Genomic DNA, 121017 nt, shown 5'->3' on the forward strand with positions numbered 1-121017 from the left:
AATAGAGGATAAGTTCAGGTACCATTTGTGATAATAACCCAAAGTTTTATTGTGGTGGATCCATTCCTAATAAGTAATACCTAGTCTCCCCTTGGTCTCCATACTCATTCCAAGTAAATAAACGTGTCATAAGTTTATGTGATACTCTCATGCGGTGGGAAGCTTAAGTGGCGGAATTATCCAATAAAATATTGATCACTATAACTGTTTGATTGACAAATTGATTAGAAATGGTAAGAATTGAAGTTACAATTTATGAATCCCAAAAATTAAGTAGTTTTTGTGTTTGCTGCATAAATTAATGGATCAATATAATTTTGTGTCCTAATGAATTTTCGTGACAATTTTGCACTTTGACTTGACACAATCTCTAGAAGAGAAATACGATGCTTACTTGAACCGCTCGTTTATGTAAGCTTTAAACCTTAGATCTTAAATTAATCCCAAGCACTTTCATGGAACCAATATTTCTACATCTTTCTCCTTCTACACGGATGATTTGGAAAAATATATTTAACCTCATGGTTTGCTAGTCCTCAAGTACAATATGCATCAATACACTAATTTCGGTAACAGTTGACTAACTTCATATACATGTCGCATGTTCTCTCTTTCATGAATCATTTTAGAGACTACAGTGAGCTTCGCTTCAAATTATTTGGAGACAGAGTTAAAAATTAGTTCACAATCAATGAGCCATCAATTCCTGCTGTTCATGGTATGAAGTTGGGATCCCCCCACCGAGGAAGTGTTCACTTCATGATGATTTTTGTATGTTTGGATCTGCATAACAACGTTTCGTCCCCGTAGGTCCATTTAAAATTTGCTCGTAATTCATTCACAAAACCTTACATTGTAGCCCACAACCAAATTCTTGCTCATGCCACCGCGGCTAAACTTACAAGGAAAAATACCAAGCAAAGCAAAAGGGTGAAATTGGAATCGTCCTTGTTTCGAGAAACTTTGTGCCTTCTTCAGAATCGCAGGAAGATAAAGCGGCAGCATAACAGACTTTTCGATTTCAACTCAGGACAGTTTATGGTCCATTTGTGTATGGAGATAAAGAGTTGGTGAAAGAAAAATTGTCTACATTTTCTCCACAAGAAAAAAGTTTGATCAAGGGAAGTCTAGATGTTAGATTCAATAACTACACACCAACTTATGATAAGGCACCATATAACAAATTGTCATAGTTAAGATGTATCGGCCAGAGAAATAGTAAAATTTTTAGTTTCTTGGACCTATAACCAACTATCGTATATGAAAGTTCTAATTGAAAAATCAGCGAGTAAATTCAAGGACCATGTTTTGTTGGTTCAAAGTGATGACTTTAATTATGTTGAAGTTTGTGTACAATCAGCAAATATTGCACATGATTTGACAGAACCGTAAGCAAGTATTGCACAAGATTTGATAGAACCGTAATCAATCAGCAAATTGACAAATTCTAAGTTTTCATGGTCCTAGGTCGGAATTTCATTCCCGATCAACTATCATTTCCTATAAATCATCACAGCAGCATACCAACAATTTCTACCATTTACAAAAGCACTTGAGATACATATCAACTCTCAAGGAAGAAAAAAGATTAAAATAAAATGTACATATCAACTCGAACAAATGTGCATGCAATTGCCCGTGCACTGAGAAAGTAGCCCTGATGACCACAATCCCCTTCAGAGCTCGCCCAAAAAATAAATAAGCATGCAAGCAAATCAAGCGCAAATCAGTGCACATATCACTAAGTTCCACTAGCAGTAGTACAAGTGTGATGACCTGGATTTCTGTTATATAATTTTGGAAATTAATAATGGATCAGTTGTATGAATAATTGTTTCTATGCTTTATTCGTAGGTTGTATGTGAGGTGGAATGGTTTTCGTACGTATAAATATTCGAATTTCACAGTTTAAGGGGTCGTGTGAAGTTTGACTTTTTATATGTTGGGATTCTCCAAAAACTTCCTTCACTAAAGTTGTAGAGCGCGTCGATACGAGTTCATGGACATGTGGAACGCGAGAATCGGAGTTCGTATGAGAAAGTTATGGCCATTGGAAGGAATTTCCATTTTGGTATAAATAGAAGCTTCCCAAGTTGGAAACTTACTATTTTCATTTCTTCCATTTCCGGAAGCTCACTTTTCTCTCTCTCTTCTCTCTCGGTCGACACCTTCACTATCGAAGTAATCCGACTGACCCGACCCGGACCCGGTCGACCCGACCCTGCTTTTCCGGCTAACTGCGGAGGTCTCCAGCAACGAAACTTTCCAGATAGGATCGTCTCCTCCTTCTAGTCATCCCTGTGGTGTCCTCTAACACCGATTTTCAGTGGTAGCGGCGGTAGAAGGCAGCGCAGGTAGGTGTTTTCGGACCCGATCGGTTCTCCGATCTCCGACGTCGGCGGGACTTCAAGTTGAGCTTGGAGAGCTCAGAGCAGCCTCCTTGATCGATCCTTGGTGGTTGTTTGGGTCGATTCACGTAAAACTTGGTTCAACTCAGATTAGATTACTGTTCACGTCTTGTGAGGTAGTTTTCAACCTTTTTGCTTGTTTTCTGACTTCGAGCTAGTTATGAAAGTTCACAAGCATGCTTAGATGAAGAACTTTGATGTTGGGAGTTTTGTGAAATATTGAGTTTTGGCCGGCGGCGGTGTGCCACAGCCTGTGGCGGTGCTCCGGCCATGTATGGGGCTGTTTATGGTATTATATGTTTTCTACTTGTCGATGTGAGCGTTTTGATATATAATACGCATATTTTGGAGTTCGTATGAAATTGTTATGATTTTTACGATTTCATACCGGTTGATTTATTTGATCCGTGAGGATTCGAGCGTCCGATCAACTTGTGGTTTGGTCATATCGATTGTGGACGTATTCCGGAGACTTTGGGAGGTCTCGGATGTGGTTTTGCCTCAATTGGCGCCACTTTCAGGGATTTTAGTTCAAAACAGGGGTTTCGGACTTAAATCGGTTGTGAATTGTTACTGAGTGGAAACCGTATGTGATTAGGTACTTGACGAAGTATTTTAGACGATTGTTTTGGGGATTGGCTGCTTTGTTCTTGGTTGAAGACACAGCAGGAGTTTCGAGGTGAGTAATCTCACAAGGTTCATTAATGAACGGAATACCTTTATTTTGAGAGTTATTTAGTAACTGCAAACTATAGTTGGTATTAGTAGGCATCTCTGAGCAGATGACTACGTATATATATATTTACGTGAAATATATATGTTTTGGTGATTTGTGGATTGAGGAAAACAATAGGCATGAATTGATGCGTTTTATTGTTTTGGGTTGTGGCTTTTGGAAAACAAATGATTGTGGAAATGATTGATTTCGATTTGTTTTGAAAAGCGTTGAGATTTGGGAAAAGCGTTGAGATTTGGGTATGAAAACAATATGCATGAAATGATGCTTTTTATTGTTTTGTGGCTTTTCGGAAAACAATGATTATGGAAATGTTGATTTCGATTATTTTCAAAAGCGTTGAAATTTGTGTAATGATTTTGAGTCCAATGCGACTGCTTAATGATTTGCTCCAAGGGACTGTGTGGCCCGAGGACTGAAGGTCTATGACCTTGGGCAGAATATCAGGTAATCACGTCTTTGGCCAGACGAGTGGTTACGTATCAATTAGAGCTCTAGTCTGTCTGCCATATAGGTAATTCATGGGGTAACGGGAATTGGTTATTGATAACTCATAACATTACGTGTTTTTAGGGAATAGGATGTGAGTTGTTCCTTATTAACGATTTGGTACGATTGATAGAAATAAAAAAGTGAGTTGTTTTCTACGCTTCGATTGAAAGAAACTAAGGTTTAAGTTGCTTTCTTTTATTTCGATTTTGAAGGAAATTAAAGTGTGAGTTGTTCTCCTTTATTTTGTGCTTTAAGAGAATAAAATGTGATTGGTTTCTCAATTGAAACAAGCGGGGTTCATCCCGTGATTTTGGTGTGAGTTGTTTTGAGTTACTCATACGGGCTTGCAAAAGCTTACCGGGTTTGTTGTGTGATAACCCAGTGCACCATTCAAACAGTGTAGAGGTTAGTCCTGCAGGTCAGGATAATCGTAGCTGAAGTTGGGGTTGCATACTTGCAGCTAAACAGAAGGAAGCAAATTTTGTGACTTTACCGTTATTTGGACTTCCGTTGTAGTAAGCTCTGAGGAGCATTTACGTTTTATCTTGTTGTTGACAATTTAATTCGTAAGCTTATGTAATATATGACTCTGTGGTGTGGGTCAATATTGACATAGTAGGTTCAGGACATCAATATGTGTATAGTTAAAGGGAAAAAGTTTCCAGGTATTTTGTATTGATGGCTGAACAATCGCGTATGTATAATTATGGGATTATATATCGATTTTCATGTGTGTAAAATCAGGGGCGTGACAAATGGGATACAACGCATGTGAGAGCCACCCGATTGGGGACCATCATTACCATCATCATCCACATCACTATCATCATACCCATAATCTATTACTCTCTCCGGGGAAGTGATCCCACTCCCATTCATTCCCAGGCCCTGCCTTACTGCTGGGCAGTCTTGGCAACAGCCCAGGGGCTCAAAGCATAAGGGGCACCAAATGTAAAAGCCCATTATATATTAGTAATATGTATGTATTTGCTATGAGTCCATTTTTATAATGATAAAGACAGAAAATGTTAACCAAGAGAAACTGGAAAAGTCAAGATAGTTGTATTTAATTAGAATTAATGTTAGGATCTCTCTCTTCCAACCATTTTTCTCTTTCTTTGCAACGTCTCACTCTCTCTTCTTCCATAAATCAAGAAGAAACTTTTTCTTTTCTCAACTTTTCCCTCCATATCTCTCTCAATCCCTCTTCCCTCACAAACTCATTTGAGTCATTGCCTCAACTGATAATTTCTTCCTATTGTTTTCTCTTCTGACATTTTTTTTTTCTTCTTTTTTTTTGTTGCAATCTCTAAAAATTGGGGTTTTTGAAATAATAAGAGGTATGTTTTATGCTTTTCTAGACTCCAATCGAGAATAGAAAAAGATTATGCTGTTTCTTTTAAGGAGTTTGGTTAACCTCAATATTGATGAAAGTTTTGTTTATAATTTTGCTTGTGCAGTAGAGGTTTTTCATTGATTACTTGAATTTTGCAGTAGAGTTTGACAGTTCATAATATATTTGTTTTTTTTTTTTAATTAAGAGAGAAATTTTGTTTTGTTTATGTATAGATGTGTTAATCCTCAATAAATTTTGAAACATGGATTTATATAGACTCTTTTAACAATTTAGAGAATTTTTTTTTTTTTTTTAAAGAATCTCTTTAACAATTTAGAGATACGGGGCCTAACGATAATTCTCGCCCGGGGCCTCGAAAGACTCAGGACCGGCCCTGTTCATTCCACTAGTGTAGGTGGAATCCATAAGACAAGTCATGTGACAAGCATGACAGCAAAAGAAAACAATGACATTAACACTCTATATAGAAAACGGATCGAAACACATGCAACACCTTGCACCACCCTTCGATTTTGATTTAACCTCCATACTTCTCACACTAGGTGATTTCTCAATCACCTGAGAAGTCCTACCATCATTCCTTTTTGCTCGTGCCTCATCTTCTTCATTGCTCAAGTAAATTCCATGTCTTACCTCATTGTAGTATTTGACCAAGAGGTTCGCAATATCAGCCTGTTCCCCAGTTACACGATCAGAATTTTCACAAAGTGCTCTATTCAAATGCAAGACAACAAATTTACATGGAACATTTGGGTACCGTAAGGATGTCATTGCACCCATGTTTTATAGATGTTTCAGTCCTGTAATTGGTGATAATTTTGAGTAGCCTATCCTTGAGCCTGCAAAGTAAATTACAAAGGGTAAATGAAAATGTCTCCTCAAAGAATACTCCAAATTTAAATCCATCCTACACAATCATCTAACTTTTGTTTATGTTGTGGTAGGTTCGCAAGTTCGAACATAGTTACTGATACCTAAATGTATAGATGCATACATGTATACTTGATTTGTATGTGCTCATGTTAATGCACACATGCACATTCATATTGAACCTTCTCATACACCTAGAAATTTAAAACAAAAATAATTTATCGACACAAATATAGTGTATTAAGGTTACAATATTGAATATCATTGCTCAAGTACTCATACATATTTATGCTTATTTAAACTATAATTATCTAGGTGGTATGCTAATTTTTTAGCTTTGTTAGGTTTTATTAGTTTTCTCAAAATTTCTTTTCACGTGGATTTCTTGTCCGCTGCTTTCTATTTTCTCTTTAGCAACATAGATATCTGCTAGGATTTCTAGAAAACGAAGAATTCATTGATTGAAAGGAGGAGTATAAGAAAGTAAAACTAAAAGATTATCAATCTGAGAGAGGAATTGTAGATACCTCTACTAACAAGTAACAAGCTAGTTTGCTATCTTACCAAGCATAGGTAACACCCTCTTTGGGGGCCCACAAGCCATAGTGGGACCCAACCACGACATGCATCCTATAGCCTGATGTCCAAGCTATGCCACGGTAGTCGAAAGAGGCCAATACCTCACCGGGAAGCCACCTTCCAGGCCTTGCCAAGTTGTCTTCACAATATGGCTTTCTAGACTAGAATAGTGGGTTTTAGATCCCACATTGAAGAATATGTATAGGAGAGGGGTTCCCTTACCTATAAAAGGGACCCCTCCTCCCACTTAAACATCATCCCATTACAACATCTTGTAATCATGTTGGGCCGCAAGACCTAAACACACCTAGTGCAATATTGAAGTGGACGTAGTTTCTTGCTAAGGCGGGAGACGAACCACTACACATCATGTGTCCCTCTCTCTTTCTTCTCTATCATTCTCTATGTTAATTAGACCTCTCGGTCACTAACATTAACATTGGCGCCGTCTGTGGGAAAACAACACAAAGGCTTCGTCACGTACCATGAACTTCAATCAACACCGATCAAGGCTGGTCAACGCCGACCAACTCTGATCAAGGCTGGTCAAACGCCAACTCAAAGTTGGTCAATGCTACACCACTCCAAAAAAAAACTATTGGCTGCCTATTTACTCTGGGACACCCAGAAGTATACCGCTGGGCACCGATGAGTCTCTTGTTGGCATCAATCGATCAAACTTTTGAGTCGTCATGCTCTACAAGGCCAAGTAGCCAACTATGATCATCGATCAAACTCCGTCATCGATCATTACTCCGCTAAGCGTGAAGTAATCACAACAAGTGTGACGTCCCGAACCCGAATTCACCGGTTTACTAGTCATTTGGACGGTAAACAACTTTTACTTTCACTTTTACTGTCGTTTCAATGCTTTTAGGGGGCCCTAAAAGTTGACTTTTTGTTCGGGTCAAAATTTGAGAAAATTTCCTTCATGAAAGTTGTAGAGGACGTTAAACCGAGCGTGTGCATATGTGGTACGTAAAAATCGGAGTTCGTATGCAAAAGTTATAAGCGAAATGGTAAAGTTACTGTTCATAGTAAGTTTCTATAAATAGGACGAGTTACTGTGGTAAGTTTCCATTTTCGGAAACTTACCGAGCCCTCTCCTTTCTCTCTCCCCGACTCTCTCTTCCTCTCCGACCTCGTCACCTTCTTCCGGCCATAACTCCTCCATCCGGCGACGGATTTTGACGTGTAAGATGTCGTTGGAAAGCTCTCTTCCTTCTCTTGATTTCTGGGTTCGTTTCGTAGCTTAATATGAACTGTGGAAGGTGCAGCAACGAGAAGAAGATGACGGTCACTGTAGCATTTTTGAGGCAGCGTCGATATTTTCCGATTCCGGCAGTCTCCGGCCACCAAATTGGCGTCGAAGGTTCGGTTTTTGACATAGATCATTTCCCCTAAGGTCTTTCATTTCAATTTGCAGTGTAGAGGTCGAATTAACAATTTCAATTTCTAGGGTTCTTGGAGTTTTCGGGAAAAATTTCACCGGCCTAATTGGAGCTCTTCCAGGTAAAATTGGAACTTGTTGTAGTTGAGAAAGAGGTTGGGTTTGTTGAGTAGATGGTGCTGCCAAATTTTGGTGGCCATCTGAGGTGGTTGCCGCCGGCGCGTGGGGCCCACGCGCTGCCACTGTTGGTGGCGCGTGGAGGCGTGTTGGGCTGTGTTTTAATTCCAGTTTTTAGCCCATTAAATCCTATAAATATTGTAGAGCTTGTATATGAAATTTGGTGAATTTTGGAGAAGCTTGGATTTAATTATGAATTTTTGAAGTTTAGGGTTTCGATTATCGAATTACGAGAATCCGGCCATCGGATATCTCTCGGTTCTGCCTTGGAACCTTTAAATTAACGAAATGGTATTAGTGGTATAATTTGGGTTGCATCCTAGGAGAAGTGGAGATGTAATTATGAGGATTTGACTTTGAGAATCGTATTTAATTGTTGAATAGTTATTCACGGAAAATAATTGTATACAGGGCGACGTACCGAGCTATTGCTCGACGAAGGAACTCGTATGCATGGTCGCCTAAACAGTATTGTGAGTGGACATTTGTTTTTAAATTAATTCCGCATGCAGTATTATTATTATTTTCTTCCAATTGAGATTTAATTATGTTTTGAATATTTGAGATTTAGTTTATCGAGATTTATTTATGGATTACGAGATTAGTATTGAAATTCCTTCCCGAGGGCTTTTAGTAGATTTTTGAGATAGTCATTCATGAGTTATTGAGTTGGGAAATGATTTTCGGGAAGTGACTGATTCGGAAAAATATTATGAGAATTATTGTTTTCGAATATCAGTTTTTATGAAGATATACGAGTGCGAGGGATTTAGCAAATATTTGAGCATGATTGATTTATCAAGATTTATTGGGTTTTGAATTCCGCACTTATCAGACTTGGGTTAGATGGAACTTTCTTTCCGAAAGCAATTATTGAATTATAGAGTATGTGATTATGCTTTCGAGGATTTATTGAGATATCGAGGATTGAGTTAGTGAGTTATTACTGAGATATGCTTTCGGTGAATTATTATTGATTTATTGAGGTAATATCGAGTTTCTTTCCGAAAGCAAGTGATTGAAAGAGGTTATGTTCAGTTCTTGAGGAGGCTATTCAGTTTATTAAGGAGGCCAGTTTTGGCGCATGCGTATCTTACCTAGTTGGCAGTCCCTTCTAGGTAATAGTCTGGTTGGCAGTCCCTTCCAGACTACAGCTCGGTTGGCAGTCCCATCCGATGCGTCACCTGGTTGGCAGTCCCTTCCAGATGACATGAGGTAGCTAGTCGGCAGTTCCGTCTACTACCTGTGGTTAGTCGGCAGTCCCGTCTACTACATGTGGCTAGTTGGCAGTCCCATCTATCCACCGCCTCCTATCCCGGTTGGCAGTCCCTTCCGATGCGTCATCTGGGTGGCAGTCCCTCCTAGATGGCATGAGATGACTAGACAGCAGTCCTTTCTAGTCATCAAACGAGCCTCATGAAAAGGATGTTTTTATAAGGATTGAGGATGAGATTTTAAGAGGTTTCAAGATTGTTACTGCATGCGAGGTTTTAGAGAATAACTTGGGAAAGCATTAAGTTTTACTTATTCATTTGAAATTACTTATTTTTCGTCCACTCACTCTAACGGATTTTAAATGTTTTCCCCTGGGCCCTTCGGTTTTAAATGCCCAGTTTGCAGGCCAGTTTAGCTTGAGGTCGAGCGTACTTGGGGTTGAGGCATAGCTGTCATAGCTTCCGCATTATAAAAGCATCGGTCATTTATCTTGCTTTCTATTCTCTTGTTCGCCTGTATATTAGATTGCTCTGATAACCTATGAGATTAATATTCTTAAGTTTCAGAATTGTTTGGTGATATGAGAGATGTTGTGATATAGGGAGCAGGATGGCTCCAGGAGAATAAGGATGGATGATTTAGAAGTGTAATTGTTTTTCTACAGGTTTTGGGTTGTCCATTTTTAGGGGAAGTTCTGTCAAATTTTTTGGTAGAATTTCTTCTAAGGTGGGCCCCGCAGGGCCTCTTCGGATTTCAGGGTGAAATCCGGGGCGGGTCCTGTCAACAAGAGCAACACCAATCGATCAACTTGCTGCTCAAGCGTCGGCCATCCACAGCTGGACATCCACGACTAAACAACCTCCGCTAGCCATCCACCGCTGGACATCCATGGCTAGACAACCTCCGGTGGCCATCCACCGCTGGCCATCCATCAATGGCCACCCTCCGCTGGAAGGCCTCCGCTAGCAAGCCCAACGCACCAGCGGTCACTGCTAGATAGCTCCGCTAGGGCGCCACTCTGCTGATCACCCTCTGCTAGCCATCCATCACTAGCCACCCTCTGCTAGAAGGCCTCCGCTAGCAAGCCCAACGCACCAGCGACCTCTGCTCGATAGCTCAGCTAGGGCGCCACTCCGCTGGTCATCCACCGCTGGCCATCCATCGCTGTCCACCCTCCGCTGGTCATCCATTACTGGCCATCCTCCGCTGGACATCCTCCACTATATCTTCCTTTACGCTCTTTCAATATGAGCTAGTGCCATGCCAATGCCATGCTTTTACTACTTCTAAGCATGCCTACAATATATCTCACTTGATATGCATTTACATGCTTCTATGACTTTAAGCATGCTTGCACCTTGTACCAATTTTACTAGTACACCTACTATGCTCAAGGCCATACTTGAAAATATCTCAATCATCCTTAAGCATGTCTACACAAAATGTTATTAGCAACTTTACTACAAGTACATGCTATACACATACGCCATGCTTCTATTTAATTGCAACCCAATTAAATAAACATGTGACGGTCAAACAAACTATGCCATGCTTATTTGTTCATACAATTACAAACTTTACATATACTCTATATGTAAACTTATGGTCTAGCCTCCGGACACCAGACTTTGTCAAACTTTCCCCATGGTAAAGAGACCCAAACGGGTCTAGACTCCATGAGTCTATGGTCTACGACCAACCGCCAAGCAGTAAGGCAAACGCCTCAAAACAAATGACCGCTATGCGGCATTACAGTCAAACTTGTCTCCTCCGGGAAAGAGTAAAGAGACCGGTTAACACAGCCCACTGCAGCCATTGATTCGGCGGTTAACCCTCGACGCTTAGGTATCAAAGATTAGGCTCGCTACCTAACACCCACTGCTTGTACGAAGCTCCCCTCATCAAATAATTTTACAACCACACGGAGGTCTATAGCCAGGAGTGGGGGACTCCTCGGAGGGCCTAGCAGGGGCCCACCCGAAAGGGCATAAGCGTTCGCTCTGACAAATTCTAGATGGACGACGCACTTGCACTAATTATGTTCGTTATACGGCACAAAGCTATTCTTTGGTATCAGCCCCGCAAGAAAACCCTCCTTTACTAGGGACTTCGGGGACTTGTACATACAGCCTTGCATAATTAGCAACGGTTACGTTTATGCCTCAAGGCATCACATTCAATCTTTCATGCTCTCGCCTCAGTGGCACCGCCGAGCTTCGCGCTTGCACCTCAGCGGCAACCCGAGCTTTCACGCTCTCGCCTCAGCGGCACCGCCAAGCTTTGCGCTGAAGCCTTCACGGCACCCCCCGAGCTTCCCGCTCACTAGCTCTAACGCTCATGCCTTCACGGCACCCCCGAGCTTTCACTCTCTCGCCTCAGCAGCACCGCTGAGCTTTGCTCTCACACCTTCACGACACCCCCCGAGCTTCCCACTCACGAGCTCTCCTCTCATGCCTTCCCGGCACCCTCGAGCTTCCCGCTCATTAGCTCTAACGCTCACGCCTTCCCGGCACCCCAAGCTCATGAGCTCTCCGCTCATGCCTTCCCGGCACCCCCGAGCTTCCAGCTCAAGAGCTCTCCGCTCATGCCTTCTCAGCACCCCCGAGCTTCCCGCTCACGATCTCTCCGTTCATGCCTTCCCGGCACCCCCGAGTTTCCCGCTCACGAGCTCTAACCCTCACGCCTCCGCGGCACCCCCACCCCACCCCAAGCTTCCAACTCACAAGCTCTAACGCTCAAGTCTTCCCGACACCCCCGAGTTTTCCGCTCATGAGCTCTAACGCTCACGCCTTCCCGGCACCCCCAAGCTCCCCTCTCATGCCTTCCCGGCAACCCAGAGCTCCCCTCTCACGCCTTCCCGGCAACCCAGAGCTTCCGCTCACGCCTTCCCGGCACGAGCTTTCACGCTCTTGCCTTCCGGCATTCCCAAGCTTCACACTCACATCCCCTCAACATAATACACATTAATGGAACATTGAATTCTTCTACCATTTGTCCTTTGCAACAAATCGAATTCTTTTCGCATTCCATTAATACGAGCGAAAACCAAACAAATACAAGAGTTCACATATTCATTGTTCACGAATTACAAACGCCTGCCTTCATGGCACTCATGCAACTTAAACCGAGTGTAACCTCGTCAATTCGACCTCGTTCGTTTTCTTGCGCGCATCACCCATTTATCATATGCAATTCATATGTTCACACAACTAAACGCGTTCTCGAGTTTATACATCATAGTCGATCGTACTCGACTCCATTCACATGTATACATCAACATGTATCATGCACCTCGTACATTCGTATATGCCAACGCATATCAATGCAACTCACATTTGTTTCCCAATACAACAAGCATTCTACATATGCGTGCTTTGTCTTTCTTGTGCAAGTTAACGAGTCCCTTCTTGCTTACTGAGTTCGGGGACTTGTAGGGGTTAGGTGCCTCTCGGATATTACTTATGCTTGATGACATCATGTGTATAACTCCCCAACCAAGAAGCTCCACTTACTTAGGGACTTCGGGGACTTGTAGATACCTTTACTAGCAAGCTAGTTTGCTATCTCACCAAGCATAAGTAACACCCTCTTTGGGGGCCCACAAGCCATGGTGGGACCCAACCGCAACATGCATCCCATAGCCCAATGTCCAAGTTACGCCACGATAGTCGGAAGCTGCTAATACCTCGCCAAGAAGCCACCTTCTTGGCCTTGCCAAGTTGTCTTCACAATATGGCTTTCTAGACTAGAATAGTGGTTTTTAGATCCCACATTGAAGAATATGTATAGGAGAGGGGTTCCCTTACCTATAAAAGGGACCCCTACTCCCACATAAACACCATCCCATTACAAAATCTTGTAATCATGTTGGGCCGAAAGGCCCAAACACATCTAGTGCAATATTGAAGTGGACGTAGTTTCCTGCTAAGGCGGGAGACGAACCACTATACATCGTGTGTCCCTCTCTCTTTCTTCTCTCTCATTCTCTACGATAATTAGACCTCTCGGTCACTAACATTAACAGGAATCTCTAGTCCATTGAGAACCATATTCACAATATAAAGAGGATCAAGATTTCCAACAGTGCATGTGCTCCAATAGCACGCCGACCTGTCAATTAGTAGAAGAAATTCAGAGCATCTTGATTAGGACTTGTAGATATATCCATGTACATGTGCACAAACTATATATAAAAAAAAACCATAGACTAGCTAATATAAATACCATCTCAGGTTATGAAGACACTGCTGGATCAATTCCTCCCATAGTTCATCATCATGTTGCATACTCACAAATTCTACAACCTGTATAAAATTAAACTTCCCGTCATCATCAACAAAATCAAATAAACAGGCAAGAAATAACTGAAGAATCTGTTTAGGTTTAATGCAGATATCCGATAAACAAGCGATACCCCTTCAATGTCCCCTAGTTTATTAATGATTATAGCAAGGGTTTGTTTTGCATTTTCCATTCTTCCAAGAATGAAAACTTGCTCCTTTACAAGATCATTTCTGATGCAAATTTCATCTGCCTGAGATCGATTTCTGAAAGTCAATTTATGACAAACATTTAAATTCCATCCTAATTGCTCATTCATGTAACTGTTCAAAACTTCTCGAGTGTATAATGTTGACTACTACGAAGAAAAGGAAGCAGCATCTTTGAATCATAGTCTGCATAAAGCTCTACCTACCACAGTAAAACAGGACAGCACAAGTGTTAGATAATATCCATTCAAGCAAAAATGTAGACTAAAGTTCATTGAACAGCACACAGTATTGTAATAGCCAAACACGAGCAACTGAGTAAGTAGGGAAAGACGTAAATCAAAGAAACAGGGTTCCATGCACCTAGGAAACTAAAAAAAAAAACACACACACACACGCACACTTATAGAGTGCAGTAGCTAGGCTGCATTAGTTGTATAAAGTAGCCATTTACCTAGTCTTAAGATATGGGTACTTGAGAAACTTATCGACTGATATGCAGAACAATTTAGATATGTCGTAAAACAAAAGCTGTTTGACATAGTATGCTTCAATAAATAAACTATATGTGGCTTCATCACACAAATAGCTAAGCTAAGTGAAGCCTTCGGACAAAAAAAAAATGCCAAGCCAAGCCTTCCACAATACCTGCATATCATGGAAATCTTTTCCAGCATGAGGGTTTACTTCAGATAGTGAATGCAAATATAGATGCAAGTAATTTCTGGAATCGCACTTATCACTCGCATTCAAAAGTTGTTTGACAACTTGAGATGAAGTAATCAAGTCCTTATTTTGAATCAATAAAGGAACAGCGTGCTTGCAATCCAGTATCATCAGTGGGACGACCTGCCAAAGCACAGACAACAAAGCAACCACATAAGAAATCAGATTGAGCAAACAAGACCTAAAATGAAATAGCCGTGAGCCAGTAAACTGATAATTCATCCTCTCTCACACAAATTCCTAAACCCATATATAGATTGTTAGGTCTATTTACATTGTCAGTTTGTCTACTGTAGAATAATAAATTCTTTATTAATGTCAGAGCATCTTTCACAATGCTAGCCATTTTTTAGTTAAATTTCAGCCAAAGTAGCTAAAAAGTCATTTTGGCTAGCCAATTTAGAAATACATCTGCATCGGTGCTCTATATTTTAGCTAGCTTTGAATTTATATTATTTTTTAAATGAAGATTAAATAGTTTAAATATATTTAGGAGTTTGGTGCAGTAGCTAAAATATATGAAAAGCTAAACATGCTCTCCAAAATAGCTAAGGAGCAAGAATAGAGAGTCTGATAAGAGCATCTTTAGCAATGCTAGCATTTTTTAGTCAAATTTTAGCTAAAGTAGCTAAAAAGTCATTTTACCTAGCCACTTTAGAATTACGTCTGCATCAATGCTCTCTATTTTAGCTAGTTTTGAATTTATATTATTTTTTAAATGAATATTAAATAGTTTAAATGTATTTATAAATTACATAAAATAACTTAAAATGAATGTTTTAAATTATAGAGTGCATCTTCCCGCTCTCTATATTTAGGAGCGAGATAGCTAAAAGTTATAATAGAGAGCCACTTAGGAGTCTGGTGCAGCTGCTAAAATAGATAAAAAGCTAAACATGCTCTCCAAAATAACTAAGAAGCTACAATAGAGAGTCTGCTAAAGATGCTCTCAGAACCTATACGATGATTCTGACCAAGATATATATATATATATATATATATATATATATATATCAGAGCCCTTCTAGTGGGGGATCTTTTTTTTTTTTTTTTTTTTTGCCATTCTAAGGGATCGCTCATTAGACCCATTTTTCGATCACATATTCACATCTTAACCATTCAGTTTTTAGGTATATATGAGTAGATCATGTCTGAAAATTTTCAGCCAAATTGATAATCATTAAGGCATTCAAAACTGCAATTTACAATTATGAACACGAACGGTTCAGGTTGGACAGATTCAGTTCGTTCATTGATTTAATCTAGTTCGATACCTTAACTATCATTAATTTAGCTGAAAATTTGTAGAAATGATCTATACATTAGTACCTAAAAATGAACGGTCGAGATGCCGAAATACGATCGAAAATTGGGTCCCACAAGGGATCTCTTAAATGGCAAAAAAAGGTATCCTGAATCGAATTGTATAGATTGTGTTTTTCGATGAAGGCAAATACATTTGGGTTCATAAGCTGAAGGCAAAACAAAGGAATTAATCAGATATCAAGGATAATATCATGTAATTAAAAGTGAAGTAACAACTTCTAATTGCGTTTATGCTTTGCAAATAGAGTTGTCTGTACATCACAATGCATCAAGAACACTTACATCCGCATATATTGAAAAGGCTTTCTCATATTGCCCATCAATGACATACAACTCTGCTAATGCCTGAATATGAGAAAAGGTGTTTAGTAGAATCATAATTGTCATTATATCGAGCTATTCCGTACAAACAATATCTGTCTGACCTCCTTAAGAGCATCTGTCTATGAATTTTTTTTTTTAAATGCATTATCTTTTCTTTTTTTTTCTTTTTTTTTTTTAAGAGGATCAAAGGATTTCACTCCTACCCCAGTGGTGACTCGAACTCAGGACCTGGATCCTAGGTAGTGGGCGCTCTAACCACTAAGCTAACACCACTTCGTCAAATGCATTATCTTAAAAATTTAGCGAATTATTAATTTAGCACTTTGCCCCCAAGTCAGGACCAGCCAAAAATATTATTTAATCGAGATTATTAATTTATCGAGTATTAAATTATCAAGGTTCTACTATATCAAAGTTATGTTAGATATAAAGAAATCAATCACAAGTGTGTCAAGTCAATACAACTACTAGAATAAAACCATGTGAATGAAAGTTCCAGATGAAAGCGTGCACATGCTTACTGATGCGGGAAGCGTGAACACGATAGTAAAATGCTCCGTCAAGCGTCGAAAGCCATATGAGATGAGCTAGAATCCACTAGCAATTACGAGCACAGCCGTAAGAAACATAGAGAAACTTCTCTAATATTTGGTTTTTTTTATTGATAACTTGAATCAAAATTACAATCTAAGAGTTGCCTTATATATGGCACATAGCATAAATCTAATACATAACTAGAAAACATAAAGAACAATTTATTGTAAACTAAAACTAGGAAACCTAATTAAACCTGATTAAATAAAAATTGAAAATAGAATCCTAGATACTAAAGAATATTACGCTTGGAACCCCAATCAAGATTTTGCTCGAGAATCCCGATATATCCAAAATATCAATTTATGATTAATTCCATCATTAAGAAGTCTATTTGAATACCAATTTTCAATATTCAAATTATTCTTCTTAATGTGAATACGCTTCTTTCTTTTCGAGATTTTTTGTTGAAATTAGCTAAAATCTCGTCCTACATCAGTCTCCTCCACTTGAAAAGAACTCGACCTCGAGTTCCTCTTGTATATAGCTCGATCATTAGTAGAAATAAAACATGATAAACCATCAACTTCAATTTTCTTGAAATTAAAAGGTATCATCATGAGTCCAATACCGTAGACAAGTTTAGAATAAGCATCTTGAAACTTGAACTCCTCTACTTGAAAAGGAATGGGCATTGACTTCTCCTTGGGTTGATCTTGAACACAATTAGGCATGCATGACATGGATATCGATGTGATGAATGAGTTAGCTTCCTTGTCCTTAATGAGTTTCTCTTCAATCTTCAAAGTGGCTCCTTCATGTTAATTGTCACACACCTCAGGATGGTCATTCTTGATGTTCTTCCTTCCAAGCTTGATTTTAATTTTGTGCAACTCCCACCTAAATAAATATGTGTTGTCTTTGTAATAACCACCTTTGACGCTTTCATGCCATGGTCTTCCAAAAAGCACATCAGTGTCGTCCATGTCAATCACAGGACAAGTAATCTCTTCTATATAAAATTTTCCTATAGAGAACTTTACAAACCTCTGTTACTTGTGCATATTCATCCTCTCCAAATGGAGTCTAGTATGGATCACTCAGCTTCACTGTTGGTAATTGAAAATAATCCACAACTTTGTTTGTTACAAAGTTCTCTCATGGACCACTGTCAATTATTACAGAGCATACCTTGTCTTTGATGACACATGTAGTTCGGAAGTCGTCGTAATCCGGCGTTGTGAATATCCAACGTTCCATGTTTTTTTTTTTTTTGGATTGACGAGGTTGTCCTAGGGCGAATCCCTTGGCATGTTCCTCTTCAACGAAACTTTCTTTGATACTCTACGACCAACGTAGTTGAGGTTAGCAGTAGTGAACTTCTCCCTTGGACCGTTGTCTGCTAAGGAGCGGGCAATACCCGCTCTGATATCAAATGATGCAGGAAGCGTGAACATGATAGTAAAAGGCTCTGTCAAGCATCGAAAGCCATATGAGATGAGTTAGAATCCACTAGCAATTAAGGGCATAGCCGTAAGAAACATAGAGAAACTTCTCTAATATTTGATTTTTTTTATTGATAACTTGAATCAAAATTACAATCTAAGAGGTGCCTTATATATGGCACATAGCATAAATCGAATACACAAGTAGAAAACATAAAGAACAATTTATTGTAGACTAAAACTAGGAAATCTAACTAGGGTAAAGCTATGGTATGTTAACATTTCTCATACATCAACTATTTTTACCACTTTAAGGACTCATGTTACCACTTTGAGGACTAATATTACTATTTTGAGGACTCATACGGTAAACTAAGAAAATTTACCACTTTAAGGACTCATGTTACCACTTTGAGGACTAATATTACTATTTTGATGACTCATTTTACCACTTTTAAGGCAATTGTATGCATGTCATACGTTAACGCATTGTAGAATTTTCCATCTAATTAAACCTGATTAAATAAAAATCAGAAATAGAATCCTAGATACTAAAGAATATTATGCTTGGAACCCCAATCAATATTTTGCTCGAGAATCCCGATATATCCAGAATATCCATTTATGATTAATTCCATCATTAAGAAGCCTATTTGAATACCAATTTTCAATATTCAAATTATTCTTCTTAATGTGAAGACGCTTCTTTCTTTTCGAGATTTTTTGTTGAAATTGGCTAAAATCTCATCCTACATCACTTACACATATTAAGAACGTGAACTACTACATGTTAAGGAATAAAAGAGCCACTTGAAGGCAAAAAAACATAGCAGACACATCCTTATGTTTTCTATAATCATATGTGAATAATGAGAAAAATGATAGTAGATTACCCCGTCAAGAAGTTCACTTCGTCCCTGGCCAGTTTCAATTGCAGCCAAAGAAGAAGCCAAGCAATATGATCTTCAACATCTCTGCAAATAATATATGCATCCATTTATTCATCAAGTTTGCATGATCCAAATTAACATATATTTATCTTCATACATATACTATAAAATTATAATACCTGTTTTAAACACACTCCTCCTCCATGGTAGAGCTGAAAACCTTAATTAATCAACTAATTTCAAAAACTTTAAGTCAACACAACCTCAAAGAAATTTACAGTGTGATGGTCACCCAACTAAGCTCATTCCCTAAATCATGTTAGGTGTCAAGTGTCAACATAAGAAGGTTAAGATTCAATGATAAATGTTTAATTTTAAAAAGTATTAACAAATTATGCACTAGTAAATCTAAAAAGATGATAATTTAGTTCAACTAAAAAAGAACTTAGTACTGATGTTTGCTTCAAAAACTAAAATAGATATTAAATATGGTTTGGTATTGTAAGTTCCTTTTGCATATTGAATGAGTAGCTAGGGACATGTGTTCTATTCCTCTTGACTTGATGCCGGAGCTAATTTCCTCATAGGTGTCTTCAGTTCCACATTTCCATAACTTTAGCATGGATACTCTTACTTGGAAGGACAAGCTTGTAAATAAAAGGAAGATTCGAGTGGATGGTCCGATACAAGTGAGCCTAATAGAAGAGAGAGCTCAACCTTAGTAGTTGATACTTGTAGCAGTTGAATTTTCTTAGAACTGTCTAAATTGTGTTCATTCCAAGGTTCACACTTGATGTATGAAAGAGGCTGAGCTCCAGATTTTGAATTACGAAACTCTATTCTGATTTTGACTAGATAACTGAAGACGTGATGGAGCTTTATGCAATGTAATTTACAAAATATATTCGAAAGTGATTGCTAACAGGCTAAAGGTAGTTTTAAGTTCAGTGATATCTCCTTTCCAGAGTGCTTTTGTTCCAGGTAGACTGATTACAGATATTCTAGTAGCAAATGAAGTGGTTCATTTTGTGCATAACAAGAGGGATGGTAATGATGGCTACATGGCTCTGAAGTTGGATCTAAGTAAAGCATATAACATGATGGAATGGACTTTTCTGGAATAAGTGTTCATTCGTTTTGGCTTTGCAAAGAGTTGGATTGATGTTGTGATGCAATGTGTATGTACTGTCCGGTACTCATTTTTGGTGAGGGGTAAGCCACGGGGATATGTTACTCCGACTAGGGGATTACGACAGAGAGATCCTCTGTCTCCCTATCTATTTCTCCTTGGAGCTAAGGGTTTTTCTGCACTGTTGCAACAAAAGCAGGTCTCTGGTTTACTGCCCGGGATTGAGGTATGTACTGATGCTCCGTTGGTGAACCATTTGTTATTCGTGGATGATAGTATGCTCTATGCTCAATCCTCCTTGGAGGCTTGTTACGAATTATAGGAGGTTTTGGAGACTTATGGACGGGCTTCTAGACAATTGGTAAATTTTGCTAAGAGTTCAGTGGTGTTTAGTAAGAATGTGACTGAGGATATGCTGGAGGAGATTTTCGGTCTATTGGGGGTGGTAGTTGTGGACTCACATGAAAAGTACTTAGGTTTATCCACATATGTGGGTTGCAAGAAAACCTCAACTTTCCATTATATTAAGGAGAGATTGGCGAAGAAGTTGTCTGCTTAGCAAGGGAAGATTTTAAGTGGTGTAGGGAAGGATATCTTGATACGTGTAGTGACCCAAGAACTACCTATGTATGCTATGAGTGTCTTTCAATTGACTCAGAGTTTCTGTGAGGATCTGGAACAAATGTGTGCAAGGTTTTGGTAGGGTAGCACCTTAGATAAATGGTAGATTCATTGAAAAAATTGGAATGTTTTGTGTAACCCGCGAGAAGAAGGTGGATTAGGTTTTTGTAGTCCCTCCAACTTCAATTATGCTATGTTGACCAAACAAGCTTGGCGTATTCTTAATGAGCCCTTGTCTCTTATTGCTCGGATGTACAAAGCGAAATATTTTCCTGATGGATCATTTTAGGAGGCTTTACCGCATGCCTCTCCTTCTTACTCGTGGAGGAATATATTTTCTACTAGAAACCTCTTATAGGACAACTACTATTGGCAGGTGGGTAATGGGTCTAGCATTGATATTTTACAGGCTGTTGGGTTGCTGCTCTCCCTGGGGGGTAAACCTAAAGCGTCAGCACTAGCTACAACAGAGGTCAGTAAGGTGAATGATTTAACAGTGAGTACGGGAGTATGGAATGTTGCTCGGATTAACAGGTTGTTCTCGGCGGAGGAGGCGGCTGCTATCACTGCAATCCCTTTAAGTAGTCGTAATGTGGTGGACTGGTTGGTTTGGAATCTTTCGAATGATGGGAAGTTCTCGGTAAAGACTGCTTATCGTTATGCTTTTGTTCATTCTTCAAGTTTTTGTCCTTTACTCTTACCAGTGGGTAGTGTGTTTTGGAAGAAGTTCTTAAAAGTGTCTATACCAAATAAGAAAAAGATCCATATGTGGCAGGCGTGTCCTGATATCTTGCCATCTTTAGGCAGCTTGGCTTCAAAAAGAGTCATTTTAGAATCTCAGGTGTGTATGTGTGTGTGTGTGTGTGTGTGTGTGTGTGTGTGTGTGTGTGAGGTTCACATTGAAACAACTCTCCATCTATGCAAAGAGTGCCATTTCACGAAAGAAGTGGTTCAATCAAATGCTATCCTACAACATGTATGCTATAAACCTCAGATTGTGCATAGGGGTGTCATTTCTAGGTTAAATCGATGTGCTCAGGATTTGTCTTTAACTCAGTTTAGGGAGCTTTTATTCTTGCTTTAGGGAATATGGAAGGAAAGGAATGAGAGGATCTGGAATCCAAAAAGAAGTGAGGCTTCTGATGTGAAGTTAGGTCTGATTTCAAGACTACAAGAGTTTTGATTCTATACTATGAAACAAGTCCAGAGTAGACTTGTTAGTTCAAGGGTAGTGCACTGGGCTGCACCTGCTGCAGGGCTTCTGAAAATAAATGTGAATGGAGCTTTCCATCATCAAACCCTGACAGTCGGGCTAGGATTTGTATCACGGATGAATGGGGTACAATGTTGGCTAGGGGAGCTTGTCCTCCGAAGAGACTGTTATCTCCAGAACAAGCGGAGGTGCTGGCATGTAAGCAGGTTTTGTAGTTTGCTCGAGATCATGGTTTCCTGCCAGCGATCTTGGAAACGGATACAATGGAGGTGCAACAAAAACTTAATACTCACAGTCCCACCAACACTTCTACGTTGGGTAGGATTTATGAGGATGTTGGGGTTCTGTTGGGTATTCAGACCAACTTGAAGGTGAGTTATATAGGTCTAAAAGGAAATATGGTAGCGCATCACACTACAAGAAAAAACATGTTTAACAACATGCAAATCATGTTATGAATCACTTTCGACAACATTCGGCGCATGGTGTAGATGTCAGAGTTGTTAAAAATCTAAGAATCCTTAACATCACACTTTGCACATTGTTGAAAAGAGGCGAAGCCAGTTGTCGTAATTATTCAACAATGTGCTTTGCATGTTGTCGTAAATTTTCGACAACGTTTCAAGCGCGTGTTGTAATTTTTAACAATACTCTCGACATGTTGTCTTTAGTTTTCGACAACATACATGGTATGTTGTCATATTACTGAATACGTTGTTATAATGTTTCAATATATTGCACCTAGATTGCTGGGTTCTTCTTACCTGTACCTCTACACATATATAATTACTTAAGCACATTCACATGCCAATATCAGTACACTATAACTATATAAAAGAAAAATACACATTTCATTAAGAGTACGGCATTGTTTGATACATAATTTCTTTACAAAACATACATGACAACGTTCTGAATTCTGTGTGCATCATTGGTAATTGACAATACATGCATAGTATTTCAACTTCCTGACCTACATACCAATATGGCAGAGCCCTATAGTACTGTAGTAAAGCAAAAGCATATCATAAATGTAGTATTAAAAAAGAAACATATTTCTTCAGGTTTCTATCTTTCTGTTGCAGATCAAGTTTAGGATTTTAGCGAAAATGTCTTTACGAAGAACAAGAGCTCTAAAGAAATAAATCCAGCACCTCTGTCAGCAAATCATCCAAAGTAACCAAATAAGAAAATGCCATAAACAGAAAGAGGAAACTAGGAAGAAATTAGCTGCAGAACAACAGAGGAATAGAGGGAAATGGAACCTGAAATCCGTAGATGGATCTCTTCCCTGCCATCCCATCTCTTTTCATTGATCAGGTACCAAGCCATGAAGTTCTTGATTGGGACATGTAGCATACCAAAAGCTCTCGGCGCTTCATGTCCTCATCCAATTTTCGTAATACCAAGTATAAGAAACAAAAGGCAAACATATACCGCAAATTTTTTTTCCTACTGGATGTTCTTTCATGGGACTACAAAGTAAGAACTGAGACGACTCTCAGAATTTACAAATGAAAGCATAGAGCATCACCATTTGGTCCACAATGCCACAAAATAATCAGCATTAGAAAAGAGAATAATCTCCAGAACTTTTCTCTTAGATGCAGGGCTTTTGTAGTCATGCATAGATTTTTATCCCAAAGCTATTAGATAAGAAAGATACCACTCATCTATATAATGAAGACCATGAAAAGTAATGTTCTGCAACAGCAAGCCTAATGTGTGTATGGTGAAAAGCTTACGATAACATGGGGAAAATAACATAATATACTCAATATGAATTTGTGACATGCAGCTGGTCTGAACGAATATGTCACAATTGACAACCGATTCTGAAGCTACGATTTGTAGCCATCTCTATCTGGAATTCATTATTGGTAGACTTACATAATATACTCAATATGTATTATGTTTAGTACTTTTCTTAAACACATTTATACTCAATATGTATTATGTATTGTGAAGCTAGTCTGCACACTAACACTATTGTTCCTATAAACCCTATGTCAGCTTCAATGTGGTGATCTAAGGTTCTGCTAATTGATATAGTGTAGTCCTAATAATACCATACACAATAGAATAGTAGAAGCCATAATTGTACTCCTAACACCAGAAACCTCACCCAATTTTCAAATGCAGGAAAGATTTCATGAGAAACAGAACAGAGCACTTACCTCTGCGGATTACGCTCCTCTAAAGTGAGGAGTCTATGAATTTACTTTAATTTCATTAAATCTAAACCCTCAACCCTCTGTCTAATCTAAGAGTTTTGAACCTTAACACATCACTTTTTCATTAATTTTTTGTTTTTAATCTAAACCCCTGTTAACTTGCCATTAACCATTGAAAGAAAAAAAAAATTGGGATTTCTTGTCAATGTTTAACCTCTGCGTCAAGTTCCATTGACGTGCAAGGCTTTATGTTGAACCTGACCGTGCTCTACTAAGGGTGATTGAGAGACTCTCTTGACTTCTTCCTCGACCTTGGCTTCACTCGTGTCTCTTCGAGCTAGTCGAAACTATTCCGGTATACACTCCGGCGTCTGACTCATATATTTTCACTCTTGGTTGATGTTTCGGAATAGAATGCAAGGACAACCAGATAAGCAAACTGAAACAGGAATTAACTAACCTGAAACTGCTCAACAACAGAAAATGCAAATGCTGAAAATCAACACGAAGCCAAGATCATTGAGATGAGCAAGAGAAGTATGCTGCCATTGAAAAAGTAAGAGAAAACCTCATGGCTGAACTAGAAGGTACTTCAGATGGAAATTTGGATGGGCCCGACGATGTTCTATAGCCTCCTTCGTACATTGCCCCATAGTTGGCATGAATAGGTTGTTAATTCAATTGTGTGAATGGTGCACATCAGAATAATAATTGTTTGATGTTTATTAAGCAAGTTACTTTTGCTTCTTTATTTTGTATGCTTATGAGCAACATATTCTCTAATCAAATAAAAATATCATTGATCTATGGAATAAGTTATTAAATATTCAATTCAGGGTTAATTCGATGATTTATATTCATCCCACAATAGGGGTATATATACAAGTACAAAGGAGTAGTCTAACTCTAATAGGAAACAATTTTTTCATAATTACAGGATTTTCTATAATTACAAGATATCCTAATTAAATAAGAATCCTAATTACATACGGATTTACAGCGATTCTACACTCCCTCAAGTTGGCCCATAGATGTCTATCATGCCCAACTTGTCAATCGAGCTGTCAAATATCTTCCTAGACACTCCTTTAGTGAGAACATCAGCTAATTGCTCCTCTGAGTTTACAAATGGAAAGCGAATAACCTTTCTGTCAAGATTTTCTTTAATAAAAAGACGATCAACCTCCACATGCTTTGTTCTATCATGCTGAACTGGATTATGTGCAATCTCAATGGCAGCTGTATTATCACAATGCAAATCCATAGGCCTTTTAAGCTTGTAACCCAGGTCTTTCAAGACATTATTGATCCATAACATTTCATAGACTCCATGTGCCATACCTCGAAATTCAGCTTCTACACTTGATCTGGCAACGACTTTCTGCTTTTTGCTACGCCAAGTGACAAGGTTCCCTCCAATAAAATTAAAGTACCCAGATGTAGAACATCTGTCAGTTTTATGACCAGCCCAATCTGCATCCGTATATCCAACAACTTCCAATTTATCTTTTTTCTCAAACAGTAACCCTTTGCCTGGTGCCATCTTCAAGTACCTCAAAATACGAAAGACTGCATCCATATGCTCTTCACTAGGACAATGCATAAACTGGCTAACAACACTCGCAACATAAGCAATATTTGGTCTAGTATGTGAAAGATAAATCAACCTTCCTTCAAGACGTTGATACCTCCCTTTATCAGTTGGAACTTGATTAGGATAAATAGCAAGTCTATGATTCATCTCAATGGGTGTCTCCATTGGTCTGCAGTCCAGCATCCCCATTTCAGCAAGTAAATCAAGGATATACTTCCTTTGTGAAAGCAAAATCCCCTTCTTAGACCTTGCAACTTCAATACCTAGAAAATACTTCAGTTGTCTCAGATCCTTCATTTCAAACTCCTTTGACAGATACTTTTGCAATTCATTCATCTCTTTCAGATCATCCCCTGTAACAATCATGTCATCAACATACACAATAAGAGTTGTAATCTTACCATTCTTGCGTTTGATAAACAAGGTATGGTCAGAATTTCTTTGTCTGTACCCAAAGGCTTTCATGGACTTTGAAAATCTTTCAAACCAAGCTCTTGGAGATTGCTTTAGACCATACAAAGATTTCTTCAATTTACACACCTTGCTAACATCACTTGGGTGATTCTTAACACCTGGGGGCACATCCATGTATACTTCTTCCTCCAAATTCCCATTAGGAAACGCATTCTTCACATCAAACTGGTGCAAGGGCCAATCTTTGTTTGCTGCAAGTGAGATTAGAATCCGGACAATATTGATATTTGCTACATGTGCAAAAGTCTCCTCATAATCAATCTATAGCGTTGTGTATATCCCTTGGCAACCAACCTCACCTTGTATCTATCAATAGTTCTATCGGCATTAAGCTTCACAGTAAACACCCAATGACATCCTACAGTCTTCTTCCTAGCCGGCAGAGGTACTAACTCCCATGTTGCATTCTTTTGAAAAGCTTCTAATTCTTCATTCATCGCCTTTGTCCATTTTGGATCCGTCAATGCATCCTGCACGTTACTAGGAATAGATATGGTAGATAATTGATCAACAACAAGTGCATATGACCCAGACAACCTATGGTTAGACATGTAATTAGCTACAGGATATTTAGCTTTGGCTTTGATGTCTGGCTCGTATTGTTTCTTAGGAATACCCTTGGTAACCCTCTGTAATTTCCTATAATCAATATCATCTACCCCAGATAATTCATTCAAAATTAAAGGTACCTGAGGAGGAACATTCGCAGCGGTTTCTTTAGTTGATGATATAGATAGGGGGAAAAACTCTGACAGATGAGAACTCTGAATTATATTCTCTTCATTAGGTGTATCACAGTTGGGCTGGTCAATGGGTAATTTGTCAGCTTGTGACGTTTCATATATTCCAGGACGCATTGAAGCGTCGTTGTCACTTTGGGGATGCATGCTGACGTCATTGTCACTTTGGGGATGCAAGCTGACGTCTTGGCATGATGCGTCTGTCTTGTTCGACAGATCATGACGTCAGCTCGGTTCAAGGGATGGTCCTACATCGCATCTGTCCTGGTAAGTTGGGGATCCCATTGGTCCACTGCCAATAGATTCATTGTCCCCAGATTCTTTTTCTTTTTCATTTCCTACTATCCCAATTTCAGTTTCGTTGTCAACTGGTGCTACATAATTCCCAACTCCAAATCTAGATTTCAATGCTTCTAATTCTTCAAATTTAAATAAATCTCGAGGATTTCCTTCACGACCTCTCTCCCCCTGAAGGGAAGACTCCGAAACTCTCCTTGGATAATAAGGCTCGGATTCACGAAAAGCAACATCAAGAGAGACATGTATAGTGCCAGTAAGAGGATCATAACATCGATAACCCTTCTGGAATTCAGCATAACCAACAAATATACACTTACGGGCACGAGGATCAAGCTTGCTGCGTTGAGGCTTGGGAATATGAACATAAGTTGTGCACCCAAACACCCGGGGCTCCAAATTAGGCATAGAAGGGATGATCAAAAGTGTATGAAGATTCTGATGAGGATTCTGAATCTCAATCACCCGTGAAGGAGTACGGTTGATAAGATATACTACTGATTTCACTGCTTCTCCCCAATAGGACCGAGGTACATTCATGCTAAACAAGGAAGCACGAACAACTTCCATCAACTGCCTATTCTTCCATTCTGCTAAACCATTCTGTTGAGGAGTATAAGAATTCGAGGTTTGATGACGAATTCCATGTGACCGGCAAAACTCAATCATATGGCCATTCACAAACTCTCCACCATTGTCAGACTGAAAAACTCTGATGGATTGATGATATTGAGTTGGCACCATTTTGTAAAATTAGGTAAACATTCCAAATACATCACTCTTATTCTTCAGTAATGACACCCATGTCATGCAAGTGCAATCATCAATAAACGTTACAAAATACCAAGCTCCAGAAAGAGAATGAATTTTCACAGGACCCCAGACATCAGAGTGAATCTTCATAAAAGGAACAGGACTTTTATTAAGACTTGGTGAATATGAAATACGGTGACTCTTGGTCAGTTCACAAATGTCATAATGGAAATCCAAATCACTGATAACTGAAAACAAATGAGGTTGCAGCTTCTTAAGATAACTAAAAGATAGATGACCTAAACGGCGATGCCATAACCATATAGCTTCCTTCGCATTCTCTACCCCGTTGATCTGATTAGCTTGTCCCAAAAGATGCTTCTGTTTCTTTCCAGTCTCTGTCAGATCCAAGTAGTATAATTTCCCCCTTCTAACACCATAACCAAGAATCTGCCGAGTCAGAATGTCCTGAAACACACAGAAAGACGGATAGAAGGTCACAATACATGCAAGAGCTAAAATAATTTGACCAACAGACAGGAGATTATAAGCTAGTGATGGAACAACAAAGACAGATTCAAGGGTTAAGGTATGAGATAAAGCAATAGAACCTTCTCCGGTGACCGGAGTTGGAGTACTATCAGCAGTAGAGACAACATTTTGAGGGGAAAGTCTAAGGTTTTCACAAGACTAGGGTCATTGGTCATATGGTCAGATGCACCTGTATCAATTATCCATGTACTATTAAAAGTAACCGTACCCTTCATACCTAACCGCACTACATTAGCGGAGGCATTGTCTAGGTAAACTTCCTCGATCTGTAGTAGCAACAGCGGCCTTGCCCAGATTCTTTCGCGGTTTCTTAGTGAAGTCCCACCAATCAGGGTAACTAATCACTTCATAGCACCGCTCCTTGCTATGACCTAATTCCCCACAGATAATGCACTTTTTGTTTGCATATGGATTTGGTTTACCTAGAGGACGGCGTGGAGAAGGTCCTGAGAAGCCTGGAGGAGGACCCTGTTTGCGTTGAGCCATAACAGAAAATTCAGTAGTTACCGAACGCCCCATAGCCTGTTTCTCTGATTGCACCATTGAGGAATTTAGGATTTTCGCATGATTGGATTTTCTAAGGTTTCAAGATGGATATGAATGTTTTGGAAAAAAAAAAAAATTTCTCTTCTTTTTCCTAAAAAAGGTAGGGTGATGGTGGTTTGAAATTCAGGGATGGTTTGATTTCAATGGTGGTGGTACGCAGCGGTTTGTGGTGTTCTTCGGGATTCAGGATTCAAAGGATGTAGAGCAAGTTCAAAGGATTGAACCTGCTCTAATACCAAGTAGAAAAGAATACTTCAATTCAGGGTTAATTCGATGATTTATATTCATCCCACAATGGGGGTATATATACAAGTACAAAGGAGTAGTCTAACTCTAATAGGAAACAATCTTTCCATAATTACAGGATTTTCTATAATTACAAGATATCCTAATTAAATAAGAATTCTAATTACATACGGATTTACAACGATTCTACATGTAGCCCCCTAATATGTTGAAAGAGCCGTTCTTTTTAGCAGATTAAAAGGATTGCGCCTCCAACTACTCCCAGCCCCCAGCTTTTCAAAGGAGAAACTTGAAACATTGATGGAGAGTGGAAATATATACGAGTCACATGTGGGTGTTGAGCGAAGCCAGGGTCGAGGAAGAAGTCAAGAGAATCCATTAACTCATAGTTCCTTTGATAGTTGGTTTAAATGAGAAACCTAATTGTATTTATACCTTCATGTAACCATGGGTGAGTTTCTATGGAAGCACAGAGAAACAGCAATGCAGCAAGTGAATTTAGGTTTGGGACTACGCATTGAAGAAAGATAGAACGTGAAGTGTTTAACTCTTTTTCTTTCTTTTTTTCCTATAGTTAACGGTAAGTTAACTGGGGTTTAGATTAAAAACCAAAAATTGATGAAACAGTGATGTGTCAATTCTCAATATCCTTAGATTAGACATAGAGTTCAGACTTTATGAAATTGAAGTAAATTCACAGACTCCTCACTTTAGAGGAGCCAGATCCCACCTCTGCACCTGTGCTCAGTCTTGCTCCCCTATTCCAGCTTCAGCAATTACATCAATCAGCACACAATTCACAATCAAAAGTTTCCCAATTCAATCAGCAATATCCAAAATTATCTCAAATTTCAACAATTCAATACTCCAGATCACTCTAATTCACTGAATACTGATTCATTACCTTTCATTTGAGCCCCTGCAACCTGGGGACAAGGAATTGAGGTGACTACGGCGTCATAGCAGAGCATGTCATCGCGGTCGGCGGCTTTGGTCACACTATTGATGATGGCGGACGTCTCCTTCTCGGTGACGCGGTGGTTGGGGCTTATCGTTGGAGCCGGAACCCGAGGTCGATGGTGAGGCAAGAGGTACCCGACGGATTGGAGGAGCACAGCAGAGGTGGACTCGATCCTAGCACCGGCCAAGCGGTTGAGCGGGACGTGCTCGACGGCGGCGACGTTGCGACGAGGGATCCGATGCCGGCGCTGCTCATCATTTCTGGCGGTTTAAGGCTTAGGCTGGTGAGGGCTTCCATTTGTTGTTTAAGAGTTGAGAGCTTCGGAGAGTCTTAAGATCCAGAGAGCTAGAGTTGAGAGTTGGGAGATTTTCCTTTTTTATTTTTTTTCTCAAGGTCCGCACAATTGGAAAATAGATTAAAGCGGTAGCACTCCTGCCAATTGCCTGCTGTTTTTTTTTTTTTTTTATCTTAAAACAACGTTTGTCACACGTTGTGATTTTGAAAAATTTTCAACAACGTGCATGTGTGCTTGTTGATAACTTAATTTACAACTTGCAGATAATAACACGCAAGGTAGGTTGTTGATAACCAAATTAACAATATGCAAATGAGGGATATGGTGATAAATTATTTTCTACAACGCACATTCTTTACCTGTTGTGGTAGACTGTAAGTAACAACGACATTTAGAGGATTATTGTGATGTTGTGGTAGACAACTTTTCTTGTAGTGTCAGCTAGCTACTCGTGCTTCTACTCTTAGAGATGTTCAATTTTACTTTACTACTGATTTTCTCTAGCTGCTGATGTTGTGGTAGACAACTTTTCTTATAATGTCAGCTAGCTACTCATGCTTCTACTCTTAGAGATGTTCAATTTTACTTTACTACTGATTTTCTCTAGCTGCTGTTATATATAGCAGATTTTTGTACTGTGTAAACATGTTTCTATTCAATAAAGGGTTGACTTCGTTGGATTCAAAAAAAAAAAGTAACACTTAGTTGTAATGATTCAGATATTGGGAAAGGTGCAATATTCAGAATTTATTAGCAAATGTGTTTTGAAGATGATAAGATCCGTTATAATTAAGAAGGACCACATTGATTAATTCAAGTGAAAATGATTGAAACTTTAGGGATAAGATTGGTAGTAGAGACCAAGAGTGTGATGTAATTAAAGTGTATTATTTCTTTAACTCTTGTCGATCCTTTTAAAAAGAAATTTACAAAAGAAAAGATGGTGATTATTGTTTTCTTAGGACTTTCACTTTGTTGTTATCTCTTGCCAAAAAGAAGCTACTTGTTTGCAAAGAGATATTTTGGGTAGGTGTAATCTGGATTTGTCCAACTATAGTATTTAACGTGGTATTTATTATTGGAGAGCTTGAAGGTCAGCATAGTATTTAGCTATCCATCCTTCGATGATTTTGACCTCACTTTTCCGCTGATTGACCAGCCAGTCTGGATCGGTAGTCTGGTTTGAGGTGAGAATATCCAAGCAGTGAGACCCTGTAAAAGTAAATTTTAATTTTGGGTAGTTGAAAAGTTAAACGAAAATATGTACTGCGCTAAAACTCGTAACATGGGGTACTCCAAACAAATGAATTTGGAAGGATACATACCATTTTTTGCATGGACAGCAACCACACTGTCTGATATGTCTTCCAAAACGCTATCATGAGAGTAAAACAATGTTAAATTTAGTCAAGTACTATTAATCTTGAATCGTGTTGTTTTATCAAGATAATGAAATGATAAACTTGACTCATTTATATTTGTTTTGAAGTCATCTTCGTATCCGTACATACCCGCCAATACTGTAAGGGTCTCTTAGCCCATTGGAGAAAATGATGTTGCTAGCAAATCTGGAGAGACTCAGTTTTATGTTCTGCATCACGTATATTAGCATACTTGTATCAATATAATATATATATAGGAGAATTCTTGGGTACCTTGGTGTTTGCCATACCCGCATTTTGTTAAATATTTTGGACCATTGGATTAGTAATATATACGATGGTTCAAAATATTTAACAAATTGGTAACTTGTTTAGCCCTTAGCCTTTCTAATTTTTTTGATAACACAAACTACTAATTGAATTGAAAACAATAAAGATAGTGAAAACAATAAAGCCAATTAATGTTTGATTATCAATTGACAATTCACAATTATGATTTTTCCTTTTTCAAAAAAAATTAAAAGAACCTTCTATCCTAGGTTCACCGAATTACTTTTAGTTAAATAGTCTATATTACTAATTAGGGCTAAATACAGATTACTACCCTGTAGTTTGGGCCAACAATCAATTCAGTCCCTGAACTTCTAATTTCATCAAAAACACCCATGCACTTTTAGTTTTGATATAATAGGTCCAATTTGTTAGTTTTCCTACAATTGAGTTATTTAACTTGTTAACGTGGCTCATATATGGCCTATGTTTTATGATGTGGTGTCGAGGTGGCCTGCATAGTCAATTTAGGAGTGAGTCCTACTATTAAAAATAAATAGTTTTTCAACAAATAATCCAACTATAACTTGAACCCATAACAAAATATTAACGAATTGGACCTATTAGATCAAAATTGAAAAATGCAGGGGTGTTTTTGATGAAATTAGAAGTCTAGGGACTGAATTGATTTTGGACCTAAACCACAGGGTAGTAACCAGTATTTAGCCCTACTAATTAATTTTATTATTAGTGAATTAATGCTTGATTAATGCTTGTTATAAATGGACAATTACACAATTGAAAATTACGTTTTTCCTTATTAAAAACAAAAACCTTCTAACCTAACTTCGCAAAATTAGTATTAGTTAAGTAATCTTTATTACCAATTAATTATATCATTAGTAGTTTCCTTAACTAAATATAATTCTTTTTACATGCATTTTACGATGAAAACGACAACAATTAGTGTAAAAATAAATAATATTTGTTTTAAATGCAGTCAAATGAGAACCTACTTTAGGACTTATTTACTCAAATGAGAACCTATTACAATTACCACTTTTAGGACTTACTTACTCAAATGAGAACCTACTTTTCTCTAATGAAGACCTTATTTAATTTAATGCGGATTTTTTTTCTAATTACCACATGTGTCCTCAAAGTGGTTACATGAGTTCTCAAAGTGGTAAATATTATATAAAATAGAACATGTATGAATCTTTATGTTTTTATCATTAGTGAAATTATTTCTACAATGACTACACATTTTATCACAACCCACAACACTTGATGTAAAAGCAGTAACTTTTATTCTATTTGTAGTAATTACTCCACCTAAACTAATGTACTAATTTATAGACAATTTAACAAGTATGACAACAAATTTGTTGTCAGAATGGTAAATCTTTAGGTTTTTATCAGTAATGAAATGATTACTACAATGACTACACATTTTACCACAATCACAACAATTGATGTAAAAGCGGTAACTTTTGTCCTATTTATAGTAATTACTCAACCTAAACTAATGTACTAATTTATGGACAATATAACAAGTACTGCAATAACAAATTGTTGTCAAAGTGGTAAATCTTTATATTTTTATCATTAATGGAATAATTACTCAATGACTACATATTTTACCATAACTCGCAACTATTGGTGTAAAAGCGGTAACTTTTGTTCTGATTGTAGTAATTACTTCAAAAACTATACCATTTACAAGATTACCAACCATTTTACAATCCCGACAACATTTGTGTTGTGAACATGGTAAAATTAAAATTAGACCAAAAGATATGTAACAACTCAGTATTGTAAGGAGTTTCTCCACTTGATAATCAAGGTTCTAAATTTGATAAAAGTTGTCCAAATATGATATTTACATCTTTGACCACTCAATTACAATAACCACAACAATTGTTGTCATAAGTCGTAATTGTAGTTCAACTATGTGTAATTTATTATTTTGACAATACTTGTTACATGATTTTTAACAATGTTACATATCAAGAAAGAGTGTGTTGTTAATATGGTAAATTTTATTTTTTAAAATGACACATGTTGATATTTAATTGGGTAACATGTTGACCAGTTTAGTAGGTTTCCACTATATTAATTTACTAAAAGTAAAAAAAATAAGGGTATGGCAAACATCAAGGTACCCAAGACGACCCATATATATATATATATATATATATATATATATATATATATATCCATGCATTTCATTTCATATGAATTAAGCAAAGTAAAAGAATTAGGGTAGGTTAATTATGAGCAATGATAAGAAAGTAACAGCATTACATACATGGCCTCCAAAGTATGTAGTCACCCAATTAGGCCTGGGAGGGACGCCATAGGTTGCCTTGCATTTATTGATATATTCATCGACATCAAATTTGTACGGTGGAAACATGGTGTCGTTGTTCACGCTTATGGGAATCACCATGTCACTACATGTCTAAATGATCAAGAAACAAATAGGTGGATCGTGGTTAACCATCTTCAAACATATTTGAATTAGGGTAAATGAAAGTTTGTAATTACTAATAAAACAACAATCTTATCAAATTTCACAAGTTGTTAGAAACTTGGCCCTGATGCAAACTGTAATAACGTTGTGAAACAAGATCAATGCAATACTAATGTCCCAGAAATTGCTAGCTGTTTCTTTAGAAATTTGGCCTGATGCATGACTTCTTAGATATTGCAAACGTCTCCTAACTTTGACTGGATTGCAAATTCCTTTTCAGAAAAGGTAAAAATAAAATAAAAATATTGCAGACGTATTTCTTAAGCAAGAAGAAGGCATTCTCCCTGGCCTGTCAATTAATTCTGTGACCTCAAAGCTAGCTAGCTTTTTATCATGTACCATGGGCCCTTAGAATAGTCAGCATGATGAATGTATTGTGTCTTTTGCTCTAAAAATACAAATGTACGTGGACGTCTATTTATTAATTATTAGGGTTGGCTTTCAGACATAACTATAATCTATAATCTAAACAAATCTAACTATAAGTATTAGGGTTGGCTCTCAGGCATGACTATAATCTAAACAAATAGTACAGCTTGATAAATTAATTAATTATTTGATCAATTACCTGCCATCCCCACCCCTCGTCTGTTTCTGTTAGGTTTTTGGGCGGGTTGACATAGCATGACCGGTTTCCGGTATATGCAACCACACCTGCAAATATTTTTGTCAAAATATCATCCGCAGATGAAGCTCCATCAATGCCACCGCAGACTACAGTAACCGGATAATTCGGTGGATGATCGTATTGAGCTGCCCTAGTATACATCGAGTCCAAGTAGTCCTTGAGGTCAGACGACTTGGTCAACGGTCTAGTTAATTGCAAAACAAGAACAGAAAAGGGAAATCACAAAAATAATCACCTGAACAAATATATTAATTATTATGTTCTAAGGAAAAAAAAATGATTATGCACAATATATGAAACTAATCAGGGGATGTACCTGCAAGTTCGGAATTTCTTGCTAAGATTTGAGAGGCCTTCAGGCTTAGAAGCAATATTATCAATTTCAGACCAAGACTTCTTTATGATTTGGTAGCAAGTCTCACTCGCTTCCTACACATATGTATGTCCATAATCAATCTGTTTATGTATTAATTAACTTAAAATAGTATCGTGCAAAAATTATCTTGTGTTAGACCCTAGCCAACTGTGAATTAAACGATTGGTCAGTGGGATTTTTGCTTAGCTCTGGTACGTTCAGATTGCCAGTAAGGGGTACACCTGGCTAGCAGTTTATGTATACTTATAGAAGGAAAGAAATTAAGGAAGAAATATATTACTTGAAAATCCTTGGTGACAATGGAGTAGTATCCTGTTTCTGGAGGAACAATGTCATCGAAGTATAGAATTGGAGCTGATGAGGCCAGAGCTCCAAGAGCGACGTGGGGATACTTTAGGCGAAACCATGAAGCAAGCACTGTCAAAGAACATATATGTATATACGTTATCAAACGAGCCCTTAATGTAACAATTGTAATTTCAGTAAGTGTACATTTAGTGACTCACTTCCACCATATGAGCCACCAATAACAATGACCGGAGAATGTTCAGCATGTAGTTGCTTCTTTACATGTATGAGAATCTCTGCATAATCTGCTATAGCTTGGGCTGAGTTGAAGTATCCAAGAGTGCTTGCATTTTTAAATGCCACTTCCCTTGATCCGAATGGGATTGATTCCCCATAGTACCGGTGCTGATAAGGAAAAAAAAGAAAGAAAAAAAAGACTAAAGTCTCAGACCCAATAATACAGCTAGTTAATCGATTATCTCAGTCTTACAACAGATTCATACAGAATGTACCTCTATATATATCTGGAGGGCTTGAAAGTGAATGGCGTTTTCAGATAGGAACCCAATAATAGGTATATCAACATCAACTGATTCTTCTGCGCCTAAGTATGCGAGTATTGGTGCACTGATATTGGAGCCACCCCAATGCTTGGAATTGATCAAATATCTTTGTTGAAAAGTATTGAAGCTATCATACCTAAAGTTGAAATGGTCAAGTGTTTGGTTGTAGTAAAATTTCTGAAAATCTTTGGGATCAAATGCAGATGATGAAGCTTCGCTGGGCCGGCCTTGTGTCCAATAGTTACCATGTATAAATTGTCCTCCAGTTGGACTCAGCCTTGGAATTTTTAAGGAAACTGAGGTTGTGACAAATATAAGAGATATTAGTAGAAGGGATGATTTGAGTGAGAATGTGAGTTGCTTCATTTCCATGGTATGGCAAATCCTTGGAGGGCAGCAGTTGTGTTTCGAATGCCATATATATACTATAAGATATCAACAAATGGAAAAAATTGTATTTGGATGTATTGATCGACTTGGAATGGCCGGCGCACGATAGGGATAAAAAGATAAGTTAACGAATAGTTCATATAGGGACCATATCATATAATTGATTGTTTATACTTTATACACACCTGTTTGAATTTTAGTGTGAACTGATCGTGCAAAATTAATTGGATGATGTTTTCAGAACAATTCATGATTGAAAGTTGATTTGATAGAACGTATGTTTGGAATTCAACTATAAAACAAACAAGAGCCAGGTTGGTAAGAATTGACATGTCGATGGTTGATTTTTTCCCATCTGGACTAAAGTTTGAACCCCTAATTTTTTATTTTTATTTTTAATCAAACCCAAATCGGGTGTCAATTGTATTCATCACATGCCAGAATGGCCATTACATATCCTTCTGCTACCTTCAACTAGACAGATCAAGAAGGTATATATGGTAGTACCCACGGTGGTACATAGAAATAGGTCCACTCATTATACATCAAATCCGTAGAGACTAGCGTAAATCCTCCTTCAGTACTACTACAGAGGCACTAGAGACACACAAAGTGCATAGATCCCTAAAAAAAACTTAGGGAATTATTGAAAATAAAAACTACTAACATAGGATCCCTAAAACAAAGATAATTTATATGGGCCTAGGGCAAAAACCCTACAAGCCCAAAATGTCAAGCCCAAGGCAACCCAAGGAAGAGGTCCACACAAGGTTCCACAAGCCCAACATGGCCCAGTTTCCGTCTGCCTCCCACCACCACACCACAGCTCCAGGCTAGCGCCGCCTCGACCTGTACCGCCACGACAACACCGCCACAGAACCCGTACCGCATCGACCCACACCCGTACAACCCATGCCGCCGTCGAAACAGAATCATGAAACCCATGACTCGATGCCATTGGTCCGGGTCGCCGTCGACGAGGCACATCACAACAACCGCATTCAGAGACTTCCACGGGGACGCCGAAACCAAGCCTGCAAAAACCTTAATCCAAACATCCAAAGAGCTTCCTCGAGCAATAGCATCAGTACCCGTCCGGCAGCAAACCTCCACGTCGGCGAGGCCGGAGGCCAGCCCAGAAGCCCGGCTGCAACCGGACGAGAGAGATCTCTCAGTCAGAAGACCTGCCGCCGCTGGCTTTAGGGTTTCTCTTGTCAAGGCTGTTTGAACCCCTAATTGTACCTACTTAGCTATGTATATATTCTCCCTCCTAAAGACACTGGAGGATATATATATCCTTTGCTACAGAGGATCGATAATCCCTGACTTCATTGTTGCGCGTCTGTGTAGTAATGCCGATATTCCCTCCACTTTAGCCATGCATCTCATGAATAGGTATGGGGTGTTAATACAAAAGTCTTTGGCATTAATGTGTATGATACCATTCCTTATCACCAATAATGACTTATCATCTTTTTTATGTGGGATTCCGAATGAATCTAATCTAATTACAAAAAAAAAAGACTCTAATTAATCTAAGTCACATTTTTCTAATATTTTTTGTACTTCTTTTGTTATATGTTCTGTATATAGCTCAGATTATTAATAGTGTTGTAATTCCTTCAGTGTTTAATGAGTTTCATGTACGTGCGCGGTTATGACAGTTCCGTCTCGGCTTTACAATGTAATTAGTGTTATGCTGCTAAAGGATGGAGATTGGGGTGTTCGTATATAAGTAATCGATCAATTTGGGTTTCTAATAGGCGATTCTAATAGGCGAGCAAAGTGCTCTTTTAATGAGCAAGACTTGAAGTAACCTTTCTATCAGGATAAAGACTATCATCAGTATAGTAATGAATGGTCTATGCATTTTTGTAGCTTGTCTACTCGATCTAGAGTGACAACACTAAATTAGTCTATGTCAATATATATATACTTGAGGATTAACATTTTTTAGTTTTTATTTTTTGACAAGGAGGACTAATTAATTAATTGGACTATATAATTGGAAGGCACCTAGAAGAACATGTTGAGAATATATATATCCCACATGGGAAAAATGGGACCTTGCCTATGGGTTTATAAGAGTTTGGGCCACTCCATCCATTGCCAATTAGTTTTGGATGTGAACCTCAGATTACTTTATCATGGTATCAGAGCGGGTTACCCACGTGTGCATGCCTAACAGCCACACGGGCTCCACGTCACCCAAAAATTGTCCACGTGTATGGCTTGAAAATTCGCCACACGTGCGGGGGCGTGTTGAGAATATATATATATCCCACATGGGAAAAATGAGACCTTGCCTATGGGTTTATAAGGGTTTGGGCCACTCTATCCATTGCCAATTGATTTTGGATGTGAACCCCAGATTACTTTATTAGAACATAATAACTTGACCTAATCAAGCTGTGCTACAGTCAAATAAAACAAAACAAAAAAAGACCTAATCAAGCTACTGTTTTAGAGAAACTGAATTTGGGAGGAATTTGCTGTGTGTTCTCATTGATAATAGGGGCCTCTTTATATAGAGGATTACAATGCATAGAATCTCAATCATACAAGGAAACGGAAAGTAATTCTACATTGATTAGGATTCTAGATCCTTCTAATTAAATCCTATTACCACTAGGTCAAGTAACCTAGAGTTTGGGCTAAACACAAATTAGGTTTTCCTTGAACACTCCCCCTTGTGTTGCCCAAACGCGGTGCTTCTCTCGTTGCCTCGTTAAAAACCTTGCCGAGTAACAAAAACCCAGTGGGACAAAAATAACCTCGGTCAAAGGGGAAAAAGAGCACAACACACCCTTCACGATTCGAGACGAACATGTAGACATCTCCCCCTGATGTCTGCACCTCCCCCTGATGACTACGATCATGGGAGTTCAGATAATTTCCGCAAGCCAATTCTTGCCACATGTTTCTCGAACGTGGTATTGGGAAATGACTTAGTAAACAAGTCTGCCTCACTGTCCTCAGATCGAACCTAGTTCACTTTGATCTCGAGGAGTGTCTGTTGTTGCTGATTATGCTTGGTGTTATCGCTATTGATGTAGTCTTGCCTCATTTGTTCAAAACAAGTAGCATTATCCTAAATGCTCGTAGGCTCATCTGTGGTAGACTTCAAACCACAATTGTTCGAACATGCGTAATTATGGATCCAATCCATATGCATTCACGAACCACTTCGTGAAGGGCAATGATCTCTGCATTGTTCGAAGATATAGCGACTACGGTTTGTTCTGTAGACCTCCAAGATATCACGGTCTTTTCCCATGGTGAACACTTAACCAGTTTGGGAATGACCATTGTGTGGGTCAGAGAGATACCCAACATCAGCAAAACCTTCCAAAACACATGTCGTTTTGGGATGGGGATAGAGAACGCAGGCCAGCGTTGGCTGCGTTTCTGGTGTGTGATGGGTCCGAATCCATCATCTCTTTGTAGGGATAGAACAAGCCCATATCATTCATACATCTCAAGTATCGAAAGATATCTTTTACACCAATCCAATGGCGTCGCGTTGGCGCAGAGCTATATCTAGCTAACAAGTTCACAACATATGAGATGTCCGGTCTTGTGCATTGAGATAAGTACAATAATGCGCCTATTGTACTAAGTAAGACACTTTTGCCTCTAGCACATCTTCGTCATCATCCTTTCGACGAAGATGATTCTTTTCAGGATCAAGACTACGGACGATCATGGGGGTGCTCGTAGGCTTGACCTTGTCAAAATGCCTAAGCATCTATCGACACGATGCTCAAGTTCCAAACCGAGCCATAATCGTGTTCTCCCAAAATCCTTCATCTCAAACTCAGATTTCAAGTGTTCAGCGGTTTCCCTTAACTCTTTAAGGGCTTCTAATGAAGATCATGTCCAACATGAACCGCGATAGAATCTAAAACTTGTCATAGAAACGCGTGGGCATATCCCTTCCCAATCAAGTAGTCACTTTAGTGAGCGTTTCAACCTCTTTGTAAACGCGCTCCATGGTCTAGAGCCACTTGACTTGGGTAAATGAAGTTCACCATGAACCTTCATGTATATTCCGTATCTAGATCCCTATAGAGATACGTAGTGACCACATTTGTAAGCTGCATGTTCAGTTATTCGGAAACTACCAAACTGACAAGGTAGTGGAGTGCAGTGACATCCACTATGACAGAATATGTCTCATCGTAGTCAATTCCAGGGCGTTTTGTGAGAAGCCTTGCGCCATAAGGTGAGACTACCATCTCTTTTTCTCACTACGCTTTCTAACGAAGACCCATTAGTCAACAGGTTTTATGTTAGGAGGTGTTGGCATCTCTAGCTCGAAAACCTTCCTCTTCGTTAGAGAATCCATCTTAACCTGGATCGCATCTTTCCATTTAGGCCAAATTTCTCTACGTTGGCATTCATTCATCAACGGAGCGTGGTTCGATATCATCTGACTCAACAAACTCATGCGCAACAAAATACACAACTACATCACCAATTATGATGGAGTTTCTATCCCACATCTCATGTACACTAGTGTAAGTTTCATAGAGCTCTATATTCTCAGGAATAGGTTCTAACGTTGAGGCGTCCCCCAACGATAACCATAACCCGGAAGATACTCATGAGACAGATTTTGAGTCTTGATGATCAAAGGATTGGAATGTGCCAAAGTATCCTTCGAACCCACGTGCCTCCCACGCATCCTAGCTGGGGCCATGGCCTGTAACGCTAGAGTGCCACTCTCTTTGGCATTGGCGCCTTGCCTACCTCCGTGTGGGGTGGCGCTACGTCCTCTCATAGGGACGTCCTTCCTTGCAGGCATGTTTGCAGCATATTTGTGTGATCTTGTCACTTTAATAGGGATCAAGATGAGACATAGTGGGGACAGACTACGACAATTCCTGTCGTTCCTGTTGAACATTCGTGTTCTTATCTCCCCCTAACGACGAGAAGACTGTCTCATCAAAGTGACATCCGCAAATCTAGCGGTAAGGAGATCGCCTAGCAAGGGCATTTAAGTGGCGGACGATTGTTGGAAGTCTCAAATCCAACGTAGTTGCCCATTCGTCTGTAAAGACCCATCATAGAGCGCTGTGGCGGCGCAATTGGCACAAAAATGGCTCACTCAACTGTGTGTAAGTACAAAAGACGTGTACCCAGCCACTAGCTGTAACGCAGAGGTACATTGAGTGGCATTAGGTCGTAGACGAATTAGCATAGCTGCATGCGATATTGCATCACCCCAAGCGGATGTAAGAAGATTGGTGCGCATTACCAATGTTCAGACTACCATCGTAGTCATTTCCGTGAGACCATTTGGGTGTGTTCATGGGAATGTGATGTCCAACATCAAGCCCATTGCAATATCCATCGAAAGTCTTTCGATGTAAACTCTCTAGCATAGTCAAATCCAATTGACTAAATAGGATGATTCGGGGAGTGAGCCCGTTGTTGTATGATATGTGTTAGGAGTGTAGCATAAGCAGCATTACAAGTGGACAATGGCACAACACGTGACCAGTGTGTTTGCGTGTCAACCAACATCATGAGATATTTAAACGTCCGCAAGTTGGTTGAATCAATCCACAAAATCCGTACGGATTCTTTGTAAGAACAGAATGAGTAATGTCATATCCTTTGCATAGGACGGTCTCAGTCGTAATTTCCCTAAGGAACAGGCTTAGTAAAAGATGTCCGTGTGAAGTCTTTTTGTAGACGGATCATCATATCATGACCAGGATGACCTATCCTGTCGTCACAAAGCCAATATGTGTCTAAGTCCAAGAGATCTTCTCTCATAACTTTATTGGATTTAATAGCTCGAATAGTGACATAAAGTCCACTAGAGCGACACATAAACTTCTCTAAGATGCGTCTTTGTTCGCAATCATTAGAGGTAATGCAAAGGAACTCATTTCCGTTCTCTACATGCATTTTCGCATGGAATTCGTTGGCTATTCATAGGGTACTATTTGCCCCAAGAGCGTAGAGAGTTTCTGTGACAACTGTAATCAAGGTTCCATTTGGCAAGTGGAACTTGGGCTATTCCATGTCCTTGAATTAATACTGATGGCCCAGCCATCGTAGTCACAAAGTCATATGCTCAGAATCAAAATTGAGTCATAATGAAAAGAACTCGAAATTTTATTCATAAGCCAACGGAATACATCATTGTTTCTATGATCAAAGAAAATCTAATCCAATAAAAAGTAATATGGCAATCGCCTACAACTCTTGGAAGATAAAAAGACTTAATCAAAATCGCCAGTTTCTGGGTCTTGATCCTTGTAGTCTTCCACCCTTAGATCTAGATCGCCATCTTGATCTTCTTGTGCCATGTAATTTGCTTCCCTTGCTTCACGATACGTCTTGTATGCGTTTGCAATATTCTGGGGTGCGGTACATGATTTGGCCCAATGTTCAGTTGATCCACATCGAAAACAAACATCATTATGGTCAGGCTCCCTTGATCGAGGCGCCATTGGGGCGCGATTTGGACGACCTATCCTCTTGGTGGCGTTACCACCATGGTCGGAGGCTCCGCCTCTCTCTCTCTTCACACGTTGACCTCCACGGTTTCGTGCACGCCTCTCTTGGCGATTTCCTTCCTCTTTAGGGCGAACATATGGACCAGAATGTCCAGAATTGTCCCTATCCTTAGGGTTTCGCTCCTTACGTCCTCCATTAGGGGCGCGACTATAGTTAGACTCCGGAATAGGCTTAGTTCCCACGGGTCTAGCATTATAGTTCTTCACAAGGATATTGTCGTGCTTTTCAGCTACGTTCATGGCGCCAATGAGCTCATGAAACCTTGTGATACGTCCTGCATTTACATCAATCCGATAATTCTTTGAAATCATCAGTGCAGAGACGGGGAAGGTAGAGAGAGTCTTCTCGATCAACATCGTATCAGTTATGGCTTGGCCACAAAACTCCATCAGAGACTTGATACGAAGAGCTTCCGAGTTATAATCAAGCACAGACTTGAAATCACAAAAGCGGAGGCTATGTCATCGCACTTCTAAATCAGGAAGCAGGGAGTCACGAACGTTGCCAAATCGCTGCTCAAGTTCTACCCATAGCTTTCTTGGGTCTTCCTCATTGAGGTATTCATTTTGGAGCGCGTCATTCATGTGCCTTGTCATGAGAATTATGGCTTTAGCTTGTTTTGCTTCGAAAGCAGTAGCTTGCTCAATGGAGAGCACGTTCTGACCAGGCTCTTGGATGGCTCCCAGAAGTCCATCAGCCTTAAGATGTTGGCACACATCTCGGACCCACCTATGGTATCCTGCGCCAGTTGTTTCTAGTGGAACGAAGTTCAACTTGTTCAGGTTACTCATCCTGAAAAACAACACAAGATTAGGGTTAGTTTCGGAGTGAAAGGGCTACCACGAAAAACTATTAAATTTCTGAGCGTAGTCGCTTCCAAGAAATTAGAGATTTTCTGAGCGTAGTCGCTTCTAAGAAAATCCGATTCCAAGAGGGGTTTTTGGATTAGATCGAAACAACGATGTATGTGGTCGATCGTTTTCTTCTCAACAAACTCTAAGTTTGGAGGACTCTACAAGCTCCAAGCTTGGAGTGAGCACGAACCCCCACAGTTCGGCTATTGGTCTCCCCTATGAAGAAGAAAGGGGGGTAGAAGAAGGGATGTTGGAAGTTCCCGAGAAAAGAAGAAGAAATTGAAATAAAACTTCAAAAACGGGAACTTTTAAAAAAAGTACCTTAAAAAGATGGTCGGAAAAAGTCGTCGCCGGAAGTACTGTAGCAGTGAGTTACTGTAGCTGCCGGAGTTACTGTAGCTGGCAGGAAAGTCGCTGGAAAAGTGCCCGGGAGTTAGCCGGAAAAGTGGTCGGAAGTTGGCCGGAAAATGGCCTGAAGTTGGCCGGAAAAGTGTTGACCGGAATGTTGACCGTTGACCGTCGACTGTTGACCTTGACCGTTGACCACTACTGACGTGGCTGTGGGTCCCTGTTGATGACGTGGCAGTGGGTCCCTGTGCTGACGTGGCCGTGGGGTCTGCGTCAGTGGGCTTGGGCTTGGGCTTCTGGGCTTCTTTTGCTTTCTCTTTTTCTTTTCTTTTCTTTTCTGCCGGTTCAAGATGTAGCAGCTCAAGTGGCCGGTTCACTCTTTTTTAGGCCAGTTTTTGCAATTTTTCTTCCGGTTCCTGAAACTTCATATCAATGGGCTTCTGGTATCAAAATTTGGTGAAATTTGAAGGTCCGGAAGATGGTGAACCAGTGGAATATTTGCTGCGAGTTGTATGGAGCTTCCGGTGGCCGGTTCGGTAAGTTTCCGGCCGGTTCTTGGGGTGGGGCTGCCGGTTCTGGACTCCTGAGATCGATTCCTTTAATCTGTGAGGTGGAGGCAGAAAAGGCTTCAACGATTTGTATTCGGATTCAAGGTTTTTAGCTTCTTGAATCAGGGTTTGACTATTTGTTTCAGGGTTAGGGCTCGTGCTGATAACGTGTTTTAGAGAAACTGAATTTGGGAGGAATTTGCTGTGTGGTCTCATTGATAATAGGGGCCTCTTTATATAGAGGATTACAATGCATAGAATCTCAATCATACAAGGAAAGTAATTCTACATTGATTAGGATTCTAGATCCTTCTAATTAAATCCTATTACCACTAGGTCAAGTAACCTAGAGTTTGGGCTAAACACAAATTAGGTTTTCCTTGAATAGCTACTAGAAATTAGAAAACAGATATGACTTCATTTTTTTGTTTTGTTGAATGTTTCAAGATTCTATGATTACGGATCATACCCCAAAGTTTGGAGTTGTATCACTTTCTTTGGTCAATTGGTATACAGTCATAGTCTAATCAAATAATAGTACTCGCGGGCCAGAATCATCTTCTAATTATTCACATGAACTTCAATTTCACTTGATCAATGTGGGAACTTCATGAATATCTGGAAAGTAGAGAATCAAAATCCACAAAAAAAAAAGGTTGAAAATTAAGGGATGCAAAGTTTTTATAGAAATGGTGAATGTAGACATGTGGTGGTATAAATAGAAGCAACTGGAGAAGAATTACATTAAAGCAGGAAAAAGAAAATTATAGGACTCAGTTTGGTTTACGGAGTGTCCTTTTGTAACAAAACTGGACATGTGGAGGTACAAATAGAAGCAACCAAAGGAGAATTATATACATGTCAAACCAGTAAAACGAAAATAAGAAAATTTATGTCAAAGCAGGAAAAAGAAAATTAACCAAAAGGGAAGGCCTTGGTTCATCTTATGTGCATGAGCTTTCAATCTTCCCCATTTGTTTCTTAGAAACTCATCCGGTGTACCTGGGGTATCTAGCTACTTATGAGTCATTACATATCTTCTTAGTTCCTGTCCTGTCTCAATCCTAAACTTCGATACAGAAGTTTTGCACGTTGATCATGACTGGTAAAGGAGCTTGATCTACCCCTTCCAGAAGGTCATCGTAGCCCTTCCAGAAAGTCATCGACAAATTTCTTTCTTTTTGAGTTTTTGTGATTAAATTATACAATTTATACTTTCTTTTTACTTATTTATTTTCTACTGGGATTTGGAGTTCTAATTCCACCACGTACTATTGGGATGACTTTGTTTTCACACTTCAATTATTAGTTTACAAGTCTTTTTCTTCTGGTTCAAGTTTGAGGACCAACCACTGAAGATTCAATGATCAAGATTCGAGTGGCCCAGTCTTGACACTTGAAATTTTTTTTTTTTTTTTTTATGACAGAGACTTGAAGTTGAAGCTACCTATCTTGCTTCCACTATATATGTTGCCCTCTCTTTAAGTAATTACCTTATATATATATATATATATATATATATATATGGCGTTCAAAAGTCATTGAATTCCTGTCCGACATTTACGACCATACCACTTACATATCTATCTGGTTTCCAGATACTCCACCAGAAAAAGATGCATCCAGCACATGGTGGGTTTTACAGTCCTTTTATTCTAAGGTGTGTGTTGAATCCGGATTACCAAAAGCAGAAAAGAACTAGGGTTATGGATCAAATAACAGTAGATGCAATGAGTTAGGCTGCAAAAATGGCAGTTTATGTTGAACTCAAATTCTATATCAGACCCTTTTCCATGGAACGCTGCTTCAATGAGGACGTATATTTGTGCCATGCAGGTATGTGTGCCATGCAGGTATGTACTACAGAATTGTTTTGTACAGTAGAAGTAATTTACATAATATCAAATAATAGTCACAAGACCATCAGCAGATCAACATTAGTGTCAGAAAGGTTCTTGGCAAAATGGGTATTCGCTTCAGCTAGAAAAGCATACTTGTTCTCATGTAAAATGATGACCGATCGACCTCCCAATCACCCAATGAGTATCAACTTGTTTCAAAACCGTTAAGTTCAGGTAAAAACACCAATAGGAGTTAACTAGCAACTACGGTTTCTAAAAGAATATGAGAAGTTTAGTTATTATTTGTTTAGCAGACGTTATACCTCTTTCTTTCGTGGCTATTATCATTAGGATGGAGCGTTTTATTCGAGTGATATAGATTATAGAATGATTGATTGATGAACAGATAACGAATCTTTGACTAGAATAAGCGCAATTCAAAATGGCTTACTAAGACCTTTCCATTAAATTTATCATGTGTCTATAATTAAGTCATCAAATTTTAAGATAAAAACATACCTTTTCAATTAGTTAGATCTAGTTCATTACACAACCAACTTAGTGGAGATCATATATCTGTAATGGGTTGAACTTTACGCTGTTGATATATCAAACGGTATGGTTCATGTCTTACATTCAATAATACCAAGCTAATTAAAACGGTGTATACGTGAACAACTTATAAAAACTAAAAATAAAAATAAACTAATTTCATATCCTGAGCCTAATGACTTGGAGCTTTTAATGAACTACTTCCGGTTCACAAACTACATTCCAAAATTTGTGCTTAATTTCTTGTGATTGTATGTCGATTTGGTGCTGGTTAATTAGTTTCCAGATATGCATGGAAATATTGTAGAAGGCAATTAATCAACGAAGTTTTTCTATGCTCTCATCGCATTTTTTGCCATGGCTTCGATAACCTGCATGCCTGTCGAGGCTACTACAAGTTTGGATGGTATCGTTGCAGTTGCGGCGAATTTGACAGTAGGCGGAATGACCTTCGGATTGAATTTAAATAGTACTTCATTTCTCAAAGAATTGAATGTTACGAAATCAGACTTCCCAACTAATTTTGCTTTTGGAATGGCTACTTCTGCTGCACAGGTACGTAATTTTCTACCTATGGTTTATACATGTAATATTATAACGTTTTCTCAATAACTAATGTATTCGTTGGATGCAATTCTACGTAGATTGAAGGGGCAGCCAAAGAATTTGTGAGAGGACCAAGTACATGGGATCATCGCGTTGATATATACTCCCACGTTAGTTTAGTTCACATATTTATTAAGTACATCAATCTTCACTTAATCTAAGATAATTAGCTGCTTTAAAGACTGTACCACAATTGCAGGTAGTATTCAAAACAGCGACAATTCTCTACAGAAATTGATTCATATAGGCGATACAAGATGATCGATTGATCTGAGTAGTGAAAAGTCTAAACATCTTTAACATATTTACACCATCCTTTCTAAAATTTCATTTCTCATATATATTTAATTTGTGAAATAATCCAGGAAGATATTAGTACTACAAAGAACCTTGGAGTAGATTCTTACGTACAGATTCTCCATCTCTTGGGTTGCTAGCTAGTCCTCAAGTACAATATGCATCAATACACTAATTTCGGTAACGGTTGACCAACTTTATATGCATGATGTCGCATATGTTCTATCTTTTTAATGAATGATTTTGAAGACCACAGTGAGCTTTGCTTCAAATTTGAAACAGAGTTAAAAATTAGTTCCCAATCAAGAGCCATCAATTCCTGCTGTTTACGGGTATGAAGTCGGGATCGCCCCACGGGGGAAGTGTCCACTTCATGATGATTTTTGTGTGTTTGGATCTGCATAGAAATGTTTCGTCCCCGTACGTCCATACAAATTTGATCGTAATTCATCCACAGAACCTTACATTGTAGCCCACAACCAAATTCTTGCTCATGCTACCGCAGCTAACCTTTACAAAGAAAATAGCAAGCAAAGCAAAAGGGTAAATTTAAATCGTCCTTGTTTCAAGATACTATGTGCCTACTTCAGAATCGCAGGAAAATAAAGCAGCAACAGAACGTCTTTTCGACTTCCAACTTAGGATGGTTTATGGTCCATTTGTGTGTGGATATTATCTATAAAGTATGAAAGAAATGGTGAAAGAAAAAATTGTCTACATTTCCTCCACAAGAAAAAAGTTTGATAAAGGAGGTCTAGATGTTGCTGGATTCAATTATTACACACCCACTTCTGCTAGAGATAAGGAACCATCTAACGAGTTGCACCATAGCTATGATGTATCCGCACAAGAAATAGGTAAAATTTTGAGTCTCTTAGACCTAAATCAAAATACCCAAGTAAATCAAAGTTCTAATTGTAAATTCAAGGACCATGTTTTGTTGGTTCAAAGTGATGACTTTGATTATGCTGAAGTTTCTGTACAATCAGCGAGTATTGCACATGATTTGACTGAACCATGAGTATTGCACAAGATTTGACAGAACCGTAATCAATCAAATTGACAAATTATGTGTTAATGGTCCTAGGTAAACCATTAAACTACGACAACAAAATAATGACAAATTGCCCATCAACCATCATTTCTTGAAAATATCACAGCAGCATACCTACAATTTCTACCATTTACAAACACTTGATATATATCAACTCTCAATGAAGAAAAAATATTAAAATAAAATGTACATATCAAGTCGAACAAATGTGCAATTGCCTGTGCACTAAGAAAGTAGTCCTGATGACCACAATCCTCTTCAAAGCTCGCCTCAAAATTAAAAAAAGCCGCTTTACACAATAAATTAGGCACAACAAAGAACCGATAGGAACGCCCTTCACGCTCACAAAACTGAACCCAAAAAGATAAATGAGCATGCAAGCAAATCAAGCACAAATGAGTGCACATATCACTAAGCTCCACTAGCAGTAGTACATAAGATACAACGCATGCGAGAGCCACCCGATTGGGGACCATCATCACCATCATCATCTACATCACTATCATCATACCCATAATCTGTTACTCTCTCCGGGGAAGTGATCCCACTCCCATTCATTCCACTAGTGTAGGTGGAATCCATAAGACAAGTCATGTGATAAGCATGACAGCAAAAGAAAACAATGACATTAACACTCTGTATAGAAAACGGATCGAAACATATGCAACACCTTGCACCACCCTTCGATTTTGATTTAACCTCCATACTTCTCACACCAGATGATTTCTCAACCACTTGAGAAGTCCTACCATCATTCCTTTTTGCTCGTGCCTCATCTTCTTCATTGCTCAAGTAAATTCCATGTCTTGCCTCATTGTAGTATTTGACCAAGAGGTTCACAATATCAGCCTGTTCCCCAGTTACACAATCAGAATTTTCACAAAGTGCTCTGTTCAAATGCAAGACAACAAATTTACATGGAACAATAGGGTACCTTAAGGATGTCATTGCACCCATGTCTTAGAGATGTTTCAGTCCTGTAATTGGTGATAATTTTGACTAGCCTATCCCTGAGCCTGCAAAGTAAATTACGAAGGGTTAATGTAAATTTCTCCTCAAAGAATACTCCAAATTTAAATTCATCCTACACAATCATGTAACTTTAGTTTATGTTGTGGTAGGTTCGCAAATTCGAACATAGTTATTGATACCTATATGTGTAGATGGATACATCTATACTTGATTTGTATGTGCTCATGTCAATGCACACACATTCATATTGAACCTTCTCATACACCTAGAAATTTAAAACAAAAATAATTTATCGACACAAATATAGTGTATTAGGTATTTATGCTTATTTAAACTATAATTATCTAGGCGGTTTGCTAATTTTTTAGCTTTGTTAGGTTTTAGTTTTCCCAAAATTTCTTTTCACGTGGATTTCTTGTCCACTGCTTTCTATCTATCTTCTCTTTAGCAACAAAGATATCTGCTAGGATTTCTAGAAAACGAAGAATTCATTGATTGAGAGGAGGGAGTATAAAAAAGTAAAACTAAAAGAGGATCAAACTGACAGAGGAATCTCCAGTCCATTGGGAACCATATTCACAATATAAAGAGGATCAAGATTTCCAACAGTGTGCTCCAATAGCACGCCGACCTGTCAATTAGTAGAAGAAATTCAGAGCATCTTGATTAGGACTTGTAGATATATGCACGTACATGTTCACAAACTACAAACAAAACCACAGACTAGCTAATATAAATACCATCTCAGGTTTATGAAGACACTGCTGGATCAATTCCTCCCATAGTTCATCATCATGTTGCATACTCACAAATTCTACAGCCTGCACGTACACAATTAAACTTGCCGTCATCATCAACAAAATCAAATAAACAGGCAAGAAATAACTGAAGAATGATAAACAGGAGGTACCTCTTCAATGTCCCCTAGTTTATTAATGATTATAGCAAGGGCTTGTTTTGCATTTCCCATTCTTCCAAGAATGAAAACTTGCTCCTTTACAAGATCCTTTCTGATGCAAATTTCATATGCCTGAGATAGATTTCTGAAAGTCAATTTATGACAAACATTTAAAGTCCATCCTAATTGCTCATTCATGTAACTGTTCAAACCTTCTCAAGTGTATAATGTTGACTACTACGAAGAAAAGGAAGTAGCATCTTTGAATCATAGTCTGCATAAAGCTCTACCTACCACAGTAAAACAGGACAGCACAAGTGTTAGATGATATCCATTCAAGCAAACATGTAGACTAAAGTTCATTGAACAGCACACAGTATTGCAATAGCCAAACACGAGCAACTGAGCAAGTAGGGAAAGACTTACAATCAAAGAAACAGTTTTTTTATTTTTTTTTATTTTTTTTTTGGAGAGGAAACAGAAATGAAATGGATCAATCTTAAGGAACCCTCTTGTCCCGAGATCCCTAAGAAATGGATAAAGAACCCTCTAGAGTGCCTAAACATATTCATTTCGCAACAACAAAAACATGTAATAACATTAAGATATAATCCCGAAACTTGTTTCTTTTGCTGAAAATAGGAAAATTATGTGAGGGTGATTTCATTATGGCAGGCAACTTCCACCCACAAATGATTGATAAATATAAGCATGGGGGCGGGGGGGAAGTGAACAAAACTAAACACAACACGCTAAATGCTGCATTGAACAAGTGATTTGTTGCAAAAAGAGGCAGAATAGACTAAGATACCACAAGATAGAAAAGGCACCCCAACTACTATATGGGAGCTATACTGCCCATAATACAGAGTGAAAAACATCCATGGGAACCCTTCACGCTTGTTCATCACCATCCTACCTGTTTAAGTGATTAAGTCATGACAATGACACTCTTCTCTTTGGCCAAAAGAAGAAAAAATGACAATCCAACTATCAAGGTTCCATGCATCTAGGAAATTAAAAACACACACGCAGACAGTTATAGAGTGCAGTAGGCTGCATTAGTTGTATAAAGTTCACATATACCTAGTCTTAAGATATGGGCACATGAGAAACTTATCAACTGATATGCAGAACAATTTAGATATGTTGTGTGGAAAAAAAAAAAAAAACTGTTTGACGGAGTATACATCAATAAATAAAGTATATGTGGCTTCATCACACAAATAACTAAGCTAAGTCAAGTCTTCAGACCAAAAAAAAAACACCAAGTCAAGCCTTCCACAATACCTGCATATCATGGAAATCTTTTCCAGCATGAGGGTCTACTTCAAATAGTGAATGCAAATATAGATGCAAGTAATTTCTGGAATCGCACTTATCACTCGCATTCAAAAGTTGTTTGACAACTTGAGACGGAGTAATCAAGTCCTTATTTTGAATCAATAAAGGAACAGCATGCTTGCAATCCAGCATCATCAGTGGGACGACCTGCCAAAGCACAGACAACAAAGCAGCCACATAAGAAATCAGATTGAGCAAACATGAACTAAAATGAAATAGCCAGTAGCCAGTAAACTGATAATTCTTCGTCTCTCACACCAATTCCTAACCCCATATATAGACTGCTAGGTTCATTTACATTGTCAATTTGTCTACTTCATATATAAGTTGTGATCTTGTGTCAGTATACCTTTTCCCGAATCGAATCATATAGATTGTGTTTTTCGATGAAGGCAAATACATTTGGGTTCATAAGCTGAAGGCAAAATAAAGGAATTAATCAGATATCAAGGATAATATCATGTAATTAAAAGTAAGGTAACAACTTTTAATTGCATTTGTGCTTTGCAAATAAAGTTGTCTGCACAGTCATGTGCATCAAGAACACTTACATCAGCATATAGTGAAAAGGCTTTCTCATATTGCCCATCAATCACATACAACTCTGCTAGTGCCTGAATATGAGAAAAGGTGTTTAGTAGAATCATAATTGTCATTATATCAAGCTATTCCGTACAAACAATATCTGTCTGACCTCCTTAAGAGCATCTGTCATGGAGGATGTGTTGAGCTGAGGTTCTATAGCAGAGATTACAGGCAATGCAGAATAAATCACAGGTGGCCATGATCTGACAGTTGACAAGAGCTCCGAATGAAAAGATGGGTTTGTAGCAATAGCCACAAGAGCAACCTTTGCACACCAAAAAAGAAGATAGCATGATCTTCCAGTTAGTATATCAATAGGACTACAAATAAATATTTACCAATTGACAGGAAAATATTTCCTCACAAACCTCATATGCAGTATCACGTAATCTTGGGTTTTCTGTTGGTATATATGGCACTAGTACTGGAAGCTGACGCAGATGAGCAAAGTGGAAAACCCATCTGTAAAGTATAGTCTACTCTAAGATTTCGATAAACAGTATGACAGACATGCCAGTTATATTTAAAATATAGGAAATACAGAACAGATATATTACCTTTCCCATGCAGATGCCGATCCTCGCAACAATTTGGGACACAAAGATGCTGCTTCGGCATATTTTCTTTCCACAATCAAATGATCAAGGTATCTAGAACCAACCTAGAGGTAGCAGACAAAAATTGACCGAGTTTCAATTAGATATACAGTTAAAACATCTATAAATTAATAGCCTTGGGACCAAGGAAATCCTATTAATTTAGCGACTATTAAATAATAGATAAATTAATAATTTATTAATTTATCGATTAATTAATAACTAATTAATTTATCAAAGTATTCTTTATTTTCTTAAATATTGTTGTATTTTGTTCAATGTATTACGTATACATTATGCAATGTGCTATTTTGTTAAATGTACTACATGGTTCAATGTACAACATAATTCCATTTTATGAACATGGAGCCAACCAAAACTCTATTTAATTAAACAAAAGTCATAGTAACACAACAGATCACACACAACAGTGGCTTCTCATCTCAAAGGTGTAAAGAAATCAACAATGAGTACAACAAAGATAATCCAGGTAGCACTCAAGAGCAATTGCAACAGTGTTTTAGAATCATAAACACTATGTATCAAGGAATTATTAATTTATATATTACATGGGGTCTATATGAATTTTTTTTTTTTAATGCATTATCTTATAAATTTAGAGCATTATTAATTTAGCACGTTGCCCCCAAGTCAGGACCAGCCAAAAATATTATTTAATCGAGGTTATTAATTTATCGAGTTATCAAGGTTCTACTGTACCAAAGTTATGTTAGATATAAAGAAATGAATCACAAGGGTGTCAAGCCAATACGACTACTAGAATAAAACCATGTGAATGGAAGTTCCAGATGAAAGCGTGCACATGCTTACACATATTAAGAACGTGAACTATTACATGTTAAGGAATAAAAGAGCCACTAGAACGCAAAAAAATATAGCAGATACATCCTTATGTTTTCTATAATCAGATGTGAAAAATGAGAAATTTGATAGTAAATTACCTCATCAAGAAGTTCACTTCGTCCCTGGCCAGCTTCAACTGCAGCCAAAGCTTTTTCGTGTGCACCATGTTGAAGAAGCCAAGCAATATGATCTTCAGCATCTCTGAAAATAATATATGCATCCATTTCTTCATCAAGTGTGCATGATCCAAATTAACATATATTTATCTTCATACATATACTATAAAATTATAATACTTGTTTTAAACACATTCCTCCTCCATGGTAGTGCTGAAAACCTTAATCAACTAATTTCAAAAACTGTAAGTCAACACAACCTCATAAAAGATTTACAGAGATTGGAGGGTTGGAAAAAAGCTTTTTTGTCGAGAGGCGGTAGGCTGACATTGATTCAAGCAGTTCTAAGCAGCCTCCCAACATACTATTTATCTCTTTTCCAAATTCCGGTGGGAGTGGCAAAGAGATTAGAATCTCTTCTGAAAAAAATTTTCTGGGATGGAGTCGGAGAGGGTAAGAAGAACCATCTAGTTCGTTGGGAGATAGTGTCGAAAAGCAAAGAAAGAGGAGGGCTGGGAATCGGGAATCTACTAGCAAAAAATAAGTCTTTCCTAGGGAAATGGCTTTGGAGATTTCCTTTGGAGAGAGAGTCCTTATGGCATGCTGTAATAAGGAGCAAATATGGATATCATGTGAATGGGTGGGACACAAAGCCAAGTATGGGTGGATCAAGTAGAAGCCCTTGGAAGGATATTTCAGCAGGAATAAGCCAATATTCTCTCTGTCATAAACTAATTGTGGGCAATGGCAAAAGAGTGAGGTTCTGGGAAGACTCTTGGCTAGAGGATCAACCCTTAAAATTCTACTTTCCAAGGTTGTTCAGACTATCAAGACACACCAACTATTCAGTGGAAAGGTTAGCTATCCCTCTCAATTTTCCGATGAGCTGGGATTTTGGGTTCAGAAGAAACTTAAATGATCAAGAGATTGAGGAGTTTGCCTCGCTGATGGTTAAGCTAGAAAATGTCCGATTAGTGGAGTCCAAACCAGATGAAAGGAGGTGGAAGCTTGAGCCTAATGGGAAATTCTCTTGCAAATCTTTCCATAGCTTCTTAATTAGTGGTGGATCAGATCCAATTTTTCCTCCTGCAAAGTTTATTTGGAAGGTCAAGGTCCCTACTAAGGTGAAGATTTTGGGATGGCTTGTGGTACTGGGGAAGACAAATACATGTGATGTTCTTCAAAGGAGAAGACCAGGAAGTTGTTTTTCTCCTCACTGGTGCATTTTATGTAAAGCTCAAGGGGAAAGTGCTGATCATGTCTTCGTGCATTGTGAAGTGGCTAATTTCTTATGGAAAAAATTATTTTGGGAAGCAAGAGTGGACTGGACAACTCCATTACAGAGAAATGACTTGCTAAGGGAAAACCCCATAGCGTTTGGTAAAGGTAAAAAGGCCAGAACCCTTTGGGGTTGTAGGGTGCTAGCTGTAGTTTGGGTGGTCTGGATGGAAAGAAATAAAAGATTATTTGAAAACTATGGAGGGGTGGAGAAGGAAGACCTGTGGGAGAGAGTCAAGTTTTGGGCATCCTTATGGGTTTCGATTTCTAAGGAATTCAAGGATTATAACCTTTCTTCCATTATTCTTAACTGGCAAGCAGCTGTAGTATAAGCCCCTAAGCCTTGATTAGTATTATTAGACGAGATGCTAGGCCTATAGCCCTAGCTGCCCTCTTTAGATCATTAAAGCGGACTCCTTGTCCGCCTCTCTGTATCTCGATTTTTGCTTTTTTAATAAAAAGCTGTTTCTTCTCAAAAAAAAGATAGTCACCCAACAAAGCTCATTCCCTAAATCACGTTATGTGTCAAGTGTCAACACAAGAAGGAAAAGATTCAATGATAGATGTTTAATTTTATAGAGTATTAACAAATTATGCACTAGTAAATCTAAAAAGATGATAATTTAGTTCAACTAAAAAGAACCAGGTACTGGTGTTTGCTTCAAAACTAAAAAGAACCAAGTACTGGTGTTTGCTTCAAAAAATAAAATGGATATTAAATATGGTTTGGTATTGTAAGTTCCTTTTGCATATTGAATGAGTAGCTAGGGACGTGTTCTGTTCCTCTTCACTTCATGCCTGAGCTAATTTCCTCGTAGTGTGTCTTCAATTCCACATTTCCATAACTTTAGCATGGAAACTCTTATTTGGAAGGACAAGCGTGTAAATAAAAGGGTGCTTCGAGTGGGATGGTCTGATACAGGTAAGCCTAATAGAAGAGAGGGCTCAACCTTAGTAGTTGATACCTGTAGCAGTTGAATTTTCTTAAAACTGTCTAAATTGGGTTCATTCCAAGGTTCACACTTGACGTACGAAAGAGGCTGAGCTCCAGATTCTGAATTATGGAACTTTATTTTGATTTTGGCTAGATAACTGGAGACGTGATGGTGTTTTTACCTCCTTACTGATTTCTCATCCCCTCACTTCCCTTTGGTCAAGGAACTCCAGAGGGCTGCGATTGGGACTCCAATCTCTTTTCCAACAAGTTAATATAGGTTTTGATATCAGTTCTGTACTGGGTATGATCCTTTTAAGAGGTACTGATAGAAAGTAGAAAAGAGAGAGAAACGAAACAACAAAAATAGAAAGCTTCTTTTCATTACTATGTTCAATATTTCAGGTCCCAAGACCAAAGGTTTAGGTAGACCATTCACCAGAACTTCAAATGCTCATACAAGCTACAAATAAAAGAGACAGAACTGACCTGGGTTTTGCTATGACCACATCCTTTGGTGATACAATATAGTACAGTGGTTCATCACCTTCAGCCCACTGACCACCAGCATAGCTGCTACCTAGATTCACACTAAAAGGGTTTCACAGCTATATAAATGTAAATTATTATGCTGTACATAGACCTTGAAATTTGATAATAAGCATGTAACCTGAGAAAGGAGCATGAGCAAGTGAATAGTCCTTTGCCTTGTAATGCTCAAAGCCATGTACAGGAAGGGCATCTGTTGAAAGTTCATCATTATTCCATGTCACAACGCGTACTTCTGGTCTCTGTGCATTTCCCTGCTACAAATAGATTAAATGAGTTAAAAGCAATATCACTTACAGTCCAGGTTACATGAAAAGTGGAGAAATTTTAGATTTCTTTTACAGTTAACTAGAAATAGATCCCTTATAACAGATTTTGGATAAACTATACTTGTGTCAAAGAGCTTTTCTGCCCCTTAACTGTAGTTGTCTCTCCCATTGGCCACTAATTTAATTTCAATCTTCCTTACATCTCATGCATTGAGATTTTCATCAAATCTTTTATGGTAATCTCCATTAAAGCGTCGATCTGACTATATGAATACACAAATTGATGTTCACAGTCAGTGTCATAGTGAGTCTAACTGGTAGTCAGTGACCAAAACGAAACACTGGCCAAATGTCATGGGACAATAGTATAACTTTGTGCATCTTATATCAACAAAATGTGTCCAGTGATTTAACAGTTAGTCAGTTACTATGTTCAAAATTGCTACAAGTCTGACTTTCTTAAATTTACATTTTCCAAAAGCATTCTTCATTTATCAAAGATTGCCCATATGATAATCTAATATAAATAGGTCTATTACCAAGATACACACAGAGACACACACACATTACCATGAAAACAATACATAAATAATAAAACAATGATTGATCCTGAACAATTTATTCGAAAAATATAAAATCATCTTGATCCAAAAAAAAAAAAAAAAAAAGCGGGAATCACATGATGCTTGACTAAAATAAAAGCGCATAAGTTTCAGAGAGACAAAAGTCTTCTCTCTGCAACAATAATCATCACAAATACTTCAGCTGCAACATCTTTCCCAAAAACATAATTTCAACAGCAGTAAGAGGGGAGAAATCCCCCAAAAAAGGTGCAAATTCATGAATTCAAGGAACAAAAGGTTACTATACAGCATGGGATGAAAAAAGCACCTGACGTGATGGAACAGAGCTACTAAATTCCTTCTCCCCATCGTCTTCACCAGGGATATAAGCTAGAACGACCAAAGAATCACCAAAAGGGGCAATTCCCGATATGAAATAGCTGGTACTAAAGGATGCCACAATATCCACCTGGTTCATACTGGAAACTGGGACAGGCCTATATGAGCCATTGGCTGCTTTAGACTGATTTGTTTTTATTGATGTGATTTTGATTGATGTTCCCCAAGCAATGACCAACAGTGTGTCATCCTGAGAGTGATGAAAACAGTGAGAATGCATGAAAGCAGACAACAGTTATTTTATGGTAGGAATGAGAAAAAGATGGACCATTTATGCAAACTAAGAAATTTCATATATGAAGGTAATGGGATACAGCAGGAATTTCATATAGCTTGTGGTTACAATATAATATAACTTCTTTCTAGTCTATAGTTTCTAAGAGTTCTAAGAGGCTATGGTGACTTTCCTTGGGTTCTAGAATCTAGATATTTATAGTAATTGTGATTCCCTTACTCCTAGTCCTCCCAGTCTTCTCTCCAATACTTCCCTAATTAACTTCTACTACCCTTGATTATCCTTTTTTTTTAACTGAACAAGGCTTTATTGCTATGCAAACAAAAGATTACGTGCAGTGAACCAGAGGTCCAACACATTAAAATAAAATCACAGAATGTTTAAACTAAAAGAAACTTGAAACAGATCTTTCAATCACCATGATAGCCAATAAAGAGAGGTCCCTGAAATCAGAAGTAATTGATGCCCAAAGTGAAGTCCAAAAATCTACTGTTTCAATTAAACTAGTCCATCCCTGGCTTTGTAGTTTAAAATTCTCTGATCTCTTTCCAGTCAAATGATCCAAATAACAGCAAGTACGAAGAAACCCACAAAAGTTTGGCTTCATTCCACTACAAAACGCTTTATGCTTTACACTTACAGAAAAATACATCCCTAGGAACAATCCGGCTAACAGTCACCTGGCCAGATAGTTTGAAGCACAAGCTCATTACACCCTTTTTTCTATAGGAAACATCATTTTATTAAAACAAAAGAAGAAAAGAAACAGAGGACAAGAAACCAATCAAGAGCACCAGCTGCAGCAGAGACAACCAACCAGAACAAAGACAAATAGACAAGAAATGATTCTGCGACTACATAAAAGCTGCACTCCGACTAAAAAATTCCAAAAGATGAACTGATGTCAAATTCTAAAGAAATTGTAGCCCACAAAGAAGCCCAGAACCAAATTTTCTATACATGTATCCTTAAAAATTCTTGGGTTAGCTTCCATCCTCTCCCACATAGACATCTACATCCTAATACATGCTACATTTCTACCATTTCTACCCGATCATAGACATCTCACCGTACAACCCTTTGAATTTAAAGCTCCCTGAAGCCCCCCATAGATAAACATTGTAGGAGAGTTTACTATGCACCATGTAAACAAATTTACTAAAAGTGTGGTCCCACCTACTAACTGCATGATACACTTTTACTAACCTGCCAAACTAAGTGAGGGAGCAAAAGCTCAGGACGTGGGCTTCCACGTGGTCTTTCTATGAATGTTATGCGCTGATCATTTGCTGTATCATATACTTTCACGCCTGCATCATTAGCCCAAGCAATGAGACTTGATCTCCACTTCACCGCATGTATTGGACCCTCACCAGAATGCAAAACCTAGACAGACATATTAGTCTTCAGATATTAGAAAGCACACCCGAAAGTTTTTCAACATGCTATAGTATAAGTTAAGTACAAACCTGATCTTTAAAGCCAAGCCATCTTTTCGCATTGAAGTATAAGTGGCCTGCGAGCCCACCAGCTACAAATCTTCTAGATGATTTTTTTGCATAATCTGGATCTACAGCAATAGCCTTCATAGGGCGATGATACTCAAACTTCATTTTCTCATCTGTGAAAAGGCTGTTTATTACGACAGACCCATCATCTGAACAGCTTCCTATATATTCACCTTCTATGTCAAAGCTAAGATCATTCACAGCAGCAGTATGAGCAGAAAATTCCTTGACCTGTAAAGAAGCCAGTCAGGTAAAGACATTGCCTTTCATACATATCAGGGGTAAAACTCTTTTAATTTGAATGTATTGTCCAGAAACTCTAAAGATGACAACATTGCTCAAGAGACAAAAAGAATATGCTTAAAATGCTTAATAAATCCAGGCTGTCAAACACTGGTAGAGGACAGACATAAATAATTCTTATATTACATGATTTTTCTGTAAACCATACAAACTTCCAATTGCAAGCAAAGTTGAAGTGCAATCATTATTTGATTTCAGGAAAAGACTATTACTTGTTTATGAAGGCAGAAAGAGGGAAAAAAAAATTATAGGGATGCAACAGAATTCAAGATATCAAATACATGAACATAGAAAGACATGATAGCAAATTAACCCTTCTGTTGCTTGGTAAACATTAGAAATTCCCTGAAATCATGGCATTGAATGCAGCATTTTCTTTCCTCTTTTCTTTTAAGTTTTTGAAAAGAAACAAATTTAATTGATCACAAAGATTGATACAATAAAAGTGCACAACTGGTCCACAAGAAAAAAGAAGGAAAACCAGCAGAAACCAGAAATCTACACCATAATGACTTAAATGATGCAGACAAAAAACCTAAATAACCCTATGCTTTGACTATGGCAGCCCTCCACTCAAGCAAAATATCAGAAATGCTAGTGTCTGAATTCTGCAGAGGCCAACAAAGCCACCAAAAAACTTTAATCTAAAGCTCCTACAACCCTGCACCTCTATAATCGTCAAAAGTTCTATTTCTTTCAATCCAAAGCACCCATATGACAACTAGCACACTACAGTCCTACAGAAAATTAGCCTTCTTTCCTTTTCCAAAGCCAACATTCCTTGCACTGGATAGAGTAAGATTCAGTAATCTTCAAAAGTTTCTACAACCCTGCACCTCTATAATCTTCAAAAGTTCTATTTCTTTCAATCCAAAGCACCCCTATGACAACTAGCACACTACAGTCCTAGAGAAATTAGCCTTCTTTTCTTTTCCAAAGCCAAAATTCCTTGCACTGGATAGAGCAAGACTCAGTGCTAGGCTATCCCAACTCAAACCAGCCACTGTATACAACTCTCCCATAAACAATAATCAACTTCACAATCCACAAAAAAACATTATACACTCTCTCCCTGGAATTTACACATGACATACGACTAGAGATAAAAGCAGGAAATGGTCCTTCTTTGTAGCATATCGCCCATCTGCCATCAAGCACCCAAAGATCATGATGTGGGTGGAATCTTAGCCTTACTTGCAGGCAAGAAAGCTGGAGCTGAATTTTCTGTCCTCTAACTTTATGCAAGATCAAACAACCCAACAAAGAGGAATTCATAGGGATGATAGTTTTTATTTACATCTCAAGGGAACCCTTAGCCATATTGATGAAGAATACAAGCAGAATATTTTAAGTCAAGATTTGGAAAGTAATTCAAATAAATCTAGGCTTTTACTTTTATTATTAGGATTATTTCTTTAGGATTCTTTTAAGCATAGGGATATTCCTAGTTATTCTAGAATTGTCTGAGCCTCCCTATATGTAGAGGCCTTTATAGTCTTTTATTTTCAGATTTGAGTTAATAAAGATTGAAAACTTTTGCTTCCCTCCAGTTTGTGTGATGCAACCTAACCTTAGGTGTGATGCCTAAGTCCTCTGGGTGTGATGCCTAGAACCGTACTGGTGTGATGCTAGTAGCTTTACCCTAGAATCTTACTGGTGTGACCCTAGTAGTTCTATCCCTTTTCTTCTTAAGTTTCTTATTCTAAATTTTTTTTTCTTTCTAACAATCGAGACTGCTGCAAATAAACCCTAGTTCTATAGTTCTTTTGCTACTTGTCCTACATCATTTTGGCGCCATCTGTAACCAAACAGTTTGATCCAATGGCTACACGATCAGGGAAAAACTCCAGGGGTCGTATGACTGACTATCAGCAAGATGTTTTGTTGCTGAAGATTTTGGTACAACTTGAATCAATGGACGCTCGGCTCACAAAAGTAAAAGGTCATGGGAAAGCTTCCGCAACTGATAAGGCAGATGAAGAAAAAGATACTATAGTCCAGGACACCAACACTGGCGACAAAGAAGAGACAGAGCACCAAAAAGAAGGTGGGGGTGACAGTACCCTCAACTACGGAATTTATGATCCATCCAACCTCGAAGAAGACTTAGATACTTCATTCTGTTCTGTTAGAGGCAATCTAGCACCTCCTACAACTCAAGATGAGGATTGGCAAAGAACAGATATTTTCCGGATGTTGGTTCGTTGTGGGGACAAAGCCCAAAAGCTGATTATTGATGGTGGAAGTTGTGTAACTGCTGTCTCAAGTTCTGCAGTTGAGCACCTCAACCTTCAAGTGCAGCCACACCCGTAACCATTCTTTTGCTACTTGTCCTACATCACATATCCCTCTCTAGGGTAGGGATAGTTATTCTAGGAACTGGAAATGTGAAGTCAACAACTACATGCAGACGTCCAAAAGAAAACATCAAAGCACATTTGTTGCTGAATCATTTTGATTCTCTACAATATCTTAAAGGTAATTTCCTGATCAACATTAAAGATTTCCTAGTGGCATTGATTACTGCAATTTCTATCCTCTAACATCATGCGAATCAAAAATTTCCAAGGAATATGAGTCGTATGACTCCTGTGCGGTTTAGGGGTTTTCATTTCCCATCTCATGGAAAACCTTTACGGTCCATTTAGCTTACGCCTCTCTTTGGGTATTTAGTTCTGGAAATGTGAAACTCAAAAACTACCTAAAGATGTCCAAAGAAACCATCCAAGTGCATTATGTGCCGATGTAAAAGTTTGGATTCTCTACAGTATACAGCAAATTAGCAAAATCTTTTGATTTTGAAGATTTTAGTACAAGTACAATTAAACTAAACAAAATCAAAACTCTAATTTCTTCTAGTCCTCCTTTTTCCTTATTTGAAACCCCCTATAGCCATCTCTAAGTTAAGCACCATTTATTTCAGACCATGGTAAACTCAGTTTTCCACCAAACCACTAAAAATTCAAAATTACCAGGAAAAACCAGATCCAACCCGCTCCACTTAACCTCACATTCACACTAACCTAACCACCAATGCAAGAACTCCACTACATAAAAACCAAATTGAATCCAAGCTGACCTGATTGCCGAGAAAATCGAGAATATGAATTGTCCCGCCGTGCGTCCCGAGCGCGATCATCCGCTCCGCCACGGCGATACACGAAGCGACGTCGTTCGCTAGAAGCGTAGGAATGCTGCCTCCCATTCTCTGGTACTTGAGCCTCGGCTCCTCCTCCTCTTCCTCCTCTTCCTCTTCCACTTCCTCCTCCTCCTCCTCCTCTTCTTCTTCCTCCTCATCTCGCTCATCGTCTCCTTCTACGCCGTTGTCTGGCGGAATCGGAGCCATTGTTATGTAGGTCTTCAGCTCTGCTCTTGCGGCTCGTCGTCTCCCAAAGCGAAGGTGAAGAAGAAGAGAATGATTTGAGAAAGATCTGTTTTGGTTTGAGAGAGGGAGCTTCGCTGTGCTTCCTCTTCTTCTTCTATTTTTTCTTTTTTTTTTTTTGCTGCTGCTGACGACATGAATTATTTATTTGCAAGACAACAAAACGGGTGACGACAAGAGTGGAATGTGTGCCACCTGTAAAGAATGTTACTTTTTCATTTCGTTAGGCTTTGTACCCACACGATGGGGAATCATATAAGTTGGTTGTGGTGATCAATTAATTGATACTTGGTTGTGTGACTTTTGTCTGACTATAATTAGACTTGTAAATTGACTAGATTTTGATCCGAACTTGTTCCAGATTCGTAGCTATTGAACGAGTTTGGATCAAAAATTTTGATCAGTTAATGATCTGAATCCGTTAACCCGTTTATTTAATTGATCAAATACATATTAGAATCAGATTAGCGGATCGAATATCCGTTAATCCGGCGGATATGGATTTGGATCGAGCTATCAATGATCAGCCGGGTTAACGGAGCCGGTTTGGATTGAATTTTTTTTTTAGAAAACGGATTTGGATTTAGGTCGATCCGATCTAAATCCGGTCCATTTACAGGTCTAACTATTATTAGATTTAAATTGAATTGTAAAAAATACTTACTTTTTATTATTTTTCATAATTTTAGTGACAATTGAGCACGACCGACCACAGAATCAACTAACTATCGGAAGCAGTACAATGTACATGGTATAGAATTATTATCTTTTTTAGCAAATTAGTCATAAGTGTCATTTTTCTTATAGTTTAATGAAACATAAAACTTTTCTTTAATTCAAAAGATAATAGGTTGAAAAATAAATAGGAATTGAGTCATTGAGAAGAAAAAATTGCAACAGACTGTCTACCTAATTCAAAAATGATCTAAAATAACAAGAAACATATGCAAGTGTAATTACTTGCACTCTTACAGTATATACTATAGATTTCCCATGATATAAAGGGAAAAAAATACAAACAGTATCCGACCTTTAGCCCATTAGTAACTTTAGTACCTGACAAAAAAAAAATATCACTTTGGTGCCTGAAGTTCGGACCCCGACCCAATATTAGTACCTAAAACACTGTTGGCCGTTACGGCGTTAGCCATGTGACAAACTTTGAGGGGTATTCTCGTCCCTTCACCCAATCTCTTCTTCTTCCTCTCACTTTCTTCGTCTTCTGCTTCCTCCCAACTCTCCTTGTTTCTCTCAATCTCTTCTTCTTCCTCAAGCTCAGATTTCCAATCCAGCCACCCACACCATGCCAATCAAATCTCGCCGCACAATCCACCATTCTCCGTCGCCGTCGCCATAACCCTCGCTCAAACTTCACTCGAAACAAGGCTAAGAGAGAAAGAAAGAGGTTCGTACTTGGCGGCCATAGAAGGAGTTCGGGTCTGAAATCGGACGAGTTTGGGCCTGTGGTAGAGCCAGGTACTACCCATTGCTTCACCTTCATTCCCCAATTTCATCATCCCTCTTTTCAACTCTTAATGCTCAATCTCCCATTGCAATTCGCAGTCCTTTGCCAGAAACATATGACAAATTTGTGGTGGAAGAGAAGGAAGAAGAAGACTTTTCTTGCTATTTTGAACAAATAGCTTCCTCTCCTCATCGCCGACGTCTTTCTGGGGTCAGATCGTCCAGCCGGCAACTCAGGAAAAGGAATTGAAGTTGGAAAGCTTTGTGTTTTCGACGAATTCCGGTTGTTCTTTGACGAATTCCGGTGACTGATTGGGATGCATGAGGTATAGAAATCATTCTCCTCTTCCTTCTTCACGCTCTACATGATGGGTATCACTGGTTTTTGAATTCGATCAAGTTTTGATTAACTGGGTTTTGGTTGGTTTCTGGGTATGACACAAATACCATCACCGGTAGCTTTTCTGGCTTCGTTGCTTCACCGTTGACGGTGTGTGAGCTATAAAACTCGATCTTCTTTTGATACTCTATGTGTTGGTGTCCTTGGTTTCGATTTGTCATGGAGTTTTGATAAAGTTGTTGTTTGGGGTATTGTCGGCTGAGTTTCTGGTTTGTTTCTGACGTTGATTGGCATTCTGGAGGAAGAACTGCTTGGTGATGTTCATTTTAAGAATTTGTGTAGTGGAGTGCAAATTCGAGCGTGATTGGAAGGTAGCAAGGTGTTGGCTTCGAAGTTAGAAAGCTTCTTGTTCAGTGATCGTGTTTGAAACTAGACACAGTAGCAATACCCATGATTAATACAGTGAAGGTAAATTTCAATTCTCACACTCCATGTGTATTGCGACTGTTCTTCTCTGTGCAGAAGTGGAATGGGTTTGTGGATATATGATTATTGTTGGCTCTATGATTATTGTTGGCTCTATTGTATTTTGATTGATTATGCAGGAAAATGAGATTGGCATGTTGATTAGCTACTATACTAAGAACCAAAAAATATGGAAATTGGGTTGTTGTTATAATCTTGGATTAAGTGCGTTACTAGAAATGTGATATTAGTTGAGTTTGGTCATGAATTAGAAAAGGATAATGAAGGAAAAACATGAGTGGGTGCCCTTGCATTCTGCATTTTGATATTCAACAGTTGGGAGGAAGCAGAAGACGAAGAAAGTGAGAGGAAGAAGAAGAGATTGAGTGAAGGGACGAGAATACCCCTCAAAGTTTGCCACATGGCTAACGCCGTAACGGCCAACAGTGTTTTAGGTACTAATATTGGGTCGGGGTCCGAACTTCAGGCACCAAAGTGATATATTTTTTTTGTCAGGTACTAAAGTTACTAATGGGCCAAAGGTCGGGTACTGTTTGTATTTTTTTCCCTGATATAAAACAACATGCACAATTCCATGCGGTTAATGAAAACCGCCCCTTACGCCTGTAAATGAACCATAAGTCACAATTTAGACAAAGAAATCACATTAAAATTATGGTAGTATAATTACACAAATACATTTATATATTTGAAAACCGAGAAAGCATTATAAAAGTAAGTAGTAGCTCTGAATAATTCACGTAAATGGTATTAGCACAAAAATTTCTAAGCACTCCGGGTTTCGAACACAGCTCCAAAGCAAGGAGAAGCCCTCGAAATCCAGTGTGACAAATTCACGTTCTTTCATACAAAAGATGTGTGTTGATTTTGCTATCTTTGCAACAACTAGTTAAAAAATAATAATATACGTGGAAATAAATATAAAAACAAAGAGACAAATCAATTTTCATAGTTTTTTGGCATAATTACATAAGAAAATTTGACTCAACACAACAAATCTTATTGCCTCACTTGTAGTGCTAAAGAACTGCTCAGAGGTTTGGGTTGACCGTCTATGTTCTTCCCTTCTGCATGTTCTTTACCTTGACGAATTTCTTGTAGGCCCAATTAAATTTCCGCCGTCACTTTTGGATGAGATAACTTTTCGCGATCTTATGAATGGCTAAGGACTTCGGGAAATGGCTTGGGCTTGGACCTTCGGCCCAAAAGTAGCTTAGGACTAGAATTTGTAATCTACTTTGGACACCCAACAAGCAAGTATGTTAGTGAACTTAGCCCAACCAATTAGTTAACTGTTGACCGGAACATTCTTGACTTGATGAGGTTCTTGTAACTCATCATAGCATCCTTACATAATCTTGAAATTTACATTGCATGTATTTATGATTTTCTTATTTTTACCTTATTTATTAATAATGGGTGGAATTTAGGACGTCATGTCCTTTACAAATAATATTTCACCTACTTGAGCTGACAATTCAAAAGAATTTTAGTAACAATGTTACTAGACATAATTTATATTCATCTTATTCGACATTTACTTATCAACTATTGCTCCGTCTTTCAAAAATACTTTTATTTAATATATTATTCTAACTCTAGCAATTTTCGATTAGACATGCTCTTCCATTTTCCCATCTAAATACAAGTTTGGAAGACTCAATTCTATATAATCTTGTCAGCATTTTAAGTTAAAATTTCTCTTGTACGTTTTTATTATACTATTCTCTCTTTACTATTTAAATTTTAAAACCAATTTTCTTGCTACATGGCTTGGCTGATTTAAAACTCTTTTACTGCCCAAGTTGAGTCTTTTACTTTAAACGCAAAGCCCGAGTTTCCCTTTGCTTGTTCCGGTCAAATTGGACAGAAGTAAAGAAAAGCCTCATTCAACTACTCTACTACATGTTGCCACCATGCATATGGCGATGTCTCCTAAAAGATCATTTCAGACCTTCAAACGGAATCATCCAGTCCATCGCTTGTCATTCATCCTTCTCTTCACACACTTTCTCTCGTTCCTGTGCACATCAGCCTGCTCGCATACCCCAAAATGCCTAGCTCAAGACCTCTAATCAAAATGTAAGGCTAGATTCAGTATGTATATCAACGTTTTTGGTGTCGACCGAAATCGACTGAAAGCTTTTGGTATTGCCAAAATCTATAATTGTAACCATATCGGAAGTTTTGATTACTAAAAATCTGGTTTACGGAGTAAACAAACGGTATATAGGAACTCTGATTGTCGAAATTTAGAGGCTTGCGAGAAGAAATCCGGCAGTAGTCCAGTGATGAATTATGCATCTAAAGGTTGATGAGTCTTAGATCTATAGATCTTGAGAGTCATAACCCTTAAATCTGTCAAAGTGAAGAAGATGAAAATTGGGGAGGAAGAAAAAAGAAAAAAAGATGAGCTGAAGAAGAGATAATAGAAGTGTAAAACTGCAAAAGAAGAACAGTCGAAGGAAGACTCGAGGGACCAGAGAGAAAATAAGGGTTGTGGTTCTCGTGGGCCTCTTTTATTAATTATTTGATGTTGGATAAGCAATAAATTTAAAGTTTGTAATTGTATACTGAGAAGGGCTCGACTCTAGTGGTTGAGAAGAGAGCCTCTTTGTAAGAGGTCAGAGGTTCGAAGCATTCCTGTTACTAAATTTTATCTATTTTGGGAATTATTCGGTATGCTGGAGATGAAGAACTAATAAATATAAAGTTTGTACATTATATACTGAGAATAGCTCGTGCTCTAGTGGTTGAGAGCAGAGCTTATTTGTAAGAGGTTAGGGGTTCGAACCTTGTCTCTTACATACGGTATGAAAGTACTCGTACCGTAGTCGAGTCAAAGTTGATTATCGGTACGGCTTAGCTGAGCCAAAGCGTCGGTAAGCCGATAATTCGGCCAAATGCGGACTTGTGCATCAATTGAAGTGGGAGCTGCTCAAAAACGAGCCTGCTCCAAATTTCAGCTTGTATTCTTCCTCTTGCCCTACCCGGATTCCCCATATCTTCTTTGAAATTGTTTCTAATAATTGGTAAGATCATTGTACAATCAAGTTCTTATCTTTCACTCAATTTTTAGGTCAAATACATTTACACAAGTGTTCTATTCATTGAGAAATTTATGTTTCACTTTGCATGTCATAATTCAAGTAAACTTCTTGGCATACTACTAGACTTGACCAAATATAATTCCATCAACTCTCTTTCCAATTGAATTTCTCGAGAAAAATCACCTTTTTTGGTGAGTACCATCACTACCATGCTCTCTTTAACACCGTTTGATGAGGTTGTTGTTAGGAATTCTTGAAGTTTACAAACTTGTCACTATTGTTATTGGTACCTTGTTGATTTAAACTTTGATTTCTCATTTGTTCTAATGTCTTAGAATTACAATAGATCATGGTTATATCTTGAAAATTAAAATCATACCTAGTCTAGGAGTTTATTCGCTATATATATGGTTGTCCAAATATCACGTTTTGAACCATCATATCATTGAGCTACAAGACTTGCCCCTATAGTATTAAAGAGTGACTCAAGTTTTAGGCCTTTAGAAGTTTTAGACACATCCCTTAAGTGTCTTAGTGTCTACTTAACTGGCCATATTGGTTACCAAAATAACATTGAACAAAAGAATAACTTTCTATAGTTTTCCAGTTTTTAGTACATTCTTACCCAACTTCCTTTCTTTCAAAACTGGATTTAAACCACTGAGAATTTAGAATTAGTTTCCTTCTAGACAAATTTAGTAGACACAAAAATGAACATTTTAGAATTTGAATCACCCAAAATCATTTTTCTAGAATTAGTTATGAATTTTTGAATTCTTTGTACAAAAACTTGTATTTTTGGAAAAGTCTGCACTTTGTTATAATTTAACCTGCAAGTCCTCTATTCTTTCAATGAGTTAAACTTGAAATTCAGTAATCAATCTCACTGAATTGGTTGTTAAACCATCATTCTTTCAAAATTTTCTCAAGACTTTACCTCTAGTATTTTAAATTATCTAGACCTTCTACAATTATCTAGACTTGCTTTTTAAAGTGTTCTTACCACTTTTTCTTGGAACCCAAATGGTCTGGTTCTCAATTGGTAAAGTATATTATAGGAGAGGCTTTTCTTCGAAGAGTATTGTGAACGTTGCTAGCCTTGTTTATTGACAGGACCCGCCCCGAATTTCACCCCGAAAACCGAAGTGGCCCTGTGGGACCCACTTTTAGAAGAAATTATACCAAAAATTTGGCGGAACTTCCCCTAAAAGTAGACTACCCAAAACCTGTATGATAACATTTACACTTCTAAAACATCCATCCTTATTCTCCTGGAGTCACCTGCACTCCAAATCACAACTCCAATTTCACATAATCACATATAATTGTCTCAACCCCAATACAATATTGATCCCACATATTATCAGAGCAATACTAACCCACTAGGTAACAACGAAAACAGAAATAGAATGAGTACTCGGAAGCAATGCTGTTGGCTATGCCTCGACTCCATGTACACCCGACCTCAATTAACCTAGCCTGCAAACTGGGCATTTGAAACCGAAGGGCCCAGGGGAAAAGTATTGAAAACACGTTAGTGTGAGTGGACAAAAATAAACAACTAGATAAATAATTTTAAAAGAAGTAAAGTTGTAATACTTTCCCGCATTTATTTAAATGGGCTAAATACTGTTTAGTACCCTGTGGTATAGGCCTAACATCAATTCAGTCCCTCGACTTTCAATTTAATCAAAAACACCCCCGCAATATCATATTCTCATCCAATAGGTCCTTCCGTCATAATTCAGTCAATTTCAGACATTAAGTGGGGCCCACATGGAAGTCAAATTCCCAAAATGACCCTGACTCTTTAATTAATTCCCTCCTAGTTTATTCCTCTCTCTCTCTCTCTCTCTCTCTCTCTCTCTCTCTCTCTCTCTCTCTCTCTCTCTCTCTCTCTCTCTCTCTCCTCTCTATAAGCTCCGAGTTCCTATCCACTAATTAAAACAAAATTGACCAGAAAGACAAAAATGGAGAACACAGCGGTGATGATGGACTTGCAGGCGTTGCCGGAAGGTTGCATAGCCAATGTGATCTCGCTGACGACTCCTCGAGACGCGTGCAGACTATAGTTGATTTCGAGGACTTTCAAGTCGGCGGCGGAGTTTGGGTCAAGTTCCTTCCGCATAAGACCAGTGAGATCCTATCCCACTCCGAATCTGCAATCCACGCCAAATCCAAGAAGGAGCTTTACTTCACTCTCTCTCACAAGTCACAACCCCATCCTCATCGACGATAGCAAGATGGTAACTTAGCTTGGTCTGTTTCTGCCGCCTTTGCTTTCTCCTTCGGCTCCTGCAAGGAAGGCTAGTACTATCGCTGCCTCGACATCGAACCCTGAATCATTCATTCACCTTCATCTTTTTCCTCCATATTTCGATTTCGATTGATTCATTTTCGAGTAGTTTTTTGTTTGATCAAATAACAACGAGGGAATTGCGATTTGTAAATTCAGATTGGAATTTTTTGTTGGTATTGATTTGATTCGAAGATGTTGCTCTACAAGCAGAAGAAGAGTCCCAAGGGCAACAGGGTTCTTGATCATCATTACTGTGCTGGGCAGTGCCGGCCCGATCCAATTTGTCGTCAACGAGGAGATGCTTGTCGCTGCAGTCATCGATACCGCCTTGAAATCCTATGCTCCTTAAGGTTGCCTTCCGATTCTCGGCTCTGATCTCAATGAGTTCATGCTCTACTGCCCCACTGCTGGACCTGATGGTAATATCTCCATAGTCTCTTTTATCACTTTCGAATCTCTTCCTGAATTTTAACACTGTTTTGGATTCATGTGTTATGGATTATCTTAGTTTTGACATAAATTTGCGAACTTAATATGTGCAATGGTTGTGATTGTGGTTGTGAATTTTGAATGCTTGCAGCTTTCAGTCCATGGGATACAATTGGATCACAAGGAACTCGGAGCTTACAGAAGAGAGAGAGAGAGAGAGAGAGAGAGAGGAATAAACTGAGAGGGAATTAATTAAAGAGTCAGGGTCATTTTGGGAATTTGACTTTCATGTGGGCCCCACTTAACGTCTGAAATTGACTGAATTCTTACGGAAGGACCTATTGGATGAGAATATGATATTGCGGGGGTGTTTTTGATGAAATTGAAAGTCGAGGGACTGAATTGATGTTAGGCCTATACCACAGGGTATTAAACAGTATTTAGCCCTATTTAAATTTATAAAACCTCGATGCATGCAACGTTTATAAAACATATTTCTTTAAACCAGGAAACTAGAAGCTGTAATTCAAACCTGCTGAGTATCGTATCATCGGACTAGACCCCGCTAGCCCAGGAGTAATATAAAAGTAGGGGAAGAAGATACCCATACGAATGAGCCTCCCAGGCTCGGGTGATAGCCTCTCAGGCTAAAGTACTCCCGTTATATACCCACACGCCACTAAGTGTAGCGATTAGGATACTGGGCTTCAGCATTACTGTCACAAAGACAGTAACCAGCGCCACAAAGGAGGATGGGCTTCGGTGATCCCATCACCTCACCACAAAGGCAGAAGATCAATGCTAGCAATGATAATAGTCACCCACAGTATGGCAAAAGAAAATCCGAAAACCACATAAATCCATAAAGCTTCCCCCAAATTCTCACAGTAAGGCGAAATATTATCAACGTGTCCCACACGCCAAAAGTATCTCAAAATCAATAGCAGAATGGCGAGATCAAACAAAATCATAATTCTCAAACCGAAATCATTACTAAGGCATTCCCAATGCCAAAACCAAAGATCGAATAAATAAACAAGAATTAATTCCATCGAAATCCCATTTCGAAAATCTTTCAGAAATCTCAAATCGACGAATAGAAACATAATATAAATAGTATAATTCCGGAAATCACCTCGGAAATAATTCGTCGAAAATCATGCTTTCAAATAAAAGTCATATATCAGAGATACTTATCGAAGGCTCAAAATCCATTTCCGAATCATAATTGAGAATAATGTATAATTAATCTCCGAAAATAAATCATATTTCCGAAATTAAATCATAAATCCAAATCCGAGCATAATAAGTTCATAAAACAAAACTCATGAAAAAATCAATGTCAAATTATAATCCAAGACAAAATATTATGCTCGATAAATAAAACGATAATTAAATAAACCAATAATTTCAAAATAAATGCATGCATCATTTACTTAAAAACAAAAGTCCACTCACAGTACTATATAGGCGACCACGTGTATGAGTTCCTTTGTCGAGCAATAGTTCGGTACGTCGCCCTGTACATAAGTATAATTCGTGAATAACGATTCGGCAATTACATACGATTCTAATATCTTATCCGCCTAAATCAAACTTCCAATTTCTTTCCCAATTTAATCCAACTTCACCCCTAATACCAATTCATTAGTTTAAAGGTTTTAGGGCAGAATTGAGAGAAATCCGACAGTTGGATTCTCGTAATTCAATGATCGACATCCCAAACTTCTGAATATTTGGAATCAATTCAAAACTCCTCCAATCTTCACCAACATCACAATTTCAAGCTCTACAGCAATTATAGAATTTAATAGGCTAAAAACCGAAGCCAAAAACCTGCCTTACGCGCCTCCACGAGCCATCCACAGTGGCGGCACATGGGACCCACACGCCACCGGCCACCACCACCAATGGCCATCAAATTTTGACAGCAGCAACATCACAACATACCCAACAATTTTCTCAACTACAACACATTCCAATTTTACCTTTAAGTGCACGAAATCAGCCTGTGAAATTTTTCCAGAAAATTCAAAACCCTAGATTCGGGTTTCTCCTTGATTCTCCCTCTACGATGAAAATTGGAGTTAATGGCCTTAGGGGAAAAGATCACCGCCTTGAGGCGCTTCGATTGACCTGGAATTGTCACCGAGGACCGCCAGAATTGGAAGAAATCGCCGGAATTAGTCAAATGGAACCGTCAGGCATTTGGGCTTCGATCTCACTTTTCCGACCAAAACACCATCACCTACGGCCACAGCCGTGAAGACGATGAGAAACCGCGCCGACCACCCATCGGGGCTCGCCTTCTGGTGGCCGGACGGCGCCGATCTCGACGGAGACAGTGGAAGACCGAAAAAAGAGGGAGAGAGAGGTCGGGAAAGAGGAAAGAGAAAATGAGAGAGTTACCGAGTGGGTAGTTTCCAAAAATGGAAGCTACCACAGTAACTTTCTATATATATAGAAAGTTATCGTGAACAGTAACTTCTACCTTTTTGGCCATAACTTTTGTATACGAACTCCGATTTTTATGTATCGCATATGCACGCGCTTGGTTTAACGTCCTCTAATACTTTCATGAATAAAATTTTCTCAAATTTTGACCCGAACTAAAAGTCAACTTTTAAGGCCACTAAAAGTACCGAAACAAGGTAAAAAGTGAAAGTAGTTGTCGTTTACCATCCAAATGCCAAGTAAATCGGTAAATTTAGGTTCGGGACGTAACATTTATAGTTGTTTGTGTCACTTATTTGATTTGACTCAGCATATATCTTGATATGATCTTGTGAGTTGATGATTGCTACAAGGTCGCATTGAGGCTAGGAACTGCAAGAAAAAGCTCGGATTCCAAGTAGGAGATGCCTTTAACTCTATCTATGCTTTTCATGCAGCATATGCTATCTACGTTTTAAATGAGGCCTCTTGCATGGTTTGGAAATTATTTGTTTTTATACTTGAAATGGTTTGCATGGTTGGAATGTTATATTGTCAATTGATGGGGAAGTAAGGAGATGGTTTGTCCCTCCTTAGGGATTGGATATCCCAAATCACCGGTGGTGGGCAGTGTGCATGGCTCGGTTGTGTAGGGCACCTCCTGGTAATGTATGATGGGCACCTACAGTGAGTCATGCTATCACGCCCCAATTTTCAAGCACAACAATAAACAATTAACAAACACAAATACACTGGGTGTGATGGTTCATACATCAACACTAAATACCTGTGAACATTATTCTTTTTAAAACAAGTACTCAAGATGCCTTGAACCCCAGATGTCAATATAGACTTATTCTTTAGAGTCACATATTACATTACAACGAGTTTACAAATTAAACTGAACAACAATTCAATAAGTAAATACACCCACCACACTCATTACACAATGAAAGACTAAAACCAAAAGTACTCTTCTACGTCCAAGCTGCAACAACAATAAAACCTCAGCTTCGACGACGGTTACCTTGACCCGCACAATAACCCCTACACCATGGAATAGTGCACAGGGTTGAAACAACAAACCCGGTAAGCTTTTGCAAGCTCGTGTGAGTAAATTCAAACAACCACAAAATCACCTTTTCAGCTCAAGGAAAACAAATCAACACAATGAATATTTCCAAAATCAAAATCCTTTTCTTTTTAAGGAAAACACAAGTCACCACCGTGACAAATCAAATCATTTGTAATCTCAACAACAAATCCAAGAAATCACTCTTTTTTCCTCTTGACAGGAAGTATTTATCACCACGATGACATGATAAAAAAATATTTCTCAACTCACTACGAGTCTCAACCACAACTGCACTCACACATTAAACTAAATAAAACCAATAATCTTTGCATAGAATATTAGTTTGGGAGATCATCAAAAAAGTACACAATCCAAAATCACAGTAATCCCTGCATATAGTTTAGTTCAGAAGACTATATTAAAATCTATAAATAGAAATCATAGTAATCCCTGCATATATTTTAGTTAAGGAGATTACATTAAAACTAAACAATTCAAGAACACAAGAATCAAATAAGACAACCATATAACTCAGGCGAAAGCCAAGCAATCAACTCAAGGAAAACAATTCACACCTTGATTCCTTTCAAAACTCAACATCATTTTTTCACAAGGACAAATCATGTCACCACAATGACAAGGTCATACTATTTGTGTGAAGACCCGAAATTTCAGTTAAATATTTTGGATTCAATATTTGTTCAGTTATATGATATATGAATTGTGGGTATGATTTGTATGTCGTTGTGTGAGGAATTTGGTTTCGAATGATTTTATTTTCGAAACGAACGTTATTTAAGGGGGGTCACTAAAATCAACTTTTTGTATATACGAAATTTGGGAAAACTTCCTTCACGAAAATTGCAGAGCTCGTCGATACAAGTTCGTGCATATGAGGAATGCAAGAATCGAAGTTCGTACGAAGAAGTTATTGCATTTGGAAAAGTTTCCATTTTGGGTATATATACCTAGCTATTTTTGGAAATTTCCAAAAATAACTAGGGTTTCCATTTTTGGCAGCCGCACCATTTTCTCTCTCTCTCTCTCTCTCTCTCTCTCTCTCCCTCCTGAGCCCGAGCCGAAAACAGAGCATGGAGTCTTCGGCTCCGTTCTCCCTCCTTCGGCCACCAAACCACCTCACACGGCTTCATCTTGACCTTGCGAAGCTGCCAGTGGCAGCCTTGTGCCGTGGCACTGTTTGTAGCGGCGGCAGGAAGCTTGTTTCCATTTCCGGCCGTTTTGAGTGCGAAGTGAATATCTCGAGCTACCGGACACCAAAACTCGATATTCTTGGCTCATTAGACTCGCCTAAACTTTCTAAACAAGCACCAAGAAGGCCTGGACCTGGGGAGATCGATTTCACGCTCGTCGGAGGCTTCGCCGTTTTCTGCAAATTTTCCGGCCAAACTGGACTGGTTGAGGTATTTTCGATCACTTGCGTTCATTTTCTGACTTCGAACTAGTTATGAAAGTTGCTCAAAATGATTATACGAAGAGGAAAATCTTGGCCCCAACACCATAGGCGGTGGTCGACGGCGGATCTGTCCCTAACTCCGGCAGCCTTTTCCGGCCACTTCCGGGAGTTCCAAGGGCAGTTTCTGCTCATTTTTATGTTTTACATGTTGATAAAATCATTTCGATATATAGCATGTGAATTTTGGAGATGGTATGATTAAGTTATGAATTTTACAATTTCGATCGATTTCGATCGTTCGATTTGTGATCTGTGAAGATCGGACCGTCCGTTAGACTTGTAGTTTGTTATAATGATTGTAGGACTGTCCCGAAGACTTTTTGTGGTCATGGGTGAAGATCCGACCGTTGGATCTTCATATAAGTGCGTTCTTGAATTGTACGCTAAGTTAATTATCATATTTGGTTAGGTGATTGATGGTTTGAGTTGGTGGATGATTGGAAGCCGTATTTTAAGCTGTTGAGAAGACGCAGCGGGATTGGAGGTGAGTAAATCTCACATGGTTCATTTACGAACCGAATTTCCTTATTGCACAATTAATTGTTATGTGTGAGAAAATGGTTTTAAGAAAATGAGATTTAAAGTATATAAGAAAATGAAATTTTTGGTTTTACTATGTGTGAACTATAGTTGGTATTAGTGGTCATTCCTGAGTGGATGATTATGTATATATATATTTACGTGATTTTATACGGAATGGTGTGACATTGAAATATGTGTTTTTTTTTTTTTTTTTTTATGATTTTGTTTATATACTTGATTGAAGGATTTATTTGCCATGAATATTATGATAATTGGTATTGTTGTGAGTATGATTTGGGTGGAGACGTGATATTGTGAAACGGGTGGGATTCTGTTTATATTTTGTTCTGCGGACTGAAATGTCCAAAGTTCGATGGTTATAATAACCAGAGTGTTTTGTTCTGAGGGCAGCAATGTCCAAAGTTCGACGGTTATCATTGTGATAAACGAAGTATTTTGTTCTGCGGGTAGAAATGCCCAAAGTTCGACGGTTATAGTATTAACCGAAGTATATCGGATGCTTGCACTTGGGCCAAGGTGACAGGTAACGATTCAGATATAGCTCTAGTTTGTTGTGGGTGTACGGTCATGGTGGTAACTAGGTTATTGCATTGTGAGTACTTTGTGCCACGTGAGTTGGGTTGGTGATTGAATTGTTGGGGGTTGTTGTGTGTGTTCGGATTATTGGATTGTTTTACTTGAATTAAAAGAATTGTGATTTATTAAATCAACTGTTCATTTCTTATTTACTCACAAGCTTTGCAAAAAGTTTACCGAGTTTTGTGTTGTTGCAATCCCGGTACACTATTCAAATGGTGTAGCGGATAACCCTGCAGGTCAGGAGTATCAGGGTGGAGATCGAGCGGAGTAGGACATCGGTGTTAAGTGCTGCACTTAACCTATTTTGGTGTGTTGTAGACTCTTTCGGACTTAACGTTTTATCTTAGTTGGTATTGTAATAATTGGCTCGAGAGATAGTTTGCTATAAGGTTTGTATTATGTTTTGTGAGACGTTAGTTAAGAAAAAATTTCAGGACGTTATTTGTTTTAGTTGTTATTCATGTTTCGGATTTGAATTTGTTATTCAAAATTCGGGGTGTGACAATTTGTTTACTCAACAAAATAAATATGAAACGATGTCCCTCCTTGGACTATTAAAAGAAGTAATACACTCGAAGCTCTCTTTTAAAAACATGTACTCATGAGTCGCAATAACACATAGTTACCCCCATAATAGTACAATAGAAGATAGACTAGAACTTTAACTGATCATAACCAATCACCGGCCAAAGGCTTGGTTCTAGATATACTTGCCCTAAGGTCACAACTATAATCTCCAATCATCAGGTTGACCTCCCGACCCTAAGAACAAAACATTTAAAGAGGTCTCACATGACCCAAAAAAAGTTACACCAATCTCTATAAAAGATTCTCTAGGTATGAAGAACAAAACATTTAAAGAAATCACACAAGACCCAAAAATGTTACACCACAACTCAAAGTACTCTTTTAAAACAATATAAATCAGCATTCTCAAAGTATACTATTTTCCCTAGTCGAGATGTTTTCCCAATGAGCAACGAGGACAAAAGCTCACCCCTACAATAGTGTGGATGCAGGTACTGTGCACTGGTGACAGGATTGTCGGACAGAGCAGAGTGTACGGAGATAGCTTTGGTGAATAGTCGTAATGGAAATCAGGTTTCGTGTTTAGTCTTGAACTCTATCTCATGAAAGTCATTAATCCAAAACTTGATAATCCTTGTTCCGTCTTGTATCGAAAATGTATCAAGTCTTGTTTACTTTACTGGTGAATCAGAATCATACTAGACAGACTAGTTCGATAAATGATTTTAAAAGTTTTCACCTCAAAAATATTTCGACGTTTCGGCTACGCATTTTACAAAAAGTTATTTAACAAAAATGCCTTGCAGATTTTTAGGATGTAAACTTAACATTTAGTTTATATCTTAGAGACACGCGGCATTGTGATGTGCTCAAGTTGATGAGGTGCAGTTTGGGGTGTTACACTTTTGTTCTTCCATCTTTACCACAACCGTCCACCCTACATCCCTCTATTCTTTCTCCATCTCTCTCTCTTTTTCCTTTTTTTTTCTTCTTCTTAATTTGCTTTTCATCACCCAGAACTAAATGAATCTTACATTTTGATTGATATTCAACATATGCAGCCCATAGAAAATGCAAGAAAGAAAATTCAACATCAACATCACATCAAGCATAGCACCAAAAGTTGGGCATTACGATTTTCACAAATCCAAAATTATAGACTCTACCAGTCTCCATTAGTTCATTGGCCAAAGATGGTATGATCATAATATATCAAAGACTGTTTTGATTTTAAGAAAATGATAGGTGGTTGCCATGATTGCACCGACGCTATTGTCTTTGACTCTTAGTTGAAAGACTTCTCTGATGGAAGATGTAGCACAGTAGCAGCACACTTCGGGTCTCCTTCTATGTAAACTCGTATCACTTATTTTGTTAGAACAAATATTTCGATCTGTAATTCGAAATCCTCCCTTTTTTTATTTGTATTTTTTTCTATTTGGTTTATGATTGTGCTTGTTCTATCAGTTAGATCCTACATTTTTTTTTTCTGTCAATGAATAATTTGTCCAATTCCAAGGTATAGTTTCAATGGATGATGATATAGTTTCAATGGACAATTCATCAATCATCAGAAAGGAAGAAAATAAAGAAAATAACAACATTAAAAATAAGGATTTGGATCAATGGACACACTATTTGACACAATATTTTACACTCATTTTGAGTCCTTAGATATAGAAGCATTTGATGGTTCTGATTAATTATCTTTAATGACATGGCATTAAATTTCTTCCCAACAAAAATTAAAATAATATTACATTAAATTTTCTTTTGTAAGGAAAAAATAAAATAAAAACTATAATTAAAAAAACAGAAGATCAGGATTCGGGAAAAACTAAGATTAGGAAGGAAAAAAAAGCAGAAGATGATGAAGAGAAGAACAAGAACGTTAACTCATCTCCTGGTAAAGCATGAATGGAAGATTGATGAGATTAAATTATGATTTAAATTAAATTAAATTTTCTTTATGAATAAGAACTAAAAGAGAAGATGGGATTAGAACAAAGGAAAAATTTCAGTTTACTACCCTGTGGTTTGCACTCAACATCATGTTAGTCCATCCCCTTTCAATTTGATCAGTAACACCCCTGTGCTTTCAATTTCGATCAGCCGTGTCCAAATTTTACAATGCCGTCTAATTTGAACGTTTACTTTGACAGAGGGGCCCACTTAAAGGGGTAAATTTGTCATTTCACACAATTTTACTTTAAAAAAAATCTCATCGAAAACTGCACCAATACCCAATCCTAACCCATGCCATTCCCGATTCCACTTTTTGGCCTGTCGCTGCAAACCTAGCACCTCACGTCTTCTCTACCATCATCTCCCCAATCGACTCTAGCCTGCTCCTCTTCACAGATGATCGATGCACGTTCCTCTTCTTGCCCGCCGGTCTCCTCTCCAACTACCCAATGATCATCATCCTCTTCACCGTAGTCAATTAGCAGCCTAAGCATGTTTCACCGTCGGCCACGACCCAGTGATCACCGCCCATCAATTCACCATCGGTCAAAACCCAACAGCCGCACACCGCCGACCATTTAATTCACCTGCATCAATCTCTCATCACTGGGTAAGAAGCCATCAATCTCACCGAAATCAACCTCTTTCGCTCCTCCTCCTCGGCCCAATCTTCCTTCGATCTCTCGCTTTCTGATTCTGAAATTTAGGGCTTCTTATCCCCACAAAATTGATTATTGATTCTCTTCTTTATAATCCTTCAATTTCAATTCGGATAGAGGATCAGTCGCACCAACTGTGAGCGATTCTGGTGTTCTTTCTGTTGTGCGGAAGCGTAACAAATACAATATTGATATGGAACTAGATGAGCGACCAAACAACGAAAAAGAAAGCAAACACAAGAACACAAGAATTTATAGTGGTTCACTCAATCAATGTGATTGAGCTACGTCCACTTCGGAGCCGGCGAGAAATTCCACTATAATCAATTTGGAGAGAATACAATTAGAGTTTTAGAATAAACTCTACTCAAAATCCCAATAACCCAATAACTAGGTTAACTCTCCCTCTCTATATATTTCTGGCGGCAGCAGCATATATATATATACCCTAGTCAATCTAGACATGGATATATATATGTTATCCTAATTAACCTAGGGGCCTTGCCCACGTGATCACCATGGGCCATTCAATTGGATTTTGCCCACCAATTAAATAAAGCCAATATTTAATAATCTCCACCTTGGCTTTATTTTGATGTAAATTCTCCAAAGCAGAACTTCAAAAAACAATCGCCGCTCCGACATCCCCGTAGGGAATTTCAAATTCTACAAATACCAATCAAGTTCAAGCAATGCTTGAACTTGCTCAATGGAACTGACTTTGTCAACATATCAGTAGGATTATCTACAGTTCCAATTTTGAGGAGTTGAACATCACCGTCCTCCACCATCTGACGAATCTTGTGAAATTTGACATTGATATGTTTAGTACGAGCATGAGTAACTTGGTTCTCTGCTAAATGAATAGCACTTTGACTGTCACAAAAAATATCCACATATTCATGAATAATTCCCAAGTCCTCAAGTAAATCACGAAGCCAAACTGCTTCTTTTGCACCCTCTGTTACCACCATATGTTCAGCTTCTGTAGTCGACAAAGCAATTGTAGATTGCAAATTCGACTTCCAACTCACCGGTCCACTAGCAAGAGTAAACACATAAGTTGTAGTAAATCGACACTTATCCAAATCACCTGCGAAATCAGAGTCCACATATCCAACAACACACTGACTCGTCTTATCCTGCTAAAAAACCAATCCAACATCCATAGTACCAAGAATATACCGTAGAATCCACTTTACTGCTTGCCAATGACCTTTACCTGGGTTATGCATATATCTGCTCACCACACTTAAGGCCTGTGAAATATCCGGTCTAGTACACACCATACAATACATCAAGCTACCAACAACACTAGCATAAGGAACTTTAGCCATATATTTCATATCATCATCTATGCTAGGAGACATAGTAGATTTAAGCTTAAAGTGAGGGGCAAGAGGTGTACTTACAGGTTTAGATTTATCATTCATGCCAAACCGATGAAGTACCTTCTTCAAATATTGCTTCTGTGACAAACAAACTTTGCCTCTTGATTTATCTCTTTCAATTTCCATGCCCAAAATCTTTTTAGCTTCTCCCAAGTCCTTCATCTCAAATTCACCACTCAATTGTGATTTTAATTTATTTATCTCCACCTTGCTCTTAGATGCAATTAACATATCATCAACATAAAGAGCAAATAAATGAAGGTCCCATCCTGTAGCTTGCGAAAATAAACACATGGATCATAAAGACTCCGAGTGTACTTCTGACCGAACATAAATTTATCAAACCGCTTGTACCACTGCCTTGGAGATTGTTTCAAACCATACAATGATTTATGCAGTTTGCAGACCCAATTTTCTTTACCAGCAATTTTAAATCCTTCTGGCTGAGTCATATATATCTCTTCTTTTAATTCACCATGTAAGAAAGCAGTTTTTACATCAAGCTGTGCTAACTCAAGATCAAACTGTGCAACCAAGGCCAATAACATACAAATAGAAGAATGCTTAACAACAGGAGAAAATACCTCGTTGTAGTCAATTCCTTCTTTTTGTGCGTAGCCTTTAGCTACCAATCTAGCCTTATACCGTGATCCTTCCTTTTTAGCAAACACCCACTTGCAACCAATTACTCTCTTCCCATGTGGTAACTGAACCAACTCCCATGTTTTATTCTTGTGAAGAGACTTCATCTCCTCACCCATAGCTTTTTCCCATTCTACACAATCTGCATGTATGACAGCTTCTTCATAAGTAGTAGGAATTTCTTCTTCAGTAACTGGAAGTGCATAAGTCACCATATCATTAAGCCAAGCTGGCTTTTGAGCATTCCTTTTTCCCTTTGTAGTTGCAATTGGTCCATCTTGCTGTGTAGGCTCTTGGGTTGGAGCCTCTACTTCAATACTCATGTCCTCAATATTTAAATCATCTGAATCAACATTAGGACTCACTGGATCAAGTGGAGTTTCAACAATTTTTTTTCTTTAACTCCACCTGCTGCAAACTCTCTACGGTCATTCTCTGCTCATCAGAATTTTTCTGCTTGTTTTGATCAACCATAGTAGCCTCATCAAAAGTCACATCTCTGCTTACAACAACTTTCTTCACATATGAACACCAAAGCTTAAATCCCTTAACACCCTCATTAAATCCCAAGAATATAGCTTTCTTGGCCCTTGGATCTAGCTTGCTTTCCCTGACATGAAAATAAGAAGGACAACCAAAAATATGTAAATAATGATAATCAGTAGCAGGTTTACCAGACCATACCTCCATGGGAGTTTTTCCCTCAAGTGCAGCAGTAGGTAACCTATTAATAAGGTGGCTTGCATACACAACTGCCTCAGCCCAAAATTCTTTGCCTAATCTAGCATTAGACAACATACACCGAATTTTCTCCAATAAAGTCTGATTCATGCGCTCTGCCACCCCATTTTGTTGTGGTGTCTCTCTAACTGTGAAGTGTCTCACAATGCCCTCATCTTGACATAGTTTCAAGAACGGATCAGTTTTGTATTCACCACCATTATCTGACCTGAGCCTCTTAATTTTTCGACCGGTCTGAGTCTCAATCATCTTCTTCCACTTCACAAATATATCTAAAACTTCATCTTTATGCTTCATGGTGTACACCCATACTCTTCTAGAGAAGTCATCAACAAAAGAGACATAATAATGCTTACCTCCCAAAGATGCAGTTTTGGTAGGTCCCCATACATCAGTGTGAACATAATCTAGAGTACCTTTAGTCTGATGAACTGCAGTGCCAAATTTAACTCTAGTCTGTTTTCCCAAGACACAATGTTCACAAAATTCTAATTTTCCTGTCTTTGCACCTTTCAATAGACCTTGCTTCACTAATCCCTGCATTGCTTTCTCACCAGCATGTCCAAGACGCATATGCCATAATTTTGTATTGTCTGCATCATCATCATATGTAGTCTCAGATATTGCTGTTTCACCTATCACTGTGCTCCCTTGTAGAAAATATAAATTTCTGAACCTTTCACCTCTCATCATCACAAGTGAACCAGAGACAACTTTAGCAACTCCACTTTTCAATGTAATTGTGTGCCCTTTTGATTCTAAAGTTCCCAAAGAGATAAGATTTTTCTTCAAATTTGGAACATACCGGACATTAGTTAATTCTCTGACTACTCCATCATGCATCTTGAGACGAATTGTACCAATTCCTCTTGTTCTGCAAGGACTGTTGTCTCCCATCAAAACTACTCCACCATTCAACTCCTTGAAAGTAGAGAACCATTCCCAATTAGGGCACATATGATGTGAACAACCTGAATCCATAATCCACTTGTCAAAATAACCAACTGCAGATGAACTAGCTAAAGCAAACTCAATCTCATCTTCTTCAAAATCTTCAAAAGCTGATGAACAACTCAAAGAAAAATCAAAGTCGTCATCTTCATCATCTCTTACAACATTCACTTCAGAATCCTTCTTGTCTCTATTCTTCAACTTAGGACAATCTTTCTTCCAATGACCTTTGTTGCGACAAAAAACACACTCATCTTTTACAGGAAATTTACTTCTTGACTTGGAACGAGATTTACCTCTTTTTCCAGTAGGTTTTCTCTCATCAGATCTGCCCCTTACTACAAGTGCTTCACCTGAAACATTCTGAAGTTGCTTCTCTTTCTTTCTGCACTCATTATTTATCAATGAATTACACACATCATCAAATTTCACATCATTCTTTCCATGCAACAAAGTTGTAATCAAATGCTCATACTCGTCAGGAAGAGAATTTAGCAAACACCACGCTTTATCCTCATCACTAATTTTCACATCCAAATTAGCCAAATCTGCAAGTATCTTATTGAAATCACTGATGTGTTCAGACACAGAAACACCATGTCGATAATTAAATCGAAAAAGCCGCCTCTTCAGGTGAAACCGATTTTCAGCACTCTTGATCATATATTGGTCTTCTAATTTCTTCCACAGCGCTTTTGCAGAAGTTTCTTTCATGACAAAGAATTTCTGATCTTTAGCAAGACACATTCTGATAGAACCACAAGCCCACTTGTTAATTCTCGCCCACTCTACATCATCTATGTCTACAGGTTTATCTTCCAGAGCTATATCCAATTCTTGTTGACACAAGATATCCATCATCTCACACTGCCACATGCCAAAATTGTTGGTGCCATTAAACTTTTCAACTTCAAATTTGGCATTACCAATTGATGGCCTGGAAGTCGACCAACGCGAAGAACCTGAAGACTCAGTCCCTTTCTTTTTCTCGTCAACCATGATTTCCAATCAATGAGTCAACTCCCAATTCAGAACCAGAGCTCTGATGCCAGTTTGTTGTGCGGAAGCGTAACAAATACAATATTGATATGGAACTAGATGAGCGACCAAACAACGAAAAAGAAAGCAAACACAAGAATTTATAGTGGTTCACTCAATCAATGTGATTGAGCTACGTCCACTTCGGAGCCGGCGAGAAATTCCACTATAATCAATTTGGAGAGAATACAATTAGAGTTTTAGAATAAACTCTACTCAAAATCCAAATAACCCAATAACTAGGTTAACTCTCCCTCTCTATATATTTCTGGTGGCAGCAGCATATATATATATACCCTAGTCAATCTAGACATGGATATATATATATGTTATCCTAATTAACCTAGGGGCCTTGCCCACGTGATCACCATGGGCCATTCAATTGGATTTTGCCCACCAATTAAATAAAGCCAATATTTAATACTTTCTCATTCTTCAGGTAATTAAATTAATCTTCATCTTTTGCTCCTTGTATGTATTCAAATATCGGAAAGAGCTGAATCTAAAATATGGAAAAGTTATGAAGAAGATGATGATTATTCTGAATTCTTTGATGGGTATTTGATATTAGGTGGGCTTGGTCTAATTTTGGTTTACAGGTTATGAGATTCACTAGTCGGAGTAGAGGGATGAAGGCGGGGTGGGTCGATGAGGATGAGCTCGTAGTCAAGGTCCAGGGTAAGGATGGTCTAGCCGAGTTAGTTTCGATTAGAATTTTTTTTTTTTTTGTAAGGAAAATTGTGTGAAATGACAAATTTACCCCTTTAAGTGGGCCCCTCCTTCAGAGTAAATGTTCAAATTAGATGGCCACAGTAAAATTTAGACACGGCTGATTGAAATTGAAAGCACAGGGGTGTTGCTGATCAAATTGAAAGGGGAGGGACTAACATGATGTTGAGTGCAAACCACAGGGTAGTAAACTGAAATTTTTCCTAGAACAAATATTACCCAATCAAAAGCAAACAAGAACTAAGAATAAGAACTCCATATATAGTATCGATCTGCATATATCTACATTCAAATCTTTTATCTCCTTTTCCCTTAGCAACCAAGCAGACAAGAAACTGGTAACAATGAAGAGTCCATGTAACTAGATAGCCTGGCATGCATTTCTTCTTTTCTGAAAAATTATCTTCTTTTCTTACCAGCTATATAACCCTTTCAAGTGCGCATTAAGGACTGAAGAAAACCCAAACCCCAAGACTCCCTCACCAATGCCATGTGCTTTGTCAAATACCAAAACAAGAAATTCATCATGAACTCTTCCATTCGTTGTATTAAAAAAAAAACTGTTAACCCCAATTTGAAAACCTAAATCATAAAATAAATAATAATCTACAACTCTAATTGGATGGATATATCAACCCCTGTTATGGTTTCATAATTGGTCTTTGATCTGTAAGTACGAATAGAAATTTTGGTGACCTTGATTTCCCCATCTTTACGTTGTTTTGGTGTTATTAAGGTCAATGTCAGACTTTCTCCATGAGGATTGGATTATCTGTTCTCCTTTTTTATACAAAAATAATAATTTTAATCAAAATTTCATCAATCTTCCATTCATGCTTTTCCAGCAGACGAGTCTTGTTCTTCTCCTCAGAATTTTTTTTTCTAATCTCAGAATTTTTTTTTCCTTTTGGTTAATGGTGGCTTAATGCCGGTAATAAGTCCCTATCGTTATGCTCTAGGGCAATGCGGGCTCTATCTAGGTTTGTGCACCTTGTGTGCGTGGTCTACCCTAGTTAGGCGACGAGTTCCTTGCCTCGTCAAATGGTCGCAACCTCCTAATGGTAGGATGAAACTAAGTGTCCCCGGTCTTAATTCCGGTCGGCAACATATTAGGAAAGCTGCACTATTTGTACTGATGTTTCGATTTCGAGTTATCTTTCTGTTATGTCACCACAATATCAAAGCAAATGGAGTAGCCAGTAGAGCATTCTTTGCTAGTTGGTGCCTGTTAGAATACATAGATTTTTTGGAGACTCATAATATTATTTTGAGATGTCCTCTCGATGCTTCTTGTACTCTGGGGTTAAGGCTTTATGTCTCCCCCTTTTGTATTCAACAGTTTCATTAATTAAGGCCTAAGGGCAACCGCGCTGGCCCTTCTTCAAAAATAATAATAATAATAATAATCTAATATTATTTAATTTTTATTGGGAAGAAAATTAATGCCATGTCATTAAAGACAATTAATCAAAACCATTAAATGCTTTTATATCTAAGGGTTCAAAATGAGTGTAAAAAATTGTGTCAATTGATTCGGACCCTAAAAATAAAGGGGCAAAATTGACTGTTCGAGGAAAAAATAATGATGTTGAGGTCTATATAGTAGAAGTGGAGGTCTGATTAGAATCACCCTTTCATTGAACTGTCAGATAAAATACAACGGAAATGGTTATGTAGTGGCCTCACCAAGACCTTTCCACATAGGGATTTGGAAAGGGCACCACACCCACAACAAACTGAATATTGCTTATATCCAAATCAATACACTGGTGAAGCCAAAAAGTCTCTGACCCTAAAGAGAACATTGGCTGATCAAGGTGGAGAGCCTCTTTCGCTAACTTGTGTGAAACTTTGTTGCCCTTTCTCTTGGCATACTCAACTGTGTTGATTTAATTGTGCAATAGCCTGCTTTACTTCATCAAGAATATTTTCCTCATAACTCAAGTTCATTTCGGAATCATGTCTTATGTTAATTCTCTATCTCAATATTAGCAGACTCCACATGGAGTGAGAACTTCAATAAAGCAGAGCAAGGGCTTCTACTGCTAAAGGGACTGACAGAGCACCTTTTAACTGATCCTTCTCATCTAAAACCACCACCACTCTCAGTCCATATATTCCCCTACATTTATCACACGCCCCATTGAAATTGAGCTTTAAGAATAAAACTTTCGATGGCTGATAGAAAGCTTGAGTGCATGCAAAATGGGTGGGATTATTGTCAATTGATGACTAACTCCTACAAACTCTGAATGCCAACTACCAGCTGCCATGACCAAATCCTTAGGAGTCAGTAGTTTCTCATCATGATGGTTGATATTCCGATTTCTCCACAGCCATATTAGGAAACTAAAAACTGTTAGGTCATTTCCGCACAAATTACTGATTCCACATGAGCCCACACTGCCAATAAGAGGAATCTTCAGAGATCTTACATGAAACCAGCTACACTGAACAAGGAGAAACTTTTTGCATCCTTGTTAAAGAAACACTCTCATATTATGAGGAACTTCCAACTTCCAAACTTTCTTCCATAATAAACAAAACTGAGAAGACACCTTCTCTGTACTAGAAATCAGATCTTTGACTCCATTCCATGCAAAATGATAAACCAACCTGTCTTTTTTTGTTCGAAGCCCAAAAGGTATGGACAATATCAAGCAATAAACACCATAAAAGAAACACACTGAGCACAATTCCTCATAATTTTCATAGCAACCAAACATAAATCAGAAGCACAATTTAGAGATCAACCTTTGGAATCAGAAGACGATCCACATTTGGAAGCTACAGTCTTCCTCTTCTTCAAGCAAACACCAACTCTTCTCCCACTCTTTTTCTTCCACTCCTCTACCACACCATTAAATCTCTCTACTCCTTTCTTCTTCTTCTTCAACCAAAACCTGGTCTTTTTCTTCTTCTTCTTCCCATTCCCGCCATCACTTGAAAACGTGATCTTCGCAGTCGCTTTCCCACCACAGCATCGGAGACCGAGAAACGGAAGCGACAGAGTGCTATGGCGTCATATCGTTCATCGTTTTGCGGATCGAAGTCGGTGATCTCAGTGGCGGGCTTGAAGAGGTGTAGTACCTAATTCTAATTCCAAGTTCCAGAACCTATAATTCACTACAACTACAAATACCAGACTAAAAAAAAACTTGGGAGAATTGAGATGAGAGTCAAACCCATTGGTAAAGAGATCATCGTGGAGCCTCATGTGTGCGTTTGAAGGAGAGAGTGTCACGAATCACTGAGCGGTAATCAACGGCAACGACAATGTAGTTTTCAGAGTCATTGATCTAGCTAAGGCCGGAGTTGTAGCTATCGGAACCGTCGCCAGTTCCTAGTCCTTACTAGTATTGAAGCAACGACAAGTCGTACGAGCACGACATCATCAAGCTTTACCGGTGCGGCGAGAATTTGGCTTTTGTGATGGCGTAGCTTTGGTCGTTGAGCACCAAATCGGAGTTCCGATGGACCTGGCATCCTTAACCTTGATCAATTTGTCGATGGAGGCGGTGGCGAAGAAGCAGCCGTCGTACTTGTTCCAATTGCAGGAGAGGATCTCGAACTCGTGCGCCAGGATGATCATGGTGGATCCAGGCTCACGCACGTCCCAGACGCGTGCGGTGCAGTCGCCAGAGGCGGAGTAGGCACAGTAGGTGTGCTCCTTAAAGGTGCAGACGAAGACGGGGTAGAGAGAGAGAGAGAGAGAGAGAGAGAGAGAGAGAGAGATTGGCATGGGTCGAGAAGGGTTCAGACGGGATTGGTATGGGTCGAGAAGGGTTCAAGACGGGATTGGATAATGGGAGGTAGAGAGACCTGCCAATGGCATCTCTGGTAATTAAGTTTAACTCTAGTGGTAGGTTGTGAAGAGGTGACCTTAATGATCATGGGGACATTTATGTGTCCTGAATTATAATAAAGCACTTCAAAATGACATCTTTTATCATTGGCCGTAAATGAAAATATATAGATAATAATAAAAAATTATATTTTGATAAACATACAAAAATAAAAAATAAAAACATTCAAAAATAAAAAATTAACGCAAAATAATAAAATTGAAAAAATGGAGATATTGAAGTCCTAAGCGTGGCTTTTGGTTAGTGGAACCTGCTATAGAGAATACCCTTTTTCATTTTGTGGCTGCACCGTACCTAATGAGTTTTAGATACCCTTATTAGTATTATTTGAAGCAAAAGATACTAAAAAAATTATGTATTCTATGAGGCTTTTTCTAGTAGTGCCCGATGAGCATACATACAATACCACAACTTATGAATTATTGATTCCACATGAGCCCACATTGCCAATAAGAGGAATCTCCGGAGATCTTACATGAATCCAGCTACACTAAACAAGGAGAAACTTCTTGCATGCTTGTTAAAGAAACACTCTCATATTATGAGGAACTTCTAACTTCCAAACTTTCTTCCATAATAAACAAAACTGAGAAGACACCTTCTCTGTACTAGCAATCAAATCTTTGACTCCATTCCACCCGAAATGGCAAACCAACCTGTCTCTTTTTGTTCGAAGCCCAAAAGGCATAGACAATATCAAGTCAGCTTAATTTATGTTGCAAAAACAACATTTTGATAAGATTAATATTCCATGCTCCAGTTTAAGTCATTAGTGTCTCCACTTTCATATGTCTCGGGATACGTAATCGTGAAACAACTTTGAATGTTGAACGACACGACAACTAGCGGATCCCTCTAATTCTAGTTATTTTCCTATTTCAGTGTTTTCCACTCTCCACCTCGTTCCTACATCAATGACTTCCTTCCCCCAAATCATAGCTCTCCATATATGAGAAGGAGAGGATCCTAGTTTAGCATCCAATAATTAGGAATTCAGAAAATATTTGGCTTGGAGCAATGCGCTTACTAGAGAATGAAGACTCTATCAAATTCTCTAGATTGTCTTTGCTAGCATTGCTTGATTAAAAGCACAGAAGTCCTTAAATCCAAGCCTCCCTCCTTCTTCCTGCACAACTCCTCTCATCTACACTAATGAATCCCCCTAACTGCTCCACCCTTCCCCATCAGAAATGGCTTCCTTTTAATTGATAACTCTTGCAAATACTTACCGGCAGTTTGATAAAAAAGTAAGTTCTAATCAGCGGACTCCCCCCCCCCCAAAAAAAAAAAAAATCTTACCTTTACCATTTTCCCTCTAATTTAGTTTTCCACCGATGCCAGCTGAGGTCAAGAGTCCCTTATCAAAACCTCTCTCAAATTTAGTTATAGGTGTATTGAGGCCTTCTCCAACCCGTGTGGCTAAAGGCCTAAAGGGTGAAATTTTGACCATATTCATGTCCAACCCAATTTGTTAAGGGAAAAAAAGCCAAAATAGAGGGCTAAAGTGCACACCAAGGTGGTGTTTGTTACATGGGATTGGATGAGATTGGACATCTTTATCTAGTCCAATCCCAATTATCCCATGTTTGGTAGCAAGGAGGACTATTTTTAATGACACTCCACAGTCCCAACAGCAGCCCCAACATCTTCTACCACAAACCCACCAAAAACCATGGGATTGTGCAAGCCTCCTTCTACTCTTCGCGGAGGAGCTCTATGGTGGCCAGAGCTCTCTCCGAGTTGCATTTCTCGAAGTCGGCGAGAGTGTTGATCAGCGTCTCCAGCCGACACGGCTTTCTCACGCATCTGCTTCACCAGGCACAAGGCGAACAAGGCTTTGATTCCGATTTTGAAAGCCCGCAAATGAGCGATTGGGTTTCGGAGAATTTCGATCACACCTCGGCCAGAAAGTTCTCGATCAACGCAGCCGAGTTTACTCGGACCTCCATCGAATTGTGGAAGAGGAGTTGGGCCAGGAACCCGACCAGTTCGGGTCCAGGTCTGACGCCACCACAATGCTGTTGGACTCCGCGAGGGGGAAAATTACTAGAAGCGCGAGCGCCTCGCTGTTCAGCTCAAGTCAGGTCGGCGGGTTGTTTCGGCGGAGGAATTCTCTCTATGCCGAAAGAGAGGTTGGCAACGCACCACTCCTGGATGAGTCGGCTGAGAGTGTGGTTGGGGATAAGGGTGAAGTCGGCGAGTTGGGTCCGGGTGACTGGGCAAGTGGTGTTGCTGGTGGCGACCCAGGACTCGATATTGGGTCCACGGCGGCTATTTGGAGTTGGAGGCCATTGTTCAGGGACACCATGCTGGTCTGCTCCTTAGTCCCTCTCAGCACCAAACATGAGTCAGGTACTAATCTAGCTTAAGCCAAGTTATGGTAGTCCTGGACTCCTATAGAAATTAAGGTTGGGCATCACAGTCCTATAAAACAAACACAACCCAAAGGGTTAAAATTAACCCTTCATATAGCCTTTTAAAAAATTAGATCAGAAAGTGGGGAGGCCCACGTATGGGACAGCTGCTGTGCATGCATAATTTTTATTTATTTATTTTTTTACATATACCCATTGATGTAGCCGTTGGTATTTTTTCTTTCTTTATTTATTTTTTCAACATATGATTGTTTTTAGGAGAAATGATCATTTACCCAATTTCAGCTTGAAAATTGCCCACTTGCTCCAGTAACAGTTTTTTAACCTCATTTACCCAAAACACTCTAAGAGATTATTTCCCTAATACCCAATTAATTCTTTTTTTATTATTTTTATTTATTTTTGGGACTTTTTTGCCCTCTCCTTCTTTCTCACTTAAAGAGAAGTCATCCTCCGCCTTGTTGTGCTCCGGTGACCAGTGGCCTGTCGCGGTCTCCCTCGACCGGTAATAGGAGTCCGGCGTCCAGTGACCGGAATCCGACAACCAGTGACCGGAATCCTGCTACCGGACTGGTGACCGGATTCCGGCATCTGAATTTATTGCCCCCCAGTAATTATATTATTGCCCCCCAGTAATCATATTATTGCTCCCCAATAAACTTGTTATTGGGGATCAATAATTAGTGAAAAATGAAGATGTTTTGAATTTTGAAAGCTTTCGGAGGTTTATCCAAATAAATAATTTTATTATTGGCCCCTAATAATCTTATTATTGCCCTAATAAACATTTTATTGCCCCTCAGTAATCTTATTATTGGCCTCCAATAATCATAGTAATCTTATTATTGCCCTCCAATAATCATATTATTGGCCCTCAAGTGAATTGCATAAACTCCCAAATCAAAATGAATACACTACAGACACAATTGATCAATTTATATGTTCAATTGTACAAGTTCACATTTTTTTTTTCTTCCCCATTCTCGGAACTCAAAGTATACCAAAAAAAAAAAGAAAAGCTTTGGGCACCAGATCGGATCGACCAGGGACGAAGAGACGGGCGATTGCTCTCGGATTGACCGAATTTGTGAAATTGCAGGTGCGAAATCACCAGACCTTGAAGCTGCAGAATCGATTGGGTTTGGGACAAGAGGTAGATGGTGGAGTCGGGTTCACATGCACTCGGTGTTCGGATTCGGATTGTCCTCCTTCTTCCCTCTCTTCTTCGCCACCACGAATTTCCTCTCTCGGATCTTCTTTCGGGGCGACTGGAAAACCGGTTCTGGTTGTTCAGATTCTTGGAACCTGATTTCTGGGACTTCGCCGATTTCAGGGGAGGGAGAGACGTTGGGGTTCAAATTCTCAGAGCTTGGATCGGGAGCCGTGTTGTTCTTTGATCGGAGTCGCCGCTCTTGCCGACTGAGTCCATCAGAAAGTGACTACAATTGGGTTTTGATTAAGAAATTGGGTGTTTTGATTAAGAAATCGGAGAGGGGAGGAGGAGGAGATATATATATATATATATATATATATATGATTGTAATTTATAAATTAAAATGAGCGCAATACTGTCAAACACTGTTAGAGTGAGTAAATGGAGCTATTTTTAGCCCTTTCGGTTGGAGAATGCCTAATAGACATATCATCTGAACTCCCTTCCATCTATACTTGTGTTCCCTGCTTCTCTAGTGACTTTTCTGCACTCTGACCAATGCTTCGGTAGAGAAGAGACGATGGACTCTGGTGCAGCTTCAAAATCCTTCTCATCTCCATCATCAACTCGATTAGTCATAACTTTCTCCTTAAAAAAAAAAGAATATTTTCTGTTGTTCCTTGGCTCTTCAAAGCTGGTAACGCGAGGTTGATTGCTCGCTACCCTCATTATGTTCAAAACCCATAAGAACATAATGGTTTTGAATGACTTGGTGTTTCAAGCACAAGTTTCTTTTCCATTCTCAGCATAGGGTGGTCTTGCCAGAGAACGAACAAATTATGGTTTGTTATTGATTTTTTCTCTTTTAAGTCCCAGTAATCACTATCATGTTATATTAGCTCTATCAAAAATGATTTTACTTGGGCTAGTTGTGTTGTTTAGACGGTGACTCGAGTCTGATATAACCCACCACAAGTACATCACATTAGCCCACATTGCCTCTCTCTACTGTTTTAACACCTCAGTTTTTTCTAAAAAAATAAAAATAAAAAAAAATTAAAAAAATTATTGTGATTGAATAATAACAAAAAGAATTCAATTAATTTCGGTAAATTTTGGTTGAAAGAAGAAAATGAACATTTTTATCATAACATTTTTACCCAAATAAAGTTGGCAAAACAATTCTTTTTGGTAATGGTAAGGTAATTTAGAACACTGCAGTCTACGAAACCAAATTTTAACTGGGGAAATTTCCACAATCCCAAGTCGCGGACTCACTTTCTCCTCCGATCCCAAAACCAAAAAGCGAAGAGAGAGAGAGAGAGAGAGAGAGAGCAGTGAAATCAGATCCAAAGACTGAAGCGCAGTTGGTTCCTGAAATGGGAGGTTGGAATTGAAATGCTGCCGAATCTGTCTCCCTTTGGCAGCAATTTGGGCAATCCGTTTTTGTTGAATGGCGATTTGAGCAGCGAGGGTGCTCCTGCTCCTAGCGTTTTGTTCTTGGTCCCGTTTCTCTTGTTCCAAGGACGAACCGGAATGGATTTGTCCAAGGTCGGCGAGAAAATTCTCAGCTCCGTCAGGTCTGCCAGATCACTCGGTCTTCTTCCTCCCGCTTCTGATCGCCCGGAGGTCAGTCTGACCCTTGGTTTTGCAAATAATGCAGTTTTTTCCGACGTTTTTCGTGTCGAGTTTGGATCACTTTGAATTTTTAGAGCTATAAATTAGTTGAAGGTTTGTGGTTAGATTGTTTAGCTTAATGAGGTTTGCTCCAAGTGCGTGGATTTTTGCTTGGTTTTAATGTTTAGTTTCGGTTTTGCGGTAATGAAGCTGTAATTCATGTTAAGTAAGTAAGCGTGGAAGATTAATGCTTAGGGTAGTTCTTAATGTACATTTCTAGCTGCCTTTAATGTATCCTGCAGTTGGGGTCAGGTGTATCGTTTATTGTATGTCGTAGACGGGTTGATTGTTATTGAGAAAAGAGGTATGGTATTGATTCATGTGTTGCTTGTCTTCATGAGCAGGTTCCAGCGCGAGCTGCAGCTGCTGCAGTTGTTGCTCGTGCTATTGCGGGACTGCCTCCACATCAAAGATATGGCCTCTCTTCAAGCTCTGAAGAATTGAGCTCAATTTATGGGAGCAGACAACAACATGGTGAAGAAGTGGAGGAGATAGAGGAAGAATTCTATGAAGAGGTGCTACTTATATCACTATGGTTTCAATGTGGGACTGCTTAGGACTTGTACGGTCCTTTTATTGCAGGTTACTTTAGGCATTTTCTAAGATATTGACATGTTTCTACAGTAGAGAGGTCTCTAACGTCAACTCTTACAGTTAGCAGATAAACTTTCGCAACAAAAACCACGCAAATGCTAATAATCTTTGTAGTAAAATTTTCTCATTTGATAACATTCATGCCCATCATGAGACGCTTAATCAGGAGATTTATATGTCTGGGTACTTTCTGGCTCTATATTGATTGATTTTGATTTCTGCTTAATCAGGCTGTTGTTTTCATTTTTCACTTGTTATTGTAAGGTTTAGTCATGCTGAATTGGCCTAGGAAGCTGTTTTGAGTGGGACGTCCTAAGCCCAGAATTCTTTGGTTTAGTGGCACAAGTTTCCCCTTTATAAGTGGGAGGTGCTGAATTTACCTCCCTGACAATTATTTGTTATGTATTAAAAAACAACAGTCAATTTTGAATTAGCCTAGGAAGCTGTTTTGAATCTTGGCCCCAAAAAGAAGAAGAAGCTGTCTTTGAAATTTTAATGTTGGTGAACCAGCAACCCATATTTTCATATTTTGCAGTTGATGACAAGAGGATGCAAATCATTTATATGCTCGACACCTTTGATTTCTGTACTTCTTTATTTAATTGTTCATTTATATAATAGTTACAATTAGGTAATCTCCACAAGTAGAATTTTGACTTCAAGACTTGCAAGTTCCTTAATCTGTACATAGAAGATGTAGGGTAAGGAGATTAATTCTATGATTATTCTGCCTTCTTTTTGTCTCACCCTTTAGCTTTTCCTTTTCCTATGGTACCATCATTCTTTTCTTCGGATTAAAAAATGAAAAATCTCCTTTCTACACAGTCCTTAGAAGTCTGTTAGGCTACAAATGAAGGAACCATCTTTATGGACTTCATGCTAATCACTGGGATCATTTGATCTTTGTTATTTTTTCTTTGGTAATTTTTATCTCTTACAAAATTTAAAAGTTCCATTTCGACTTCTGTACGCAGTGTTAAAATAGTATACTATGTTGATCAAATTCTGAATTATTTGTCTAAAAATCTTTTGAAACTACCTATATGCAGGGTTTTGATCCAGTTAGACATATTTTGGAGCATATTCCTTCTGACGAAAATGAGCTGGCTTATTTTGAGAGACAGGTATTTTCCAGTTTTTATGTTTCTCCAGTTATATTTTAGATTTTTTTTTTTCCTTTGGTACGCTATGCATGCTATTCTTTTTTATTTCTAAAAGATCATTTCCTGGAAGTTAAATGTGTTTGATATGTACCCTTGCTCAAATTTGATGTTTTGATAGCGTAAGGTCAAGTAGTTTTTCTAAATCTTGTTTAGTGGCTTTTTGGGAATGTTTAAATTTGCCTTAAATCTTTTGCTCCAATCATTTTGTTGTATGTATAGGCCCACATTGTATACCTGTGATGCTAGAGTCATCTAGGAGATGACTTTTGTTTGTTAGAGTTACTGGCCACCATCTGCAAAAAGTAACTCTTTGGTGATTTGTAAGCATTTGCTTTATGCTAATTTTCAAAGGGTGTAGGCTTCTGGAGCAACCATTGATTTTTGATGGGCTTATGTGCAGTCATGAGTTTCCTTCAGTTCTTTATTTGTTACTATCAAGTGTATTACTTGGGCTCTCTCTCTCTCTCTCTCTCTCTCGCTCGTTTTTTTCTTTTTTGTTTTTTGATCTTTGATAAGAAACATACTTCGTTAAAGATTGAACAAAGTACAGCATTTAGGATAAGATGTCCATTGAATTTACTAGGCTCTCGTCGACATCTTAAGATAGTATCAAACAACAATACCGTATTCAAAAGAGCTAAACCATAGAAGCATTAGAATTAGTAAAGAACAGCATCAAATAAACTATTTCTGAACTATGAGGAAACCAATTCCCATAAATATGCCCAAAGTCGAACACTTTCCTAAAAAAGCTCCACTCCTGCCCATCCTATATTCTCTTATATCTTTCCATTCGCATGACCCACCTACCTCCAAAAAAAGTTGTATCTTTCACGCAGCAAGGGAACATGGACCCCCAAGTAAGTTTAGACTCGCTAAAAACCCTTTCCCATATAGATAATGAGGAGGAAAGACAAACATCAGGTCTTCTTTGTTGAACCATGCCCCAGGATTGACTTTCATGAGCAATAATCCAAGCTTACTTTCCTTGTTCTTTTGGTAGAGCCAAGTTTACACTCCTAGTCTAGTCTTAGGAGGGACTTTATTTTTCCCTATTACTAAAGAGCGAGTGCAGGAAAGGGAGGTATTATATGATATTTAATTGGGTGACAAGTTTGTTTGAAGTGTACAAAGTTTCTGCAGTATGTCTTGAAGGCTGAGGGACGGGTTAGAGATACTATTTTTGTGAACAGGGTGTTTTTGAAGGGTAGACAGAGTTGGGATGCAGTTTTGGTAATATTTCTATATAAAAATAAATGGGAGACCTAGAGGGAAGTTTGGTGTGACTAGGGTTTTAAGGTAGGTGTCATCATTGCTCTCTACTCTTGTGGTAGATTTTTAAGTAAATTGATGGAGAGGGCAACATAATTCAGATGGATCGAAGGTTTGTCTGTTGGAAGGAGGAGGTTGACATCACTCTGTGAAGGGTGGTCTATGTCAGAACTTGGTTCACTTAACTCTAGTGAGCTTTTGTTTGCTGTCAGGGCTGAAAATCAATGCGATTTAGTGTTCATTGGTAGGCAAAAACATAGATAGTGGTAAAGTGGCGAGATTGGCAGCAGACGGGCTTTGGAGTAGGATTCAAGCAATTCTTAGCAGTCTTCCCACTTATTTTTTCCATTTGATCTGGATTCCATTGGCTAAAAGGTTAGATTTTGATGAGATTATTGTTTGAGAGGGAGTTGGAGAGGGCTTCGATCACATACTTCTGTGGGATGTGGTCGGCTAAATTTTTTGGTAATTCTTTTGTTGCAAAGTGGTTTTAGAAATTTCCATTGGATACAGAACCTTTGTGGATTGCTGCAATCAGAAGCAATTATTGCTACCATGAAAATGGCTGGATGAGCAGGTTCTTAGAGGATTTGTAGAAGTCTTTGGGAGAGTGAAATTTTGGGAAGACTTATGGGTGAGCAACCAACAAAATGAGCCAGTCTCCTCCTAGACATTTCACATTATCGAGATTCCATAACAGAATAATAGAAAGTTTAGCTATACCACACTTTTCCTGTGAGCTGGGATTTTGATTTTGGAAAAACTTGAACAATGAAGAGGGAGTTATCTTTGTTGTTAGTGGTGTAAGAAAGAGAGAAGTTGGAAGACTTTAAAGTTAATCGCAGGTACTTGTCTACACAAATGTAATGGCTACACACATCATGTGTAATTCTTTAAAAGTTATTGTCTATGTGAGAATGCTTGTTACATGATTAGTTGAAGTGCATTAATCAAGTCTATTGTGTTGAAGACTGCTCTTGATTGTCATGATGATTTGTATATTTCTTGTTAAATGGTTCTCTCTCTCTCTCAATAATGTTTTCCTTAATCTAAATTTCTTATTCAGGCAGCTCTTAAATTAGCACAACTGGATAGAGTATCAGAACATTTATCCCGAAATGTTATGGAACATCATGAAGTAATGGGTAAGTTTCAATTAGAATCTCCGAACATGTACTGCAATGGTATTAAAGTACATATAAGGGAGTACTATCCTACGTGATGTTCTAGACATCATACTAATGTAACTACTGTAGATTTATATCATTTCTGCCATTTAGTCTACTTAGATTCAGTTTTGAACTCCATAACAGTGCTTTGGAAAAGTTGTCTTCTTCTACTTGAAATATCATAACATTTGATAAGATATCTGCTTGTGATTGAAATATCATAGCATTTGATAAGTTATCTGCTTCCAATTGAAATATCATAACATTTCTTTCCAAGATCTTGCATGAGTTTTTGTTTGTTCAGTATTCTTGGACGGGAAAGGGGTAGGCTCACCAATAGTTTATTGCCGAAATTTTATTTACAAGATATTTCAATTTTGAATAAGATGTTGATACTTACTTTTGGCCAGTGAAGGGGATGCATTTGGTCAGGGAATTGGAGAAAGACTTAAAAGTTGCGAATGTCATTTGCATGGTAAGCACTTGCAGGATGTATCATCTGGGTTGTGTTGAATCTGATCTTTTCATATCTTTTAAGGACTAAGAATATAACTGCATTTACATGCTTGATTTGGCTCTCATAGTTCAGAATCGTATGTGCAGAATGGAAGACGGCATCTTACTTCATCGAGAAATGAGGTTTCTAGGGATCTGATCGTAAATTCCTATTCCAAGAAGAAACATGCTCTTCTGGTATTTCCTTACTCAATGACAATCTTTATGTGGCTTTGGTTTTCTGGTTTTTTCTTTCTGAGATAAAACTCTGATATTATCACAGATTTTCCTAGTCACTTCGCTCAAATAAATAGGTAGCATGCCATAAGCATAATCTGACAGATATGGTTTTAATATTATTTTTTAATTAAATGCAGGACATGGTTCCAGTTTTGACTGAGCTTCGTCATGCGTTAGAAATGCAATCCGAACTCGAGTCTCTTGTTGAGGAAGGAAATTACTGTAGGGTGGGTGTATATATATGTTCTAGCTTCAGTTTCTAATGCAATATGAGCCGGAACTCTCCGACTTTTTTTCATGTTCAATTGTTTAACACTATAATCTTCTTAGTTATGCAACTCCTTGAAGAAGTTTCTTGATCACGTTTACAGGCCTTTCAAGTACTGTCTGAGTATCTGCAGCTATTAGATAGTTTCTCAGAACTATCTGCAGTACAAGAGATGAGCCGTGGAGTTGAGGCAAGTATTAAATTACTATTAAAAGGATATCTGTGGTAAACTCTTGGGATTAGTGGTAAACCCACAAACTTTATTGTCCTTTGAATTCCATCTTTCATTGTGGGAGTGCAGGTTTGGCTGGGACAAACTCTTCAGAAGCTGGATTCCTTGTTGCTAGGAGTGTGCCAGAAATTCAATGAGGAGGGCTATATAACTGTTAGTGGTTTCTTCTAAGAATCGGATCATCAATTTCTCTCAAACGATGCATCAAGTTTTAATTTTCTATTTGGGTGACATTACATGCAATTGTGCATATCATGAATCGTATCAATCAACTCAAATTTGCATTCAATACCTGAATTGTTCGTATTCTTTTACGAATATCAGTACCATATTAGTATAGAAGAGGGATTTATTAGATTGAATCAGATGCATATACTTAGGGAATTTTTTTTTTTGGTCTCATGTGTGCCATTATGTGGCAGTGATCTTTTACTTTCCCCATGTTGAGCTCCAGTTAGCTTAAGTTTTCTTTGCTTTGTGCACCTTCTGAGCTGTGATCTGAGAAAAAGAAATCCTCGGATCAAATCATGTGCTGAAATCAGATTCTTGTTTTTTGTTTGTGAACCATTATCATGTTGCTTTCCATTAGAAAGGTTAATTTCATGTCAACCTAAATGGACCATATGCTTTTCATTTGTTCCACAAGCACCTCCTTACAATCACTGATTTTGGTAAAATGTATATTTTGGGCTCCTGACATATTGGAAGTTTAAAATTCTTTTTAAAATCTTTAACAAATAAAAACCAAATAAATTTAATAATAAGTAAAGCTTAAAACCTTGGTGGTATTAGCCTTAAGCCAGTATATGTGCTTTCTGATTGTTGTACGTAGACCTCGCCATGCTGTGGTCACTATATTGCATGCATCAAAAAACAAGAAAGAAAAATACTAATTGTTTTTTATTCTTCTCGGATCCATCCATCCTGCTTTTTTGGTTTGTGCAAATATTTATGTTGACTTGATGTGATATTCAAATGATCAATAGGTGGTTGATGCGTATGCTCTAATTGGGGACATCTCTGGTCTTGCTGAGAAGATACAAAGTTACTTTATGCAGGAAGTTCTCTCAGAAACCCATTCTATATTGAAGACCATTGTGCAAGAGGTATTGTGATTTAGCAGTGCAACAGTGCATGTGCAGATGTTTGGTGTCATTGCGGGTTTGTTGGTCAAAATATTTTAGAATCGTCTCTTTAGTTTGATATATCTTTTCCGAGAGCAGTATTATTTAACTATGCAGTTAGTTTATGGTTGTTTCTTCGGCTTAAAGAGAGATCTTCTCCTGTTCTCTGTAGAAGTTCTGTTTCTGGTTTGAAAAAAAATGTGATAAACCTTTCTTTTACTCAAATGACTGTTTCCTGTTCGCAGGATCAGGAAGTAGACATGCAAAATAGTCGGTATGCTTTCTATATCTACTAGTGCTTGTGTTCAACAGCATCTCTACTTGTATGCTTGCTAATGCATTCAAATTTGATTTCAGACTTACCTACAGTGATCTATGCCGTCAGATACCTGAACCTAAGTTTAGGCAGTGTTTGTTAAATACACTAGAGATTCTATTCAAGTTGATGTGCTCATATCATGAAATCATGGCCTTTCAGCTGGATGATAAGGTAAACTTTGATTCACGCCTTTGCTTAATCGTACTCTTGTCCTATATAAACTGTTGTCATTTTATCTATTTTCATGCTTTCATTATTATTTCATATAATATTTGTCATTTTTGTCGAATTGCCACCCCTAATTTAGGAGCCCTTATGTTCATTCTTTCATATTTTCTTTCATGGAATGAAATCTCCTCTGGTTTCATTTGTCTTGGGAAACTGTGAGATCCAAAGATTTGACTCATTTATTTTCGTTCCTCACTTTTGTATCGTGAGATGAATTTTTACGACTGTCTTCATGGTGACCTCTTATCCTCCGGACATTAAATGAAGTGTTAGTTTCTTAGATAAGAACGGAAAAAGAGTGAATGCTTTGGAAATTGACATGCAATCTGAAAGCTGCTGATCTGTACCGGGACTTAGATTTTGTGACGGTATAAAAAGTTTCCGATATATTCTGGGCATTATAAAGTTATTCTGTTATGCCATTCCATGTGAATGCCCAGGATAAGTGGTGAGCGCCTGTTATGCAGATTGCTAGTATTAAGTGTTTTTACTTGCTGACTGGTAAAATGACTCCATCTCTTTTTAATCTCTTTTTTGTCCATAGCTAGTTAAACGGTGCTTCCAGCATTCCAACTTCTTGTCATTTTAGTATGTATGGACATTTATGTGCGTACTTGCAGAAACAAACCCATAGAAAAACAATCAATTTTCATTTCTGCATATATCACAACTGTTATATCTTCTTGTAGGATTCGGCCGAGAAAACTTCAAGCATTGAGCCAGAGGAAAGTGACATCTCTCAAATTCCAGGAGGCGTTCAGAACATTTCAACGTCTTTCTCGTCCGCAAAAGCTAATGGCTCTCTCTCAGAATGTGTAGATGTAATAGCAGGTTCATCTTCTATGGAGGAATCTCATACCAACTCTTCCACCGAGCCTACGGGAAACACCACTTCCGTGTGTACAACATCTCATGATCTAGTTGATGAGGCTAGGATGGATGGCAGTGCTGCGTCAACAAGTGGGTCTCCTTGGTATCAACTGCGGAAAGATGCCACTGCATTTGTTTCACAAACCCTTCAAAGAGGACGCAAAAATCTCTGGCATCTCACAACTACTCGTGTATCAGTCTTGCTTTCTTCTGCTTCTGTATCTTCTGCCAGCATTCACCAGTTCTTGAAAAATTATGAAGATCTGAGTGCCTTCATCTTGGCTGGGGAAGCATTTTGCGGAATTGAAGCAGCTGACTTCAGGCAGAAGTTGAAGGCAGTTTGTGAAAGTTACTTTTTAGCTTTTCATCGGCAGAATATCTTTGTAAGTTTGCTTCACGTTTAATGTTTTATTACTTTCTTTAGGGAAATGACTTGTCATGTTTTCTCCTCTAAATTGTTATGTCATTTAACTGTTGACATAATGTATGTTTGTTCTTGTTTTCAATTTTCATTTAGTTATTGATAGAATGGATGCTTAATGGTCATGTAAATGTCGTTGTCTTTTTTTTAATATGTTTTTTATAAATATTTTTTTTGATGCACTTATGACTTTGCAATTCAGAGTTGTGGCTACAGTAGACTAGCACTTTGTATGGCATCTATTAGGTTGATAATATGTTATACAAAGTGCCATACAAAGTTGAGTTGAGTTGAGTTTGCAAATCAGCATATAACATTAGCGTATATTATGTTGAGCTGGCATACATTAGCTGTAGATTGCCTGCCCCTGCCTCAACCTCTGAGGCATTTTATTGAGCAGCTTCCCCCTTTGCATGGCACATATGTTGATATTATGTTATACAAAACTCAAACATATACTCTGTACAACAGAGCAAGATCCACCAATTAACAAAATTAAATAAATTGATTATTTTTGTTTTAATTTTATTTTCAGGCGCTCAAAATGGTCCTGGAAAGAGAACTTTGGTTAATCATGCCACCTGATACGGTACAAGAAATTACCTTTCCTGGGCTTGTTGGTGATGGAGCACCTTTAATTATTCCATCTAATAGTAAGTCCAGGGTGCTACTTTCTGATAAGTCTGCTAGATTGGTTGATACTGGTGTCAAGAAGAGTGGTTTTTCTATTTGGATAAAAAATGGAAACCCTTTTGCGTTAAAACTGCCACACTCTTCCAAAGAAGGTCCGAAAGGGAATGGTACAACTTCTGGTGAATTTGATGGAAATTTTAGTGAAGGTGACAAGGTCTCTCCACGAAAGAGTGATGCCAATCATTCGAATGGTGCTAATTCTGTTTCGGAAGACGAAAATGAGGACCTTCTTGCAGACTTTATTGATGAGGATAGTCAACTCCCCAGTCGAATTTCAAAACCGAAACACCCGAGAAGCCAATCTTCACACTGGAATGCTGGAGAGCTAATAGCCCAAACAGGATCGTCTATTTGCCTTCTAAGGTGAAGAGTTATTTACTGTAGCAAGTTTTTTATATAATTTTTTTCCCAGATATAAAATCCTTATTGATTTTATGATATATATATATATATATATATTTATTTATATATATATAATTTCTTTTCCACATCAGGTCAATGGATAAATATGCCAGGCTAATGCAGAAATTAGATATAGTCAATGTGGAGTTCTTCAAGGTACCTTTTACCTTGTATCTACCTTCAATCTGTTGTACTTATCCGTATTGATAAAAACCTATGATGATTCTATTTTTCCTGATTCAGTATATTGTTGCAGGGGATATGCCAGTTGTTTGAGGTATTCTTTCATTTTGTATTTGAAACATTTGCTCAGCAAAATAGCAACTCTGGTGGAAAAGGCTCATCTGACCCGATTAATTGTAAGTGATTCCCTATTTTACTTAGTTGTTATGTATTCTTTATTCTTTATTTATTATTTTCAGACCAAAAAATTAATGTATTCTTTATTCAATTGTTGTCTGTTTCGGTACTTGTCATTTCTTCTTTATTATTTTTTATTTTAAATTTTAATTTCTCTTCTTCTGCTCAAGCATTACGACTATTTTTTAGTCAAAGCATTAAGATGTCTAGATTTCAGCTATTTTCACATAATGATGCACACTTGAAAATCCCATGATATTATTCTGCACAGATCGCCTGAAGACAGCATTGTCCAGAATACAACAAAATTGTGACCAGTGGATGAAGCCCTCATCATCATCTTCCCCCGCATCTTTGAATTCACCATTTACACATGCAGATATCACACCTATGAGTCCTTCCAGTACAAATTTTGGTAGCACACCTGGAACGTCTTTTGGTCTCAAGGTATTCATCAATGTCTGATGTTCCTTTCAGTCCTCTATTAGTTGCAGGAAACAACTTTTAATCCTTGATTCCAAATTCTTTGGTTTTATGTGCCGTAATTTTCGTCTATCATGATCCCTAAGATCAGAATCTTGCATATTACGATTCCTAAGATCAAAATCTTGCAGTCCACATTTCACTGTAGTTTTTAAATATTATTAGATTGCAAAGCTGCAGTGAGTTGATGAAGTGATATTCTCTTGGAGGTTTGTGTTTTCTTGATGGTCATGTTATCTGTGCCTAGTAGAGCTTTCTTTGCTCCTGTTCTTTGAAAGTGGACTTGTTGTCTACAATCTTCTGTTCATGTCTTTGTTAATAAAATTTCAGAGTTCTCTCTCTCTAAAAAAGAAGAAGAAAAAAAAGGAACGTGCTGTCCATCTTTTTTTTTTTAATTTTGATTGCCAATTTGCATTTAGGGCTTAGTATTTACATTCACAAAAAGTTTTCATTCCGCTTTTCTAGAATACATATTGCCAGTTTACCATGTTCTGAGGAACATAAATTGGTTGTGTGGTGTATCAGTCACAATTCTATCAAGCAAATTGTTCAGTCAGACTCTTCTCTTTCTTTCTTTCCTTTTTTCTACTTTATTTTTAATGAAAAGAAATTGGGTGGTCCTTAGTTTGGATATTATATTGTTGCTTATTTGAAAAGTAAAACATAACTTTCCTTTTTTTGGATTTTGCAATTCCATAGTGAGGACTGCCATATTCAATCTAAATCTGCCTTGAGCTAAACGGCCCTTACATTGCAGGAAAGATGTGCTGGTGCTGATACTCTCTCTCTCGTTGCTCGAATATTGCATAGATCCAAGGCTCATCTCCAGACAATGCTTTTTCAGAAAAATGCTGCTGTAGTTGATGATTTCTATGTGAATTTGGTAGGTTAATTTGTTATTCTCTGTAGGAGTTCCTCATAATCTGTCATAAGTGGCTTGGTAATTGCAGAAAGATGATATGATATTGTCTTGGTTTATCTTTCTGCAGTTGATGATTCAATGAGGATCTGACTAACAATATGTTTGCATGTGTAATTATCTGTGATGGAGTTTTTTTTTTTTAAATTGAAAGACTGTTGCTTCATAGATACTTTCCAATGTAAAAGACCAAAGATTTATATACAAAAGCATATTGAACACTTCCTCAGTACCGCTGATATGGACACTTGAAGCACCTATAGAAAGTTTATTGAAAAATGGTGGTTCAGTTCAATGCTGCAGAACTGGTTGATAGAAACATGTGGTACTAGACATAGAGTCTGATATTGTACTCTTATACTCTTTCTATATTGCTTCTATCTCTTTCTTTTTCTTTTATATTTTGTTTTGTTATTTTTTTTCTCTTAAGTTTCTGCACCACATCATCTGTATGGGTCCATGCATGTTTCCGTCTACAGGAGTGAAGTGTTTGACAATCCATTAATTATATAGATTGTTTAAAGAAACTCCTATAATTCAGATGATGGTGATATGTTTTTTTTTCCTAGGTGGATGCTGTACCAGATCTTATAGAGCAAATTCATAGGACAACTGCAAGATTGCTCCTCCATATTAACGGGTAAGACCAGAAAATCCATTGCTGGGTTGGGTTGTTTTGTTGTGCACATAGGCAGTCCTTTTTTGGAAATTATTGGAAATATGTTCTGTTATTATAAATTTCTCGTTTTCCTCTGGTCTCTAGTCTATAATTTTCCTCGTCTATTTGACTATAGTATCTACTTGTAATTACTTTGGTGAAGAAAAGTTCAGCTAGCAGTTTAAATATTTCCGTGTAAAATTACAATATTTGGCCAACTACTTTATATATTTAATACCACCTAAATGTGTGCAACTGAGACTTATCTGGCTTTACACATTCTGGGCTCGTCTATGTGATTTTCTACTCAATCTTTTGTGGCCAACACTCTTTGCAGGTATGTTGATCGGATTGCCAATGCAAAATGGGAAGTCAAAGAACTTGGACTCGAACATAATGGGTAAGTTCTTTCAACAATGTTCTTTTTTGTTTTTGAACGTCACCCTTTGCGTTCTTGTAGCACTGGGATTTTTTATTTATGTATATGATTCCATTCTTGGGTCAGCATCAGAGATGATCTATTTGTATCTTAAAGTACGATTGTATATTTGGAAATAGTGGTCTGTTCTGTAAGTATTTGATCGAGCACAAAATTGCAATAAATTAGGCTTGTGGCTCTTCTGGATCAGCTTGTATGTTTCTGAAGAGCGGCTGCCACAGATACCCAAGTCCCATAAAAAGTTTCACCAAGTATAATTTGTCTTATTGCACAGTTTTAGGTGTGAAAACATCATTTCTTTTTCCTTGCCATATTGGCCTTGTCCTTCTATATGCTGCAATATTTGAAAATTTTGGTACATTCTGCTGAAATGCCTGATCTACGCCCTCAGTGTTCTTTCTCATGTACATATGACAGGTTTCAAGTCTTCTGACATGAGTTGTTGCTTTATTAGGTATGTTGATTTGTTGTTGGGAGAATTTAAGCACTACAAAACAAGGCTTGCTCATGGGGGAATCCGCAAGGAGGTAATAAATCAGTTAATTACCTAGCACTACTACAACCACTTTTTTCCTTGGCCTTCTATTATTAGCTGTTATATATCAGTACATGCAGTTCATTGTGTATTATTTGTTTGGGTATTTTTTTGTGGGGGTGAGGGTGGGGTGGGGCTGTGGGGGAGGGCTGAGGAATGGGGTTTCGTGGTTAATGAGATGAGTCTTATGCAAAGTGATATATCCTAATAACTGTAGTTTATTGTGTTGTCTGTGTAGATATCTAATTTTTGGGGGTGGGGGTGGGGGAGGGATGAGGAATAGGGTTTAGATGGTCACAGGGATGGCTCTTATGATGACTGATATTCTGCAAGAAGTGTGACGTGTGGAATATGACTAGTTATTCTGTTATGCTCTTGAAGTTCCATTTTTCCCGAAAAATAAAAGATAAGTGTAGATATGTACTTATTTCTCAGGGGTGAGGAATGGGATTTAGACGATTAATGGGTTGACTCTTATGGTAATTGTGGTGCTGCCAGAAGTAGGAAGTGTGAATTATGATTGTGTTGTTATTCTGTTTCTCCATCTAGAGTTTCATTTTTTCCAGGAAGTAAAGAGGTAAATAAGTTGTTCGGTTTTACATTGTGGCTCTTACGTTCTGTATAATGTTTTGTGCTTATGGCATGATGCAACTACCCCGAATCTAAAATTTGGTATCTCATGCAATCACTAGGTTCAGTTGAGGCTTTGATTATAAGATGTAATGTGGGTATATTTTAAAAATAAAAATATGATGGATTAAATCTCAATTTAATTTTTGTACTTTTAGGTTCAAGATCGCCTCTTAGATTATGGACTGGAAATTGTTGCCCATACTCTTGTAGAAGGTCTATCACGTGTCAAGAGGTGTACTGATGAAGGGAGGGCTCTCATGTCATTGGATCTTCAGGTTCCTTTTAACATTTGACACGACTAAATTTTCCTTCACTAAAGACCTCCCCCATTTGCAACTTAGTATAATATGACACTCCTTTATCCGTGTCAGGTTTTGATCAATGGGTTACAACATTTTGTCTCCATGAATGTTAAGCCTCATTTGCAAATAGTTGAGGGCTTCATTAAGGTAAAGCTCAAGCATAATGTGTAGTTAACGATGCTGTTGATGTTGGTAATGACTAAATAATGGAGATAACGAATAAGTGGGTCGGAGTAGGAAATATGCCGACTTGTTTGACAGGAATTAAATCAATTGTTTTAAAAACAAAAAGAAAAAGAAAAATCTTGAACTCCAACATAATGATTACTAATTGTTATCTTCTACTCTTGATCAGGCATACTATCTTCCTGAAACTGAATATGTGCACTGGGCACGCGCACACCCTGTAAGAATTTTCATTGCTAGACATTTTCTGGCAAGCTTTGGATACTAATCATCTCACGTACTAAGTATGCAATATATACTTTCCTTTGCAGGAGTATACAAAAAATCAAATTGTTGGGTTGATCAATCTGGTTGCCACAATGAAAGGTTGGAAGAGAAAAACTAGGTTGGAAGTACTAGAAAAGATCGAATGAACATGTAAGTTCGAATAACTCTGGTAGGTTTCAATCATATAGAACCTCACATGTTGCTGTTCACTTTTGATTTTTTATATGAATGTATATTTGTTCCTGTTTTGATTTTTCTGTACTGTAATGTATTTGTTGATTCAGGTTGTATATCTTGTCATCCCTAACTTTGTAACATACAATCACCCTTGGTAGGAAAAATTCAATGTAATTTTGGAACACATAAGGCTTATGATGATATACAAGTGGAAGAAACTATTGGAATCATGATGATTTTCATGCAATTTCTGGGAACACAATACTATAAAAAATGCTAGCTTCAGTTACCTGAGTTGTATCACTTCCAATGCAGTTGCCAAAAATGTAGTTCGCTCAGCTCCCCTTAGTTCCATCCAATACCATCTGGATTTGCTTCTGTAAGTCTTAAAATTGTCCGTCGTGTACAAGTCATTATGCTGATCAAAGGCAAATTATCCAGCCTCATTCTTCTCACAGAGGAAAAAAAGAAAACTAGTCTCAAATGAGGGCCAATGGCCTAGAAAATGAAAACTTCAAACTACAAATATAGAAACCTAGGTCTTGGTGGGGGCAATTCAATTGTGCATGCAATCTCAAAATACAGGTCACAAAAGAAACTAGCGTTTTGAAACCTTGGCTTCCAGGGTTTCCAGCCTTCTTCCTCATTTCCTCATGATCTGTGAAACTCAATGGGCACTTTACTGAATCAGATGACAAGCAGCTATACTTTCCAAAGGGTAGTTGGTTCTATTGCATGGCAATAGTGATGGTGGCCGATTATGATGGTGTGGTTGACATCATAGCGGTGTTGGTTCATCTCCATCCGGTTTGGGTTCAGATCCATGGCCTCCCGTCGGCTTTCACCAACTTGAAGTGGGTGCACTAGGTGGGATCGTCTTTGGGTCACTACCTACAAGTGGACGAGCGCTGGCTGGAGTGGAGCCAAAACTCGGTTGCCTGGATTGGAAGAAATACTTTAAGGACCAGTTACTCCTATGCATGCCATGTCTGCTTCGGTTGAGTCTTCAACAAAGGAGGAGAGGGGATGCTATATTGGAAGTCTCACCAAACCTAGAGATAGTCTCATCAAACCTAAAGATATTTCGAGCTCCAATTTGAAAACTAAGGCTTCTTGTGCAGGGAAGAAAACATTTCCTATGGAGAAAAACCGTCACCTGCAGGGAAACACTACCTCTTCCAAAGAGCCTTTCTAAGTGCAATTATTATTGTGCTTAAGAGTGTAGACTGTTGAGTGTTAGAGATCGCAAGCTCTTAGCATACTTTCTAATCCTATATACCCAATCCCAACCGCCGCTCTTAGAACTTGCAAATTGGAGTACCTTTGAATTAAATCACAGCAGTAATCTGTCTAGCAAACCAGCATATACATGGTTGTATGTATGAATGACTCGGTCGGAATTATTAAGGAAACCCCATCAAACTATTACGATAATCACCGGACATGTTTGAGAATTGAGAATACAAAGATTAAAAATATACCGGAGTAAGAGAATCTTGTTTCAGGTTTTTCTCTTGCAACACTATAGCGGACAGTAGGTATACAGAGAGATTGGGAGCTTACCTAGAATTTCATCGGCGCATAGCACAGATAAAGGAGAACTTGTAGGACCATTGTTTTCCAGTGTGCAACTATCCACAACTAGGACCAACTGATAACAGTAGATAAAAGTGTAAGGCATAAAAGTTGCTCATACAAACTCTCCTAAACAAAAAAGACTGACAAAGAAAGCTCCCTTCAAACTGGCTCAACCCAATGTAGCTAAAATTTTCAAATCTTAGAGCCCCTCGCCTTCCGGCAAACAACAAAGAAGTTTGACAAGGGCTGAGTCCGTGAGGGCGGCCTCAACCTCTCCAATGGCTTCCTAATCCTGCAAATTAAGAAAACCAATACTTAAACAACTCTAAATACTTCACCCTAAGTAAGAAAAACTAAAGCATACTCATTCAACACAATTGTCAGGACTGGGTACTAAACCTTTATATTGTTGCAGATGAGCTAATATTGCTGACACTAGTAACTTTCACGAGAATTATTCATTTATTTAATGCAATCGAATAAGTAAACGATTTATGTTTCTATTGATTTTTTTTTACAGAGATAATATTTGAAGGTTGATTTTTTTTTTTTTTGAGGGAAATGAAAGACTAATTCATTGATTGGGGATCATTACAATCATAGATTAAGCTAGCCTCTACAGACAGAGGAATACATGAAAAAAAGTCTATTTGAAAATCAGCATATTTGGCATCTTGAGCCAAGATGTGAGCCACCCCATTGGCTTGCCTTCCGACCTGAACGACTCGAGCTCCCTGTGCTTCGTGCAACAAGATCCGCAAGTCGGCCAACAGAAATCCCAAGTCCGAAAAATCCAGCGAGGAAGAGGAAAGTGCAGACACCAGATCCAAGCAGTCAGTCTCCACTATTAAAGGTGTAAGATAATGATCAATAGCGAGCTGCACTCCCAACACCAAAGCTAGAAGTTCCGCATGTCGTGCCGAGTTAGCAGCCGGAATAGTGTGCCGAAATCCATGGAGAAATGCCCCGTTATGCTCGCGGAACACCCCATCTAAGCCTGCCCGACACGACGTGTGATCAAAGCCAGCGTCAACATTCAATTTCACAAAGCCTACTTGGGGTTTCTTCCACTTAGAAACTGACATGCTTCCTTAAAGTCACCTTCCCAAACCTTGGCATTCCTGTTCCTCCAAGTTGCCCAGAGAATCATAAGTGTAGAAGCAAAAAACTGAGGGGTTGACAAAGAGACAAACGAAAGCCAATTTGTAACAGTTGTGGGACTCGAAACTATCGGCAAGTTGGCTCCCTGAAGCAAACTTGTAGCATGGGGACAATCACGAACTGCATGGATAGGAGTCTCAACTTCTTCATCGCAGAGTGGGCATTGGGTATCCAAATCAATACCACGTTCGCTAAGCCTACTCCGAGTAGGAAGAACATTAGAAACTGCTTTCCATGCACAAACCTTGACGCTACCCGGAACTGGAGTGTTCCATAACCGACGCCAAAGAGAAGCACTTGGATTAGGTGTAGGAGAATGATCAGTGAGAATCCGATTCCGAGCTACATGGTAGGCGGATTTAACCGTAAACTGACCTCTCTTGTCACCTCCCTAAATCCACCTATCTTCATGGTTCCGGGGACTAAGAGGAATAGCGAGAATCTTCTGCACAATGTGAGTAGGAAATAATTCTGTTAATAAAGCAGAATTCCACACACCTGGAGATTCAAAGAGATCAGCCACAAGAGTCACTCTGTCCGAGGAGTAGGCAGTCAAATCCTCATCCAACAACCACAGGTCCAGCCATATATTGGTAGATAAACCATTCCCAATATGCCTTTTGATGCCAGTTCTAAGAATGTCTCTGCCCTGCAAGATGCTTCTCCATGCATAGGATGGTTGGGAGCCAAGAGAAGCCTCCCAGAAATTACTCTAAGGAAAATAAAGAGCTTTGAGAAGTTGACCAATCAAAGAGTTCGGATTTTGAATTAGCCGCCAACCTTGTTTTGCTAACATGGCTAAATTGAAAGCAAAAAGGTGCCTAAAACCCATACCACCCATACTTTTGGGTTTACAAAGTTCATCCCAAGCACGCCAATGCATGGCCTTCTTCGCATCAGTGCTGCCCCACCAAAATTGGGCACACAATTGATGGAGTTCCTGAATGAGATTCTGAGGAAGTAGATAGCAATTCATAGTGTTCAATGGTAACGCCTGGGCTACCACTTTAATAAGGATTTCTCTACCTGTAGCACTTAGTAATTTGGATCTCCACCCAGTTAATTTCTTAGACAAATTATCTTTAATATAAGCAAAGGTATCGGATTTGGACCTGCCAACAAGTGTCGGAATCCCTAAATACTTGAAGGTTGATTTATTTAACTTTAAATAGTTAAATGATATTCAAATTGCCGAATTGAAGCAAATAAGAGAGAATTCAGACAGGTTCATACTAGTACGAGTCTAAATATATATTCTCCTTGTTTAGAATGCCATTAATGTATTGGGTTTTGTCTATAATATAATTATGTGTCTATACATCAAGAATGTGCCTTTTGGTAATATGGAATAACTAACAGTAGGGTTAATTTTCATTTATTTATTTAAAAATCAGTATATACTATATAACTAGTTCCATAGGGAGGTGTGCGTGCGACACGTCGTTATTACTTTTGCTTGTTGACTCTGTCCCTGTCTTCTGTACCTTCTTCATCTTCTTGCTCTTTCTTTATTTGTCTGCTTATTGTAGAACTGATACTAGATCACGTAGCCTCTGCGAAAATAAACGTGCATGGTCTATTATGTTCTGCTATGTGGAGAAGCAGCAGCAGGTGACTGTGTAATATCAGCCACCATATTCAAAGCAATGCAGGGCTGATCCACAGGTACCTACATTATAAATATGATATCAGGCTTTGGTCAGCAAGACTCAGACACTGTCTTCTAAACACGAGTGGTCTGCAGAGATCACTTCTGACTGCTCAGACCTCTCTGATTGCCCGGCCACTCTCAGTATCTATCGTACGCAACTTCCACCACTAAACAATGAAGTATACGGTACTCAATAATTGTCACCGTCATGCGTTACAAAGCAATACATTACATAGTTGATAGTTCTTTTGGTCAATGCAAGTATTAACGATGCATATGGATTTATCCTTTTTCACCGAACTTAAAATTCAAGAATAAAATTAACAATTTGGCAATGTGCTAATGTATATTTCGTAAAAAATAATTATATACAAAACAATGCGAAAATACAAGGTAGTCTTGTTAAAATTCTTACTGGGTAAAACTCAATTATTTTCTATCTTTTCTTTTCCGAATGAATGAAATAATATTAACATACAAAACAATAAGGATATAGGGTAGTCTCGTTAAAATATTGACCAAGTAAAATTCAATTTTTTTTTCTTGAATGAATGAAATAATACTAACGTACAAAACAATGCAGGTATATAGGAAAATCTCCTTAAAATAGGATAAGAAATGACAACTGACAAGACATCGACAGTTAATTCAGATACAGGGGGTAAAAACATTTACGATTATGAGTAGGTGGGTAAATTTGGACTTACAAAATGTCCTGCTCCAAGAATCCAATAGAAGTGAAGGTTTTTGTACGCCCTGGTAAATCCTCCGGTAAATCTATCATTCCCACAGTAGAGAGGGGTTCTACTCTTGTTCAGAAATTGTTGGAGTCCATCCCACCTGGAAAAAAAAAAATCATTTACCAAAAATGAAAGAATTTCAAGTAACTAATATTTTCCGAAAATGGTGAATAGAGAGTTTTTACTTGAGCTTTTCAACCCATGCTTCAGTCCCCTTGGTTGCGCATATGAGATCAACCTACATTATTCACCCACATGGTGCACCATGTTAGGTCATTACTTAGAGTAGAGTAGATGTCGTAAATATGATTAGTGTTTAATCATTGTTACGATCGATTAGTCACTCAAGAGTACTTCCTTGTAACATGAAGAATAACCTAGCACATTTTGTTGGTTTGCCCTTATATTTAATCATGAAAGCTACGTAAAAAAGATTCCTCGAATCTTACTTGCCCATTGTATACTGTGACGTTGACCCCTTTGGCAAGGAGTTGATCAACCTGTTCAAGTCCAAAATGGATAAATATGAATGGAGTAATTATCAACCTACGTGAAATATGAAAAGGATAGAACTTGAAAAAAAAAAGAAACAAAAAAAAAGGAATAAGTAAATCAAAAATTGACTCAAAAAAAAGATTCTTCTTTAAGACAAATCAGAAGTGTCGTAGAGTAGATGGCAAGAAGAATACATATATGAAAAACGAATCATGGTGAAAGACAAATATAGTAATAAGGACAGGTTTGATTGGGTTGCAGAAGAATACATATATGGAAAGCGAATCATTGATAGACAAAAGGGGAGTTCATTTCCCAAATTTGATTTCTCAATTGGATGATAAACACGATGTGAAGAATTTCAGAATCTTCATAAATTTCAGTGCAATCAAATAAATAATTTAAAAAGCTAGAAACTTGGCCATCTAGAGTGGGTGTAATTTTTGATTTCACATTTGAAGAGTTGTGTTTTATTATACAAAGCAAGTCACTATTTTGGTTAAATTTAGTGTGGTCATCTAATTACTAAGAAATTTTCATCTAATTTTTGTTCTATCTCTAACTTTTACCTTTAAATTAAATTTGAGACAGGTGATCGCAAACTCCAAACTCACTTACTAATTAGATGACCACACTAAATTTAGAGATAGAACAAAATTAGATGAAAATTTCTAGAACGCAAGATAATATTTGTTTTATATATCATATTAATCATATTATTACCTCATCAATTCTGGGTCTCATGAAGTCTCCAATCATAGCTTCAAAGACATTGTCGGACTGCATTCCCCAACTGAAGAAAGAACTTTTAATGAGTGAATTTCAAATATGAAGTGAGACATTTACTAGAATGCAAATGGTAATTACATATATACTCACGTCACATTGTTTGGAATAATCTTAAGCTTCCTTTTAATGACACCATTCATCAAAGTGTCAAGATCTCCATTACCACCTGGTGCTAATGAAGGCCTCCTCAAGGAATTTAGATATCTTGTATATTTTTTCAGTGCAATATTCACTTCAGTGGTTGTCACAGAAGACAATGGGTCCATTCCTGAATCTAATAGGAAATTATAGAAATCCTGCAAATTAATATCACAATATATGAAACTCAGTCATGGAAAAAAAAAAAAGTGGTGAGCTACATGTAACCTTCATCTTACAATATGCACGTGTTGCGAAAGAAAAATGGTGCGGCTATTTCCACCCTATCATTTTCTTTGTTCACCCTACTTGCTCATTACACCCTACATTTTAATTTCAATTATTAAGTTTACTTATGTAACCCATTTCTATTTCCAAGAATATCCTTATATGACATATCCAATTAAAAGAGATTTTATTTTAATGAAAATCGCGCATTTAATTTATACCAATAAAAAACTATAATATATTAAAGTTTCCTTACAAAATCATAATCTAATTTACTTCCTCTTTTTTTTTTAATTTTTTCTTTCTGCTTCAATGTTCATCTATTTCAGTCTATGTCAAAAGATTAGTTAGTTAACAACTATGATCAATGAAGAAGATATTGAGATTTTTCTTTCGTGTTTTAAATTTTTACTTTCGGTGTTCACAGAAAATCTTTGATGTAATTAACACTAATGATTTGGTAAATTAAATAACGAATTCTTGATGAAGAGGTAACAAAAAGACAAAAAATAGTAATAAATGCAAATTTGAGTGGAGAAGATGAATATTAATGTTATCCAATGAGAAATTAAGTAATCTTTCTATTTAATTCATTGGTAATTTATTTATTTTTTCTTTCAAATTTGGATTTTAAAAAATTAATGTACTTAGTAGTCATTTTACACTTGGGTAATATAGTCTTTCAATAATTCAAATATTTGTAGGATGAACTAAGAAAATTGTAGGGTGGCAATAGACGCACCCAAAGAAAAATCAACTAAGATTTAGACACATAAATTTCAGTAAAAAATATGATAAAGGAAAAATAAAATTACCACGTCGTTACTCCCGGATCTGATGAGGCTCTCAAGCAGCACCCATGAATTAGTTGCATCTCCTAATTTCCCATCCTTAATCTGCTGCTTGATCAGCTGAGCCACACTGTTAACCAAAATAGGTTTCATTAGAAATCTCAAATCTGACCACTTCCCAAATCCATCATTTTCTCACGTCAAATATTACTCATCAAAACTGGACCAAATCAATTAATCAATGGACCTGTTTGATTTCTCCAAGCTATTGTCATCAATCCGTGAAACGTCTTTAAGAAGAGGACCCCATGAAAGCTACATTGTGCATATATAAAAACCATACGTCCATACTGTAAATATCACTTGGAAATCGAGTATAAATCTGTAAAAATCCAGTAAATTAATGAATTATTGGTCAAACTAGTAGAACTAGGCGAGAGTACCACAAAATCTTCCGGGGAGATCCAGCTGTCTCCCAATGCAACACCTAAAATACAGAAGGCAATATCAAATATCCGGTTTCATCATTTCAAGGATCTTGGTTTTCTCCAATTAGACCAAAAAGTTAGTTACTATTTACCTCCAAGTCTAAGCTTTAGTGTTCCTTCTTCAATGGCTTTTAGAGCTGAAAGTCCAAGAGTCACTGCAAATTTGCCCCCGTAAGACTCTGCCACAATGAACAGAGGACTCTTCTGGAGGCTCTCATTTCTGTTGAATAGCTCTTTCAGTAATGTTGTCAAATCAGTGGCTGCCTCCACATCATTTTTCACAAACAGAGCGTTGTCTTCCACAAAACTGAATCCAGTTCCAACTGGGCTATCCTAAATTTTACCAAAAAACCAAAATTAATATATGAAAGATTTCAATGGTCTTAGAGTTACTCTGTTTTTGATGACTTACGACAAATAAAAGATCTGCCTTTTGCAACCACGTTGAATTCCTTGGCTTCAAATTGGTGTCCAATGGCCCAACCTCTTGAAAGTTCCCCATCCCAACTCCTGAAGCTCCCTATTTTTTGTATTAGTGAAGAAGAAATGAAAATATTTTTGGGTTATAAAAAGTATGAAGAGTTTTCCTTTCTGGGTTTTTTCACATTCACTCATTCCATATCATTATTGGTAAAGTACTTACCGGTCCACCTTGGAGCCAGAGAATGATTGGCCATGGCTTTGAGGGATCCTCAACTCTGTTAGGACTTCTATAAAGCCACCAGAACATGTGGGCTTCTGTGAAAACCAATCAAAAGAGAGCAAACAGCGATGAACACCAAATTCAATGACATTTCTAATGCAATACCGTACCAAAAGAGAAAGAAAGATATATGAGATAGAATGAATTGCTTACTGGGTCTGACTTCAACATAGCCCCAGTCCTCTGATCCATCTTGGGTTGCTGCAGCAGTTGCTGTTGGCACCAAAAGGAGAACAGAGACAAGAACAAGTATATAGAGCTTTTCCATTGGGAGAGAAAGGAATGGGATCGAAAGAGCTTTCAGGCTTTTACCAGTTGAGAAATCAAAATGCAGTAAAAGGAGATTTATGTATGCAGAGAGAAGGATTATGGGATTGAACGAAGAATAACAGTAATAACAAAAGGAGGAAAAGAAATAGTTTTAAAAGCCGACTCGTGTTGTAGACATCAAATCATTGTTACTAGGGAAATTCAGAATTGATTTGTATGTGGCGACTGGCGAGCAGTGACGTCAATTAGAAGTTTTATTTGAAAGTATTTTTCTTTCTTTCTTTCTTACTGCTTTTAAATTCAATTGGATCATGAGTGTTTCTTTCCTATTTCCTTATTATTTGTGTGGATTCGATCCTTTTCCATACAAATCTGGAATTAACTTTATTGGTAATGTTTCTAAACTAGGACCTAAACCAAGTTAGGAGCCTTTTTTTATTTTTGGACCCTGGAAAAATAAAAGAATAGAAAAACTTATACTGTTTAGAGTTTTTTTTTATGCGAACTTATACGGTTTAGAGTTAGAGTACCTCTCTTTAAAAAAAAAAAAAAAAAAAGAGTTAGAGTACCTCTTTGGTAATCTTTCCTGTACTTATGAAAGAAGTAATAAGAATAAAAAAAAAATATATGTTTCTATTGGGACCTCTAAATTTGCTTTTTTTTTTTGAAAGAAGGAAATATATAACTTACTATAAAATGACTACTAAAGAACAGTAATTGTACCAAAGAAATATTATATTGATTTTCTTTAGATTTTTCAATTCAATATTATATTGTATTCTTTATTATTTTCCTTATCTATTTTCATTTTCCAATTTCACTACATACTCATAAAGTATTCATATATATATATATTTAAAAAGAATTAAAACTATGATTAAGATCATGTGACATAAAAATTTATGATATACATGTTGAATGGAAAACAAAATAAATCATATTATGACCTAAATCTAAGTCTATCTATTATATTTGCCTAATACAAAAAATGAGCTAGCAATTAAAAATATCATGAGATACAAAAAATAGAGAAAATAAAATAAACATTAAAAAAAGATTTTTTTTTTTGCACAGCTAAAACAGGAAAAAAAAAAAACAACAACAACAACAACAACAACAAAGGGTCACAGAATGGTGCATGTTATTTTCTTGTTGATTAGAAATTAAGTTTTGAAACTCATTACCTTGTGTTTGATTTTCTTTTATTGAAAAACATATTTATGTTGTCTGATT

The 121017-nt window shown here is 38.0% G+C and overlaps 4 protein-coding genes and 1 long non-coding RNA gene across 14 annotated transcripts; 1 reads left to right on the plus strand and 4 right to left on the minus strand.

Annotated features, from left to right (window-relative positions):
- Positions 1-31402: 31402 nt before the first annotated feature.
- On the minus strand, positions 31403-37019 carry LOC112167501 (lysosomal Pro-X carboxypeptidase). The gene is made up of 9 exons (XM_024304524.2): positions 36547-37019; positions 36253-36439; positions 36027-36163; positions 35687-35799; positions 35311-35554; positions 34518-34670; positions 32066-32145; positions 31880-31929; positions 31403-31766 (listed from the first exon to the last, which is right to left on the minus strand). Exons 1-9 carry the CDS (start codon positions 36967-36969, stop codon positions 31630-31632), a joined length of 1524 nt encoding a protein of 507 aa, XP_024160292.1. The 5' UTR covers positions 36970-37019; the 3' UTR covers positions 31403-31629.
- Positions 37020-49683: 12664 nt separating this feature from the next.
- On the minus strand, positions 49684-64529 carry LOC112164544 (vacuolar protein sorting-associated protein 41 homolog). 2 transcript variants are annotated; one of them, XM_024300762.2, is made up of 19 exons: positions 64114-64529; positions 60693-60962; positions 60430-60609; positions 58918-59178; positions 57879-58014; positions 57698-57788; positions 54979-55081; positions 53978-54081; positions 53789-53882; positions 53530-53685; positions 53387-53449; positions 53185-53250; positions 52782-52982; positions 51704-51781; positions 51504-51623; positions 51334-51414; positions 51139-51224; positions 50556-50637; positions 49684-50470 (listed from the first exon to the last, which is right to left on the minus strand). In XM_024300762.2, the coding sequence occupies exons 1-19, from the start codon at positions 64378-64380 to the stop codon at positions 50033-50035; spliced, it is 2877 nt and encodes a 958-aa protein (XP_024156530.1). In that variant the 5' UTR covers positions 64381-64529; the 3' UTR covers positions 49684-50032. The 2 variants fall into 2 exon arrangements, with proteins under 2 accessions (XP_024156530.1, XP_024156531.1); XM_024300763.2 differs by having other exon boundaries at positions 57879-58011; positions 64114-64528.
- A 24320-nt stretch (positions 64530-88849) lies between these two features.
- LOC112202679 lies at positions 88850-91022 on the minus strand. Its single transcript, XR_005810923.1, has 2 exons — positions 89987-91022; positions 88850-89852 (listed from the first exon to the last, which is right to left on the minus strand). It is a non-coding gene; the product is annotated as an uncharacterized LOC112202679 (long non-coding RNA).
- Positions 91023-95853: 4831 nt separating this feature from the next.
- Positions 95854-110999, plus strand: LOC112202680 (syndetin). Of its 7 annotated transcripts, XM_040519718.1 has the most exons (26): positions 95854-96255; positions 96648-96818; positions 97947-98021; positions 100399-100477; positions 100912-100976; positions 101105-101194; positions 101374-101463; positions 101608-101694; positions 101806-101889; positions 102723-102842; positions 103106-103134; positions 103218-103350; positions 104097-104660; positions 105234-105754; positions 105886-105949; positions 106050-106152; positions 106425-106600; positions 107394-107519; positions 108125-108195; positions 108551-108613; positions 109107-109179; positions 109976-110095; positions 110192-110269; positions 110478-110528; positions 110620-110725; positions 110860-110999. In XM_040519718.1, exons 1-25 carry the CDS (start codon positions 96025-96027, stop codon positions 110719-110721), a joined length of 3366 nt encoding a protein of 1121 aa, XP_040375652.1. In that variant the 5' UTR covers positions 95854-96024; the 3' UTR covers positions 110722-110725; positions 110860-110999. The 7 variants fall into 7 exon arrangements, with proteins under 7 accessions (XP_040375652.1, XP_024199449.1, XP_024199450.1 ...); XM_024343681.2 differs by having other exon boundaries at positions 110620-110999; XM_024343682.2 differs by lacking the exon at positions 100399-100477 and having other exon boundaries at positions 100917-100976; positions 110620-110999.
- Positions 111000-114721: 3722 nt separating this feature from the next.
- LOC112165012 (serine carboxypeptidase-like 51) lies at positions 114722-120046 on the minus strand. Of its 3 annotated transcripts, none has more exons than XM_024301385.2 (13): positions 119668-120042; positions 119455-119549; positions 119224-119331; positions 118904-119144; positions 118767-118810; positions 118571-118638; positions 118348-118453; positions 117257-117462; positions 117101-117170; positions 116332-116382; positions 116068-116120; positions 115850-115982; positions 114722-115160 (listed from the first exon to the last, which is right to left on the minus strand). In XM_024301385.2, exons 1-13 carry the CDS (start codon positions 119780-119782, stop codon positions 115071-115073), a joined length of 1380 nt encoding a protein of 459 aa, XP_024157153.1. In that variant the 5' UTR covers positions 119783-120042; the 3' UTR covers positions 114722-115070. The 3 variants fall into 3 exon arrangements, with proteins under 3 accessions (XP_024157153.1, XP_024157154.1, XP_040362344.1); XM_040506410.1 differs by lacking the exon at positions 114722-115160 and adding an exon at positions 115170-115309 and having other exon boundaries at positions 119668-120046; XM_024301386.1 differs by lacking the exon at positions 119668-120042 and having other exon boundaries at positions 118904-119134; positions 119455-119488.
- Between the last annotated feature and the right edge of the window lie 971 nt (positions 120047-121017).

This window comes from Rosa chinensis, chromosome 5, assembly GCF_002994745.2.
Source record: "Rosa chinensis cultivar Old Blush chromosome 5, RchiOBHm-V2, whole genome shotgun sequence".
Lineage (NCBI taxonomy): Eukaryota > Viridiplantae > Streptophyta > Magnoliopsida > Rosales > Rosaceae > Rosa > Rosa chinensis.

What these genes read in the sequence shown, in the direction of transcription:
- LOC112167501 (XM_024304524.2), bottom strand. Translation starts at nt 36,969, where the DNA reads ATGGAAATGAAGCAACTCACATTCTCACTCAAATCATCCCTTCTACTA. An exon ending in TTGTCACCAAGGATTTTCAA is followed by an intron (nt 35,800 to 36,026) that starts GTAATATATTTC and finishes ACATATGTGTAG; the next exon opens with GAAGCGAGTGAGACTTGCTA. An exon ending in AAGAAATTCCGAACTTGCAG is followed by an intron (nt 35,555 to 35,686) that starts GTACATCCCCTG and finishes GCAATTAACTAG; the next exon opens with ACCGTTGACCAAGTCGTCTG.
- LOC112165012 (XM_024301385.2), bottom strand. Translation starts at nt 119,782, where the DNA reads ATGGAAAAGCTCTATATACTTGTTCTTGTCTCTGTTCTCCTTTTGGTG. An exon ending in TCTGGCTCCAAGGTGGACCG is followed by an intron (nt 119,332 to 119,454) that starts GTAAGTACTTTA and finishes TACAAAAAATAG; the next exon opens with GGAGCTTCAGGAGTTGGGAT. An exon ending in TCTCCCCGGAAGATTTTGTG is followed by an intron (nt 118,639 to 118,766) that starts GTACTCTCGCCT and finishes TGCACAATGTAG; the next exon opens with CTTTCATGGGGTCCTCTTCT.
- LOC112164544 (XM_024300762.2), bottom strand. Translation starts at nt 64,380, where the DNA reads ATGGCTCCGATTCCGCCAGACAACGGCGTAGAAGGAGACGATGAGCGA. An exon ending in CCTTTTCACTATATGCTGAT is followed by an intron (nt 53,251 to 53,386) that starts GTAAGTGTTCTT and finishes TTTTGCCTTCAG; the next exon opens with CTTATGAACCCAAATGTATT. An exon ending in ATGATTCGATTCGGGAAAAG is followed by an intron (nt 52,983 to 53,184) that starts GTATACTGACAC and finishes GTGCTTTGGCAG; the next exon opens with GTCGTCCCACTGATGATGCT.
- LOC112202680 (XM_024343681.2), top strand. Translation starts at nt 96,025, where the DNA reads ATGCTGCCGAATCTGTCTCCCTTTGGCAGCAATTTGGGCAATCCGTTT. An exon ending in TCAATGTGGAGTTCTTCAAG is followed by an intron (nt 105,950 to 106,049) that starts GTACCTTTTACC and finishes ATATTGTTGCAG; the next exon opens with GGGATATGCCAGTTGTTTGA. An exon ending in CTCATCTGACCCGATTAATT is followed by an intron (nt 106,153 to 106,424) that starts GTAAGTGATTCC and finishes TATTCTGCACAG; the next exon opens with ATCGCCTGAAGACAGCATTG.